Here is a 144179-nt window from a genome sequence, read left to right as displayed (position 1 = left end):
GTGGCTTCGAGCTGCGTTTGCAGAAGAGTGCACTTGAGGAAGAAGAGACCATTATTTCTCTATTGTAAAGAAGTGTGGGTCCCACGTACTTAGAGGGTGCTGTCAGTGCAGGCTGCCATGTGGAGCTGTCTTTCCCCTTTATTCTTTTGCTGCAGAGAGCTTTTGTCAGGAGCAAGTGTTATATAAGCTCATCTGTTTTACACATCAGCAGTAGGAGGAGAAAGGAAATGATGTGGAAATTTAGGCTTCAATATAGCACAGTTTTCAGAGAGGCCAAGGCTGCTTGGTGTTTGAATACAAGGTAGTATGACCAGTTAGAGAAGACGCAGAATTTAGCTATAGCTGTATTTTTATGTGCCGTTTATGATGTTAAACTTTTCAAGGGCTATGGTTTCAAACATTGCCAGCCACAAAGAGCAAGGAGGCAAACTCACAAGTAGGTGCATGCACAAGCCAACCACGCAGTGGGGATGAGCTATGACTTTGAAGTTGGGAGTTTTATACTCTTCTCGTGAGGGGTTTGCTTTGGGCCCTGGTGGCTCTCGGTGAGTTGAGCATGGGCTTGGACAGGTGAGATTAGAAGCTGGTCTAGTTAGAGGATTTGGGTCCGTTTTATTATATCAGAGCTCTCTCATCTCCAAACATCTGGCCCATGTAGAAGTATAGGAAAGCAGCTCCAACTTACACCATGAGCATTGCCCAAATGTGGTGGAGGAGTTCGTGTAAAATACTTTATAAGTGTGGAGGGCTGGGTTCCCTCTGTATGGCAGCAGAAGTCTTCTGGCACTCTAGAGGCGTCCCCTCCCCGTTTCTGATGCCTTTTCTTAGGCTGACATTTGAAGATGGTTAATTGCAAATATCAATTTGGCGGTTCAGATGCGTCAAAGAAAATAAATACTGTCATGAGATGGGGAGGAGAATTTTGATGCGCTCTCCTTCTGAAGTCCATTTATAGTCAGTCAGAAAATGCTATGCAGAAAAAAATCAGAATGAATGACAGCTAAAATGTAGTGGAAGTGAGGCTGATGAGTCAGAGGAAAGGCTGTTGCCCTGCTGCAATGCGTATGGCAGAATTACTTTCTTTGTTCCCCCTCTTTGGTTCATTTCTAGTTTCCTATGCAAGTGCTAGAGAATACAAGTTTAGGGAATGTAAAGTTATTGCAAACCCTTTTACAGAAGGGGGGAGGCGCGTAAAGGAAGTCACCTTTATGGGTATTCTTCAAACTTTGGGGATCCTTTGAACCAAGAGCACGTCTCACAGCCAAGCTCTGTAGTTCTTTCACAGGGTAGAATTCCCTTAAAACCAAGGAGGATTTGGTCAGGGAGTTAGTCTTGCAAAAATACAAATAAATAACTTAATTTCTTATTAGTAAATCTGTTGGGTGTTTTGAGATGAAATTCTAGGTTCAGAGGCTGCCTGGGAACTGCTGGAGCCATTCTCAGTTAAAAAGAAAAGAAAAGTCTCTGTATTTTTCTTTCTAGGAATAAATAAAGTATATTTCCTTCTATTTATAAAATAAAACCACCCCTCCAGCTGTGCATCTAATCAGTAAACATGGCAGTCCATGTGGCATGACTGATTAATGTACCCCTCAGACACAGAGAGTAGCGTGAGGCAAGGCAACATGCATTACTCAGCACTTGCCATCCTGCCAAGGCCTTGAGGTATTTTCTTCGTGATGGATTCCTGTTGCAGCCAGCGGGAGCGCTTACGCTGCTTTACAAACCTCAGGAAAATACAACCCACACGCACAAAAAGACTTCTCAACAGTCTTGAGTCTGATACTCTGCTTGGCCCCAAAATTAAGTAATCCATGCTTCCCTGTTGGTGTGCCTGGATTTTGACTTCCAGAGCTGCTCGCCCCTTGCCCTTTTCCCTGTTTCTGCCACAAAACCAGTGGGAAAGTGTTTGTGATTGGGAAGCTTCATAGCACACCTGACCCAGTGGTAACAGCTTGCTGTATTAACCTCCTTTTTGTACCTCCTGTATCTATATGTCATAGTGTGACCTCAGGTAGGGAGTGTGATGAGGTGATCATTTAACATGGTAGTGAGGGCCGTAAGGATCTTAGACACAAAGGATAAGGATGCTGGTAAGGATGAAACTGTAAATATTAACCATCTGGATTTCTGTTTCAGGTGCGGTCCCTTCAAGCCACGTTTGGGGATTTCGAATCCATGATGAAAATTGCTCAGCAGAAGCAGGAGGTTACTGAGAAGGCTGTCAAGCAAGGGGAGAGTGAAATAAACCGGATCAGTGAAGTGCTTCAGAAGCTGCAAAATGAAATTTTGAAAGACTTGTCTGATGGCATCCACATGGTGAAGGATGCGAGGGAACGAGACTTCACATCGCTGGAAAACACGGTGGAAGAGAGACTAACAGAGCTAACCAAGTCTATAAATGATAACATCGCTGTGTTCACTGAAGTCCAGCAAAGGAGCCAGGATGAAATCAACAATATGAAAGCAAAGGTTGATTCACTAGAAGAAGCAAATGTGTATAAGCATGAGATAAAGGTGCTAAAAGATGCTTTTGATGAGATGCAAGCATCCATGAAAAGCAAAGAAAAGGACATAGAGACCTTGAAGAGCACAATAGACTCCATGGAGTCTGATGTGTATACCGAAGTGAAAGAGTTAGTCAACCTCAAACAGGAACATGAGAAATTCAAAGAGGCTGCAGACACTGAACACCTCTCATTAAAAGCTTTACAAGAGAAAGTTCTGAGGGCAGAGGATTCTATTATGCATCTCCCCGGTGACATTAAAAGACTTGATGAAGATTTACTGCAGGTTAAAGCCGAGCTCAGCAAATGGGAAGAAAATGAACTCTTCAGAAAAGCACTAGAAACTTTTGAAAAGAACAGTGAAGGACTGGAGTCTCGGCTGAGACACATAGAAGAGAGCTTGGAGTCTCTAACTTCTGTTGCTGCTCAGCATGGTGAAAAGTTGCAATCTTTCCTCTCTAAGGAGGCAGAGTACGAGGATAAGCTCAATACTCTAGAACAAAGCATGAGTGATCTTCAGGGAATCTCGGGTATGGACCTAACTTCAGTCTCAGACGTTCTCAAAAATCTTGGTGAATCACAGACCTCACTGTACAATGACGTGGAGAGCTTGAGAAGAAGTATCAGTGACCTGCCATCCTCTGGTGCTTTTCAGGATGTCCAGAAGCAAATTAGTACTTTGTTGGACCAAGGCAATCTTCAGACAGATCAAGCACATTCTCAAGGCTATCTTGAAAAATTTAATTCCGTGGAAGGCTCTGTAGATGAACTGAGATCTTCTGTCAGCCAGGTCGATTCAGATTTGAAAATGATCAGAACTGCAGTGGATAGTTTAGTCTCCTACTCGGTGAAAATTGAAAATAATGAGAACAACTTGGAGTCTGTGAAGAGCTCAATAGACGACCTGAGGAATGATCTGGAAAGATTGTTTGTGAAAGTAGAAAAAATACATGAAAAAGTTTAGGCAGCTGTGCTCCTCGTGCAAATATTGGATTATAGAAAATAGCTTTTGTATGCCCAGTTTTTTACTCTTTTTAAATGCAGTTTGATACCTCCAAAGAGAATAAGAATACTTTAATAATAGAGACAGTTCTGCTTATTTCCTTTATTTCTCTTTTGGTGTAGTTTTTTTATTTTATTTTATCCTATTTTGTTTTAAGAAAACATGAGTTTAGTTGGGGGTTGAGTTTCTAAGGGCTCTTCTCTGTAAAGTTGTACCGCTGAAACCGCAGTGGTGTAACTAAGGCGTGGCAGCCTCGTTAGCATGGGCACATATTTAACGGTATTAAGGTGTTTCACACTAGGACACTATATAACCCACACCAAAGGGCCACAACTGTTCTGGTATGAAGCAGTGCCACGTGCACTGACGATTTCAGTGAGATATTTGGTTCAAGAAACAAATGAACAAACCTATCACCCTGTCCGAAACTGCTACACCGGTAAAGTGTGGACCAGGTTGGAAGCAGCTCGCCTGTTTCTGCAGTTCGGGGCTCAGCTGTGGAGTCAGTACCAGGTGCCAGCTGAGCTGCAGGACATTTCTGTGTGCCCGTAGTCTGTACTGTGGAGCTAACAGGCGTTAGCAGGACCCCCAGTAAGGAAAGGTTTGAGGTAAGTGGTGTTGCTTGGGGATGAGACCTGAGAGCGGTGCTCCACCACATGGTGGGAGAGATTTATTGTAGGATCGCAGGCTTCTTTACCAGCATCTGTAGCTGCCAGTGAGGAAGATCAGTGCTTAGCAGGGAGATCTGAAAGAGGGGGAACATTTCATCAGAGTACAGTAATATTTCTGTCATATTTGGGGCTGTTTACATGATGAGGCTGTTTCTTGTAAAGTCCTAATTCTCCGTGATGCAGGGTTTTCTGTAAAAATGATCACAAACCTGAGTGAGGGAGGACAAAAATCACAGTTCTCATGTCCCTGTATATCAAGCATGCTAATAATAATAATAATGATACACTTCACAACACAGAAGGGGGGGAAATCAGCATGAAATCAGCAGAATTGCTTCTAAACGTGTACTTTTCACACAGCTGTCAGTGACCTGAACTATTGCTGCACACTCAGGACTTCGGGTCAGCTCCTTATGGCTGGTGTGTCCCCAGGTGTCTGTCTGACCGGGGCGCTGCTGCTGAAGGAGCCTTCCAGTAACTGGTTGAGAGCGAGGAAAAGGTGTCGCAATACTCTAGGTGCTGGAGTTCATTTTAAAACCACTTCCACAACTTCCTTGGTCTTCTGTCTTTTTGGAAAGGATTTCTAATATCCCTCCTTTTCAAGTTTACTTTTCAACTTTATCCAAAGGGTTGATACAGGTGTCTGCACGTGGATACAGGTTGGATGTAGGGGCCACCGCTGTCTTGTGTGCATCGTGCCCACCTCTGCCTGCACTTTGACTACGTTAGGAAAATCATTCCTAGAAATAGCACTTCCCAAAAGTGATGTGTTTGTGGGAACAGCACAGGTAAAAAGGAGTTCTCTTAGGTAAATAAGATAGTGAGCTCTACTTCCCGTTGTTCCCACGGTAAATAGGAAAGAATTGCTGGCAAAGAAGGAGGGACCATGGCATTACGATAACTGTTGTCACCGTTTGAGCTGCACTGTTCTCTGTTGACTTCTCAAGTTCTTGAACAATGTTGTTTAGGTTACTGTGAAACAAACTGTATGGCTTATTGCGGTATTTTTAATACATAATAAACATTTGGAATATTGTTTGCACCTCTTCTTTTGATTGCTGCTTAGTTAATGTAGTTTCCCAGGAGGCTTCCAGTGCAGGAAGGGGCCTGTGGGAAGCACCAGAGCTTTACACTGAGGTGAGTCAAAGCCCTTAATTTCTCAGCTTTCTCAGGGGAACACGGAGGTAATTTATTTGCTGTGCTTGCAGAGGAACTCATGAAGATGGGATTTGAGCCCAATCAATGCAGTGGTGTTGAACATAATGCTCAGAAGCCAGAGATGGTTGTTGTGAGGTGAGAAATACACAGTTTATACAATGAATGTGATGTCAAATACTGCCAGGAATGCCGTTGATAGGACTTTTTTAATGCCTAGGGCATGTAGAACAGAAAGAATGTACAGAAAGGACCTACATCAGCTTTTCGACGTTTTGGATAGTTTTGAACATTGGACCTCAAGGGCCATAAGCTGGTGACACCTTCATGAAGGACACCTACCTTTTAAAAGTTTGGTTTTCATTTTGATTGCACACAGAGATGAACCCAAGTCTGCCATGTAAGTAGCTTTGGGACAGCGAGAGCCAAATCTCTCATTTTGGCATGGTGGGAGCCCCGTACTGCTTAGTGTTGGCGAGGGGCTCTGGGCATCATCAGGTCCTGGTAGTTCCTGAGACCTAACTCATAGAGAATTCATAATCAATCACGTTATTAGACTACCTGTATGTTCAACAAAAGAGGTGAGCCTACAGCCCTTCCGTATAAAAGAGAATCAATACAACCTGCTGACAGAAGCTGGCCACGAGCACTCAGTGGCTTTGAAGCGCAATAGCCACAAGGTGAAGGAGCATAAAGATGCTGCAACACCAAGAGCACAGCAAGGCCAAACTGCATCTCACAGGTTAAATGAAAAATGACTATTTACAGTTCTAGTAACCTAAATTCAATGGCAGGCTACTGAAATTATTTATTTCTCCAAATCGTTGTCCATAAATAACAATGTGACTGGAGACAGGCACAGCTGCAAGGATCCCTTGGCAAGCCTGAGGTCTAGCTTTTATATTTGGCTTGACAACCTCATGCATCACAAACACTTCCAATGCCCTAATAAATGCTCGCAGAGCACACTGAGTCCTAGTGCTGCCCTTCACCGCTGTTTTTACACTCCAATAAAAGCAGTGCAGAAGATCGCAGGCCATTCATAGTCTGTTGCCAGTGTCATTTTGCATCATCAGTGGTTCATGAATAAAACACTGCTTCAATCACAAATTCCAGCTGAAATTGTCCAGTTGCTTGATGAGGTATTGATCGAATCAGTTCACTAATGTTTGTCTTCATTTTCAGCTCTTGGCTTCTTATCAGTGGAGAAGCCACTACACGTGGGCACTGAGGACTTGATTACCCTGGCCAGGACTTGCCCAAATTGCTGCCCTAGCAAACCTGGCAGAGGTAAATCTGGTGCTGTTGCAGTGACTTCTCCCAGCAGGGATTAGGCTGCTGGCTCAAGTGAAATAACCTGTAACAGCAAAAGGGATTGCTGGTGGCGTAGATATGTATGTTAGAGGTTTTGTTGAAACGTGGCTTAGTGGTTTAATCTTTTCACCATTTTATTTGACATAACTCAGCTGGGAGTATAAACCAAGTTTTCAGAAAAGTTAAATGACTACAGGAAAAAAGGCTTACTGAGATGTACAAACACCAGAATAGCTTAAAAACGTGCAGCGTGTGCCCTCCAATTTGCACAGCACTGTTAAGGACATTCTTAGTCCAGTTTGGGGTACTCGGGAACAGCGCGGTTTAACTGGGGAGGCTCTGGAAGAGAAAAATGATGATGGGCAGAGGTCAAATGTTTTGTGAGGGAAGATTGAACATTTGGGTTCATTTAGGCTTGAAAACAGTGGAGGGAGGATTGAAGGAAAAAGAGAGAGGAAACAGATAATAAACAACGTTCAAATACTTAAAAAACTGTTCTGAGAAAAGAAAACCCATTTGCTTCTTGAAAAACCCGCTTGCTTCTTCTGGACGTTCAGACAAAAGCGCTGCTGGTGCCCCCTTCTGGGCCATGACTTTCAAGGTTTTCACACGTCAGGAACAGCATGGGGCAGTCTCACAGCGTGCTTCTCTTCCCCTGCAGCCCGTATTTTTGACCCCACTGGATTTAAAGATCGCGCCTCCAACTTCAAACTACCCAAAGGTCTGAGAGGTGCTGCACTAGGAGCCTGTGCAGGGATGCAGCCCCTCGCGGTGCTGCCAGCACTGCCCTGTTTTGTTTTTAATATTCCCCGTATATGATATTTAGCACAGTGAGATGCTTGCTAATCCCTGTTAGTCCTCGAAGCGCCCTTATATTGCTGCTACCTGCCCCTCCTGCATGCATGAGCAGGTATTCACAGGTATCAGAGATACAGAGTCAGAATATTTACGCACAGGACTTTATCATGTTTAGTTCCAAATCTTGGTATGAGATGGTCTAAGAGCATGCCAATCAATTCATTTTTCAAACAATCCCTTTCCTCCACAGTGACCAAAGATGCTCAAAGAGCATTTCTGCCATGCACACCAAAAGCAAAATGTGTATTTTCTGTTTCCTCGCATAACAAAACCTCTCCAGAATTTCTTGGTATGAAACATTTTGCAAGCTCCCGAGATAATCTATCTTCTCAACAGTTAAAGCTCGCTCCTGCACAGAGAAAGGGAACTCAGGAATCGGATTATAAGAACAGAATTTGAGGATTCCTGCATTTATAATGCAAGTGCTAAAACCCAGAGGTATTTGGAGGTAATGCAGCATCACAGTTTTAGCCTGCTAGACCTAAGACAAAGAGATCCCCAAACTCTGTTTTTTTTTTTTTTTTTTTTTTTTTTAATTATTTTTTTATTTTTATTATATTTATTAGAGCATACAGAGCAGGTGTTCCTTTGGCTGATTCGGATCTGCAAATAGTGCACCTAAAGATCTTTTCCGGGGTAATGCTGTCTCGATGCTCAGCTTTGCGTTACAGTGAAAATCTTTTTTCAAGTGATTCCAATTTCACCGTGAGAGGAATAAAAGCCAGAGAAGCAATTTCTTTTTACTGCATATCCTGTTAAGAAGAAATTAATTTACTCAAAGTATTTATTACCCAGATAAGCCCTGCACCCCACCCTGGTGTCCATCCGCAGTTGTAGAGGAAGAAGCTAGTTCAAATAAGGCCGGCTTTGTTCCACTCCGAAAGATTTTCCCTTGGCACACTCCAGATGTAAATATGTCAGATTCCTGTGGATAATCCTTTCCTGTCAATACGGCTTAGGTTGGGGTTGGGATGGAGTCCTACAATTATGAGTAAGGATGGAAAACATAACAAGCACAGAAAGAATCAGGGTTACCTTGAAACTCTTTCAAACTTTTTTAGTACTCTGGCTTTCAAATAAAGTTCTGATAATTTTGTGTGTGATTTTTTTTTTCCTTTCCTTTCTCACTTTTGACAGAACTTCCCATGAATATGTATGTGCTAGGGGATGCAGAATATGATGTTTAAACATTACATGCTTTACAGCAATAGTTTGAAGGTACAAACCAGTTAAGCACTTCAAATGTCAGCTACTGCAGAGCCACACATTTGCAGAGAGCACTAGAAGAGACATTATCTAAGCAACTGGGTTTAGATAATGCTCTGCAATAGGGAGCAGGACCCGGTCTGAAGGTGGTCTGCCTGGAGCCAGAGCTGCAGGAAGGGCAGCGGGCTGCATCAGGGCTGCATGGCCCGTGGAGCCTCGCCTGGATGACCTCTGCATGCTTCTCAAGGTCCGGAAATGGAGAAGATTGAGGTCTGCAAAAATTTCCAACCCGCTCCTTTATAATTCCTACGTACTGATGGGAAATGGGACAAGGGTCCTGATCCAGATCCCGCTGAAGTCAATAGCTACACTCCCATTTCCTTTACTGGTACAAAATTAAGGCCAAAGCACTTTGCCCAAAGCCACACAGAAAATGTGTAATATAGCCAGCAATGATTTCCAGTACCTAAAGCTACAAAAATCCTATCCTCTCCTTCGAGTGTATCAGAGCAGCTTAGAGAAATCCCTAATAGCCAGCAGATCTTCCCGTACTGAGCGAGCCTTTCCTTTTTGAAGTCTGCTTCTCCAGGTCTGGGCATGTCAGCGTAAGAACATTATCAAAGTGGAGAACACAGACTCAGATGGTTTATGGCTTAAACAAAATGGTTTATGGTCTCGGGGAAGCAGATTGGGCCTCAGGGTGTATTTACTAGCTATTTCTGTACAAAAGATTGCAAACATTAACAGTACAGACAGCCCAAAGCTCATCATTAAGCACATCACTGTGGGTTGGCCTTCTCCGTGCTGTTGTTTCCAGCTGCCTGGAGCTGTGGGCAGAGCACTGGTACCTTCAGCTGAGGTGCTCAGAGATCCCATCACAACCCTCAGGGCTAGGAACAAAAGGGACATGGACCAATGCCATCTGCAGGTAGTGTCCTGCACCTCCACCTCAGCACCTACAGCCCCATCGCCCTCTTCTCACAGGCACTGGGTGACAAGGCTTATGTAGGTGCCTGCCTGCTGGAGTGCTCTTGGCACCAAACAGCTCTCCCAGTGGCATATTTTGTAGGATTAAACATGGGCTTCAAGCACCCTTCTGTGATCTTCTTTGTCTCATCCCCATACCAGATTTCTAACATCATACGTTCGGCTCTGAAGGTGGCATTGTTCTTAGCAATTTTGTTAAGTATTGTGCATTCTTGGGATGTTTTTTATGAGAAAAGAAAGAAACTCAGTTCTGTCTTGTGTGCTTAACATTTAAAGATGTGCACGAGAAAGAACAGCTTTTCCATTCAGGAAGGAGATATTTGTACAGCTAAAAATAGCCGTACTAAGCTTTTGTGAGCATGAGATTGATGGAAGAATAATTAACATTCGCTGGAGTCTGAATCCTTACAGATAATTAACTGAGGTGATAATAACCTCTTAGACCCATGAAAAAATTCCTCTGTACTTGAATGCACTCAGAGATCAAACTGCATTACAACACCCCAGAAGAATGTCCCGGCCTTCCAGGGGCTGCAGGTTGGTGGCAGGGCTGGAGGAAGCCCTGAGCCTCCCTCTCCCTCAGCCATTTGGTGTTTTACAGCCACTGCAGCTGTAGGGACAGCAGGATGGCTGCTCGAGGCCTCCTTTGGGTTGAGGGGAGACTCTTCGGGTCAAGTCAGGGGTAGGACATCTTAAAGCCTTCAGAGCATCTTATCACACTCTTCATTCCCTGCCTCTGTGGGATCTCACCTCTCATAGCACATGATCCAAGGCCCGTGGACATTGATGGATCCTCTTCTGTTGATCTCCACAATCAATGGAGTAGTCTGCGGTTGGAAGGGGTTAGAGGAAGGTGAAGAATTCAGTCACAAAGCAAAATTTGCAAGGACCCAGTAGACTGGATACCTCCTGCTTTCCAGCTTCCAGTCCCACTGTGTATTTTCCAACATTTGGGGAACTTTATTAGTTTATAATTTATTTTTTTTTTTCCAGGGCAAAGAATCTTCTGTTTCTTCTGTCTGCTCTCAGTTTGGTCAGGGAGTACTTATAAATGAAGTTGGCAGTAGACAGTGGAACTCCAGCATTACTTGTTAAATATAACCCTCAAAGATAGTTTTTGGTTCAGGTCACGTAGGAAGATCAAGGACTTTAAGCATTGCAATGAAACGCTCCAGAAGTGCTGGCAGCTGTGTAATGCAAGAGAGAAATCACGTGCTTGAACTTTCAGGAATCAGTGCGTTTTCCTCAAAGTCCACAGAAATCTCTGAGGTTTGGCTGGGGGGTTGCATGTAGATTTCATCCATTTGTTCATCCAGTTTAGGGGATCACTACTTGCAAACAGTCCTGCTGATGTCATGGACATTCTGCAAATACTCTTGGAAGAGAAGTGGGTGCCTCATGGAGATGTCTCGGGGTCCTGGGCCCTGAAGGATGCATGTTGGCTCCCTGCTGAACACAGCTGGGTTATGCGGCTCTTGTAGACATGGAGGTCTGACCCCAAGCCTCAAAAAGGTGGAGAAAAGGCTTCATCTATCTAAGAGTGCTAGTGCACTAGCCTTTATTCAGGTCCTAAGTTGCCTTTGCTTGCCTACACAAAGCTTTTCCTTAGGTTTGCTATTTAGTATTCATTCCAATGGGTATAATTTACTGCTTTACCCATAGAATTAATTCAGTAACAGAGCTGCCATTTCCAATGGTTGCACACAGCTAAATCCCCGCTTGGGAAAGTATTTGAACTATAAAAAGAAGTACATCTATTAAAAAGCGTTTTTGGAGTGCTGCTTATTGTACTTTTTGAGCTCTCCCATGTCACCGTAACACAAAGTTATCCTGCTCCTGAAGAGCAATGAAACACATCCAAGTGCTGACAGTCTCCACGGCACAGCCCCAGGAGAGGGCTCTGGCTGGCAGCTGGCTCTGCCCTGACACAGCTCGAACCCCCAGCCCCAATTTATAGGGCTGGCACCCCTCTGATGTCTGTACCGGGTAAAGATAAACACGTGCCACAGCACTTTGCTAGGACTGCAGGGCAGGTTTGACACCCAGACCAGACTGGAAAGAGGAGTTCCCCTCTGCAAATGAGAAATTCTCGCCAACAGTTGATTTATTGGTCCCTCTCCAACAACACTTTTGTTTTAAGAGTGCTTCAGTTACCCTCTGCTGACTGGAATTTTTCATTTACGTTGGAGAAGCCTCGCTCCTTGACTTGAAAAACAGCTTCCAGTGAGCAAGAAATGCTGCAGGACACAGCCCGTGGCTTTGGGAATGACAGCTCACCACGGTCACTGGCACCGGAGCCTCGCCATTCTTTCCCTGTTTTCTTCTCCTTGCCTTATGCTTTACACAGATGTTTGTAATTAGCTTCCCCCCCCCTCTCCCCCCTCCCCTCCTTTTTTTTTTTTTTTTTTTTCCTTTTTTAGGTTGCCTTGTTACATCTCCCTTTGCTCCTGCCTGCCAGCTATGTGTTTCCCCATATTTCAGTCCTGGGCATTCCTCACCATTCAATGAGCTTGCTGAAATGCTTTTACTGCAGAAGAAATCCCTTTTCCACATGGTTTCCAGTAAAGTAAGGCAGCGCAAGTCCTTGTAGGAAAGGAAAATCCCCTCTGGGGAAAGCCCCTAAGTGCAGTGGGAGACTCGAGACCATCAGCTAATCTGTTCTCAAAAATAACAGCAGCATTTAGTGTGGCTTTACATTATTTTTGTGCATTTTGATCTCAGTCGTTATATGCACATTTCTGATAATGAAACTCTTGCTGGCTGCATTTTTGAGTCTCCTTTACATTTATCAAGGAAAAAGGTTTGGGTGTGTTGGCAGATCTCTATGCAGCTTCAACTAGTAAGTTTATTTAAAACAACCATTTTCTTTAATTTTAATCCTGACATCTTACGTTGAGAGTCTTAAGTTGTATTAAGCATTTGTAGAGAAGTGTAGGGTCTGTCCATCCTTTCCCAGCCTTCTCCCAGTAGTTTCACTGGGAGCATTTGCTGCAGACAAACACCATAGTTCAAGGCAGTTCAAATCAATTCACTCTTACCAAGTGGGTTATTAAAGTAGGGTTAGTACCTGCTGCACACCTGTTAACTAGAGGAAAACAACACTTTATTATGATGGTCTAAAGATGTTAAATGTGATAAATGTGAATAAGCAGCTGTGTGGGAGACCTTTCCAACACATTTGGGTGCAGAGCTGCAGTGGTGCCTGTCTGCTCTTGTGCACTAGTACAGCAAAAGAGGGCAGAAGGAGGGAGTAGTATCCTTAGGATGGGATGTCATGCTGAGGTCCCTAATCCTGCAGCTTCATTTGTAGAGACATGAGAGCCCAGCTTGAGTGGGATTCAGTCCTCACCACCCCCAGCTCTCAGCTCTGTATTGTGCTGTTTGAGTGTTCCCAGTGCCAGTCCTGAGGAGGCAATTTGTCTTTAGCTGTCTTAGAGAGCTTCAGTTAATAGAAATCCCTGAAGACAAGACACAGGGAATATATTAGAGTAAAGAAGGGAACTGAGGGAAAATCAGGTAAGAATGGTCATCCTCAGCGTTGGGTGCAGAGAGCAGCCACCAGCTGAGTGGGTCAGGTTATCAGCGTGAGGCCATTTAGTGCTAATGTGAATGATGATCAGCCATGAGAGGCTTTTATGTGCAGATTTAAATCCCCTTGGTCAATGGCACTGCTCCAGAGGTTCCCTAACCTAGTGGGACAGAGCTTTGTCTCTAATCCTGCTTTCTCCTCTGGGCTTCACTGCCCATAAACTTCTCATTAGGGCCCTTAACGTGAGGCAAAAAGCCTTCACACTAACATGTGTTGCATCTGCTTTTATAAGGCAAGGGACTGATTGGTTCCACAGGGGATTCAGGAGTAAAACACATTCAGTAGTCACGGAGGTTTTCCATTAGCTTTATGTTTCTTTTCCTTTCAAAACTTGGGACTGTGTAGCCCTATACATGTGCTCCTTTTTGATGCAAATCTCTCTTTGTTTTGCATGCTTATATTGGTGCCACTTTATGCCCATGTAAATCCAAAGCAACCTCTCCAAGGCTCTCAGTGCTGCTCTAGGTTTTCTCTGGGTACCTGGGCATAGAAAGTGGAGCTAAACTGGGTTGGCAGAGTCACAACAGCTCAAGTCACCTAAAGAGTGGCCTGAGTCATTTATGTCAGGGGGAGAAACACATGCAGAAGCATCCATCCAAACCCGTAACTGGATGTGATGGGAGAGCAGTTCCCCATCAGAGGTCCCCAGCAGTGACCCCATTCAGGGAAAGCCTCTTCCTGGGCAGCTGCAGATGTAACATTGGTTTTTGTCCAGCCCCAGCAGCTCGGATTTCTGCAAAAGTCAGTTTTCTGTACAACAGGGGTGGGATGCACCCAAGCATGAGGAGGAGACAGGACTCCAGGTGTTCATGAAAGAATATTGAGGAGCCACAAATGCATCTGCAGCCCCCTGCCCTCTTGCTCTGCCCTTGGACTGCCAGGTGGAACAGAGTAATGAATCGGTGCCAGCCTGGCACAGCTGCCAGGGTCAGGCCCTGTGCTTTGGTACGGGTGTCTTTAGCTTAGGTTCCCTAGGGACTCATCTTTCAATCGAAAAGAAGGCAATGACAGAGATGCTGGGGGAAAAGGCATTAGCGAGTGAGGGGACAGGCACCCAAGGAAGGCAGCTGGGACCTGACTCTATCCTACCACACGCTGGGTCTGATGCTTAGGGACCCTCATCTGCCTTGGCTTCTTTATAGATGCCTGTGTAAAGTCGATAGTTCAAATCAGTTTACCTGTTCTGGCACTGATTTTCAGGAAAGCAAAACTTAAGGAAATGGAAAATGGCTTCAGGTGGAATTCAGCACAAAGTTAAGTCCAGTGAGGCCAAGCAGGTGTGTGCTTCTTTTTGCTATCTGTATCACAGGAGAGTGAAGGTCCTCTTCATCCTGGTCATTCATAGCAGCAGGAGGGAAATGCCTGTGAAGGGAACAGGACAATCCTCAGTACCAGCAAGGTGCTGAGGAAAAACATCCCCCCTGCAGAGTGGGTGTCGGATGAGGGGACTGAAGGCCTGGCTGCCTTCTCATAGAGGCTTGGTAAATCTGAAGTGAGTGTAGAAAAATCAGAGGCACTGCACCTGCAGAGAAAAAACAGAGTGAAGTGAGAAAGACATCCGGCTATGGATGTCGTTACCTAGCATCTGTGCTTAAAAGGCAAAATAAAAATTTCCCGTGACTTGCTCTGGCATAAATTAGTATTATTTCTACCAGAGTGGAGCCACACTGGCACAAGCACAAAGAGAAACGAGGTTTCATGGAGAACAAAGGTCGCTGCATGAAATCCGTCGCTGGTGTAAGCAAATCCATTCTGCAGACCTCAAAGGCGCCATGCCTCTTTGTACCCATGGTGAATTTGGTTCGTTTTCCCTGGAGGCCTTTTTCCATTTTAAATATAGCAGATGGTCAGGGCTACGGCAGGGTGCACAGCTTTGTACCACACCAGGCAGCTTGACGTTGGCTTGAGCACAGTGACGTGCTCCACCGCGATTACGGGCTGGGGCTTAACAGCGAGCGATATTTCAGCTCCTTGTCATCTTTGGCTTTGAGGCTGCTTGCAGACCCTCAAGCATCAGGACAAACATAAAAGGATGTTTAATATCGACAGGATTTCTTGTATGGCTTTTTTAGCAATATGATCTCACGTGTGTACATGCATACATATGTGTAGATATTATTATTTATCTATATATTCATTTATGTGCTTTCTGCTGTTTGCTACACCACAGATGCACACGTGCACATACACACATGGTTTTTATTGATTATAATAATCCCTTGGAAATTAGACACTGCTGAGTGTTTTGACTCAATTTATCTCCTTCCCTCAGGGTCAACGTAGCCTTCATTTCAGCATGCTGCATACCCGCTGCTCCCATCCAGCGCTGTGGCAGCCATGCATAATCTCCTCCTCCGAAAATCCCATTTAGCTCTCATGAGCTCGCTTGTGATGGGGACTGGTCTGCTGCTGTTTCTTGTAGTTTCAGATAGAGACATTCCCATTAGACCTCTGCAGCATCTTGCGGCACTGGAGGATGGGTCCAACGAGTACACTGGGCAGCCGCTGTTCTTGAAAGGTGTCCCTGTAAAGCTTCACCTCCCAGGCTGAGCACAGGCCCCGGTGCCCTCCCTTCTGGCTGGGCAGCAAGTGGGGGTCATGCCTGAGACCTAAGGGTGTCTGCAAATTATGAGTGCCACAACTAAAGGGGGACGAGATGGCTGAGAGGTGTAACATACAGTGTGCCTTTCTTAGGTCCATGCCCGTAGATGCAAGGGCTTTGCTCCTGTATTATAACAGCAAGGTCCCGATTCACAGCTCGAGACACCTGCTCACCTACACTAACAACAAACAAGCATTTAGGTTTTGTCAGTCTCCTTCTGACAGCTTTGCGGGCAGCATGCCTAATACTGTCTTCACCCACACTCCGTCTGGCTTCAGTCCCAATTGGCATCCAGCTTTGCATGCCGAAAATCATATTTACCACTAAAAATACTACAAAGTAGTTGAAAGGTGCTGCTGTGAAGCACTGCTGTGTGCTTCTGCTTTGCACAGAATTTCCTACAGGTGGTCAGCCACTGGGTGGTGCTACAGAAAGGCTCTGCTCTGCTCTGCTCTCTAAAGAAGCAGGTTTCCTCTCTTTCGTGTTATCCAGAGATCGCATGAGATAAAGCTGTGGCGAGAAGCCCCTTTTTTCCTTTTCTTATGTGAGTATTGCATTTTCAGCGGTCAGGCTGAAACCACCTATCGTATTTCTCCACTAAATGTGTGTTTAAATCATTTCCCTCTATCACGCATGTGATCTACACAGCTCCAGCAGAGCTGAAAATTGCAGGAGAGGGGGCACCCCACAAGAACTCACCTATTTGAAAACGAGCATGTTACATGGTACATTTGCTTGCTTTCCCCAATGATCCAGCACTATTTTATATTTATTTTATTTTTTAAGTAGGAAGAATCAGACAGACTTCAAGTGGTATCATGGTGACGGTGGGAGAAGGTCCATAATTTCTGGAGGTTTTCCAGCACCATCTGATTGATCCCGGGCAGCCAAACTGGTGTCATCTTTGTAGGCTTCGGTGCCGTCAAAGCCTCCCGTGCATGGAGCCCTTGTGGAGATCAGTGCAAGCTGAAGTAAAGGGAGAAGGATTTGGCCTTGTTAAAGCAATGGGAAATATGCAGAGGTCACATTGCTCCTCTTGTTAAAATTGGATGCTTTTTCATCTTGGTAACAGACCTTCAGAAAGGTTCTTTAGAAATGAGTGTCCTGTTCCATTGAAAATAAATCTGTTTCTCTCTTATAACACAATTAGTGTCAGCAAAGCCTTCTGCAGATCGGAGAAGATTTATTTTTGTATAATTCTTGGGAGGCAGGAAAGAGTATTCCAGTTCTGTAGGAGAGATAAGGAGACACAAATTTAAAAGTGTTCTTAGGCACTGGGCCAGGTTTTCTGATTCACCACGGCTCACGGAGGACAGTGAGGAACCTCTCCAAGCCTCTATGGACTTGATATGGAAGGTAGCTCTTCCCTATGCACATTAGCCAAAGTGTTGTGTGCTCTGTGTTGACATGGAGAAGCTGGTGGTACCCACACATTGCCTCGCTTCTCCCTGCAGGATTGTTGCTGCATCTTCTCTTCTGTTCTGTGTTCAATTCTGTGTTGTCTTTTTGGGCTTGTTTAGCTGTGACCATCGGTGGCCTCAATGTGGGCTGGAGAAGCTTAAAGGTGGCTGCTGTGTGGGCCAGCCAGCACCAGCTCCATATAAAACGGGCTGTCCCTTTAGCATACCAAGCACATCCCTTCCCCATCCCTAACCTCCCACCCCAGCCGTGCCGCTTGCCCTGCTGGGGGCTCAGCAGTGAGGATGGTGCTGGAGCCAGAGGGGCTGCCACTGTCCTCCTGGGGTGGCGTCGTCTGCTCCTTCATGCCCTCCACGGGGATTTTGACATTTACTGTTCCTTTTTTGCTGCCTTAGAAGCACAAAGGATATGCAGGGAGCCATGAAAGCTTCCCCCTCGCAATTCCCTAGGCAGCGAAATGAAATTTTCATGCATAATGAGTCTTTGATCAAGTTTGTCACTTAGCCAATTTGCTATTGATTTAAAGGGCTCTCTCGGCTAGAAAATAGGCGTAAAGGATGCGAGTTTAAAAAGATCTAATGGAAGATTATATTAGATCCTTGGGCTTCTGTACGTGAACAGATTCATTTTCCATTTAGCTGTGCTCTGTACTTTGCTGCTCCAGGTTTCTGGGTTTGTCCTTTCCCGTGGAACTCGTGCTGTATCACTGGTACACATCCTGAAGTTGTAATACTCCATTTATGTCTTCGTAATTGCTTGTCATAAAATGATTACGCTGTCATTAACAGTTTTTATTATTTGACCTAATTTTATTTACAAGTCATAGATGACACTATTTTCCAAAGCCAGGAAGTGGCTGCAGACAAATGAAAAGTAAACAAAATAAAACTGAAGGAAGCTGGCAGCCCCTGCGCTGAGTGTGTTTTCTAATTTTGTATTGTTTTGACTTTGACAAGCTAATGATCAGCGGAGAAATAATGCAGACACAATCACGGTTACGAAGCGGAGCCGTGATGCACACCCAATGACCAATTCCAGCATTTTGGGGGAATTTTGAGGGATGTGGGGGCAGGGGGTGGTCTCTCAGAGCCAGACAGCATCCCTAGTGTAGAGGTGGTGGCAAGATCAATTTTTTTTTTTTTTGCTGTCATTATCCCAAATACTGCTGGTTAGTGTCAATATTTGGGAAAAGCTTGGTTAGATGAAGGCATGCAAAGGTATGAGCATCCAAAACCTGATCGATGCCACCTACAGCACCAGTTTTAGTAAGACATCCTGTGTGTAAGCTTCACTCTAAGAAATATATATAAGAAAAAAAAAAGATACTTATATGTCTTTTTTTACACCCTACGTTATTAGAATAACCTTACCCTTGTATTTCCAAGAAAACCAGTTATGCATCTAATAGCTGCGTGAAAAGAGATGCACAACCCAGGCAGAGACCCACAGACCTCAACACCAACACAAACACCTTGTGCATGCGTGTGGTTTTCCTCATCACAGGCATCAGTGCAATGTGCCATGCAGGAGCCACAACTAAAGCTAAAACACTGCTCCTTGTAGGATCTGCCCAGTGGCTGTCATATCTCAATGCAATCAGACTGGGCAGGAAATCCCAGAGCCCTGGAGGGATGTATCTGCCCCATCTCATCCGTGAGTCATCCAGGATGAAGGGGTCATGACGGCAAAAGTTCACACTTCCCCATGATGTTCCCATACAAACATCTCTGGGTGAAGGCTCCTGTGGTATGCAGCTCCCCGAGGCGGGCTGGGGGCCGGCAGTAGGATGCCCCCAAGTCAGGGAGCATGTGGGCTGCGTTTTGCTCACCACTTCCCCCTTTTCCACTTCAGCTGCCACTCTGCCCCAACCCAACCCGCGGCCGCACATCTCCACCCTTTTCCGCCACAAGCCACAGGCCCCGCTGAGGTCTAAGGGCTCCGGGGTTGCAGTGCCAAAAACCAAGGCTGAGTTGGTTCGCTTGCTTCGCCCCCTGCACCGCTGCGTCAGGGAAGCCGGTGACAGAGGCGTTGCGAAATGGTGTCAGGGGGACAACTGGTCATGAGAACCCGTGTGTGAGAAGTGATGCTGAGGGTGCTCATCCCACGTGCGACGTCCGGCTGTGGGCAAAACGATCCTGGCTGAGATCCAGCTGTGTACATGTGGCCCAATGTGCTGATGGTTGATGTAACACAGCCAGCTTGTCTCTCAAAATATCAACAAAAACCCAGCGGAAGGAAGGCAACTGAGGGCAAAGAAGGGAAGTGATGAGGGGAGTGTGCTGTTGAGTGACTTAATTACTTTTTTCACTTCTTTTTTTTTGCTGTTTGCATCGGTGAGATGTGTGATCCAGCAACCCTAGCCCACCACGACTCCCTGCTAGTGGTGCTGAAAGCTGCAATGTTGGGTTTCCTTATTGCAGCCTGCTGATGTGGGTGGACTTTAATCCTGAAGGGATTAATGTTCAGTGGGTGGAAGGGAAGCCGGTAGTTTGAATTGTATGGCTCATTTATTTAATAAAAATAATATATAAATAGCATAATAAACACTTGTGCCATCACAGAGCTTTACTGAAAGAGTATCTAAGCTGAACAACAACAACAAAAAAGCAACAGATGAAGGAAAAGCATGTGCTTAATCCTTCTGGACATCCTGTATTCTGCAATAGGAGAGACCTGAGGCCTCAGCCCTTACATTTTATTTTTTTCTCCATCACAGCTTGAGTAGTTTCTCCTCACTTGTCAGCGAAGTTGGGTGCCCCCGTGCAGCAATAGCTGTGGGAGCTTCAGGTATCATGCAGAACTGTTGAGTATAGAAAAGCAAATGTTAAATGGATAAAATTCTCTGTGTGTCATCAGCATGCAGGCGCACACACGCATATGTAAATTAATTTCAGATCTGGAGATGTAAATTCAGCTGGTGGTTGGTGTCCTCTGTGCTGTGAATGTTCCGACAGCGCATACCAACCCATAGAAGTAATAACCAGAATGTCAGGAAAAAAATGGTAACGTGGTCATTGCCTAAATTCTCAGTTAAAGCCAATGAAGCAAAGGCTGAGGCTTGGAAATGGAATTTTGGAAGATGTTTCATGGACACACGACTGTCTGATTGAGCCACAACTCAAAAGCCCACTGCTCATCAAGGTAAAGTTTTACAGGGATTTCTACAGAGAAAATGAGTGTTTCAGTCTTAATCCTGAACTTGCATGACTCCTGTAATTTCCATAAAGCGTGCAATCTCAAGGATTGGATGTGATCTGTCAGGGCAGATAATATGCAGATACCTGCTGCAGGAAACAGATGGATGCCAGCCGCCTCTCTTTCTAAAGGATAATCCCTATCATTGAGTGGAGCACATTAACATGCTTTCACTTCATCCGACCAAAAAGCTCCCTATCAGCGTGTACTTACACAGAGGAGAAAGTTCAGTTGAGAGAGTGCCCTCTGGATTTGCCTGCCAGCATCTTCCAAATATTTGCAGTTCTGTCATCCTTGGATTTGCAGACTGAGCAGCGCTGAGCACTTTAGCTTAGACCAGCAAGCTACACTTTGCTTGAGCATCAGTCAAAGCAACTCAATTGACTTTAAGATGTTGGTGATGTGTTTCTCTGTGCACAGACTACAGCTCAACAGACAGGCTGAAACCTAAGCAAGCAGAACATTAGTTTTAGAGATACAGGTCCATCATATCCAGGAATCCCTTCAATGCTCATTTCTCCCCTTTCCTGTGTCTTACATTCTAGAGGGGTTGCAGAGGACAGTTAAAGAAGCTATTTCAGTTCTCCAGCAGCCCCTTGGAAGCCTACCTTTGTAAGGATGATTATAAAAATAGCTTCACATAAACACTGAAGAGTGCTTACAAGCAGAAAGTCAGTTATGCTTAAATGATACCATCTCACCAAGCTGCGCTGCAATGGGCATCATTGTTGCACAGCAAGTACCTGACCTCGGTTCATAAAGTAAGTATTTGTAGCAAGCATCTTTGAAATCTCATGGTTATTTTTTTTTTTTTCTTTTCAGCTAAATACATGGAAGGCACTGACATCAGCTCTGTGAATCTGACATTTCATTCTAGGCGTTAAACATTTTGAGGAGACTTCAAGATTTAACTGAAAGGTATTAAGCCGGTGCCTTTTATCCTGAGTGTCTCTATGTCAGCTACAAAATAAATTGTGGTTTTGAAAGTTCGTGGCAAAAAATAATCCTAAAAATGTACTGAGTTTTATGATAAATTTATATTGCTGACATGTTGCGATCTTTTAAGATTTTTCTCCTACTCACACCAACTTAAGGGAGATAAGCCCACCGAAATCGATGGTTTTATTGTTATTATTACAGTTATCTGCATAGTTTAGATTTGGTACAACATATCCTCCAATATTGTTTTGCAAATTAAAGCCTAATCCTATTCCTTTGAAGCTGGTTAGCAGAAGCCTACTGGTTTCAATGGGAGGACAATTCCTTCTTGTGAATAAGGAAAAGCATTTACATAAAATAACAATGTCAGAAATGAAGAATTCCCTAGTGGTGTCTGCAAACTCGGAGAGCTGAAATTCTCACCAAATGTTTATTTCAGAAACAATGAAACACTGCATTTTTTACAGTGACATGAACAACTAGAATGATACAAATTACCTAAAAAAGCCATTATTTAAGATTTTCTACATCCAGTCTGACATTGCCTTGCTTGTCTTCTCTGATTTTTACTTCTTGGCATTCTTATACATGTTGTGAAGGACACTGGTTAAATATTTCTCTAGTGATTTTTATTCCCTTAGTGACAAGTATAATGCTGATTGCAAAGCTGACAATATGCTGAAAATGAAATATTTCCACATATTAGTGATACGCTTTCTCTATTTGTCATTATTTTCCATTCCCATTGCTCTTGCATATGAGCACAGAAAGCTTCTTATGCCCAGTTTTTATTCATACATTTAATTTGCTTAATGCCCTCTGGCTGCACATTTAAGAGCGTGGAAATTTGAAAGGAACAGTATTATTTCTAATTCTGCATAGTACCTGTGCTTATTCCATTATAAAATTGGTATTTTTCATTTTGGAGCTTCTGGTATTTCATTATGCCTTGTATCTGTCCAATCGCAATATATAGCAATGATTCATGACATATTTCCTTACGGAACTGGTGGTGTACGCTTCCAAGCAGTTAAAAGAGAATACTCTCGGGAATATTAACAACGCTTGTGAGCATAGCATAATGAAACCTATTTTCATCACTGGGATTGCTTTTCAGCTGTTCGAGAGCTGTAAGGGACCTGGGTGCAGGCTCTACCATGTTCACCCCAAGAGAGCTTCCAGGCAGCAAGAGACAAACCTAGCTGGAGACTGTCCCCTGCTGCCTCTGGGTCAGCTGGCTCAGGTCCTGCTGCAGGACGCGGGCTGCTCCAAGCTGGGCTGGGAGCAGGGCTTGCACTGGGCATGCAAAACCACCAGGTGCTTGTTACAGTCATCTGGACAGACTGCTGCAGCCTTAGCACTCAGCGAGATCAAGTCAGATTTAACCTGTTCAAGTGAAGTTGGGTTGAGGTGAACACGTGCCAGGACAATTCTTCACTTCTGCCAGCAGACAAGGGCACCATTCTGTTGCCAGCCCTCCTAGCTCCCTCCTACTTCTTGGTGCTGCTCCTTCCCTCGCCCATTCCCCTGCCAATCCCTCCTTGCAGCAGTGCTGCCCTCTGTTCCTTCGTGCAGAGGTTTCGTGGGGCAATCCCCCGGTTCAAGAAGTGCTACATAAATGGGTTTCAAACTGGGGGTGCAGAAGGCAGCCGGTGCAGGAGCAGACCTCCCTCTCTCTCAGGCACTGCTCTATCCTGTGCCAGCTGGCAGGAATGCAGTAGCACTTCAGAGCACTAAAATAAAATGAAAAATATGAAAGCTACTGATGTAGTTTTATTTCTAACAAAGAGAAGGCCACAGACTTGTCATCCTTTCCACTACTAAAGCAAAGGGAGAGACTACAGGAGGACACAGCTCTCTCTTTTTTGTACAGTAACAGAGAATGAGGCTTCCCTTACCCTTTCTGCTTCGGACTAGCCAATTGGTGATGCAGTCTGTGAGATGCTACATTTCAAGCTCCAGGGCTTAAGCCAATATCTGGCTCTCAACAATCAAGAAACCTAGTGTGGGAGGCATTACTTCCCTCTGGCCACTACAGGATTCTTCCTTCCTTCCTCAAAATGTGCAGCGTGGTGCTGACTCCTGTCAGGAACAGGATATTGCAGCAGACAGACTTGCCTTGAGACAGTCAGGCTCATCTGCTGATCCTAAAATGTAGGTGCAGAGACAGCAATTACCAAGAAACTTGTGTTTTCAAGTTATCAAGTAATAAGGGCTAAGGCTGCATGTGGCCTCAGAAAAGTACGCTCCTGGTTATCACCTCAGGAAGAAACCTTGAGGAAGGCCAGCCTTACCCACCAGCCCGGTGAGCTAGAGGAGCCCAGCAAGTCCTCACCAAACCCAGCATCTGGATATCATCCCATCACCTTGACGCTCCTGGGTTAGTTTCCTCTGACAAACCTAAATGCCATGCCTCGACATCACTGCAACCACGAGGCCCAGCCTAGGATTTCATAGGGTCTCCATGTTAGCTTTATGGCTCAATCCCTGATGTAACCTGCACCTAAAGGACTGCTAGTGGGGAGGAGACAGGGCCAGGGGGCTCATGTCAAGGCCTTTGTGTCTGCCCAGCAAATGGTACACACTGGAAAACACCAAAATGATCACACTGCACACAAATTCCCCACTCCTCCAACAGAGGCCATCCACCTTCACGGCCGCAGGCTTGAGGGCTGCTGTTCTGAAGGAAACATCTGACTCATCCCAACCTTGGCACCGCTTTATACGCCTGCGTTGGTTTAAGTTTTCAAGGAGTCTTTGCAAAAGAAACCACCGGCTTACTCCAAATTGACGAAAAGTGTAAAAATGACACTTTTATTTGCATTTCAAGGCTCCCGAAAGTGGAGGTGAGGGCCCCGCCAGCTCTCGCCCTTGGCACTGTGCTGCCTGGATGTGAAGCAGAGCGGGGCTGGGACCCAGGCAGGTTTTTTGCAGGAGAACAGCTCCGGGAGCGGGCTGGCAGCGCCCGTCCCTGCCAAGGCCAGGCAGGGGCTGGGTGTGCCCGTGTTTTGTCGGCGAGCTCCATGTCATGGAAATGGAAACCCTACAGGAAGCCCTCGCCCGTTGGGCTACCGGGGAAAACTAAAAGTCCTGGAAAAAAAAAAAAAAAAGGAAAAAAAAAAAAAAGAAAAAGAGAACCATCAAATCACACTTTCCAGACCTAAATAGGGTCCAGCTTCCCCCGGGTACCCTGCCGCAGGTGCCCGCGCCCCACAGCGGGGCCGCTGCTCGACTCCCGGGGGCTTCGCCCTGCAGGCCGAGGCCTCGCCGAGGAGCTCGGGGGGCGATGGGGCTGAACCGAACCGGGCTGAGCCGAGCCGAGCCGAGCCGGGGCGGAGGGGCCGCCCCCGGGGCCGGCAGGGAAAGGGGAGGGGAGCTCGGGGCGCCCCCGCCTCCCGGCCCGCCCCGCCGCGCCCCATGGTGCCGGCGCGGGGCTGAGGCAGCGGCTGCGGGGCCGGCGGGGCGCTCAGAGCCGCGCCCGCCGCCGCCGGGCATGGAGGGTGCCGAGGCGGCCGCCCCCGGCAGCAGCAGCCCCGCACAGCCCCGCTGCTCCTCCTGCGGCTCCGGGCCCGGAGGGGGAGAGGCTGCGGCTGCGGCTGGGGCTGGGTTTGGGGCTGGGGCTGGGGCTGGGGCTGCAGCGGCCATGGAGGAGCCGCTGGTGGGGGAGGCTCCGGCTCCGTCGCCGGGGCCGAGGAAGCAGCAGGGGGTGAAGCGGCATCACCACAAGCACAACCTGAAGCATCGCTACGAGCTGCAGGAGACCTTGGGCAAAGGCACCTACGGCAAAGTCAAGCGGGCCATCGAGCGGTTTTCGGGCAGAGTGGTAAGGAAGGGGGACCGAGGGGGTGTTTTTGGGGGTCCCCGTGGGGACGGGGCTTCGCCCGCGGGGTAGAAGCTGCCGCGTTTTGGGTGCTGGGGTGGTGCTGGAGTAAGGCATCAGGGCGTTTAAATTGATGTGTTGTTATTGGAAAAAAAAAAATCAGGGTGGCTTGCTGCTCGTGTTTGGCTTTTACACGCGTCCCTCCCGTGCGCGGTGATTCCTTTCCCAAGTGGAAATCCGCGAAACCTGTCACGCTCCCGGCTGTCCAGAGCAGCTCTCAGTCCTGTCAGGATGGCAAACATCGGCCAGAGCCGCCCTCGTGCAGTCCTGCTGTAGCGACCCAAACTTTGCTGACACCTAAAAAAACCACCACGGGGACTGCAACCCCAGCCCCGTTGGTTTTTACGACCCGTCTCACTGCTCGGTTGTGCCGGCTGGCTCGAGGCTTGCAGCAGCCTGGAGGCTGTCCTGCAGAAACTCAGCTGCAGCGTTTCCTAGCACGAAAATGAAGAAACGCACACGTTAGCCAGAGTTATTGGCATTTTCCCTCCGCTGAAACATGTAAGTGCCCTCGGAGGACAAGCGAACGGGAGGCAGGCATCGCGTGAAGGGCTGCCCAGAGAAATAGACGCTTTTCCAAAGAGGTCCTCGCGCAGCTTTTCATATGAAGGAGACTAATTGAGTTTTCACCAGACTTCATCTAAAACCGAGGCATTTCCCTAGTGACATTACAGGTTTTGTCTCACTTGTCTCTCTGTTTCACTTGTCTGGGAGCTCCACACGCACCCAGAGGCAGAGGCAACTGTAAAACAGCAAAAGGAATTGCAGATGCAGCGGCTTTAATAAGAGACATTTACTTTGCAACCGAATATCTTTGTGTCGACAGTGAAAATGAGGTTTCAGCCAAGCTGTGGAGTCATATCATGTATGCTTTCAGTTTATTAGCTCATTTGGAGGCTGGCTAAAGAGAAACCAGAGATGGACATCTCTGCACATGCTCACTCCAAGTATATGATTTTTAAAGTTTGCTGCCTTGGCTGTTTTACAGCGTCAGGCTAACAAAAGCTCCAGGGCTATATTATTTACTATTATTCCGTAAGCAGATAATTTATGAGTTTCATTACGTGATACAGTAAATAAGAGAATACATCCAAAAAATCATTTAAAAAGACTCGACCAATTAAAAAATATTGACTGTATTGTCAATGGGATTTGGTTTTGTGAAGGGTCCTTGCTGAGGAAAGGATGTAGCATGGATGCGTGTCTAAGTTAACAGCGCACCTGTGGTCTTCTTGTCCTTTGCTATTCTCAAGCTCTTCAGCTCTGTAGCTAAAGGTACTTCAGTGATATGGTCTGAACTGAATTTATATGGCTAATGCCACCTCGAAATGGAGAGAGTGGAAATCAAAATACCACTGTGATCTTAGATGCCATAAAAACGTTACACTTGCTCTATCAGCTGGTATGTAGAAGCTAAACAAATCCTCGCAGGGGTGTTAGTTTTATACTACAGTAATATAACCCTTGGCGTGTGGCACTTCATAATTATTAACTAGTCTACAGGCAAGTTGTGGCGCAACGTGTCTGTTTGAACTTTAACATCTGCGAGTGTATGTAAAATATCCACATTTTGTCTGTTTACAGAATAAAAGCTAGTTGTTGGGAATCCAGCCAGACCTAAGGGAGCAGAAAACGCTTCTTGCTTTCTGACGGTTTTCCTGTCTGGCTGTTGCGCTGAGCACTGGTGGCTCTCCGAGGATTGAGACAGAAGCGCTGGCAGGATGACTGCTCAGAGAGGCGCAGAGCTTCCCTTCGTTTTTTTTCTCTCCTTTTCTTCCCATTCCTCTCCTGTGATCTTATTAGTGGCCAACACTGGCAGCACGAGCGAGCAGGTTGGCCTGGCTGTGGCCGTGTGTCCAGCAGGGGATGCAGGAGAGAGCGCTGCAGCCGACACCGCTCCCAGCACTGCTTCCACTGCAAGCTGTCTGACAACCAGCGGCCAGGTAGCTGCAGTCCCAAGGTCGCTGCAGTCCAGCCTGTTGGCTTCCTGTCCTGCTACTGGTTTAGGTAACCATCTTTTCTTTTCTAAGCAGCTGCTGGGAGCTGTATGGTAGCAGATCGCAAAGCTGGACCGTGGAAGCGGCGCTGCGTTCCCAGTCATCAGCCCTCTCCATCCCTCTCCTGCTTGGTCTTTCCACTTTCCTCGTCTGTTAACATCTCTTTTGCTCTATGGTGTTTCGTAAAGATATTTGCATGATTAGCTGGGCTCTTAATGTGAAACACGAGCACTGGGTTTGTTGTCATCCATATGGCAACAATAAACAGCTCATGAGGGAAATAGAAATTGGCAAATGTGAGTTAATGAAGTAAAGCCAAGGTGCGAAGACGGTTCAGTCTGAGGTACGTGTGTGCTCTCCTCTTGTGCCGTTGCAGGATTGCTGTTGGCTAGAATGGAAGTAGTATTTGTTACTTATTAACAGGCTTACAGGTTCATTCAAATTGGTGTAGTTTCTTTGTCTTTCCTCTTAGCTCAGTGAAACGTGATCGTAAAGTTTCCTGCCATAAAGCTCCAGGGTAGCTTGCACGATATGTATGTCGTTTGTTATTGGAAACAACTTAGGTGCATTTGTGTACTAGTTACCAGAGTGACTGCAGACAGTGCTGCGTGCTGCACGAAGCCGTTAAAATAATGCCCACCGCATGACGTACGAGGTGCCTAATTTCGCCAGCAAGATTTCCTTCATTAGTACTGGCTCAGTACGCACCGTGTAACTTATGATATTTTAAATTAAGGCACCTGTTAGTGAGTGTAGGGATGAAGAGAAGATATTTCAGGCCTGTGAAGTGACACTCACGTTGACATTTCTGTGGGTGTTTTCTCCACTTGTCATCTTGCACATGTTAAAGCAAAGAACTGAGCTTTTGTTCATGGTGTGTATTCGGGCTTTGCTAGCCAAGAAATCCCCAGCTACACTTATGTCAGCATTAGATAAGCTGTGCATCGACCACCTCCGGCCGATCCCCTGCGTGGTGTGCGAAGGACGACACTGCTGGGCTCCTCGGTGGCCGAAAGGTTTGGCTGGAGCAAGTTCTTCTTGCAGGATGATTTTCCCCATTGCAAGATCTATGAGCTTTTCTCCCTCTCTTTCCTTAGGCTGCACGAGGGAGGCAATGGGGAGCAGCTGCAGGGGCCTCCTCTCTCCCTTCTGAGCCAGGGCATCTTTTCTTCCTCCTCACCAGCAGGTGGAGGAAGCACTATTCTTCTCCAGCCGCTCCTGCAGAAAGTTAATTATTTTGGGAATTGATGACAAGCTGCAGCCCAACATGAAAAGCAGGCGTGCGGCGCATATTTGTGCGGGTGTGTTACGGTTTGTGGTGCATGCTGTTTCTCTCTGCTGCGCAGAAGTGCAGGTGGAAGGATGTTGCCAAATTATGTTGGTTTCCGAATTAAAATCCAGTAAGAAAAACAAACTTTAGATCTAAACAGAAATATTTTCAGTTGCGAGTCCAGTGAACATCTTTGCTTTGAAACAGCTCTGCTTCACGGTGATTTCGGAGAGTTGTGCAGGGCTTGGAAACCATGTGAGAGAAGCAGATTACATGAAAGCAGGACCTGTGCTTCGCTGCCTTTATTTCTGTGTGTTACTACAAAAGCAAAACATGAGCACCAGCAATGACAGCTCTGTCATGTCAGGAATTAACGCTTTGTCTGCTGCTCAGCTGCTTGCTTGTTGGGGTGTGTTTTTTTAAGGGTTCCAGATAAGGTAAAAGTGTGCTCGTGAGTCGTCAGGGATGGTGGAGCACTTGTCCCAATTCCCTTCCCTGTTTTGCTGATGCTGTGAGGAGGACGGTGGCTGTCCACTGCCTTCAAGTACCTATCACGAACTGAACTCTTCTAGTCAATAAAAATCCATGTTAAAATCACGTTCATGTTGCAAAGACAAACTCCCCACGAACAGAAAATGTTGGTATTCCTCTCTTCCCTCTTAGGTATGTGAATTATCTCACCAGCTTTAATGACATGTTATACTTCCATTTTTTTTCCTGAGAACTGCTTCATTTGGCACCTGGGTCACTACTCCATACAGATTTTTATCTTGATCCTTCAGTATGCATCCTCTGCAGAATGATGTCCAAATCTGAGGCTGTTTATTTTTGTTTATTTGAGACTCTTTGTTGTTCTTATTAGGATGTCTTCCTTTATTGCAGACACCGGTGGAAGTATCTACACAGCACTGCTGTGATGTGAAGTGCTCGTACAGTACTTTGCACAGCAGGATCCTGGTTCGTGAACATGGCTTCCACAGCTATGATAATACACTTGAATAATAGTAACAATGGCTCGTATCATTACCCCGTTTTATACGTGAGAAAGAAAAACTTACAGATTAAAGCCAAAACCATCACAAGTATCAGCTCGTTTTGAGTGCACAACCTAACACCTGATTTTTTTCCAGCCACGTAGTGTACGTAACATCAGGGTCCTACAGATGACAGCCTCCTCCTGCAGAGCTCCGTCACTCTCTCCTTCTGGGCTCTCCCTACCCAGGGCTTTTGTCCTGATGTGACATTCGGCGTCAGTCTCCACTCCCGACCCCTTTGCACTCTGCTTGTGCTCCTGCCTCTTGCTTTGTTCTGCGTGCCAGTGCTGTGACCCGCGCCGAAAGCGCGGCCGTGCTCATGGTGCCGGAGCTGGGAGCTGCCAGTGGGATCCGTGCACCTCTGCAGCCACGTGGGGCCAGGTGCTGCCCAGTGGGAGCAGGGTCCTTGCACAAACCTAGTGCCAAAACCCAACCGTTTGCACGTCTTGAAAGGAGAAAACCGTGCTTTTTAGGGACTCGTAATGTGACCAAATCTGGACACATTTTCATGGTGCTGAAGGCATGTTAGTGAAACCTGGGTTGTCCTTCATAATTTTTTTTATAATAAAAAGAAAAAAAAAGTCATGGAAATTCTAGATCTGGAATGTTTGAAACAGTATTTGGGCTTGCACATGCCTTGTTGTTAATTTATTTGTTACCACCCCTAATTATTATCTGCGAAAATGATTATAAAGGGAAGAAAAAAACCACCAAATTTAATCTAGTGATTAAGTAATCATGGTGAATCATGATTCACCATGAATACTGTAGGTTTATTACAATAGGAGTTGCCACCTGATTATATAAAATGACTTCAGTCTTCACAAAAACACTTGAGTAGCTGAAATGTCAAAGATGAACTTGAACATCGAGGGCTGCAAACAGAAACAGCTGATTACAGCATGCAGGCCATGAGGTGAGAGGCACCTCCAGTCCTTGGAGAGGTGGATTCGTACCAAGGAGCGCAGGTCAGTGGTATAAAAGCTTGAAAAGTCTGGCTAGCCAGTCAGGGGTCATCTGAATGCGTTAGCCTGTCAAATCTTTTACCAAATGAAAGAACAGCATGTTCTTTACGAGCTTTGAATGGGCATCAAGTAAAATTCCTTTGAAGATTTTTGTACTGTCTTACAGGTGAATGAATAACAGAGTCATGAGAAAATACGCTTTTTTTTTTTTTTTTTTAATTAGATTGGACAATATCAGGCAGGTCAATTTCCTCTGCCTCAGTACATCCCATTGGGAAAGGATGCTGCTTCGTACAGAGAAGTTAGGCTAACTGCAGGGGCACGTTTTGGCCTGATACATACCTATTGTGAACCCACTAAATGTGAAATTCACAACAGAATTTGAGCCGATGTTTATAGCACAGCCTTCGGCTCAAAACACTGTAAAATGCCTAAGCATTATTGCAAATGGTTTCAAAGCACCATATGCTAGAGAATGCAACAGAATGGAAATTGCTTGTAGAAAGTCTTTCATTAGATATGGATAAAATATACTGTGTTTTTTGGTGGCATGTGTTTTAAAAATTATTATTATTTTTTAAGAACCACAATGCGGATTTGCCATGTGGAGACAATTATTGTATATACTGTAGTTTGGGGTCATACATGTTGAATAAAACGTGTGGAATGTGCAGTTCTTGCGAGCAATTGTTTATTCTTTGCAGAACTGTAATCGTAGTTAGTCTGTGTTTTGTCTGGTAAATAAATAGCTGGAGAGCCTTTGCTGGGCTGAAGAATCTGGAGGGGGCATGTGGTGGCCAAGCAGCCCCAAGGAGGAATGCCCCAGGTGGGTTAAAAAAGATCACAGAATCAGTCACTTAGGTTGGAAGAGACCTCCAAGATCACCTAGTCCAACCTCTGATACATCAGTCTTCAACGCGGGCAGGCCAATGTGTGTCAAGCCATGATGATCCAAGTGCAGACCGTATGGGATGCATTTCCAGTGCCCACATGCCAAGGATTCGCAAACTGGCTGCTGCTGTTGGCTTTGATGAGGGCATTGCCCTGATCACAGAATCACAGAATTTCTAGGTTGGAAGAGACCTCAAGATCATCGAGTCCAACCTCTGACCTAACACTAACAAGTCCTCCACTAAGATTTAGGTCTCAGCCTCATGTACCATGCTCAGGACCCCTCTATATCTGCACAAACCAGGATGCTGACACCAGAGCATCTCCTCCGTCTGAACAGACATGTTCCTCACAGAAGGACAGTGTTGTCTTCTACACTCTACCTATGTAAAGTGGGACCAAAACCGTATGTTTTCTGCTCCAGTGCCAGCTGATGCTACAGAGAGCATTGGTCTCGTCTCTTGCTTGCGTCCTGCCCAAATCGCCCAGACGTGCACCTGCCACTTTATAGAAAATGCTTCTGGTGTTAGCCCTTGGTGGGTCACTGTACTTGGCATGGCTGGTATGTCGGAGGAAATGTCTCGCATGAAAAGGTCTCTTTGTAAATATGCAAATTACATTTGTCAGCGTTTTCCTCAAATCTCTTCCACCAGATGTGGGTACCATGTGTGTCCACTTAATAAACTAAACTCGAAATAATTTCCACTTTGCTAGATATATGGGGAATAGCCAGGGGGGGCGGGGAGCGAACTACAAAGCAAGGTAAAAACTGCATATGTGTGCTGTTATATTTGATGACCAATTCATTAAAGCCATAAGTGTATCCAGGCTTTCAATAGTGTTCTCCTGCTGTTGCTTCCTGCACTCCCTGGCTACAAAATCAGTCTCTATGGCTCTCATTTGTCTTACCCACATGAAAGACTTTGAGCATCTGCAAGTTATGATTTGAGAAGTATCTGCTTTTAAACAGAATGTATTTATCACCATGTCTTCACAGGCAACATGGTACATTGTATAAATTAGAGGATCCTAGACCTTTGAACACTAGGGGGCTGGGTGAGATATTCCATGAGTCGACGGTGTCTGGCCATCCTGATCAAACATCCTGGACCCACACCAAAAATGCCAGATGTTCAATAGATGTGGGGGCCCTCCTGTAACCTTTGCTGCATGTTGCACTGGGGGATGTGGGGAGGGGGCGAGATCGTAGCCATCCATTGCTCTTACGCTGTTTTAATGCTCTCATATATTTTCTGTTTCAAACTGAACACCGTGAACCAACCCTCAGTTCATCCTGTTAAGCCCATACACAGTATTAATACTTTCAGTGCCTTAACTCTCCGAAGGCAGGTGGGATTTGCTACTAGCCTTGGTGCTTTACAAGACATCAGCCCTTAAAACTGTCACTGGCCCAAGGCTGGTTGCAAGTCCTGGATCTTGCTCAAGTGTGACTTTTTTTTCAGGCTCTGTTCTTGCAGACAGAGGAAAATAATAAAATATTTTAATGGGTGTTTCCTTTAATTTAAAACAACAACAGCAACAGAACAGCAACACAGCCGCTTTGGAAAGAGGGAGGGGTTGGCATGGCTGGTATGTTCAAAATACTCTTGGCCATCTCTGGGTACATGCAAAATCTCAAAACAAATGCAGGTCTTGCAATGTATAAGTTATTTGAATGCTACAGAATCCACTCCAGCAGCTCCTAGAGACTAGCCCAAAAATGTCTGTAAGAAGACAGCGCAGGTTGCTCCAGTTAACGTGTGACCACCATCAGTCTTGGGCTATCTCCTCAGCCTTCCCACCTCCCTTGCTGCGTTTCCATTTCACCTCAGCTCCACTGATGACACAACCCTCTCCTCATCCTCCTCTTCATCCCAGCCACCCTCCCTGGCCCCACGCAGTCTGTGCCAGGCCCAAGTAGACGGGGCAGCCGCAGAGGGATGAAGGCACGTTGGTGTTAGGCCACCTGCGATACTGGGTGGTGATGGGGAGGCTTCCTGCACCGGGCTGGCCATCTCTCTGCTAAACCCAGAGCCCTTCAGCTGCCCTGGCCCTGCTGCTGGCATATGGGACGACTTAAGCAGAATCGCTGGAGGAGCCAAATGTCTTTGTTCTGAGGTCTGGCTGCTCGAGGGGCTTGCAATTATGCTAATGTCTCGCTGTGTCAGAGAGCTGAGTCAGCGTGTTTGGGTTTAAGCAGCACTGCCTTGGAATAAAGACAGTAGTTAAGGGATATTAAACTTAAATAAAAATCTGTTGTTTCTGTGAAAAGATACCATTGCATGGCTAAAATTTAGCCGTTCATGGATGGATCAGAAAGATATGGGCCGTGACGTAGATGGAAATCACAGAGCCCACATATCATGTTTCCCATGCAAACGAGGACATTTCATCTCTGTTACAATTTCTAATCTCCACAAACTCCCTGATGATGAATGATATCTCCCTTTATTTTAGAGACAAATCTAATTTAAGAAGTGATCATGAGTATTTTTCACGGTACTGACCACAAGAGTTAGCAATGAAGGTTGGATAAAAATACCTGCTCGAACCTTGTCGTACTGAACAAATGTTCCTTTTTTTAATAAAAAACAAAAAAAAAAAACAAAAACAAAAAAACATTTGGCGTAGGCAACAGTGCTTTGTTGTCATTGATACAAGAAGATTAAGTCTTTCGCACACACATTTAACAGGAAAAGATGGCAAGGCATTTATTAAAAAAAAAACAGCTCTGGAGGCAGGAGTTTGGGGTTGTCATTTATTTGCTTATTTTTGCCATTGTGTTCTGCGTGGATCAAACCTGGTCACTGCTCATGTGACATTTGGCTGGGATGGGGTGCGAGTGCCACCCCGCCACCAGTTATCTGGAGAGCTTGAGGGACGCCTGGTGTGGTGGTGTCCTCAAGCAGGACCGTGGCTCATACCCAAATACTTCAGCATAGGCAAAATAAGTCTTTGGTGGGTGAGCACGGGAGGGTGCAGCCTCTCTGGTGCTGAGTGCTGCAGCACCACGCAGCCTGGAGCATGGGAGAGCTGCGCAACAGCACAAGGCAAAACGCCTGCAAAACCTGCCAGAAGGCAAAGCTGCTGAGCAGAGTATTCAGCACTCATTAACAAGCAGGACATCTGGGCTGCTATCCGCACTTGACACTTCACTTGTGATTGTAACTGTCAACTGGATTTTGGGGGGAGCTTAGATGCACTTCTTAGCAATTTCTACCATTCCCTCGGTTCTGATACCAATCAGTTTGGCTTGGGCCTAGCTGACCTTACAGGGATACAACCAAGAGGCTTCCACATTGCCCTCTCATTTTTAACCAGGCCTCTACATGAGTCATGCAGTGTCCTTTACGCTATGCTGCCTTTTCCTTTCGTGTAGTCAGCCTTTCCCTTATCTCTGTTTCTTGCTGGGCTTTTGCATGCTGTTCATCACCCGGCTGTCGGAGCACCTCACAGCCTGCCATAGCCTCACCATGTCTCTGTCAGTACGTAGACTCACTCTGTCCATTTTCCCAAAGAGGAGATGAGGTGATATCTGCATTTTGGTGCTGCACCAGCTTAGCTGGGCTGGGTGGGCCAGCCCTGTGCTTCAGGCAATGCCCGTGGTGGGTGCAGTAGTGCCAAGCACAGGCTTCCTTCCCTCGCAGTGTTTACTGCCCTTGGGTGCTGAAACGGGGAGAAATACAGAAGCAGGCCTCTGCGGGTCCGTCTCCTGCAGGGGTGCATTGCCATAGCTTGATGCTTCGAGCACCAAGGGTGTTGGGTGGTTTCCCTCAGGTCACCCAGCAGGTCTGTGGCAGAGGCACAAAGAAACCGAGGTGGGCTACAGCTTCATCACTGGGCCGGGCCTGGCTCTTTCTTCTGTGTGTACAGCCTCTTCTGCCTCAGAAAGGTGGCTCATTGACCAAGGTCCTCTTGTCATGGCTGCGGTCACACAGCAGAGGGGTTGGTGACACTTTTTCCAAAGCCTTCCAGCTGCTGTGCCTTGGTGCTTGGTCCCTGCTGGGTACCACAGCAAGTCCTTTAGAACCGGGAGGAGCACGGGCCTTCAGCTAGGCAGCACATCGTGCTTACATCTGGGCCAGGGACCAGCCCTCTTTTTCAACAACAGGATTTTTTTTCTGTGTACAATTTGAGAGCTTTCTGCCAGGTGAAGCAAGTGTATTCTCCCGGTTCATCCTGTCTGGCATCGCATTATGACAACACAGTCTAATGGGACCGATGAAATGCTTCGTTGTGGATTGCCTGTCACTCGTGAGGAATTCGTCAGGGAAAGGAATTTCATTCTGTACTTCAGCCTCCTTCCAGCCTCTCTCGGATGAAAAGAAAACTCCGCAGCCGTGAATGTAACTGGTTATCGTTATTGGATATCATTACTCACTCACTTGGAGCGTAAAACAAAAACTCGCATCCCTTGTGATGTCGTGGGTGAAATGCTGCTCTCGGTTACATTAACACTGTTGTAAACCGAAGAGTAGAATTTGGCCCTTTGTTTCAATTGAAATAGTTGTTTAACACAGGCAAGGACTAAACAATGCACTTGAAAGCAATTTGTGTTATTGTCTGTAGAGCAGAGCTTGTATTTTATGAACTGGCTGATCATAAAGACAGCATAAATCATGTAAAGCATTCTCATTTACTTTTTCTTTCTTTTTTCTTTTTGCAGATGGGGCTTGTAGAGTAGAGTTGCAGTCAAATGTCTGCTCCAGGATATTTTAGTTGAACTGTGTGAGTCCATTAAACAAATGTAATGGCTTTTTGGAAAGAAGTGCTGCGTGTTTCAAACCAAATGTTTTACATAGAGAACATCTGGGTAGCGCTGGGTGTTTGTATGTAGAGCACATCAGACAGCAGCCTTAGTGAGCTCAGCTGGGAGGTTGCCTGGGATGTAGTTGTAGGATATGACAGTTCAGTTGTTGTAGGGAATAATTCCTATGAAGTATTGCCATAAACCGAATGTTTGGCACAAACAGCTCTATCTTTGTTTTACTGCACACCCAAGTTATTCTTCTTATCTACCCAGCAAAACTCTAAACAATGTTTAAACAATGCAGTAAATGTTGGCACCTCATGAGCAGCAGCGTGCCCATTAAAGCAAGCTTGGAGAAAGCAGCGTGAAGGGGGAATTCGGCTCACTCTGTTTTCAGGGATTCCTGCCACAGACAACGCGGCGTGAGTGAGTGATGAATGCAGTATGTGCAAGTGCTGTGGAGGGTTGAGCTGGAAGTGATCGACGGTACAGTGGTGTTGCGTGCTGTTGCTTTGAGGAATGTGAAGACGCAAAACCGGTGATATCCACACAATTAGCCTGACATTAAGGTTTGTTGGGGCTACTGGAAGAACTTGAACCTAACTTGAACCTAAATTAACAAGCCCGCTTTTATTTTGCGACATCAGAGGTGCTATACTTCCAGGAAATGTAGGAAATGTTGAAAAGAGTTTTATTTGGGTGTCTGTTCTTAAATTATTTCTGCAGTTTAGCTGAGGAATGCACGGCTCAAATGAGATGAAAGTTGTAATTTCCAGAGTAGCGATGCAGCTTCCCCTTTCAGGATTGTTTAAGTAAAAAGTTAAACAAAGTGGGTTAGGCAGTCTTTCGCTCCGGTCCCTTGTGGACAGCAATTCACGTTGTGCAGCACTGCTTTAATAGTTCTGCTCGGTACGACATGATTTGTGGTATTTGCTGCGATGAATTTCTGGCCTGAGCAGCGTGAGAGGGAATTGCTCCTCACTCGGAGGAAGGTGGTACATCCAAGTCTGTGCGAAGGTCGCTGGCAGGGTGAAGCGGGAAGCCTGCGCTGCTGCTGCTGCACTACCTAACAACTTCGCTTTTGGCACGGGGACCCCAGAAAGCCGAGTGCTAACTCTCCCTCGTTCGACCGACCCCAGCCAAAGCGCAGGCCAAAAAAGGTGTTTGTGCGTGTTGAAGAAGGGGGCAACAGTCCTGGAGATCGCGCAGGCTGGGGGAGTTTGCCAAAAGCTTTCCATCCCTTTCTTTAAAAATAAACGCAAAGCGGTTTGCTGCTTCTCCCCTCCAAGGTTAACGCTCCCCATAACTGCTTATAACAACTGCCTGTAGTTTTGCACTTCTCTTGTAGCAAGCTGGACTTATGCTTTTAAAGCTGCAAAATTGCATGACAGCCAGCCACTTCTTGGTAGGAAAGCGTAATTCAGTTCTCCCCATCACGTCTATTCCAGGCCCTGCTGGCTGTGGGGAGTGAGAGTGTTCCTGTTCCTGTATTATTCCCTCCACTGAGCCATTAGGGTGGCCCTGGTAAATTACTTCTGATAAATAAAAGGGAACAACAGGAGGTTTCTCTACCTTCAGGGGTATAAATATTTCTTAGAAATCAGAGACGGATGGGGAAGAAATGTTAGCAAAGTCCTTTCCTCCCTCTGTAGCAATTCCACCGCCTTCTGTCATAAATTCTAGGAGGGTCCCTTCCAAAAAGGGACCATTAAATAGGTAACATCCAGCCTGGCCAATGCAATACTGGAGCAGTGCTTTTACAAAAACAAATTTAATACTGCAACGTGATCTGCAAGGCCTGGAGCAAAATAACCTGGGTGAGGCTTGATACAAACGGTTGCCAATCTTTTTGTTTTCCAAGAGTATTTTTCCAGATAGGATGTGGGTCTACGGTTCACCAGATTCCCACCAGGAAATGTTTATATTTTGGTCCTTCTTAGAATTTAGTAAATTATACAAGATGTAGGTGCTTCTAAGCTGATGGTCTCATGTCGTTAACCCTTCCAACTATGCTGTTTATACACCTCCATGTACCTTCTGTGATACAGTCTCAATGGCCCACCATCTTTGTGCAACGAATGCTTGCTCATTAATGATAATCCAAAGCTTAAGCTCTAAGCTCAAGGTTAAAGTCTCTGCATGCTTCAAAATTCCACCAAAGGTTATTTAGGAACTTGAGGTGGTCAAGCAGTGTAGCACTGGGTGTTGGGTTTTGATTAGCGTTGTAGTACCTGAAGGACATTTCTTAAAGAAAGAATCTTCTCAAGTTTTTCATATCCTGTTGGTGAAATAACACTTTCTTTCTCCTTTCAATTAACTCCTAGCTTTCTTTGAAGGACTGCAGAACCAGGAGAGCAAAATTAAAGGATCCGCACAATACCAGGTGACATAGCATTTGTGCCAGAAGGGATGTTGTAAAGATGTGCAGAGCTCTTAGCAGTTCTGAGGCTTCCCTGAACTCACAGACACTTCAGGGAAAAGGAGAGAATAAGCTGAATTACATTTGTTTACCCACGACTTCCTCAAGCAGAACTTACCAAGTGAATGAAAATGCACTGTCAGGTGGCTTCTTGGAAAAAAAAAAAAAAAGTGTTGTAAAAAAGTGTTTAAACAAAGTCCAACTTCTTTCCTTGTTTAATGTGAATTACAGCCTTGCAGTGATATAGCACCTTTCACCTAAACATATGCAAAATCACTTTGGAGACTCTGGTAACTGCTCAGGTTACCATTATTTAGCAATTATTTAGCAGCACGTTGCAATAGTCTGCAGCAGTTGCTTAGAGGTTGTGAATATCTCCATTTCCAACTTAAAATATTGGGAGGAATTGCAGGAGACTGTCCATTTCAGACTGGAAATAGATCCAGGCTCTGGGGCTTTTTACCCCTCTTCTCAAGAAAGTCATAAAGGGCTTTTTCTACAGAAGTAGCCAGGATCTTGGTTTTGCATTTCATTCCCAAATCAGTGCCACGAACAGTGTGCGCTCCTACTATGGAGGATTACTTCAGTGTGATTCACTGCTTATTCACAACTAAAAAAACAACTTTGAATTAAAATCCCTCTCTGTTGCCCCAGGTTAGCATTTTGCATGAGATCAGCAGCTTTGGTAGCTGTGAGATCAAGCCTCAAATGAATGTGAGATCTATCTTCCAGTTTTCGGAGGGGGAATCTGTAATATCCATGTAACACTGAGAACAGTAAACTTGGGGCTTGTGAATTCCTTCACTCCTCTTTAACCTGACTCGCCAGTAATTTAATTAGTGCTAACCAGTCTGCACACTGAGTTGCAGAAGTTAAAAGACCGACACATGATTCACTTCCAGTGACTTTTCCTCTTTTGCACATGTGCTGGATGGAGCTGCACTGTATTTGGAAGTTGATCAATAGCGATTGCACAATTCTAACCTTATTTAAACTATGATATAAACAGACATGATAGAAACGGATGCTACCAGGTTTTTTCCTACTTATAAGTGAAGTCAGATTTTTTATTTTTTATTTTTTGGTTCCAACAAAATCGTAACCTGGAAGAAAAGCAGTTAGACTTTGTGTAATCCCAATGCAGTGTAGCATTTGGCTTTTGTAAATGTGGAAGCCAAAAATAAACATCTGCTTGGCAACTTCACCAGAAGTTAACTATAAATGCAGTTTTCGTCTTCTCAGCGAATGTGGCATACAGTGCTGGTTGACATCTATTAAGGAGGAAAGATCCATAGCTGAGGTTGCAGAGCTTTTTTTTTTTTTTTTTTTTTTTCTTTTAATTACAATTAGGAACCTCCACTGCAGCAGGAAAATCCCCACCCAAGTTTCTTTCCAGATATAATACCTTATGTGCCAAAACATTAACTTTCCTTGAAAGTTTGGAGGTAGCTGGATGGGCTATTTGTGAGTTATTAGATTTTGGAAAAGAGATGGTCTTCCATCAGTCTGACACGACAACCACAGCACTTTATCGTGGCCATATTTTTCCCAACTTTCTGTAGTACTTCAGAATTAGATTGTGAGTCTGTTCTTTTGCAGAGCAGGTTATCAACATGTTAAAGTGTTAGGTATTGCATCTTTGGATATTCAGAAGGATCGTGCCAAGACAAAAGTAAGCATAGTGGCTCCTCTCACCGGACAGATGAACTCTGCATGAGGCAGGGATTCTTCCAGCATGCCAGTCTTGGCCTCCACCTCTAGCAGTGCTAGCTGCAAACATCTCCAATAACCTCATCTGGTCCAGCCTCTATTTTCCATTGAATCCCTTGCAACCCCAGCTGCTACCGTGGCAGGCAGGACTTCATTAATGTCATATGAAAAGCTTTCATTTTGGGAAGGGAAAGATTTTTCAATAGATTTCTGACTTGCATTAGTAAGCTGTCAATTTCTGAATTCTGCAGCCCTCCCTTCCCTCTGGTTTGAAGATCCACTGAAAAAAATGAATTGATTCAATGAAAAAATCAATAGCCACATTGTTAACCTGTGTTTTTAAATGCTCTTGAAAAGCAGATCTATACTGACCCAGATGAATGGTTTCTTTCACTCCTAATGATATATCAGTCCTGAAACGATTAATACAGAGCCGTAAGTTGTGCCAGGTAGTGAGGACGACTCAAGGCCAGGCTTCTCAGCTTGCAATGAAAAAAGGTCTGCCGGGCAAATTTGTCAGAGGATGCGTGGTGTAAATATGCCAGCCTTCATATGCGGAGCTGAAGGCAGCAGGTACAAAACAATGAAGGGTTATAAATTTTGCAGCAGGGCAGTCGTTACTCAGGAAATGCGCACACAAGGCCTGTGAACAGGCACCGTATGCGGGGGTGAGGAAAGAAGCGGAGGAAGGGTGTTGTACATGTTCCTCCTGGCACCCACTTTGTATGTGTACAGCAGAAATGTGCTAATCTGGTGCTTTCTTCTTGTTAAACTCGGTTCCATGGGCATTTTTCTGTGTGAATAAAGCCACCTAGAAAGAAGATCTCACCCCTTGCCTAGTATTTGTGATTAGCTGGTTCCTCTCCACTTGCTGAATCTCCATTTACGTACAGTAGCAGCAACTGTGTCCAACAGAACTGGGAAAGAACAATTACAACAATGGTAAAATTGCCCCAGTTCTCAGAAGAAGCACTGGTAGTTTGTGCCTTAGCTTATGCAAATGGAATTGTGATTTCGCATTTATCCCATAGACTTGGGACTTCTAGTGCCCAGGTGCAAAGGTAGAGTTTTCCTACAGGTAGTGAGTGATAGGAGCAGTAAATCACCCTTGGTTTTCAGAAATATAATCTTTTTTATGTCATATTTTGGAAAGAGTGGAAGGAAGCAGAGAGGTGCTGGTGTTCTCTATTTGTTTTTACCGTACAGAATGAGACAGTTGTAAAAAATACCTTTGCCTCTTAAAAGCAAGTGAAGTTGAAAGGTGCATCGAGGCATGTGCTTCCTCACCCTTTATGTGTGCAGCTGCTGCCTGTTGAACAACAGCATTTTGTCTTTGCTACCATCCATGTAAGGCCACCAACCGACGTGCAGTGGGACAGAGCACCTGAGATTCGGGTCATTGGAGTCTCATTGGGTGTGGATGGCACCGTCTGCCCCTTTGAGCATCTTCCCCGCTTCTTGCTTGGTTTGCCAACCTATCAATCAAAGGAGTCGGGCCGTCGATAAATAATTAATTAGGATTTTGTTGCATGCTTGGCTCCCAAGCAGCATCGCCATGGAGATGATCTGGCTTTTAGGATGTGAAAAGTAGCAATCTCCAAAACAATGGCATTGTGTCAACCTTACCCTTTTTCCCTGAAAGAGAGCTCTCAGGGATGGCGAAGCAAAATGTGCAATGCCAGGTGCCGATTTCACTTCAGTGGAGGTGCAGAGGCACAACCTGCACGATGCTGTTCACTGCTGCGTTTGGCCTGGGATGGGATTCTCAGGATAGCTTTTTTATTTTTTTCCTTCATGTCAGGGAACACAGCAAAGAAATACTCGTGGGAGAAGAGACTTAAAAGAAGAAGTCTGGATGGATCCTCATCTGCGGGAATGCCTTTGCAGAAACCTGCTGGATGCTTGGCATCCCATGGCTCCTTCTTTCCACCTGGAAGGCCCAGGGGCCGGATAGGCAGCTATTCAGCCCACTCCCTGCCTTTCCTTTCTCTTCCTTGTGCAGCCCCTGGAAGTGCCCTTTCATTCATTCAGTGCATTATCAGCATCCCCCTCCTTATCATCTGATTGCAGCACCTCGGGGACCACCCAGTTTCATGGCTTTGTTTCTCTTCCTCTTCTGTTGGTGATGTCTGGGCCAAGAGCCATAGGCATTTTCAGACTCCCCTGGAAAAAGTACCATAGGCATTTCCAGACTCCCCTGGAAAAACACAACACGGTGCCAGACGTTATTCTTTCTTGCTAAGCTCCACGAAGCTGGAGAAGGAACAATGTGCCTTTTCTCTCCCCACCCCCAGACATCCTCTGCTCTGCCTCTTTCTTCCCCTCGCCTCGATCCACCTATTCTTTACCTCCCCACCCTCGCTGGCACTTGCCACATGGCACTTCCCACCTAGGAGTCTCAAGGAGAGGAAGCGGAGCTGTGAAACCGGCCGGGTTTGCCCATTTCCCATTGCTGGGTGGGGCCGGCCCCCGCTGGCAGCGCGGGGAAAGCCGAGGTTTATGGCTGCACAACCCTCCCCTCCCGCTGCACCCGGAGAAAATTGTGTGCAATGCCGTTCGTTAAGCTGCATTTCTGACATATCTCCCCGTGACAGCGAGCCGTTTTCCCTTCCTCGAGGGACTGAGCTCCCTTCCCTGATGTCATTTTCCCCGCTCTCCACAAGGCTGTTGCAGTAACCCCTCGGCATTTGCTCCCGAGCACGGGCGGTATGCGCAGGGGCTGGACCCAGCTTACAACCCACAGCCCCCGCGGTGGAGAGGAGCAGTTTGTTCATATCTTACCACAGCCCTAAAAATAGCCCTTGGGAGATAATAGGAGTGGAAGATAGCTTTCCATGGGACTGAATGTACTGCACGCGGAGGCTGCCGGGGGAGGCGGTGGCATTCAGGTGGCCGGCCTGGGTTACAGCAGCAGCCGCCTTAAAAATCTGGGGCTTTCTGCAGCGTGGCGAATTCCACCTTTGTTTATATTCACGCATCTTGGCTGGAAATGAGGCAAACATGAGTTCATTAATTAAAAGCAAATGTACGAACCGGCTTCCTGAAACCAAGAGACGTAGCTTAACGCTCTGAAGAAAACTTGTTGCTTATCTTATGAGCGACGATGCCAGCAATGACTCAGCAGACCCGGAGATGTGATCTGGAAGTGGGCACCTACTGCCTGCTCTGCCCTTTGCCAAATGTTCAGACTTTTGAGATATTTTGCTGTTCACTGTGGTCTTAATTTGCCTTTGTAGAAGAAAATTCCACGCGTCTGCTTTGCCCAGCAGCCAAGAAGCTCAGAGAGGAGGAGACGTTTCTCTTACAGATAGGACTGAATGTACAGAAACCTTTGCAACCGTCGTGTTTTTGAAGTATTTATAGCTCAATTCATGTTATTTGTACCAAACAAAAGCAAAGAAGCATGAAGCGTATTGGAAAATACTTCATAATCTCTCTACACCAGTTCAGAGAGCGAGTATAAATCCTCTTTCCAGCAAATGGAGACAGGTAATTTATTGCAGCCTTGAAGAGAGCAGCTTATTTCTCCACGCTTCCTGCCCAGCAAGCTCTGCAAGCTGACTCATGGAGGGGTAGGGAGCCAAAAGCTGTGCTCCCTCTTTCCTATCTGCTTCTGGAGGGCAAAGCAGCGGGTGAGCGGCAGCTGTGCTCAAGCAAAGCCCTTTGGAAGTGCCTGGCTCGACTGGAGGTTCATAGCCCCCTGCTTTCTCTCCCTCGTGTCGTGCATTTTGGGGAAGGTATTCCCTTTATTTGCTTAACATGTAGGGGCTGGTACCTACGTGTGAGGGTGGTTTCAGTCCATCCCTGGTGCTCCTTTCTCCCCTGTTACCCACTGTGGCCTTGGGACCCCATTGCCACCGGGGCTGCAGAGCAGATCCCAAGGATGCTCCTGCTGCATGGGGCTGGCAAGGGACAGTGACACAACTGTTTTGGTCTGTTGGCTGAGGATATTTAGCTCACAAAGGTTCTCCTAAAGGGGAATGTGTATGTGTGTACTTGCATGCGTGCACGTAAGCAGTAAACTCTACAACTTGATTAAGACCATCAAGTCATTCAGAATCAGTCCCCACAGGGACCGTTGCATGGTCTAGTTTTGAGCTGTGACCTTGCTACTTAGGCATATGTTTAACTTTACACGTGTGAGCTATCCCACGAAAGTCAGTGGACTGCTCACGTGTGAAGTTAGGCATGTGCTAAAGTGTTTTGCCAGAACGTGTACCGGGGCTACAGGGGCTCTGGGTGAACTTGAACCTATTTTGCTAGGGCAAGAGGCTTTGGATTTCATTATTAAGAACCTGATATGGTACTCTGTCTGAAAGCAAGGTCTTGGAGTTATCTGAAATTCTCATTAAGACAAGAAGCTAGGAAAAATACAAATTCCTCCACTAGTAAAGTTACTAAAAATACTCTAATTAAATTATCTAAGTCCTAAAGCCAGTAAAATACATCGAAGAAGTGTGGTAGAGGTATAAGTACAGTGCTCTGAGAGTACCAAAGGGACTAATAGCACTTTCTCTGCAGATCTGGAATATTTTAAGTAGTTAATGTAGCTGATGTAAAAAAAGCATATTGCATTTGCCCTACTCTTGTTTCACATGCGGCGACCCTTAGTAAGTTTTGATGGTGCACACAGTGGAGCTGTTGCAGAGAAAGCAAGGAAAATAATCAAGCAAGCAAGAAAAGGACCTAAAGAATGGACAAACAAGTTCTTTCATAAAGTATTTCTCAATTGAGATTATTTCTTATTAGGCTGAAGTTGTTCAGGTTCGTCGTGTACCATGTCTGGCAGCAGTCCAGAGAGCTTTTGAAAAAAAAGGAGCCAGCTCTGTTGGGTGGTAAAAGCACTATATTTTCCAGAATATATTTCTGAGTAAAACACAACTCACAGAAGAAATTCCATTATTGCTATTTGTCTTACAACCAAACAACAAAAAAACAGAGAGGGATCTTATTTTGCTCAGAGAGGTGAAAGCAATGACATACCCCGAACGTGATCATGACTCGCATCGCTTCTATGAAATACAGAAAAATATACTTGGCTGCTTTCTTGTTCGTGCTGCTGTCTTCACATCAGTGAACTTAAGCCCACAGACCTTTGCCGACGCAGCCCGAGCAGCCTGCTACAGGTGAACGGCACTTGGCTGGCAGAGATCCCTCGTGTGGAGCAGAGGAGCCAGCGCGAACACCACTGTGCGCCGTCCTGTTGCGCTGCTAATCCTCTTTCGGGATGCCTCTCTGACAGTGAAAGCCTGCTGACAACAATCACTCGCTCGCTGGCCTTTCGGATCAGGTCACCCTCAGGGCTGTGTGCTCCTGGTAGTCCTTGAGCCCATCCCCTTGGGAAGGGAGCTGTGCAGGCCACCAGGCACACAGTGCGAGGTAGAAAGTGTTTGCTGAGATGTGTTCGAGCTGTTCATTTCCCTAAGACTCTTTTTGAGGGGGAAAATAGCAACTGGACATGGGGAAAGCTATCAGAGTTGGCCTCTAATGATGCTGTGGCTTGGTGGGCAAGATGCTCCTATGATGTGTTGCGGTTTGGGAGAGGCAGGCAGCAATTACTGTGCTGCTACAGTCCTCGTTCCTTTAGGAGTAACATCAGCTTTCCCTTTCGATTTCCTCATCTTGTTCCTCAAAGAAAGTGAATAGTGCCATTTCACCACTTGCTGCCCGAGGCTTAAATAATAAACGGCTGCACTGTGCTTTGAGCATCTTCATGTGCTACGCAAATACGCAGCGGTAGCATTTCATCAGTAGCTGTGAGTGTCTCAAGTCTTGCTCCAAAATGGAGTGCTCCTCCTGGTAACGTCCCATCCCTCTGTGAAGGGACACTGCTTCCTCTGCAGAGCTCCTGCTCTAAAAGCCAAGTCTTTAGAAATCAAAGCTCCTAGGTGCATTAACCACTTTTCTACGTGGGCTGCGAGACCGTAAACTCTGTGGTCCTGCAGAAAAATATCTGCCCGGGCAAAACATCTGTTTGCATTTGAAGATTCATCCAAACATGTATTTACAGAGCGCTGCCGCTCTTTTCAATCACATTTGCATTGCAGTATCTAAAAATATGTTTTCACATGTGCAATTATTCCTGAGAGGCCATTTACAGTAATTATGTGTAGACTTACAAAAGTCCCGTCTGTGAAGCACAGAGTCAAGTTGGTGGGAGATTGGCATGCCCTCTGGGGTGCCGTTATTACTTTACCAGCCATGAATGATGAAGAATTTGCACCCCGTTGTATATTTGACAATGAAACCCTTCTTAAATTCTTCCTCGGAGCCAAGTACAAGGCTGTCTTTTAATAAAAAATGTGTTTTTACCCATGTCTATATTTATTTCTCGCAGGAATGCACATACTGCTCCAAGAGCCACCCACGTCCTTCTTGTATACAGGGTGTATTTGCATTTGCAGCCTGTCCCAATGCAAACACGGGAAGGGAGGGGGGGAACCCAACCTTGTCTTTACTGTTAGTTGCCTTCTCCATCTCTATAAGCACTTGGAGATTGCTTGGATTGCTCATTCAGTTAAGACCTGCTGCATTACCTTTGCTAGAAATATGTCTAGTGTAGGTAAGACCAGAGTTACGTTGTTACTTTCAAAATCTCAGTACCAAATTTTGGGGTAAAGAGGAAGAAAAGAGGTGCTTTGATTTTTGCATGCAAATCAGTTTGACCCTTGATTGCTGCTTTTTTGTTCTGCTGTCCTAACGCAGGGTAGCACTTGAGCGTGTGCTTCATTTTAAGCACGTGCTGAAATCTTTGGCAATTCAAGGGGATGGGGCATATGCTTACTGCTTTTTTGAACAATGTTGCTTTTCAGAGTTGAAGGTCTTGTAGGAAACCCGATCCTTTAAAGTAGCTCCTGTTTATGTACATTTCAATTTTATAACATTGCAAGTTTTCCCCTTCTTTCTTCAATATCCTTGATGCTACATCGTCTAATGAAAACTGTACTGGTCATGCCACTTGCAGTTACTGAAGCAGGCAGTGAAAGTACTTTTTTTTTTCTGAGGGAACCAGGGAAATCACATAAATCACAGATTTGCAAATGTTTTCCCAGGAGAGGTCCGCAGTAGTTGGCTGCAGAGAATGACAAAAGCGTTGTTTACCCATAAAGGGGTGGTCATCTCAGCAGGTCAGTGATGCTTTTCAAAGATGTATTGTTGATCTTAAACGAGCTGATAATTTATTCCCTGAACTCTGCCTTACAAAAATAAAACAGGGTAAATATTGAGTATAATAAAGGCCATGCTGCTATTCAGCCTGCACAATGCCCTCACCTTCCCTCTCACACCACCTTCTCTCCATTGTTGGCTTGGGCATTTCTCAAAGGGCATGAGCTGACCTCGGCAATTATTTATGGCGTTGTTCAGATAAGCCCCTTTTCACAGGCAACCTACACACACTCACAAGGGCTGTTATAATTTGAATTTATATTGCAAGTTCAGCTATCACTTCCTCTGTTCCCACCCTGCCTTTTGGAAAGATACCCAGTCACACGATGTGCTTGTAAAAAGGTTGCTGATTGAGGAAGGATGCAGGAAGGATATGGTTTTGCAGTGATTGCATAAGTGCTGTGGAGGGCCTGAAGCTTTGGGTTTATATGAGGACGAGTTTAGATGTGAATTTCTAAGATTTATTTCTTCGGATTTTGAAATAAGTCTTAACTCACGAGCAGTTTGCCTTCTTCAGAGAACCATGGAGCAACCCACGTTAATGCAGTTCTCGGTGTACTAGCATGGACAAATATCTATTTTGTCTGGGTCTTCCGCCTCCTTTCCATCAGAGATCTCAACTTCATTTGCGAGAAATTGTCTCCAAAGCTTCTGTTTGAAATTGTCAGATGTGGTCATGTCTAACTGAATGCTGTTCCCGTCAAAGGCTGTTGGGAGTTTTACTGTTTGCCTCAGTCCTTAGGCTAACAGAGGTCCTTCCAAACAGTGCTGTGCTCCCCCTTGGTGAAGTCCTAATACCTGAAGATCTTAAAATTCATGCCATCCTTTACTGTAATGATTGTCCTATAAAAAGAAGGAGCTGGGGTGTGGAGGTTTGTATGTTAAAACTTTGTTTTGGTCATTCCGCGTTCTGCCAACATCTAACATCTGTATTTATTTTTTGAACTCTCCTTAATGGATTATATGCATCTGTTCAGTTCCAAGAATAATGCTTGATTTCCTGAATTTATAGGTTGCAATAAAATCCATTCGTAAGGACAAAATTAAGGATGAGCAAGACATGGTTCACATCAGACGGGAGATTGAGATCATGTCATCCCTCAGCCACCCTCATATCATCACCATATATGAAGGTCAGTGAACGCAATACTCCTCTCCAACTTCTCGGTTATGTTCTTCTGGACCTGATGTTCATGTTTCTTGAGATCATCCACCAAACCCTTACTCCTAGTGTAACCTACCTCTTACCAAAGGGACTGTTCGAGTACTGCCTTCCCTCTGAACCATCGGTGTTTCACAGATGCATAACCCTTTGCCTGGAGCAACTTCTTCATGTGTGAATTATCCGCTGTGTCTGTGGCAGGTGGAAATCATTGCATCTATCATCTCATCTCCTTGCTCCCATTGAAAGTTCAGTTTAATTTCACCCTTGCTCACATTAGCCCCATGTCAGTTTATGTCCCCAGCCCTTCAACCAGTCCTCATGGACTTTTCTTCACAGGGCTCCACAAGACCAGTCTTGTTTGCTCTACTTAGCATGGGCAATGCTGTATCTGTCTGTAAAGTCTCTGAAAGCTCTTTGCATTTTATTTATGAACATGTATTTTTCTTAAGTTTGGTCCTCCCTTACCTGCCAATTAGTCTTGCTGGTTCTGTGTTTGCTGCTTTTTTCCCCTGAATCCAAGCATCCACTTCCTATCTACCCCTGCATGGTTTTCTGTCAGTCTGGTCACTGGCATATCATTCTTATTCCTTATTCCTGTCTTTCCATTATAACTCCTTTCTTCCTGGGACATGGCAGTGAAGCCTGGTAATTCCTGGCTCTGGGAGCTGCTGCTCCCTGGTTTAGAGCAAGGAGCAGGAAGCCAGGGGCATTTTTCCGTTGTTCTCCTGTTTGTTTGTTTATATATTTATAGAGTATCACCCTGTAGGAAAATATCCCCCTCCTTCCTTCCTTCCTTAAGTCTGTAACATCCCAGAGCTAAATAGCTCGGGCTGGGTACGTGCTAAAAGACACTGGCTGAGAGGTCCACTGCTGGGTCTCCATAAGAAGAGCAGCAGCACCGTGGACCTGGGCTGTGGGCTCCAAAGCTCTGGAGGGACTCGGGTTGGGTGGCCTCCTCCCAGAGGATCACCTCTTCCCCCACGTGCAGAACAGGCAGCCTGAATTTAGCCCTTCGTATTTACATACTCATGAGGTAAACACTCAAGGTGATGATATGTATATGGCAGCTCCACTCTGAGAGTCAATACAACTGATTAAAACAAGGGCTGGCTTGGAGTACTGTTACAGTATCACATATTGAGTTATTCAAAAGCATGTTCTTTTACTTGAAAAGAGATGAATATCTGTCTTTTTATTGAATAAACTCATAACAGGATCTGGGAACAGAAAAGGGGAGGGATGCTGTGTCAGCATGTGGGTTGCAAATGGAACAAAAGTTATTTCAAATGTGCACGGGAACTCCAAAAGAAAAAAGATTAAGCATGCTGTGGTGCTTTGACCAATTGCCCTTCTCATCCTTAGTTTGAATAGCTTTTACTGAGTTAAAACATTTGTAAAAGTTAAAAAGATTACAGCATTTTTAAGAAGCAGACAGTAAAATCCTCTGGGAGCAAAACTTTCCCCTCCGGCCCCGCAGAGGGAGGAGTGTCGCTTCTGCAGCACAACCGGTGCAGTTTTGCAGTGGAGGTTTCATCCCATCTCCAGGAGGGCAAGTTGTCTATGGCAGTTGACATCGCTTCCTTCTGCTCTGCTCTTGTGGTTTGTCAGCCAGCAGCAGCCCTTTGCAGAGAGAAACCTGGAAGCGGTTTTTCTCTCATTTCTGGAAGGTTTTCCATTCTGTTTCTGGTTTGTTTCCTTTTAGGTTTCTAGAAAGCAGAGCAGCCTTTCATGGTTTCGTGTGTTTAACTCATGACCTGAAGGGGTAGGCAGTAGAAGTCAGCTGCTTGGTTTGGCCATAGGAAGACCGTATTCCATAGAGCAGAGGAATAGTGGCTGTACTCATCCAGCCTTTCCAGGCAGTCAGATTTTGTACTCAGCCTCTTGCAGCCAACACTGTAACGCTGGTTATTGTAGTACTGGGAAGATGTGGGGATGTGCAGCTGAGTCCGAGGAGCAGTTACGTCCTGCCCAGAGATCAGGATGTGAGTTCAGTGACCCTTAAGCATGTGCTTCTCAAGTGTGTGCTTCATTTCAAGCCTAAGAGTATATTTGTGGTAAAGTTATGGGACTACATCTAGGATTGAAGTATTTGTATCCTATTGAAGTGGGATTTTAAACACAATTGTCTGTTCCTCTTGAGTGAGGCAATAAAAAGTGATAATATTGCAATCATCTGACTTGAAATGTTGAAGTTACGCTGTCCTCAGGGGTGGGCTTCATCTCGCCAAATTTAAGCCATTCAACATTTAGGCAGTTGGGGCACACTAGAAGCCTATTTCTTCTCCCTAGTCAAGAGAGATCAGTGTCTACACAAGGTGGTTTGCTCCCTCCTGGGAGATATTTTTTCAGATAAGTGGGACAAATGACATACTGGAGGTTCCTTTCGGTGGCAGATGAGGTTTAGCTGACTAACTTAAATTAGATGCTTAACTTTTAGTCTGAAGCCACCCTGCAGGTATCTTTCTGCTCTCTCACTAATTTTTACTGTAGGCAATGAGACCACCACTGTGTGCCTGATAGCGCTTTCTGTAGGTGCCAGGTGGCACTGAGTCTATCTAGCATGGACAATGCTGTATCTCTCTGTAAATATCTTTGAAAGCAGCTTGTACTGCATTTACAAACCTGTGTTTTCCTTAAGTAGGATCCCTGTTTAGGTATCCTTTTGACCTGCCTGCTTAAAAGCAATTAACCTTTGAATTTGTCAACTTGATGTAAACACAAGCTTATCTTTTTTTTTTTTTGATACCAAGCAAATCCGAATGGGTGGAAGCAAAGCTTTCCAGTCTAACGATATTTTTTGTAATCAAATCAAAAGCAACGTATCTTGCCCATTGCTGTGAGGGTAGATGTACTGTTCTGAGTCCAAAGAAATTCCAACCTCTCAGCAGGGCTGTAATTGGCAATCTGTCGAGTGCGACTGTAAGGGAAGTGCTCTTTCAAGTGACTTTAAACTCCTTGAAAGGGACTGGATAAATGAAGCTGGCTTTGCTAGCAGTGTTCTGATTTCAGGACATAAATTTTAATTTATAGAATAATGCCCCTGTCCATTCATCTGTCTGTCTCCCCCCAGCCCCGCCTTCCTCTGCCCCATTTCTTTTTTGCCTTGAAAACTCTGGGATTTGATAATAAAGCCTTTGAGAGCTAACATATTTTTCCAGGAGTAGCCTGAGTGCAAAATCTGTTCCATCTGGCAATACTTTATAAAAGTTAAACCGGGGAAGAGCATAGGGCCTGATTCTGTAAACATTTAAACATGTGTTGGACCAATCATGCGAGTAAAGTTATGCTTGGGACATTCGGGAGGGAGCTCTTGAGTCTTTGTAGTATGAAATACAGTGCCTACGTGAGTGTTTCTGCGCAGGAAGAGTTGCCCTTGGTCAGCGTAACCATCCAGAAAAGTTCATCCATTTGCAAAAGACATTTGAAAATGAACAGGTTATTTGCTAACATGCTTGTGGAAATAGTTTAACGAAGATATTCCCTGAAGAATGAATAAATATTAGGATCACAATTCAGTGCCCGTGGAACAGGGTGGCATTAACATGAGCGAGTAACCAAAGGAAAGCACGTGCTTAAGTGCTTCGCTGGATTGGGGCCAGGATGCTTAGAGGAGTGCTGGACCCTTTACAACAACAAGGCCCAAAAAAATGAATTTCCCATGTAAGAGGGACTTCCTACTTTTTTTAGGTCATATTTCTGATATTCTTAAGAACAAGAAATTAAAAAAAAAAAGCAGCAAGGTGCTCCATAAGTATCTCCAAGCAGGCAATGACTTGAATGAGGCGATATGCTTTGGTTAACCAGGAAATCTCTTCAACTTTTCTGTACTCCCAAATGCCAAAGACAACGGAAGGAAATCTGACGGTGTGTGCCGATGGTGGCATGATATTTCACAACGCTAATTTTACTTGCCAGGCACATGTTCAATCTCACACTTTGTAACAGACCTTCTGTGTGAGGAAAAGGAAGGGAACAGTTGGTGCTTTGGATGCCTGCAGGCCTCTCTTCCATGCAGTGCTGCGTGAGTTGTGTTGGTCAAGGCACCACGTTGAAAGCATCCATGTCACAAAAAAGCCAACCAGGTAGCATCTGGCAAGGTGCATGAACCTTGCTGACAAAGCTGGGTTCCTGCAGTAGCCTGGCTGCATGTGTCAGGCTAACAACGTGGCCTCTTTTGATTATGTCTGAAACACAATAGCCTCTGCTATTGTGTTTCAGACATAATCAAAACAAATTTTGATGCCTAATTACTTGATCCCTTCTGCATGCAAAACACCTGAAAAAGTCAATACAAGTCCCATAAAACATCACATGGCTGACTGGGCTTTTAACAAGATTGATGAAAGTTGGAAAACTGGAATGTGCTTTTTTTTTTCTTTAATTTAGTCAAGAAAAAGTACTTCAGCAGTGACAGTATTTAAGCACATTTCTAATTGGTTTCCTCTAATTATGTAGGCTTTTGACCTTAGAGTGCTTTATTTCCATTGTTTTCACCTGATAACATCCAAGAACACAAAGTAATATTTCTAGAGTCTGATGATAGTAATGAAGCGAATATGAACAAACTTAACTCCTCAGTTATCCTACCCCACCTTTATAAATTTCCTCTCATTCAGGATGACCGCCTAAACAATGTTTTGTCTGGCTTGACATGAACCCAAATGCTTGAGATCACTGGCAAGTTCAATTCAGACCTCAAAACGATGGCAAGCAGCAATGAAATGTATTTCTATCTTTCCTCACGCAGGCCTCCCACTGCAATGTAAATGTTTGCTTGTCTGAGGTTCCTCAGCAGTTTGTAATCATAATTAACAAAAAAGGGGGAATTAGCTCATATTCTTTGCTGAAACAAAAGACAATTAGTGTGACATGTAGTATTGTGGCTGAAGTAGCAACTCAATTTTTCTCTCCTTCCTTTTTAAATAGTAGACAGGCAAAATGTGCATATCCTCAGTCTCATTCTTTGAGAAACAGCCTCGTCAAGGATAATGGTTCTCATTTTGATTTAATCCCCTCACTAGGGAGTAAATTCTAGCATGCCGTCTGATTTAAAATGATTATTTCAGGATCTTAACTACATTCCTTTAATTTAAGAAGAGATGCAGTAAGGCCATAATTCAGGAAAGCAATTTAGCATATGCTTACCTTTAAAACCCATACTTTTATCTTGTTATCTTCAATTATAATTAAGCATATGCATAAATTTAAGCATATGCACACAAGTGGTTTACTAAATTGGACCTTTTTCATGGCTGCTACATGTGCTATTCAAAAACAGCCATAAACTGATAATAATAGTAAATAAATAAATAAATAGTACAGTTGTCAAGTATTTTTACATTAAGGGGCTGTAAACCTTTTCAAGCAGTCAAGAACACAGAGGACACATGGGGCTGAAATTCTAAGGCAGAAAACACTTTTCAGTATTCATGTGTCTTTTTGAAGAATAATTCTTGCCTTATTACACAAGTGAGGCAACTGGGTCATACATGACTTTTCTGAATGAAAAGGTTATTCTAGTCTGCATCTCTAAAATTAAAAACAAACTCGCTCGTTCTTTTGATTTGGCTGACCTTTAATAAAAGAGCATTTTGTAGCAGTGGAAAGGTACTTCTGTCTGCGGCTGTTAGGAGAGTAATAAAAATACCGCTGAATGGAAAGACACCAGATGGAAGGAATGTCAACATACTGGAACTAATTTAGGAGATTGCTCTGATAGAGAGCAAAGGCATGAGGAGAATTCAAATGGTTCCAGTGCGAAGAGATTGGCCGCCCCTCTTAAACTAACAAACTAAAATCCTTACCCCAGGGTTACATGTAAACCAAATGGAATCAGCCCGCGAGGAGGTAGTCCATTAAGGGGGAAAAAAATCCAACCCCCTCGGCACTCTGACTCGAGCATCCTGTAAGCTTGCAGAAAGAGCAAAAGCTTTCTGCTTTGTTTTGCTATTTAAATTTTGTAGTAAATAAGTCCAAATAAGTGAACTGCTGTAGTGAAGAGATGTCCAATGTAGTACAAAATCTTTCTGACTGATGTTTGCAAAACCATGTCTGTGTGGGCTTTCAGCACTTTGGGGGTAAAGTCCATCTCTGGGAGCATGTAAGCTGGATAGCGAGTATGTTCATCCAGTGCCAAACTTGTCCTGGGCAGTTTCAGCAGAGGTGATGCCTGTGTGGCTCTTTCCTGTGTAGCTTTTTCCTACTGCCTTTCAGCAGTAGGGATGAAGAAGATGGAAAGGGAAAGGGAAAGGGAAAGGGAAAGGGAAAGGGAAAGGGAAAGGGAAAGGGAAAGGGAAAGGGAAAGGGAAAGGGAAAGGGAAAGGGAAAGGGAAAGGGAAAGGGAAAGGAAGGCAAGGCAAAAGGCAAGAAAAGAAAAGAAAAGAAAAGAAAAGAAAAGAAAAGAAAAGAAAAGAAAAGAAAAGAAAAGAAAAGAAAAGAAAAGAAAAGAAAAGAAAAGAAAAGAAAAGAAAAGAAAATGTGCTGATCAGCAAGAGCTCCCTTCCTAGTGCTATTTGGAAGATGGAAAGCTGTAGATAGAAGCTGAGTTCATCATTTCATGGCCTCTAAATATAAATAAGTGGAGAGATTATATCCAAGAATTATTACTATAGTAGAACAGCCTGTGAAAGAGACAGATTGTTGACGTTACACAATGTACTCCGTCTCAGATATGTCTTTGGTAGTGAGAAGTGCAGTTCTTTCCCAGTTTCACATTTCTGTTCTTCAATGAGCTTTGAAGCCAACAGATTTGGTTTCAATTATCAGCTGAGAAGTATAGAAATTTTGTCTTTTTTTTTTTTCTTCTTTTTTAAATAAATAAACAAACACGTTAGAGTTATGGGAGGGATTTAAAGAAAAGCTGTAAGAAATCTTTTCTTGACCACTGCAACTTAAGGACCCTTTGCTGCTTGTGCGGAGCACTGCTCTTAGCCCCTGCCAAGGCTCCTAGGGCTGGACAGAGCAAGCACAAGCAGGCTCGTAGCTCACTGGAAAATGCTGTTTCTCAGTGCATGAAGGCAGTACTCTTGCTCATCTCAGGGACTGTCATATCGCAGCCCTTCTATCATACTCAACATCACTTGACTGCTACAGCTGAGGTGGTGCAGCAGCCCTCCCGCCGCACCAAAGCCTTGCTGCAGCCCTCTCTGTGTATCTCGGCTTGTGGAGTGGTAGAAAGAACCACAGTGGCTCAAAAATAAATGACGCACAGCTTGTAGCAAGTGTTTTTCCTGCTGCTTTCTCCTCTAACGTGTGGAGCTCATGCCTGGTATCTAAGCAACTCCCGTCTCTCAGCACGTGATTGACGGGCCATCTCTGCTGCTACCACCTGTCTGGTTGCTGATACCGGCACTTATCTTATTTAACCAGCTCTGTTTGCAGAGTATCGGTGCTTGGAAAGAAGCAGGAGAGACCCCACCTTTCTCATACACAACCCCCCTCCTTCCCTTGACCTTGGTCGGGGCTGCGGAGCAGCTGAAGGCCAGCCTGCATGACATGGCTGACGCGTCGGCCACGAGCGGCGGGGCCTTCGTGGAGCAGGGGACCCTGCCGGAGCCATGCTCCTCCACCAGCAGTAGCTGCAGCAGGGTTCAGGCACGCTTCGAGGCGGGGGCGAGTTTCGGAATGAATATGCAGTAGAGTGGCAGATAATAAATCATCCGCAACGAAAACAAAGAGCGAACCAAGCCGTCCCAGAAGCTGTATGGAGGCAATCTGTCCGTCATCAGCCTGCAGGTTACAACCCAGGTGTTAACAGGGCAGTATATTTATTACCTCATTATTATTTGCAGTAAGTCAATCCAGCCTTTAATTAATGCCCTCCTCTCTTCCCCCAGACGTTGGCCACAATGCTTTCTTGGAGCGTATGTTTATAAAACTGCACAGTGTGCTCAGAAGGGAAATTTAGAAGTGTCTGGATGAAGCCTGCCTGGCATCCTAACTGCTGCTGTGAAAATCATGGTGTACATGTCTGATGGGCTGAGAATTGCCAGAATACCACCTTGTCACGTGCCTGATTGTTTTGACCACTGAATTCCTTTATAAGTGTGTGTGTGTGTGTATAGACATAAATCCTACTGCCTTTCCACTCCCTGTACCTTCAGTGGGAGCTCTCAGTTAAGGCATTTTTGTACACTGTTCAGTTCCCTTTCTGCAGGAAAGTAGCTGTACACATTCTCGTGAGATTCAGCTAATACGATGGAGGTGCTCTAAACTGAAATGAAGCAGTTTTTAAAGAAAATTCCTCCCACCTCCCTGAAAAAAAAATAAATAAAATGATTCTCCATTCACCTCTATTAACAGTGGAAGAGAGAAATTACTGTGCAATTCTCTAACCATTCAGCTACAGTCATGAAGACTGAAGAGCCGAGAGCCCCTTCTCCTCTGGCTGTGTCCCTCTGGTGAGGCAAACAGCCCCTAGAGCTCAGGATGCTCCTCGGCTGGTATTGTTGGAGTGTGCACTCCTGTAAGAGTCTGCTGAGATCCATGCTGCTATGTGGCTAGTTCGCCTTATGCATGCATCATATAATAACTCCTAACTCATTGAACCAGCTGTTTGATCGTGTTTGTTGTTTTTTTTTAAAATCAAATTTCTTGAATAAAAGCATTTTCAGTGATTTGTCTCAGCTTACTGAAACTACTTTTTGCTTTCCTACACAGCTCTGTTTTTAAGAACCCTTTCCAAGCTCAGAGCAGTGAGTCTGTGCATCAGTGGTAACACATCACAGCACTTCCGTTTATGACACAGGGTATGTTCAGTTTTTCCCAGACAATATCAGTCTGTCATTCTTGGAGAGGATACTGTAAGCATAATCCATCCAGAGACAGCTCTTCCAGTTTCTGAAGTTTATTGTTAATGAGGATGCACATAGGATGTAATCACTGGCAGGAGCCTCTGCTTCGGGGTACAGCAAGGCCAGCAGACGAGTGAGCGGCCAATTTTATCTGGCTGTTCACTCTCCCTTTTATCAGAGCTGTTTGGCTGGGGTTCAGGGGTGTTAGAGGGAGCTGCAGAGGCTTTGGCTTGCGGAGTTGAATGACAAGGTGTTGGAGGACATGAGACAAAACTGAAGAGCAGCAAATGTCTACGCGTTGAGAGAGGCAGCTTTACAATTCACTGCAAAACCTGAGGTGTTTTTCCTTTTGTTTTGTTTTGTTTTTAAACCCTAAGGACTACTGGCAGGGCTTTGCTAAAGAGATACAGGAAGGCATTGTTCTAGTAGGGCTGGTCAGAACTAGCATCCGTTTGTAATAACCTCTGTAACCTCATTAAATTGAAGATGTTTTGCTGCCAGTGTGACATGGCTTCAGCGTGCTGCTGCCACAGAATAAAACAGAAGGAAAGTCACCACGTTTTAACATGAGCAGTGGTTATTTATGGCAGGTGCAGGATGTTTGCAGTGGCTTGTGGAGGATTTTTGGTGTCAGAAGGGAAAAACTGTTTAGCAGCCAGAGCATTATGGCAATTTGAGACTTCTCATGGCCAGCTGTACTAGATTAAGTGTTTAGTTATCTGCAAGTCCAGTGAAGTCCTTGACAGCACGTGGCATGAAGTGCCCTGAGCCCCAAAGAACAGGCACACTGTGACGTGTATGAGATCAATGTTCCTTGCACCACTTACGTGGGAGCTGCGCATCGCTGCCGGCTCTGCGCAAGTGGCAAAGGACATATCTGCAGCATGCAGTGGGACCTGCGGCAGGGGCTGGGTGTAAGTGAGCACGAGGATGAGGTGTGTGCATGAGATGGATTGCAGAGCCACGCTGAGAAGAGCTGTACAGCTCTGGAGACACTGCGGCCACTGCTAGCTCAGGTGTCTGTGCCCCGCGTGCTGCTGAACAGAGCTGGGCTAGAAGAGGATGCCTGCATCAGTGCATTTGTTGGGTTTTGGTGGCAAGTGAAAGCCAAATTGCTATTCTGTATCAGGCAGTCATTGAAGGTAGAGTCTCTTATCCCTTTTATTAATCCTTTCCAAATGGTGTGATAGCTCCTGATTCCTTCTGTCACCTTGCCCCAAGAGGACTACAGATAAGAGGCAGCCCCTGTTGGAGCCAGGTGTCATTCAGGTGTCATTGGCACAAGTGTCCACCTCACCTCACCAGGATAAAGTTGGCTTTGCCACTGTGGCCCTGTGTTGTATTGGCAAAGACCTTCTTTCGTCTAGCTGTGTGAAAGGCAGCAGCTCCTCAAAGCCTTAACTTCCTTCTCTTCATCTGAAACATTGTCACCTTTCTAGGGAAAAATTTAGCTTTGGAATTAGGTTTTGGGATTGTCTGTCTGCAGGCTGCAGTGATGACACAGGATACGTTCAGTCATCCTAAGTCTTCTTCAACCTTTAAAGTGTTTTTAAAAGGTATTGGATCAACTGTGTTTTTGTTTTTTCTTTTGTCCTGTGCAGTGTTTGAAAATAAAGATAAGATTGTGATCATCATGGAGTATGCAAGTAAAGGAGAGTTGTATGATTACATCAGTGAGAGGCGGCGGCTGAGCGAAAGAGAGACAAGACATTTCTTCCGACAAATAGTCTCTGCTGTACATTACTGCCACAAGGTGAGCAAAGGATTTGATATTAAAAAATGCTATTTGAAGGCTGAGTAGTGATTATATTTCAAAGCACGTCTGTGGCAACAGCATTCATTATTAAGTATGACAGCATGTGATTATATCAGTACACCAGAAGAGTGAAAGTGCTACAGTAGTTCTCTGCCTGTTTTTAAAGACTAAGGGTGTTTTCCTGTGTTATGGCATACTACCAGCCACACTCTTACATTAGCCCTACATCCCATTTTTCCTGTGGAAGTAGTTCTCGTGACATAAAAAAACAATTAACTACATTAGCTAGAAAAGGCATTACATAGACATTCTAGTACATGGATATTAATATATGCAAATTAATGACAATTCACAATTTCAATGTGCAAGTGAAGAGCTTTATAAAGTATATAAAATACATGAAAGCAAAATAGGCTGGAGAAAGCTATGAGTGTTCAGCTTTAGCATGTACTCACTAGTTAGAAATAACTTTTCCAGATGTAGGAGGAGCACTAGAAAGATACCCTTTGCTAACGACTTTATCCATCATGGTACCCAGTAGAATAACAATGTAAGCAATTAAACCCAAAGTAACTGACTGGCTGTCATGGACTTTTATCCCTGCTGCATACAGCCAAAACTTGCATGAGGCTAAAGGCAACGAGCAGCTAACACAGTCTTTTATTTGAATTCTTGAACATTTTAATCTCCATTTGAATTCTGATAAACAAGGCAGATTTTCAAAGTCCTCACTGTGAAGCACTGAAAAGCTGCAGTGGCCTTTTTGGTGCAGTTAATTTTTCCCAAATTTCTTCAAAGGAGTCTCTGACCTAAACCCAGCTTGTTCGTTTTCATCCCTAACACTTACAGTCTTTTAGGATTTTAACTCCCCTGATCCACACGGCTGCACGCTGGAGGAAGGAGGGCTTTTGTAAGGACTAACGTCATTGACAGATATTGTTTTCTGGTGCCTGGGAAGAATATATTGCTTTCATGCAGTGGGGGCAGGATCCGGGCTGGAATTAAGTTCTAAAAAGACCCCCCCCCTCCTGCTGTTTTACGGGCTTTGTGGGAGGACAGATTCCAGTCATTCTTCCCTTAACCACACACCAAGTGACTAATACATCGCCTGTCACTAGTCACTGGGCCGTGAGTGTTATGACAGTGAAATCAGCCCTGAAATGCAGATGCAAAGACCACCCTGCCAGCTCACCTTTGATTTGCCCAATATTTTCTTATATTCTGTTTCTTCCTTCCTTATTTCAGAACGGAGTTGTCCACAGGGACCTAAAACTGGAAAACATCCTTCTTGATGACAATTTTAATATTAAGGTAGGATTCTTTCTCTCATCTTCTCAGAATGGATTTGCATGTTTTGTAACATTTTTATCCAAGGTATTAGAAGAGCCAGTGTTATGGCAACAGCTACTAAGCAACAGCATCTGGCAAGAGGCTCAGGGGTTTGGATGTTGGGGAAAGAGCACCACTGGTGACGAATCAGACACGCTAACTGAAACTGTGCAAAATTTGGGGGAGGAGGCCCTGTCCTTCCGCCCAGAGACCACGATTCTCCAAGCAGCATCTATTTACTGGTGGAAACAGCAGCACGTTTTGTGCAAATTAGTTTATTTTACAAATGGTATTATTACTGACTGCTGCTGGGGCTAGAGAAAAAAAACAACCTCCTGGTCTACAGGGTTCAAGTGCCTCCTACAGAACACTCTGAATGTCCTTTTGATCATGGCTAGAAAATAAGCAAATAGAGTTTCAAAATAAACCTAGTAAAGCACATGTGCTTCATTAGGAAGTGGCCTTGGAACTCCAGACACAAACGTATACTTTGGATAGTGATGTCAGTGATGTCACTTCCATGTCATTGCTCCCCAGTGAAAGCATGGGAATGACCTTTTTTCCCTTCTTCTTCCATTTTTGCTAAAAGCTTCAACACAAAGACAAATAATGCAGGGATTAGTGAAGATTTCAGGTGGCTGAACCTGTTTCACTTTCAGCTTTGTTCCTGCCTGACTAGCTGGGTTCACTGATCTGCAGACACACAGACAGAGGCAAGGACGCCAAAGCGTTTCTGCTGACTCTTGGGCATCCTTGCTTAATTAACAAAGGAAAACAATCAAGGAGCTGTCTGCATAGCCAGCTAAATAGTCTGGATTTTCGCTTTTTCTCTGCTGAAAGTCCTGAGGCTGCACGCACTGCCTCCTGCTTACGCTGGAGAGATTGTCTTCATTTTAAGCTGCTGTGCAATGGAAATGGAAAGTAGCATATGGTAGCCGCCATCTGTGTAGCATTGATGACAGAAGCTAACTTGGATCAACTGGTGGATTAAAGACACATAAATATGCGGTTTCTAAAAATAGGCTTTTACAGAAGGCCCATCCTATGCAGCGCTTGGACATTTTGCTGTTAACATCCCGGGTCAGGGCGAACCTCTCCGCTTCTGTTCCCGCAGCGCCGCTCCCTGCGGCAGCCCCAGATGGTCTGAGCAGTGCTGAAAACAAAAAGTCGCCTTTCTAGGACATTGTATACGGAACAGGCTTCCGCAGGCAGGATGACCTTTCTTTCCACATTACGCACCAAGCTATCTTCCCAGCTAATCAGGGAATTCTTGAGAGAAAAGAGGAATTTGGGGAATTTGCTAGCTGCGGTGGCCTGGATCTCGGCACTGTAGTCTTCATATGCAAAACCAATCACTTCCCCGAGCCTCTGGGGAGCTGCGCTTTGTCAGAAGGCTCAGCAGCCTCCCCTGTCTTCTTTCTGAGAGCCTGATCTTCCTGCGGGGGCGAGGGGGAGGATGGGGACCCAGGGGCTGCAGAACCACAGATGTATTTCAGCTGCCACAGAGACGGGCACTGCTGTGCCAAGAAATTCAGGTCCAACCGTTTGGACTCACCTTTTCCACGAAGGCTGCCCTTCCCTGAACTAAATGGTGTTTGAGCTGCTATGTGGGTATTTTGTATAGTTCCAGCCTTTCTCCGGTTACTTCTCTGAGGACTTCAGAGCACAGCTCAGTGGACAAGGCTGCCTCGCGTGGATGGGTGGCTTCAGGCTCTCTAGCTGCCCACTGCTAACAGTAAAGTCTCATGAAGCTAATAAATAAAATGAACTGGGGAAGCAGTTTGTATTTTATGCATATCACTATCAATAGTGTTTGAATGAGGGTTACTTCAAGAGGCAACTCTTTTTTTTTTGTAGTTTACCTTTTTCTCCCTTCCGTCTCTTTTACACCTTTCCTACCTCACGACTAAGCTCAGCTTTGAATACTTGATGTTAAATGTACCGCTGCTGTTTCCTTGATCCTGAAGCCTTGAATGCATTACTGTGGTTTCTGTGTTAGTTGCACAGAATTTTACTTCCCACTTTTTCTTTGTTTCACTAAACAGTAACCGTTGGCAAGGAAACACATATGGAGCTGTAAATTATTTATTGGGAGCAAATCTATCAGGTCCTGATTCTGAAATTATGTATATAGTTTATTCTTATATCTGGTTATTCAGGTGGAAAAAGAGAAATATGCAGTTTGGGGGATGGTATTGACTGATGGCTTCAAGTACTCAGTGGAAGACATTTTCTAGAAATGGAGTGATAGTCTTATCTGTACTCCGTCACTATTTACATTTCATTCAGTGGATTACAAGGCACTTACAAAATTGGCAGTCTGATTTTAAGAATGACAAAATGAAAGGAATCCCTTTGTTCCTGGGTGCAATGTGCAATTGAAAACATGTTTCTGACGAATCCAATGATCTAGACGCTGCGGTATATACACAAACATGTCATAGTAACGTGAGGACAAAATTAATAAGATATGGTAAAAATAGATCCATGTAGCACAACTCAAGCAGTAATTCCAGGACAGGAAATAAAGAGGACAATTAATCCATCAGAAGTTATTATCCAGCCTAAAAGGGCCCCAAGCCATTTTACATGATACTACAGTAACTTGGAAACCATTTGTAAATTTTAGCTATAGAAATGAAGTTCATGAAACGGTGTTTGGAAACATAATTAGCTTTTTTTCTTAAGTTAAAGTAGTGAGTAGAAGTCTCTGGAAACAATTGTGTTGAAGTACAGCAACTAGGAAACACCGGTGTCTGAAAGCTGACAAAAAATTACAAGTTTTGAAGAGTCCTGTAGGTCTACAGGCCAGAGCTGGAGGGCAATGAGGGGAAGAAAGTGATCTGATCAGTGTCATGTAGTTATGCTTTTCAGTGTCGTGGTATATGTGGTAGAATTTTCTGCAAATTATTGCTTAAAACCCCTAAATGCAGCAAACACAAATAAATGAAATGAGTTTTAAGCACTTACGAGACTGAACATGCACCCGGATCTGCGGGGTACAAGGGTTTAATCCAGCCAATTCATCAAATGCTATCTTGCCTTTCTCGCCAGATATACACCCAACTGGGGCACTTTCATACTCTGGAGAGGATATCTTCCTTCATAGTCCTAACGCAGCTGGGGTGGGCAGGGTTAGACAGGTAGCAGGGCTAAGGCAGCCCCAGAGCACTGCAAGAGCTGCCTTCAGCTGGTGAATTGGAGAGCTCTGTGTGGAAGAGGTTCACACCAGATTTAGGCATCTGCCCTTTGTGGTCTTGAAAAAAAAAGCCTTGAATCCTTTATTTTCTCTGTTAGTCTTAAGGGGACTGAGTTCCTAGTGTTTGGTTCACTCTAGGGATGACTTTGCTAGAAGAACTAGCAGTGGGGTGAGGGTGTAGTTGCCCCCATTAGCTCCTGCAAACGGCATGATGAGGACCACATGCACCCCGTGCAGTGCTGCAGTGCTTCCCCAGTGCCTAAATCCCCCAAACTGCACTCAGCGAGCTTCAGAGAAACTGCTGCACAGTGCGACAGCCAGGGAACTAGTGCTTCTTGCTATCCAAATGCTGTGTCCCTGTCCTGTGCCACAAGCTACCCCCAGGGATGCCTCTGACACGCTGCCTGGCGCGACGGAGAGAGCCTCCTTGCTCACAGCAGGGCTGCGGCGGCTCCTGGACTGGGAATTGCACCTAAAATAGATGTCTAGCAGAGCTTGACGCAAGCTGCATGATCAGCCCCAAAGTGATAGAAGGAGACAAAAATGCAAGTATAATAGTAACATAATCCCACTAACTACACTTTCTCCTGGGCTGGTAAGGGGACACCAGTCAGACTAACCACCGAGAACCCATGAGGGTTTCGTATGTGCAGGGTAAGTGTATGTAATTGGGATTTACCTTGCTGGAAGTCTCACCCGGTGCACACGCATTTCAATTGCTCTAAGAGACTTAATTATTTTTCTGTCTACAGCACAAAAAGACAGATTCTTAAGCGGGGCAAAACCGACAGTTTCCACAAGTGCAAACCTCATGGAATTTATAGTCGACGCTTAAACAATAAATTGCATCTGGTTGATCAGAGTAACAGTAAATACGAAACATTCACCTCCTGAAGTGAGGGGAATAAAGCCCACTTCCCAGCTCCTCCCAATTTAGGAAGTTTTTTGACTTGATGCCTTAGTTCCATTTAAGTGCCAAGAACATGAAGTAATGTTGGCTTCTATTAATCTTGTTTTGGGGGGGCATGACAGTTTTAATGGGAAAAGCTGATAAACATCAGTCTGTGAGTATGGGAGTGGACTGTAACATAAATACTCTTTTCCTGAATGGTCAAAATGAAAACATAAATGCCCGGTCTGAGAGTTTCTTAGTGTGAACAATGGTATGTGTAGCCCTATATATATTCATGCACATCTACATGCATTTTATACATTCCATGGTGTTAAGGGAATGTATTTTCTTAAGGAATCACACTGTGCAGTGTCTGTCCTTGTCTTAGCTGCATCCTGAACTAAAATAAAACTCGGTGACCAGCACGAAGTTTCAGTGCTGAAATGATCCCATTCTTCCCATGATTGACAGGGCACACTTCATAGGGCTTAAAACCAACTTCCTGCAAGCCAGTCAGGGTGACTTGATAAGAAAGTGGAATTCAGAGCAATTAAGTGCAATCTGAGCCATGAGAATATGTTTGCAGACTGCAATTGTACACCAGCTGTTTTCAATGACATTCCAGCCATACAATGATGATTTTACAAACCACGTTTATTTAAGGGCTGAATTTTCTGCTGTGGGTTGATGATACGCTGTTTGGGGGACTGAGCAAATTCAAGCCATGAATGGACGTGGTGGAATGAATTAATATTAATGAACAGGAATCGGCTGCTCTTTGAGCAAGACATTGTGAACCCAAATTGTCAGCAGAATACCTGCACACACTGAACATCAAAACAGGAGAGGGGGAAGTATGAAATTTCATATTTGCTCTGTGACTTTAAAAAAATTGTGAAAATGATATTTTAAAATAGAAGTTTATATTTTTAACATGAAAGTATATCTGTGTATATATAGATAGATTGGTATTTATGGATATTTATATATTCACTTTATCCATAAATATTTTTTTTTCATAGTAAGGAAAGAAAATTGGGAACTTCTGTCTGTACTTCACCAGCTTTCTTACTTCAGTCTCAACTATGACATTTTTTAGCTTAGTTTTGATAGTTAATAGAGACAAATTCTTTATGTCTCCCAAGAGTTTGCTAGACATTGGAGTTAAACAGGTATTAGCAGCAATGGTGATACACATTTTTTAAAGTCAAGAGTGATAGCTGCTGCTGGTAAATTCCCTTTCTTTTCTGGTCACTTTGTCTTATCTTGAATTTTTTCATATAATATCAAGTAATCACTGCTTCTTTCTGGGGTTTAATTTCTTTCTGGTAGAAAAGACATGAATAAGGTGAGAAAAACCCAGAGAAAGCCCCTGTCTCTTAAATTTATAAACTGATAACACCTTTTTTATGCCGGTGCTTTATGTCTTTTATGTATGTCCTATGTCAGTAGTGGGCAGTCATAAAAATATCTCTAGGAAACAGAAACATTTAGGTTTCAAACAAGATAAAAAATGAGATGTGTTGCCTTCTGCTAGAGAAACAAAGGAAATGCAAAGGTTGTGGGAGTATTTAGTGTTGCTATCCTCAGCCTTTGTTTTGAACAAGAACAGGGAATTGAAGTAAACAAATTATTTGGACCTGATCCTGCAATTCCTACATGGGCAAGATTCCCAACAGTCTCAAGGGGAGTTTTGTTTGTGTTGGGAAAGCCAGATTTGGGCCCATTGTTTCCAGTTAGGAACCAGACTTGTGTTTATTATCTCATGATAGACATCTCGTTTGCTTAACGACTCAGATTCCTCAGCTTGGAGTCCCTGAATGTGTAAGAGTTATTGTCTGCCTCACTTTCCCCTCTTTTCAAGCAGAGCTATGTTCCACGTGATTTCAAGAATCACTTGCTTTTGTAATCTTACACTTAGTTTCCTATGACACACCTGCCTCACTCCTCCTCTTGTTTTGAAAGGTCTTGGCTTTGGGCTTGCATGTGCAATATAAGAACAGTAGTACATTCTGTTTGCATTCCCTTGGTATTAATGATTATACAAGATGAAGAGTAATCAGTGGACAATAGTCCAGTGCCTCCCGGTATGAAATTGTCTTTGTAAGCACATGCAATTCATCTAGCAAAAAATCACTAATTGATGGTTGTACTTGGCAGTGACCTGTCTGAGAATGGAATCAAAACATCCTTGTTCCTAGTCTGGAGGATTTAACTTGGGGACCCTTCTCCTTCTCTAGGAAGCCTTCTAAAAAAGCCATGAAATCATAGAAAAATGGGTTGGCAAGTGAACTTGAGAGGTTATCCATGTTGAGAGCCCTGCCCTGCAGCAGGGTCAAGTATAGCTTAGTCCTTCCCAATAAAGGATTGTCTGTTACTTTGAGATATTGTTAATGTTACAGAAGCCTTGTGCAATTGTCTTTGCAGATTGCTGACTTTGGACTCTCCAACCTCTATCACAAAGACAAGTTTCTGCAGACCTTTTGTGGAAGCCCACTGTATGCTTCCCCTGAAATAGTTAATGGACGACCTTACAGAGGCCCAGAGGTAAGAAGGGTCAGTTTTTCTGTGGTGGTACTGGGATGTCCTTGATGATACCGGCCTTGTGGGTTAGTCTTAATACTAGAGTTGTTGCACATGTATGTGTGAGTAGGTGTCTCCCATATTGACATTTCTCGAGCTGCCTTTGTTTGCTTTACCTGTGGTTATTTAGATGTTAGATTCTGGTTTGCCCATCGGTAGGTGCATCTGGACATGGCAGGGAGAATGGTGGGGATCAGCTTTCCTGGGCTTCACACTCATTGTCTCTGTATTGCAGGTTGACAGCTGGGCCCTTGGTGTATTGCTTTACACTCTGGTTTATGGAACGATGCCCTTTGATGGCTTTGATCACAAAAATCTCATCAGGCAAATCAGCAGTGGAGAATATCGTGAGCCAACACAGACCTCAGGTATAAAAAAGGAGTGAGGGCAATGTATTGAGCTGACAGGAGTTCAGAATGGAAGATTTGCCCCGTGCCTTTTGGAATATTTTGGTGTCATGTTAGAACGACACAGAAAAAAAATCTCTCATTCCCCTACTGACTTCATCTGCTCTCAATTCCCATCTGGGTACAGCATTTACCAAAAGCCCTTTTGAAATGAAAGTTTTATAGCAGATAGATTTTATTGCCTTGGGGAAACTTCAGCAAGTTCTTTTAACTAGATCTATGGCAGTGGAAGAAGGTCTGTTAGCTATTGCAAGTGGAATTGTTCAGACAAGCTGTAAACCGATACAACATACTGGTAAAGACCAGCCCTCTGACTACACTGTAGTATATCATGAGCAGAGAGAGGGTGAATGGTCAGGGCAAAGCAACCTCTTATCTGAGAAGCTAGGCCAAAATCTGAATTAAATGCCACTGTGTTTGCATTTATTTCTTCTTAGAGGATAACACATTAAGCTGTCACTTGACAGAAAAGCATCAAGTCTGGGTCATTGACATAATAGCTCTTTACAGCCTTAAAAATATGTATATGTGTATATATTATTATATTTAGCTAAATATTTATCTCTCATCATTTGTTTGCCATCCATTCAATTTTCTGCTGCCTTGTCACTCTCTTTATAAAAAGAATAGTTTAAAATAGACAGAATACTACACTTTTTATGAAAAAAAAGTAAATCTAAAAGCAGTCATATATAGAGCACTTAAAATATCCCAATTCCCCTTTGTTTTCCTCCAAGTTTTGTAATTATTAGAGTAGACAACATTAAAACAGGGAGGTGGTGGAGTCACCATCCCTGGGGGTGTTCAAGGAATGGTTGGACGTGGTGCTTAGGGATGTGGTTTAGTGGATGATACTTGTGGTTGGGGGATGGTTGGACCAGATGATCTTGGAGGTCTTTTCCAACCTTAAAGATTCTATGATTCTATGAAAGATTGGTGATTTCTTTCAGTAATACGGAATTATTCATTGACCAATACAAGACAAATCTTAATTTATTTGATAAACAAATGTACCAATTCACCCTGGGTGTATCATACTCTGTTGATAGAAAGTAGTCCTCAAATTCATTTTCCAGCATTGACTGATGGCCAAAGCCTTGCCTCCTTTCACATCTCCAGTTGTAAGAACCATTATTTTTGTGCTTTTGATTAGCCTCAGGCTTCAGTTTTAAACTGAGGAAACCAAGAGTGCCAATATTTTAACCTTTATATTTTATTCTTTGTCCATAGATGCTCGCGGTCTTATCAGGTGGATGCTGATGGTGAACCCTGAACGCCGAGCAACCATTGAAGATATTGCCAACCACTGGTGGGTTAACTGGGGCTACAAGAGTAGTGTTTGTGACTGTGATGCCATGAGGGACTCTGAGTCCCCATTGCTGGCAAGGTTCATTGATTGGCATCACCGTTCTACTGGCCTCCAACCAGAGACTGAAACCAAAATGAAGTGCCTTTCTAAGCCCAAAGGCCCTGAAGTCACACTAGAGAGACAAAGGTCTCTGAAAAAATCAAAAAAGGAAAATGACATTGCACAGTCCATCCAGGAAGGAGGAGCTGAAAATGCATCCAAACCCACTTCCAAGAGACCCAAAGGCATCCTGAAGAAAAGGAGCAACAGTGAACATCGATCTCACAGTGCGGGGTTCATTGAAGGTGTGGTCAGCCCAGTGTTACCCTCTGCTTTTAAGCTGGAGCAAGAGTTGTGTAGGACTGGCGTAGCCATTAAAAGTGTTGTGGAGGGAGAGGTAGTAGCCAAGTATGGCACTAAGCAGTCTTCACTAATGCCAAAAAAAGGAATCCTAAAGAAGACTCAGCAGAGAGAATCTGGCTATTACTCCTCTCCGGAACGAAGTGAATCTTCTGAACTCTTGGACAATAATGATGAAACAGTAAACAGTGACACTTCTCCGGGGGTCACAGAGCCATCCAGAAATGGGTCTTACAGTCATTCCTGCAGGCGTAAGGGTATCTTGAAACATAACAGCAAGTATTCTACCAGCAGCACTGAATCTGCTTTAATTAGCCCTGATACACCGACGTTGGAGGCCATGGAAGAAGTGGTCCTGCCCGGGGATGCATTACCTCGAAGTTACAGTCGCCCTTCCAGCGTGATTAGTGATGACAGTATTTTGTCCAGTGACTCCTTTGATTTGCTGGACTTGCAAGAGAACAGGCCAAACAGACAGAGGATACGGAGCTGTGTCTCTGCTGAAAATTTCCTCCAGATCCAAGACTTCGAAGGACTTCAGAACTGCCCACGGCCACAGTATCTAAAACGGTATCGTAACCGTCTGGGGGACAGCAGTTTTTCCCTTCTCACAGACATGGATGATGTGACTCAGGTCTACAAGAAAGCCCTAGAGATCTGCAACAAGCTCAACTAGCAGACGGGAGATGGAAAGGGAGGGGAGGGAGTTGTTCTGTGTACCTTTATGGTGAAGTAAGCCAGGTTACTGATTTGCTGATGATGGTAGGTTTTCCTTCAAAAGACTTGACTGTACCTACTTAGCTGAACTCCTAGCAAAGTCTAAAGTAGCCCCAAAGTCATCTCACACTTCTCTAATTCTGTGTCCTCAAAATATTACCCAGCTGACCACAGAAAATCCTTTGGTCTTTGAATATGTGATGAAAATGTATCAGGATCTAGCAGACAAAAGCATCGAGGTTTAATGGCTTGAAGTGAAAGTTAGACAGAATTAAAACTGGAAGTGAGGCACACACATTTTGAGAGGTTTCTAATTAATATTGGATTAGCTATATCAAGAGATGAGCTGAATTCTTCAAGTCAATTGTGGATGTCTTTTAGAAAGAGAAGCTTTACTTTCCCCTGAAATTATTCATCTGGATACAGGCATTACATGTTGGGGATCTTTGGTTTGCATTGTGCAGGAGAACAGGCTGGATGGTCACCATGGTTCCTTCTGCCAGGGTGATCTGAGGAGGTGTCTGAACCCTTTCTGGGACAAATAATTTGAGTGTTAGCCCAGAATAACCTTGCATGGAGCAGGCATTCAGATCTGGCCCTTCCCACAGCCATTGCTCTTCAGTGAGCAGAAGGCCCTAATTTATTTTTTTTTCCAACTACCAGCAAAAGCAGAGTCAGAGAAATTGGAACAGAAGCTGGAAGAAATGGATGTTGTAAGCAGCTACATGATTCTTCAAAACATTTCAACCTATGTATTCAGTTTTACTTTTTTAAAAAGGCCGGCCAGATGGATGCCCATAGGTAGATGGATCTAACAAAGGGTTCCAAGGGCTAACAGACCCTCCAAGAGTTCAGTCAGTGTCAGCAAATGGTGCCACCTTGCTATTAGCTTGTAGTATCTGAGGGTGACAGGTAGTTTGTGAGCAGAATGTTAAGTAAAGAAAAGGTTGTAGCATGTAGGAAATGGATAGAGGTCAGAAAGTTGGTGGGAATATGCCTTTCTCCAAATGAAAATGTTTCTAAGTAGGTAGTAATGGAGCAAAAAGAATTGAGCGATGAAATGATAATAGTAGGTTTGATAACAATTAGCATAAAAATGCAGGCCTCTATGTAGATAGTGTAGCTGGTACTGCGTGTGCAACGACGCCAGCTTGGAAAAACGGGAAGGATATGGGTGTGTGTTCTCAGACATACCTGAATATCCAGACTAAAGGCTTCAACTCCCATAAAGGTATCACATGGGTCTACTGGATTACCTGAATGTAAGCCTCTGTCAGAAAGGCACTGTGTGTTTGACAGGCCTGGGCAAACTGGAATCTTAAGGCCCGTTTCAGTCATATTGATGTGAGCACATAGCCCCTGGCTATCTTAGAGGTGCACTGGTGTGAATAAATGGTAGGTTTCAGCCTTTGATGTCAAATGAGCCACAGCTGCAAAATCCGTGTGTGCAGACATATCCAGAAGAGAGAAGCGTGGCACAAACTCTGTTCTCACTCCTCCCCTGGAACTGGAACTGAAAACAGACTTTGGCCCGCTGTGTCCAAAATCCTAGAAATAATGCAGAAACGGAAAAGTGTTCCTCTGGGAATTCAGGGGTAACCCCACGAACAGTTGGCATCTGGGGCAGGGAGCAATTTCACTTGCAAATTGTTTATTTGGTGCGTCACGGTACTTCAGTCTGCCAGTTCCTCCTAAAAACCAACAAGGTTTTATGCCTTGTATAAAGATGAATGAGCTCAAATTTCCTAAGCCAGTTAATCTGTCTCTGTGGAGAACCTTTTCTTCTCGTGAAACACTGGACCAAATTTGGCCCTGGAGTCAACAGCATCAATACCCACAAAAGGTATGAGAGATGTGCTCTCAGGCAGTCAAGTGAAATTTGGCTCACTGCTCATTTGCTCAGGAAGGGCAATTTCAGGGCATTTCTCTACAGACCTGTATGACACGTTTGGTGTGATGCTCAGATGTCCTGCCTTCTCACAGGTCCTGCATTTGCTCCTTTAGCCCATCCAAAACTAACACCCAATTTTGCAGTTTATTTAATTAACAGGTTTACTGTGATGTGTTTGAAAACAACCCAACGTAGTCTCCACGGCCTTTCCGAAACTTTACAGCCACAGCTTTTAACTTGTGCCCTGGGGCAGAAGAGCCAGATCCTCAGCTGGTGTAACTCAGCACCATCCTGTTGATGTGATGGAGCATCCCTTCGGTGGGGTTGCACCGATTGACACCTTCCCTGCGGATCTGGTGCTAAATCTTGAGTGGATTTATAGAGGTTTTACGATGAAGGGAAGGGAACTCAACCAGCTGTGGCAGGGAACTGAGGAGCACCCTGAAGGCTCGTATCTACCTAGGCTTTTGCCCAGGCCTGCTTCCTTGTGTACAAATGTGAATGAGTGAGTGACTGCTTGCTGCCAAACTGGAAATGTTTCGTAGGGATTTACTGGCATGTTACTGGCATGTTACATGTTTACTGGCATGTTATCATTCCTAGAGGAGAAGAAAAAAAAAACTTGACTGCACATTGTTATTATTAGTGTTGTGATTTTTATTTAATTTTTTTGTAATACAAAGTTGACTTTTTTATTTGAATTTGTCTTTTTTTTATTTATTGGTCTGAAAGCCATTTCAAAGGTATAATAATATATTTGGTGTAATTTAATTGGTGCAACATTATTTTACAGCTCCGGCCAAAATTGTTTGGTGTTTTGTTTTGTTTTGTTTTTGTTTTTTCTCCCAATCCTTGGTTGGTTTGAGCTCTGCGAGGCACACAGGGGAAAACGCTGGATAATCACCCAAAGTGTTTGTATTTTTAATCTGATACTGTTTTTTATTAAATAAAATGGAATTAATGTAACTGTGAAGAGTCTCTCTCTTTCTTTTTCACTGTACATCAGCGTCAGCCAAGGCCAAATGGTAATGAACTTGTCATGCAGAAATACAGCAGCATCACAGTGCATTGTACCAAGTTGTTTATGCAGAGCTTCTTGGCTGGTTTGTGCATTTCAGTATACTGTGGGTGGCCACAGAGACTCCCCTGCTATGAACAAATTGGCACCACAAAATGCCCAAAGCTTTCAGCTCTGTAAATGTTTGGTGGAGAATAACAGCTGACTGGGCTTTCTCTGCTGGAAGATAAGAAGGTCTGTGCAGCAGGTGAGACAGAGCAGGCCGGCTTTTGAGACACGGCACAACTTACTTGTAGCCCAGAGACATGTGGTCACGGTCCTTTCCCCTCTCTGGTGAGGAGGACAGTTTATTTCCAGTTTTAATGTCCCTGTGGTGTAATTTAAGGGTTGTTTCGGCAAAAGGCTGGTGGCCATCTCCTGTTGTTGAATATGGAGTGGTTTCAGTCAGGTGGCTTTGAGCAGTCAGAGTAGTCAGCTGGCAAAAAGAGGCAAAAAGGAGTCAGTTTTCATTTTTTTGGAGTGCCCTTGATAACCAAAAGTCTTGAGATTGTTTTTCTTGGAAAGCAGGTCGTTGTCATTAGGGAAACTGGGTGTTAGGTATGCTGTGTGTGCTGGTGTCTTGTTAAAATAAAGGAAATGGTTGGCACTGTCTTGAAGTTGGCTCCGAGCAAGACACCATTAAACTGCACCCTTGATGCAGCCAGCCAAGATACCTGTGGTGTGTATTCCTCTGCTTTTTAAATTACGGGAGGTTTGGATTAGGAACCGGAGTTTGGATCTCATGCAAAAGAGACTTTAATTTTTCAAATTCATTTTCTCTCGAGCTTTTTAAAGCAAAAAGTCGTGGCTGTAGGTGCTAGATTTATTTATCATCACCACTTAACAACCAGTGGGAATTAACAGAAAAACCCAATGATGCAGAAAGGCAAATAAGCTGTTGATACCTTACAGAGAGAATGATTAGCTGCCGTATGCTAATTGAGTCAGAAAGTGAAAGGTACATATCCAAAGTCAGCAAGTGTGTTCTTGTACCTGAGACGAATAAGGTCTAACTGTGTGGGTGCTGGATGGTGGAAAATGTAATGTAAGTCTCTTCTGCAATAGCAATTATGAAACTTCTTATTTTAGCACACTAGGAAAAAAAAATGAAGTTGAGGGCAAACCATTTGTTTTCTTTTAAAAATAATGACTTTTAGAAAAAAAAAAAAAATCTGGATGGCTGGTTATGGTGTGTGCATGTGGCAAGTACTGAGAAGAAATTAGGTACGTGTTTGTATGGTTCTGGGAGCACACACTTCTGGGGTGTGGTGGGGAGGTGGGTGTCTAATGGTCCTATTTATTGAAGGAAATAAGTGTACGGTGAGACACTTTGTCAAAGTTACAGAGTCTGTAGCTAGACCTGGTCTGTGCCGTGGGGATTCCAGTGTTTCTCAGGAATTGTTGAAGTTTTGTGGATTGGGCAAGACTGGAGCAAGGAAGCAAGACTGGAGCCTTGGCAGCTGCATAGTCGAGTGACAAAGCAGTAGTGTGTCATTTTTTTTCATAGGAGCCATAGACAATAACTTCATAACCCTTCCAAAAATTTGCAATCTTGGTTTCCGATTTGGCAAAGCATATGCATGTGCATAGCGTGGCAGTGCAGGGGTCCCTCTCACACCCCTGGTGCATTTACTGAAGTCCTCAGAGGCCAGCCCAGACACTCATGGGACAGCCTGACACTGCTCCTCAGAGCTCGCCAGCCCCTAAATCACTGGTGCAGAGGGGGCATCTCCCTTTGAGGTGGTGCCCACAGCCGACCCGTAGTGCTGGCAAGAGAAGCAATATTCGAAGGGAACTGACAGAGCACCTTTTCTAGGCAGAGAAGCTTGGGTTTGGTTCGTAGTTGTGATTTTCTCACAGCTCTGGTCTCCATTCAGAGACTTCAGGGACTGAGAAAATAAGGCACGACACTGAGGCAAAGGGATGGCACTTTCAGTTATCACAGACAAGTGTTTTAGCAGGTAAATTTGCTAGTGATGCCAGAAGTATGTGTAATTATAAACTTTGCAATACCAGAGCCTGGGTTATAGCTACAGGGTAAGTCATAACCAGTCCAATGGAGGGAGAAGGCCAATACTCATGTAAATGTGGTGTATATGAGAAGCTTATCAGTTTAGCCGGGAGTTTATCTTGGTGTTTCACATCTCATTAAAATGAGATGCTTCTGAAGATGATTCTGCAGAAATGCATTTACTGAGCCAATAGAAACTTCAGCATTTGCTAGCATCAGCCCAGGCTCTGGTTCCTGTTCCAGGGTTGCTGGTTTCAGAGTTTCAGCTGAAAGTTTTAACTCAACAGAGAACAAGTCATGTTTCCCTTGGAATAATGCTATTCAGTATTTGACTAGGGCTTTTATTATTATTATTATTGTCTGGTGGAGCTGCCTCCTCTTCCTTGCCAAACCAAGACATCTTTCCCATAAAGGACTTAGTAATTTGGCTGAAGAAGTAACTTTTTTGGATAGACGATCTGAGCATCTTGTTTCTGGCTATCTTTCTACAGCCCTTCTCCCCCACCCCGTGTTTCCTGGAATTTCATCAGTGCAGAAAAACCTTTGATTTGCACATCATCTGGCGATACAGAACCCTGCTCTTTTAAGGACATCTTATGTATTGGCACCAATGCTTAATCATTCCTTGGAAAAGCATTTTACAAGGCAATTTTATGCATGTCCAGAAGGCTCCTCATGCCCTACCTATGTGCTGGGCTTACAGTTCACACTGAGAAGTGCACCAGGCCCAGGGCCACCAAAGGATTAGATAGGTGACTGCCAACAAAATAAGAAAATCAGCTGTGGTTGTTGGCTGTAGGCACACTGGCAGGTCAGGACATTGCACTACTTGTTCATTCCTCAAAGCAACTCCACTACTGGCTCGTACTCAGGGTCTTTTGACAGTGAACACCACCTCTCACAAAGCACACCCAGCCCTGAAGCTGTCAGAGACCATGTGGAAACGTTGGTGTCAGCCAGCCTTGATTATTCTTTTTGCCCTTTCCCCATTCACCCCATCTGATTTATTTAAGACAAATAATGCCTATCAGTCTCTCACTTTGTTCAGAACTTGTTTGCTTTTTGTTCACTTTCCCTCCACAGACTGCATAGCACCCTCTCAGTACAGTGGGTTGAATTTTACTTGCGAGGTGCTTTTGCAGCACTTACCCTGGTCCTGGCACTGGCTCTGCTTTGCAGGCTGGTGGCTGACTGGCCCAAGGCACGACCTTGTTCTGCAGCAGTGGCTCCAGCTCTGGTGCCATGCAGCAGGTAATTTTTCTTCTTGGATGTAAAGGAGAGAAACTGTGAACAGGACCTTGAGCTACTAGCATGGCGCTCTCTGAAAAAGACACCATGTGGAGGAACAATTTAGGTGCTGGGCTGCTGGGACAAATGGGTTAGTCCAACTGAACGTGAACTCTTGGAAGTGGTGGTGATACTATACCCTACCCAGCAGGAATCTACTTAGGAAATTGTGCTCCTTTCATAGGCTGGGAGATGCTGTTGCACTTTGAAATACAAGTGGGAAACAGCTGTGAAGGAACTGGCTGGAAAGCTGGGGAGGATGGAGAGTGTGCCTTGTTGCTTTGCAGTGATAGAGTTTATTAGCAGACCCCTCCAAATTTTAGCCTCAGAGATAATAGGACAAGACGTACTTTAAATAGAACCAAAGGGAAAACAAATTCAAAACAGATGTTAGGAAATATGTAAATATATGTTTATATTTACATATAAAGCCCAAACTGCCTGCCAGGCAAGTTTGCTAGACTCAGAGTGTGTCATCATTCTGGCTGTGCTGGGAATTACAAAAAATATTTCTTTAAATGTTCCTTCAAGCCCTGTTGTTCTCTTTTGCTGCACGTCCCAGAGCTTGACAGATTAATCAAAAGATTTCTTGAGATGAGGGATCTGCTGCCTGAGAAGAGAGGTTTGCTGAATTCCCATACAACTCAGTGCTATGAGGAATTTCAGTCAGCTCCGGTCCTTAGAAACCCCAAGGTAGTTAATCCCCTTGTGCTTCCAGGAAAAATTTGTGTCAGAGTGGAAAGAGGCAATGGCTAATGGTCAAGTAGTAGATCCCCAGATAGTGCAAACTCCTGCTGGCCCAACCCAGATGAGCATCCAGCCTTAAAAAAGAAATTTATATCACTGTGAAATTCTGGTTGGATTCACTGGGAATAGCTTCAAGTCCTATGTGCTGACCATTCAATTTTCCTGTATGAAGAGTTCCAGATTTTCAAACAGGATTTTAGAAACATCTGTTTCCATGAAGCCAGTTTGAGATGCCCACGCCTGAATTTTTGAAACCAATGGCTATCTTCTGCTCCTTGTGACCTCAGACTAAGCCGTGGTCACTAGGTACTTCAAAGGTGAAACGTACTGGACCTTAGATTGTACACATCAAAAGTCATTTACTCACTCCAAGTGACTAACTTCCTCTGAAATTTTCAGCTTTGCCGTAAAAAGGCAACTTAGGGCGACGAAGCTGGTGAGGGGCCTGGAGAACAAGTCCTACGAGGAGCGGCTGAGGGAGCTGGGCTTGTTCAGCCTGGAGAAGAGGAGGCTCAGGGGCGACCTTATTGCTCTCTATAGGTACCTCAAGGGAGGCTGTAGCGAGGTGGGGGTTGGCCTGTTCTCCCACGTGCCTGGTGACAGGACGAGGGGGAATGGGCTTAAGTTGAGCCAGGGGAGGTTTAGGTTAGATGTTAGGAAGAACTTCTTTACTGAAAGGGTTGTTAGGCATTGGAACAGGCTGCCCAGGGAAGTGGTGGAGTCACCATCCCTGGAAGTCTTCAAAAGACGTTTAGATGTAGAGCTTAGGGATATGGTTTAGTGGGGACTGTTAGCGTTAGGTCAGAGGTTGGACTCGATGATCTTGAGGTCTCTTCCAACCTAGAAATTCTGTGATTCTGTGATTCTGTGATTCTGTAACTGGCAGGGGTCTTTCAAATTATTGATGCACCCACGGTGTTGTGTAGATAAATCCCTGCTTCCAAGATTTTGGGGAAATTACACAATTCTTCAGCTGAAATGGAATTTATCATTATTGTTTTTTTTTGTTTTTTTTTTTTTTTTTTTTCCTTAGGAATTCAAAATGTTCAAAATTGGAAGTGTTCAAAATTTCTTGGGATTGGATGACTTGGAGTACTGGTTGGAGGACATGTAGACTCAGGCCCTTTCTGATGAAACACAGGCAAAATTTCCAAGAGCTCATAGCTATTGTTAGAGTTCAAACAATTCACTTCAAGGGAAGTGAAGTGGTACTTTTGGTCAAGTTCCTAACGTGGTCTTAACCCAGAGTATCCCACCACATCAGCATGCAGATCAGTCCATGTCTGCATGGACATGGAAACTGGCCCTCTGCTTAGTGGGAGACTTGGTAGCTAGGTGGATAGTTGGACTTGGTGATCTTAAGAGGCTTTTCTAACCTGAATAATTATATAATTATTAGAGAAGGTACAGTCCAGAGAGTATATCAATGATGTCATTTGTTCTACAAAAAATGATTGTGGTGTCCAGGTCCATCAGCATAGTTTCTTTTCACTAGACCCCAAATGCTATTTTCTGAAAAGTTCCAAATTAAGGCCCTGATCTGGCAATGACTTATAGAATCATAGAATCGTTTAGGTTGGAAAAGACCCCTAGGGTCATCAAGTCCAACCACTAACCTAGCACTAAAACATGTCCCTGAACTCCACACTACTTTTAAATACCTCCAGGGATGGTGACTCAACCACTTCTCTGGGCTGCCTGTTCCCGTCCTTCACAATTCTTTCAGCGAATAAAGTTTTCCTAATATTGAGCATAAATGTACCCTGGTGCAGCTTGAGGACATTTCTTATTGTCCTGTTGCTTGTTGCCTGGGAAAAGAGACCAACCCCCAACCTCTTCTGTGTTGTAGAGAGCAATAAGGTCTCCTCTGAGCTTCATTTTCTTTAGGTAAAACAGCCCCCCTGTTCCCTCAACCTCGATGTTCTTCTTGTAGCGAGGGGCCCAAAGCTGAACACAGCACTCGAGGTGCGGCCTCACCAGGGCTGAGCACAGAGGGACAATCACTTCCCTAGCCCTGCCAGCCACCCTGCTTCTGATACAAGCCAGGATGTTGCTGGCCTTCTTGGCCACCTGAGCACACTGCTGGCTCATAATTCAGCCAACTATCAACCAATACCCCCAGGTCTCTTTCTACCAGGCAGCTTTCCAGTCACTCTTCCCATAGCACTGCTTGGGGTTGTTGTGCCCCAGGTGCAGGACCCGGCACTTGGCCTTGTTGAACTTCATGCAGTTGACCTCAGCCCATCGGCCCAGCCTACCCAGGTCTTCCTGCAGAGCCTTCCTGCCCTCGAGAAGATCAACACACGCACCTACCTTGGTGTCATCTGCAAACTTACTGAGGGTGCACTCGATTCCCTCCTCCTGATCATTGATAAAAATATTAAAGAGAAGTGGCCCCAGCACTGAGCCCTGGGGGACACCACTACAGACCAGCCTCCAGCTGGATTTAACTCCATTCACCACAACTCTTTGGGCCTGGCAACCCAGACAGTTTTTCACCCACCAAAGCATATGTATGCCTGTCTAAGCCATGAGCATCCAGTTACTTTAGGAGAATGCTGTAACAAAGTGTTAAAAGCTTTACTAAAGTGTAGGTAGACAACATCCACAGCCTTTCCCTCATCCACTGAATGGATCACCTTGTCGTAGAAGGAGATCAGGTTTGTCAAGAAGGACCTTCCTTTTGTAAACCATTGCTGACTGGGCCTGATCACTGGGTTGTCCTGTATGTGCCATGTGAGGGCATTCAAGATAAACTGCTCCCTGGCACCGAGGTCAGACTGGCAGGCCTGTAGTTCCCCAGGTCCTTATGTAGGCTCCTCTGGAAGAAACAGAACTATTGACAACTACAAGAAAATGAGACAGCGTAGAGGCTGCATTTCAACTTGGTGCAAGAGCAGAAAGGAAAGTCTTTACTTGCACTGGAGATAAGTAACTTAACAATTTCCCTATGTTCCATTCTAGTATCAGACCAGATTTACTGGAGCAACACTGCATGGAGGATAGCATCTTGCTTGGTATGGGCAGAGAGAGAGCTCCTATAGCCCCTCCAGGGAGTCCTGGTACAAAGACAACAGTCGCATGAGAGAGGGGTCAGAATCCATCACATGCTTGAATGGGGCTGTCAGGGGCAGCTTTTGTTAAAGTTCTGCCATGCAAAGAAAGGAAGATTTGCATATTTTCCCCTCTGACAGAAGCACACCCCCCCAACACCTGTGAAGTCACCCTTGCCACAGAGGCCACCCCTAAAATAACTTTAAAAATCCACATTTTCTGAGAAAACCAGATTGCTTCAGACAGCAGAAAAGCCATTTTTTGTCAACACACTCACTAAACCTTAATTTGACCCGTACCCATTCCACCATAAACTTCTCTCTCTCAGCGAAGCTGATACTGCTGAGAAAGGAATTCCCTCACCTAGTTTATATGCCTTCACCCCTTAAACCATTTCATGTCCTGAAGAAGCCCTGGTCAAAAGTTGAAGCAAGGTACTCCAGTTACAGAAAAGATACTCTGTTCAGTCTGAGAAATTAAACAAAGAAATACACGATTTATGACCAGTCACAGCTTGTCCACTGAGCATTGCATATCCAGTAGCAAATTCCTAGAAACACAGTGAGTACGTACTAGCCACTGGTAGGGATTGTGTTTTGCTGATCTGACCTCATGGAAACATCAAAATACTCTAGATTAATTTATTACCTTGGTATGTTTTATATACTCCTTACACCAGGTAAACCTTGATATGTTTTATATACTCCTTACTCCAGGTAAACACTCCAAATGAATATTTAGTTGGCTGCTTTCTGAAAGGACAGCAAAAGCCTCAGAGATGCTGCAGTTAGCTCTATCCACTGCAAAGTTCAAAAGAGAGATTTGATCTTTCACCACAAAAACATCCACACTCCCTTTCACATGCATGTGAATAGAAAGTCTTTGTTCAATTCAAGCCAAGAAGAAATAAACTATTGTTGGAAGGTCATCTCAGCTTGCTTCGAGAGGTGGGGAAGAATTACAAAAAATAACCAAACGTGGTCTTCTTACCAGTGATTACGGATATTGTCTTTCAGCAGAACAGGCAAGTTTTTGTTAGGGAGATCTATTCTTGTGAGGGACTAACGCATTGTAGGTTCAGGCTAGGGTTTTATAAAACGTCTAGTGGTTTTAGGTACTGCAATTTCTGAGTGTCCCACTTGAGATACCTTCGCAAGGTTTGATTTTTAGAGAATGAGTTGTTCCTAAGAGGAAACAACAAATGTAGGCATTCAAATTCCCATGAAAGTCTTAGTGGTTCCTGCTTCGAGTGATGCTTGCCAGCATTCAGGAAATTGTGAGGTCAATTTGTTATTAGAATAGCAAAGACTTCCAGTAACCTGTCCTGTATTGATATTTGGTGGCTTTGCTTGGAATTCATACTCTACCTTCGTGTAAGTTTACCACCAGGTTGGCAGCAGACTCATCAAGTCCATCTTCCAGCAAACCACCACCACTTTTACAAAGAAGAGTTCTGTTATAACATAAACTCTTTTTAAAGGTGGGGACTGGGAGGGTACACGTGCAACTTTTCGAACATAACCCTGACAGGATTTCCTGTAGTTTAGTCTTTTGATGAAATCTTCCCCCTTGTCTCTCTCATATGAGGCCTGATCCAGTAAATTACTCCTATAAATAACTTTCACATGTTTAAAGGTAGTCCTGCCTGTTCCTTGCTGACTCAGGGGTATGGCTTTCTATCTGATGGTGAAACGCTATCCAGGAAAATTCCCAAAGGTCAGTTTTCAGTACTATTTTTTGACATGAACTCAAAGAGGCTGGCAAAACCTCTTCAGTAGTGGTTTTCTAGAAAAAAAGCTGAGGAATATTATATATCTGTCTTTCAGCAAATCTGAAGCTTTGGTACAAACCACAGCTTGCCTGGCCATGTCCTGTTTTCTTCTATTTTGAGTATTTATTTCTGTGGATAAATGGTTTGCAGTAGTCCATCATACAAATGGTCATTAACGAATCAAAGCTGAGATTTTCAGAAACATTCAGCATAAGCCTAGCTCTGTTCTTATTCAAGTTACTGGCAAAACACCCAGAGATTTTTTATTTTTTTATTTTTTTCCTGTGGATACCCCTACAAAAGCCTATCCTATGCCTTTGCCCAAGAAGAAATTTTTGCATTTCATGTGGGATCTATGATTCTATGATCCACATAGGAGTTACTGCATATAGAATGAACTTTTGTCAAGATTATAGTGGCAACACTGATCTTCTTACATATATATATATGTATGAATTCAGAAACAACTCAATCAACAAGTGCAGTGATAGAAAGAAAAGATAAAGAGGTTGTTCCAGGGTCCCTGCTTTCTTTTTATTTATATCCATATAATCTTCCTTGCTGTGGTGAGCAGGGCATCCTCACCTACATCCAAAATGAATGGTTTTATATGCAGATATTTCTTTTCCAAATGGCTAAAGTAACCCTCTACAACCATGGTTTAAACTTCTTTAAAAACAACAAAAATAATAAAGCTGACCTTTAACCTACTTGATTTCTTTTTAAGTGCAAAAGTAAATAGTCTTTGAATGAAAGAAAAGAGGCAGAGCCAGAGCTCAAATAAAATGCATATTTCAGAGAGTCTATCCTCAGCTCTTTCCACCCTAATGTTCCTTGTCGTCCTGTGTCCAGTGTGTCCCAGCACAGGCACCTGCTGGCACATCAGTGGCAGCCTCCACAGTGAGCCCTGGACCTTCTTTATTGTAAAAAGGTGCCATAACATCCAGTAAACCTCCTGCATCCCTGCCGCATTGTCCCTTCTGAATCTGCCCTGTTCCACACACACATTGGACTTTCAGGATGACATTTAGGGATTTTGTACCCCACTTCCACCACTGTTATTTTTTTTTCTTGGAGCCTACTGCTGCTCATTACTAATCGAGGGCTGGGGCACCAGGACCACATGCTTTCCTCTTTTTTTTTTTTTTTTTTTCCAAGCTAACTTGATTTGTGGGTTGGCATGGCCCACAGGCAACAGCCGAGTCCAAATCTTAGCTGGACATCGCATCCTGCGGTTCAGTCTCACTGTATCCTCTAAGAAAGGGCTAATTTATACCTTCTGCTGGGGTGGGCAATTTCCTTTAAAAACAGATAACCAAGTACAGGAAGGAAGGAGGGGCTGGAGTGGGCAAAGCAGTTGGTTTCTGGACTGGGAATTTGGGTGAACGAAGGCTATTTTGTTTGCTGAGCTGCAGAGCAGGGATGGAAAGTCATGCCAGGATGCCTCAGACCTGCAATAACCTGCCGAGCCAGCAGCCTCTGCTTTGCTGGCTTAAACAGATGGTGAGGGCAGCTTGCCTGCATCCAGATGCATTTCTTTCAGTCAAGCATCTGCTCCTGGCTGCTCATCCACCTTTCTTTCTATTCATAAATGAGTAATGTTTTAACATTATTTTTCTAAAAAAAAAAAAAAAAAGAAAAAAAAAGTAAGAAATTGAACTCTGTAGAGTACCCTCCCATATTTTTTGATCATTGCTGTCTGTGTGTACTGCACCACAGCACCAAAGGCTTCAGACTTCTTGTGGGGTTACAATAACACATATGCAGCTATGCAATTTTTAAGGACATTTTTACCACAGTCCGTAGCTGAGCACAACTCTGACTGATGCCATGATTGCTCAAGCCACATGTCTCGTGGTGGCATTCAGGCTTTTGTTCCACTTGCATGATGACTCTGGGGAGAGGCATTGGGCACATCTTGCAGAAGTGCCTTGATCAGGAAAAGAATGAAATCATCCATAATTTTGCTTCTGTCAGTGTGTGAAATCTGCTGTTCAGAGGGTTGTTGTTTTGAGCTATTGTAATAATAAAAGCAGTTCGTTTTCTTCTCATTTTCATTTCCTTGGACTTTGATCTTTTTCTCAGTCTTTCCACACTTGTATTCCTTATGATCTTAAGGTGAGCTAAACAAAATAAGCTAGAGACCTGCACAGCACAATTCCTGTCTAACCGATTTTGGATACAGAAACATTCTCACAGGAAGAGTTGCAAAAATAATATAAACTGCAGGGAAAAAAAATAAAAAATATTTGTATATATATGATATATACGTGTATATATACGATATATACATGTATATATATATCAGCTTCCTTTAAAATTAAAGAATTTAATATAAATTCTGAGATTTAAAAACTCCAAGCAGCCACACTGATAACTCATGCTGCAGCTTACTCAGAGGAGACTGAGGTAACCAAGAGGCCTGAAGAACAAAGACTTCTGCCCTCAGGAAGGATATTAAAATTGAAGGAGGCATATATTTGAGCATGCTTTTACCCCTGCTTCAGGGGATTTTCTTGTAGCGGGGACTTTCCTGCCTCATTTTCTACCTTCCCTGGAGGCATTTTGAGTAGCTGGATTCTTTTTCACAGTTTTTTGCCATAGCTATGATATTTGAAGGAGACAAAGTGAAAATCTACAAATCTGTATGCATACAATGGAGGAAGGAGATGTTAGCATAGGCTTAAAGGCAAACAAAGGATTAGCTTCTAATCTGGCCTTCTTGGTAAACAGAAGTTATAGAGATTTACCAGACATGACTCGCATCTGTTTAAATTACACCTTATATAGAAAATAAGCAATCCCGGTACAAGCATTCCAATGGATGAAGAATCAATTGCATTCCTTAGGAAATTGTTTCAGTCATTTATTACTAATAGATGAAACTGAGATTTTCAGTCACCTTGAGAATGGAGCGGCCCAAGACCTGAAAGCAGTTAATCTTTAAAATCTCCATATGGATGAATTTCTTTAGTATGTTGATAGCGTTCCTCTGCAATGTGTCTGAAAAGGAAAGCGTTATTAAGTCCCTGAAGTCTTTTGATTTCAAGGAGAAATTTAAAAAGGGGTGGAGAAGATGAATACTCAATGCATATCCACTGTGTGCACTTAACCCCCTGCCTTTTTTCCCCCAAAGACCTGGCAAGATACTAAATAATGACTGAATGAGTAAATAGGTGTTGCCTGCGGCCAGAGTCAATAGGTGTGCAAAACATTTCTATGGTTAAGCTTCCATCTATTCCTGCAGGAAATATGCTTAGAAATGCTTCCTTCTCACTTACATAGAGCTGAAAAATAGGGATTTGGTATCATGTGCCCAATGCTCGCCATGCCCGCAGAGTGAGTGCTGGGACAGATGGGTGCTTGATTCACTCATGCCAAACAAAAACCAGCCCATTTTCCAAATTGCTTTGGTAGCTCAGCCCTTTTTGACAAAACACCATTTTTCCCCATCGAAAACAAATTTTCATGACAGGTAAATTTATTTTCCCTCTTGCCCACTCTACTTATAAAATGAGCACAAAATGCTGAATCCATCTCTTACAGCAATTCGCTTTGAAAATACTGCACAAGGTTTGAGTTTTGTAGATGCTCATTGATATAAATAATCAAAGGAAAGCCTAAATTATTTGACAGAGAAACTAAGTTTATATTATAAAGAGCAAATAACAAACCTAGAATAGAAACCATTCCTGATCTAGTGTCTGATTTTCTGATGTCTCTTCCTACTGGTATCAGTGATGGCGTGTGAAAAACAACCACAAAATATGTAGCTTCAACATACCAAAAAGACACGTAAGTAGGAGAAAGGGACTGGATTTCAAGAAAGCAAACTGGATTTATGGAGGAAGATTAGAAAAGCTAATTATGTTTTACTTGGCTGCCAGACAGCTAAAATGGGGATATGATAACTGCCTACAAATATTTGAAAGATGCAAAATACACCAAGGAAAGAGGGAAATAGTTTGAGATGAAGTCTGGTAAAACGAAATTCAGGCTGGTTAGAATGCTAACAATGAGACCTGTCAGACTGCAGAAAAGTTTCCTGAGGGAATTAGTCAACACCTCATTAAAAATACCTCGGACAACGTGCACTGGGGGGATTGTGGGGAATAATCCTTCACTGAGAAAGTCAAGGACCTTGAGCTTCAGAGGCCAAATTCTGCTCTCCTATCTGTGCTGTTGTCAGTAGGATACAATTTTAAAGGTTTTCCCAACTACTTTTTTTTGAGATGTAGATTCTACCCTGACAAACAGTAGGTGGAGGGAAGCTCTTTTTGAGGGAAGTGACTCTTTTGATGGAAAATCTGAAACATCAAGAGAATGTCACCATGTTTGGATCTATAACTATGTAACACACCAAAACGGTGTTATGCCATTTTGTTTGTTATTTCCTTTTCCCTGGAAGAGTTATAGCGTGTGTGAAGTGACAGGGTTGCTCTGGTGTAAGTGCCAGGGCAATGGAGACAGCCTGGGTTTTGAATCACATACCTATCTCCTGTTCAACATGAGCTCTGCGGTAGACTTGCATTTGGGCAGCTATCCTGTGTCAAAAGTCAAGCTGCCTTGCATCTGTATTATTTTCCATCTTCTCTTCTCTTCTCTTCTCTTCTCTTCTCTTCTCTTCTCTTCTCTTCTCTTCTCTTCTCTTCTCTTCTCTTCTCTTCTCTTCTCTTCTCTTCTCTTCTCTTCTCTTCTCTTCTCTTCTCTTCTCTTCTCTTCTCTTCTCTTCTCTTTCTCTCTCTCTTTTTTTTTTTTTTTTTTTTTCCCTCCTGTATCAGCTAATTAGACTTTGTCAACTTGGCTCCAGAGCACATATTTTTTTTTGCAGTCTAGACCTACCTTCACTATGAGGGGGTACAGTTTCTAAGCCAGAAATACCAGCCTATATTTTTAGCTGGGACTGGCTCCCCTGCATGATCTGCCACAACTGACACTTAACATAGCTGGAGTGGAGCGGCTGTGAATCTACTTAGTGTCGGTCTTGCAAAAGTCAGTGGAAACAGCTGATCCCCTTAAAAAGAGAACAGAATCAGTGTTTCACTGCACATTTCTGCCAGTGAAACTCCTCTGCCTCATACTAGGATAAACTGAAGTTAGGCAGTAGTGAATCAGACCTAATATGTTTAGTACTTGTATGCTAAATTTATGAGGCACCCAGTGACATTTGCCTTATGTATAATGGTAGCACTCCCAGCAGGCTGATCTAATCATTCAAGAGGAATTACAGTACAGTGTTGGAGTTTATTTAATGCTTAATGTTCACAACAACCTCCTGCACTGATTCTAATCTGGTTATTGCACACATTGTGAAGCAGATCTCTGCAGAGCAGCAGCAGCAGAAGAGATCAACCACATCCCGTGCAGTGTGGCGTGTATCAGCAATGCAAGGTTGCGCTGTTTCTCTGACAAGCAGAGGAAGCTGGGTTGATTCACACACCAGAATGATTCCTCTCACCAAGACACTTAGGAATGCACCAGAGGAAACCAGGCTTTCTCTGCAGGCTTCCTCTGAGCAACAGGATTACTGTAAGTCCAAGGGTAAAATAATAGCATTTTTTAAAAACTGGTACCCTTGACAAAAAAAAGGCAGGAAAACCTGTGGAAATTTGGATCCAGCAGAGTGGATATGCAAGGAGTGCATGCCAAGGTGTTAATTTTGCAATGTGTACTTGGAGTGGCACATTTTTTCTGCTTCTAACATTGTACTCCCGCCAGAAGGGAGACTCAGGCAGAAAAAGTTTTCTGCCTCCAGGAGCTACACTGTCCTTTAAAAAGACCCAAGAGTGGAATGAAGGAGGACAAAGGATGTTCTTCCAATTTCAGTATACGAGGAATTCAAGGGAAAAGGTTTTCAATCAGTGAATGAGCTTTTCATAACCAGCTCCCTCTCCTGGGGTCCCTGAAGTTTTGAGCTGGAATATGCCCAGTTCGTGTTGCCTTCGAGTCATTTTAACAGCAAATATTTCCTGAGCAGGAAAGGCAAATTGTCCTGCTAGTGGAATCTAGTCACAAGGTTTTAGAGAAGTAACATTAGTATTCACAGCTGCTGTGTCAGTGCCACAGAGAAGAAGCAGCTTCAGGAGGATGACTGGTTTGTATCCTGTCCAGCCCTCGTCCAAGGCTGGCAAGCTCATTTTGCTGATTTGCCCCCAGAGAGATCGCTGTTTTATTCCCTCAATGATTTCTTGAGCTACTTGCTCAAGAGAAGTATTTACAAGGCATCTGTTTGTGCGATTGATTGTCCTTATGACTTGTTGCCTGGCAGCCACTTAAATATTACTTTAAAAAATTAGTATAAAAAAATTTCTTCATGGCAAGTTAAAGTTACATCAAGGAGGTTCTCACATTTAACAGCCCTCCTGCGACCACATGTGACAACGTGGTGAGCAACAGGACCCATTCAATTTGTTTGCCTCAGGCTGTCAGAGAAACAAATGACCGTATACTTCCTAAAGAAGCTTCTAACATCACTTCAAATGTCACAGGGCAACAGCCAAGGCTCGTGTATTCTCCAAATGAAAATATACCACCTGCATTTGTGTGCTGCTGACACGGCTACTTGTTTCTGGCTAGGAGGAGAAGCAACTGCACTGCATCTCCCACAGCTGCGGAAACAGACAGCAGAGCCTGATGGCAAAACCTAACCATTGAGCAAATGTTTCCTCAGCTTTTCTGCAGCAGTGGCTTGTCCTCTTGCAGGGAAGTAGGTCTCTCTGTACATCTTAACCAAAGATACTTCAGGGCAAGCACATGAACCCTTGGCCTGGCACATGGAAGTAGCGTCCACAGCAAGCCACCTGAGCCAGAAGCCAAATTGCCGCTGTGTCCTGGGCAGCACCATGGAGAAACAGGTTTGTGTCCCAGAGTGAAACAGAGGCAGGGGTAAGCTCAGTTGTAGCAAGAAGTTCTAGAAATTAGAGAGGGTCGAGTTCTGCCCCAGTATCACTGAGTTTTAGGGTAACTCCAGTGAAGTTCATGGTACAGGACATTGTTGGGTTGCCCTGGGCTACTCCCCTGGAAGGGCTTGGAAGGCTTGAGCTTTCCACTGGCAGTGGCTGTGGGAATGGCGGTGGGGACACCACTGCTAACGATCACTCGCTCTGCAGACATTTTGCATGGCTCCTGTGCCTGCGAGCCGGCACTGGTGCACACAAGCTGCTGAGGAACAGTGTGATTATCGGGTAAAATGTCTGGTTGCTTTATAGACCCTGTTAACAAGAAAGGGGGTGGAATTCCTACATTGCGCAAAGGACTCTTTTCTGCCCCCCTCTTCCCCCCTCCCCCCCGTCGTTTGGACTTTTGCCACTGTTTAAATTTAAGCAGATTTGCTATCCCAACATCTGCAGTTTGATTATTTGACTATTGCCTGGCTCTTGGTCAAACCACAGCAGAACACACCAGTCTGTGATTTACAGCCTGGGCTGTGATTATAATGGTTTTATTTTAGTTGGACCCCTATTTACAAGCTCATTTGTATTAGTGCACAGTGTTATAATAACAATGGTAGAATTATTAGGTCTCATAGAAACAATCGCACATAGTAAATGGCTGCAGCTCGCAGTGTGCTGCTTAAGTGCTCTAGCAGCCCGGCAATGTCTGTAACACAGGGGTTTCCATTTTAATAGCGAGGCTGGGGGGGGGAGCCAGAAGAGGGCCGGGGAGGGAGAAGGAGCCGAGCAGAAACGTGGTTATTATTCATTCTTTTCTAAGTAAATAGAAAGGACGTGTGTTTCCTGGATTAGCAACTGAAAACAAACGCTGAGAAGGGGAAAGCGCTGGTGTTTCCCTCACCAAGGTTAAATGAGGTAGTCTGCCGCAGCGCCAATGGCCGCCAGCTGCTCGGCGCTGGGCTGCGCACCCCACACAAGGCCACAGCCGGCACCCCAAGGGGGTGTCCCATCTGTCCCATGCAGTGGGCATTTGTCTGAGAGGCACAAGCACAGCCCCAGAGGCCTTTCCCAGCACTGGGGGAGGATGAGGCAAGAATGAGGAGATGGTTGGCACCTCTGACAGGTGCTCGCTGCGGCATGAGGCGTCTATCAGGTGCCCCACTGCTGCAAAGGGCTGAGCTGGTGCTCTGCTGGCATTTACAGGGTTTGCCTTGGGACCTGTATCTCATGAAAAACCTCCCTTTTTCAAGATCAGAAAGAGCACTCAGGGCTTTTACTCAGCACCTCATGAATGCCAAACAGCCAGACCCCACAAGGCCAAGAAGCTGGTAGCCCTGTCTGAGAGCAGGCCATTGCTGCAGGCCTTACACATTTGATCTGCAGGCCTGACCAGCACAGGGAACTCTCTCCAGACCGGCCTTTTTTTAAAATTAGGTCCCTTAGGTGGCTCATGGCCTCAGGTAGACAGTGGCAGAGCTGGGACAAGCACAGTGAAGGAGAAATTGAACTTCAGTCTCTACAGTCTTCCTGCTGTCTCCAAAAGGACAGCTTCTTTGAGGTTACTCTGCCAGCTGAAGCATGAGCATTGAAAAATGCTGATTCTCTACTCTCAGAGAGGAAAAAACCATCTAGCAGGTCTGAATTTACTGCCCAGAAGTATAGAAATCACAGCCTGGAGTGCTCTTCTACTCAAGCAGTTGATTTTAAACTGCATTTTCACTCTGGCTTTAGAGGCCAAAGCATGTGGGGCTGCAGCTCAGGTTACCAGGAGGAATTAAAAACACCCATGGCAGGTGAGGCTGCGAGGGGATGTGGCCAAGGGAAAATTTAGATTCTGTGAACTTGAACTTCAGGCATGGATGCGATTGTGCTTTGAGGCTACGGAGAGTTTTTTGGGTTTGTTTGCCTGTTTGTTTGTTTCCCAAAAAAGCCAACTGCTACAAAAGTGGCATTTTTGAGGAAAAAAAAAAAAAAAGAAATATACACCAAATCTACTCAAAATACAGTTTAGTAGAAATTTGCCTCACCTTCCCCCACCATTTTCAAGCCAATAGTAGCTAGTGTTTTCCCTACCTTCTGCATGCATAAAATTCTGTATTTGTTTCCTCTCATCATTTTAGGCCCTCTCTTTTACCACTATGTAAACAAACATACAGAGGACTCCATAATTAAGTAGAAAAATCAAAGAAAGAGTAGGTTCAAGAGGTATTATTGTTCTCTGTGAAGAATGTAAGACAAAGAAACAGCCCTGACCCGACTTGCAGGGCTTAAGTCCCTTCACTGACGGGACTCCCTCACCCATCACCCGAGGCGGCACATGAAGAGATGAGCTGAATCATCCACTTTCCTTTGGCTATGGATAAAGCATAGGGCATCAAAACACTTTATGTGGATGTTTCAGAAAAATGACTCAAAATACCTGGGATTAAATCAGATTTAAAGTATTCTAGCTAAGAGGATGGGTGTAGAATTGGTGTGACCTTGATGCCAGTCCTGTACTTAGCTATCTTTCCTCTTACAGATGTTGTTTGGTATTCCTGATCAGCTCTGTTCAAGGGTAAAACTCTTCAAAGCAAAGAGAAAAAATAGTATTTCTCTCCTTCTTTCTGACCTCTGTCTATATACATCCATCCTTATAAAAGCTGCTGGTTTCCAGGGTGCCTTGGTCTTTCCTGAAAGAACCTCCTGACAATTTGGTATACTGAGATTTTGTAGGGCTTTCTGCAGTCCCTTTGTACTAATTGATTCCTCAGTGCATTAGCATCACCAAAGCTAGATTAATCTTCTTTTCATTTTGGTAGTGAGACCAATGTCTCTGTCAACATAGTTTATTGAACCCAGTAGAGTTTTACCACTTGTCTTTACATCCTCTAGGATAGCCTTTCTCTAAAGTGTGTCCTGAGAAACGATCTCTCTTTAAAACTCCCTCTGGCAAAGCTGCAGGGTGGAATTACTCTCCTGTGGGGCATGGTCCAATGCCAAAATCCCTCCTGCTTCATCACAGTTGCCAGATTTTCAAGCAGCTGGCACATCATCCTGCAGCTTTTGGAATCAAGCTGTGTCATTTTGTTAGGAAGAAACTAGGATGGAGTCCTCTGCTAAAGGGAAGGACTGCTGGAAGATACTTTCACATATAGGCTATGCAGCCTGGTCTCTTCTCACAGATGTAACACAACAGTTTTGCAGTAAAAAAAAAACTTGTCTTCTGACAGCGCCAAACTTCTTCCTTGTATTTTCCAGGTGCCATTGTATTAATTCCTTCAAAACTTGGCAATAACAGCCTTTCTCTGTTTCCATTTCTTTTATTATCTCTTTTATTCAGGCCAATTGAAATTTTATGACTCCTTTTTTTCCAGAAGAAAATGCAAGGATTGGGTTGGCACTGAGAACAAAGCCCTGAGTCAGTCCGTATAGCCACCGGCCAGGACTGCGAGAACACGATACATGTTGAGATTTACAGCAAGCCGCCATGGCTCCACCATATTCTGCTGTCTCCTTTTCCCCATGGAGTCTGCCTGCAAGGAGTTTGCAGATTAACAAGAGTGCGGAAACTCTTCATAATTGTTCATTCAAAGTCAACTTTATTGTTCTCTATCTTGCCTATGTTCTTTTTTTATATGAGAAAAATCAGGCTGAGAATTAATTCCCATATAATTACCCAGTCATATAAAAGAGATTGCAGCGAAGAGGATTTGTAGATGGTCTTGCCCAAACTCATTTATTTCATGTCACAATAGTCTGAGAAATGCAGTCTTTCTGCTTGCTTATATACATGGCACAAAGAGCAGAGCCCCTCCTCTTGTGCTGAGTTTGTTTCTTGCTGAAGCTGCACATAAATTGCCACTGACTTCAGTGGCAGATGGACATGGTCTCTTTTTGATTAGGTTTCCACTGCCTTCTCTTCTCATTGCTTATATAATGATCCGTCCCTGCAAACTTTCTGCAATCAGTTGCTTCAAGAATGTATTTGTGTAGATGAAGATTATTTTCTGATATGTGCCTTGCAAGATTAGTGCCAAAGATAAATAATGAGATGCATGAGTCTTGCCCAAGAGCACTGAAACAGAGCTTGGCTTGATTATCTGCTTCTGTCACATGCAGAGAACCTGACTTGTAGCCCTACTCTGGCTACAGTGTTGTGCTAAATCCTTTGCAGCACACCACTTCCCGAAAGGAGCCTGGAACCCCCACATCTGCAGAGAAAACCAAACAAACAAAATGGAGAATTTGATTGTAGAGTTCCCACACACAGCTCTGCATTTAAAATTAATATAAACAAATAGATCTGACAAGCTGGGCTACTTAAAAAAGGAACTAGCAATGTAAACCAGAGAAAACTCAGTTTGCATTTATATTTTAATTCTCTATACTTTCATTAAACAAAGCATTTAAGTAGAAGTTATACTTCACTGAAGTTGAAGGCACTTAAGTACTTGCTTAAAATTCTGTAAGTGCTTGAAAGTGTTGCCAAAAACAAGAAGGCAAGTCCTCAAAGTGCTTGGGCTGAGTGTATGCTTAAGTGTTTTGCTGAATCAGATCCATGGTATCACAGAGCCTTAAAGTGAGCTTGGAGACTTTGGCCTTGATGAGGGATAAAGCCAAACAGCATAACAGAAAACTCTTAGGATTTTCTGGAGTCTAGTTCATAATTAGATTAAAAATGCAATCCCATTTGGGGATTAGGAACTGATTTTTTTTTTTACTTCATTAAAGTAAAGAGCCCTCCTTTGCAGACATATACAACATCCGCCAGGTAGCTTTCCTTCTACTTGCACTTTCCCAGCGTGTGGCATTTCAAAATTAAATACATGTCAGTGACGCTGCAGTTCAATACTTAGTAACAAAACTATCCATCTTAGGAGGGTAAATCTGTCCCCTATCTTCATCCAGATAGCATTAAATTCCTTCTCAAGTTTCCCTCGGGCAAATACATGAATTGTAATGGTATTGAAAACACTGTATAACATGAGCCACGACAATTACATCTAAGCTGTGCTAAATGTACATTTCAGCAAACAATTCTTCTTGATTATATGCCTTATGGCATATGTGCACATTTAACATACATTTTACATATTTAAAATGTGTTTCCCCTAATTCTGATCAGCGTTAGCCACATCCATTGCCTGCAGAAGTCCATGAAGCAGAGCAGATCGAATAGCTCCTTCCCACTGCTTCATGTCTCCATCCCCCTTAAAATTATGTCCAATCATTTGGCCTTGGCCTAATCATGCCCTCTAGCACTGCTGAATTTCAGGGAGGGGATTAGCACTTTGAAACTGATGGAAAGAGCCATAAAGAAGACTAAAGACATAAGAAATACCTGTTACCTTCTTGGCGAATTTGTGTCTGATACCTGGTTCCTTTCAACTGTTCCTTTGAGTTTAAAGGTTGAATTTATTCAGCCATGCTAGCATAGGTCCTGAAGCTGTAGTTTGCTGAGCAAAATTTCATAAATTTCATTTATTTTAAAAGACAATGCACCTCTCAGAAGAACTAGACTCTCTCCTATGCTTATCTACACTGATGTTGTGCTTGACACATGCTATTTACTGGTGTTGTGCAACTGTTTGGCTTCTGGGCCGAAGTCAGTCACTTGCCATCCCTTGGTATTTGGGCTCAGATAGCCCCACATGTGGGTGGTCTGCCAGGAGCCAAGGTTGGGTGTCTCCAGCCCAGGCTGACTCCTCGCAGACACATTGGGGTGTCTCTGTGCTGGACTCCTTGGGTAGCTTTTTTCCCCTTTTCAGGGATCTTTTACCAGTATACTCCCCCATTTCCTCCACCCCATGAGCACTGGGGCGAGAGCTTCCTGCAGAGCAGGGCCTGACCTGGAACAGACATCATGATGTGCCCTGATGCCTGCAGCTGGGGTCACACAGTGCAGGCGTAGGCCAGAGTTAGATGAATGGTGCTTTAGCAAAAATGAACACAGCTCTACGTTTGTGAAAGCAGCTCCATTTGCCAAGTCTCCTTTGCCTTTCATACACCCGATACATTTCACTTTTAAGGGGCTTAGCAACAGAGCTTAAAGTCCAGCTGAAAGGTACATGCAATAAGGACAGTAGAAGTTACTAAGACACATGGGGATTTAATTCCCTGAGGTCTCTCCCTCCCTGCTGCAGCTCTGTGAAGGCATCAGGGTATCTCCATGCGATATAGCCCAGCCTCAGGGTGAAGCTCACCCCTCCAAGCCAAAGATGTTCCAAGGGCTTTCCCAGAAACATGTTTGATGACCCTAATTACTTTTTTAAAAATACCCTCCTTCCCCCATCGTATCTCAATGCATGGTATCCTGCCACATCAGCTCTAAAATCTACTGAAAGCAGGAGCAATTGGGATCTAGACCTCCTGTGAGTGATAGAGACCTCAGTAACGAGGAAATTAGCAGCTGGAAGATAAAGATGCCAGGGAAAAATGAAGCAAACAGACCTTTCAAAAGCACTTGGGAAAATATCACTGAGAGTGCTCAATTAAATATGAATACTGTTTAAAATGCATGGGCGGAGGCAACAACAGGCAAGGAACAGCTGTGCTTGTTGAATCCCATCCCTTTGTTTGAGCAACAGCACAAATCCCCACAGATGTAGGATCTTTTTATTAGCTTGCCCCCCACCCCACATATACTTATCTTTATTTATAGCATCTCTAACAGCATTTCAGGTTGTAACCCTGATTTATAATATTAGGCACGCTGGCACACTGTTTTGTTTGCATAGAAGTTAGCTAGGTGAATTGCATAGCTGAGCTGTAATGCCGCTGTGAAGAATAGCAGATGTTTAGTTGTTTTCATTTCTACTCCTCAGTGGACAATCAACAACGTCTGATAACTTCTCTTGCTTGCTATGAGGTGGCCCAGAAATCTAAGTGGGGGGTCTGGCCAGAGCACTGTACACTCCTGAATCAGCAGAATACCTCGTCAGCCTTTACGCTGCTTAATGACAGTGGATAGCTCAGTAATTTGGACATTGTTTAGAGCTTTTTATGTGCTTCTGATTGCCCTGGGTCTGTTTGCCTAACTTTTTGGAGTTGTTTTGCATATGCTATATAGTCCTCTTCTGGGACTTCCCACAGGACCTCAGGCACCTTTCTTTTCTCTTCTTGAGGAACTGAAAACACACAATGCAGATGGCCGAGAAACATTTTTTTCCCCTAGTGAATTTTTTCCACTAAAATGGAAACATCTTTATTATAATTAAATTTCCCATAAACTCTTAATGAGAAACCTCCCAGTTTTCATAGGGAAAAAAAAAAAAAAAAAAAAAAAAGCAAGCAAAACCCTTAACCCACCCTGTGCTCAGCAAGTCTCCCCAGCTCTTACCGTAGACAGGCTGCTGATTTAAACTGATACCCTTTCACTGACCGCAGGGAGGCCTTGGACTGCATTGTGCGGTCTGTGTCACCCTAGCCATGGCACTATTTGTCACCATTGCACTTCAGCTTGGTTGCACTCATTACTCCTGATTGATCTGGACGCATCGGAGGCAAACACCGAGTTGTGAGCCAGTTGATTCAATCCAATATCAAAGCAGAATCATGTCAAACCAGTGCTGGCTGATGTAAAATTGCTCAAGAAGCGTGGCTACTTAAAAGGGTGTTAACTTCACCAATTTCAAGGGAGTTACTCTTGTTTTGTGCCACTATAAACAAGAGCAGAGCTAAGCCGTGAGTCATCGCCTGTCTCTTTTTTGCAGCTTCTATTTTCAGTGCAGAACTGCTGGCTTTGCTGCCGGCTGAGCTTGCAGAGATGCTTTTTGGAGTTTCTTACTAGTTAAAGAGGGGTAGACTTTGATCTCAGTGGGAGAGCAGAGTGAATCAGGATGTTATGATCAGGGAAAGGCCGAAACCCAATGCTCACATGGTATTTTTAGCAATATTAAAGCATACAGGTGCCCCAAAGCCTAGGTCTTGTCTCAGCTGGTAACAGACATTTGAGAGCAGCCAGTCTGTGGCTGCTCTGGGTTCCCAAGAAAAGTGCTTGTCTGAAGGGATCAAAAAACAGGGTCCCTAAGAAAATGGCTTATGGTATTATACAGACCTGGACAAAAATCCCTGAGGTGAATGGTTACTTTGAACTCTTTAAGTATCTTTGCATTGCCATCTAATCAGGAGCTATTTTTAATAGAGAGAGCTATTTTAAAACTCAATTCTCTGACACATGCACATATGAGCCACTAAGACAGGCGGGATGCACCCATTGCTTAAGACGGGTGATGTAGCAATTCATCAAGTGAGAAACATCTGAAGAAGGGTTGTTTTCCTCAAAAGGAAAATGGCTAAAGAAAGCACGTGGCTTTCAGAGGAGCAATAGTTTTTTATTATTAAAGAATCTAGTCCAGAAAATGCTTTTAGCCTGACATTCAGCATTTGAACTATCACATGCGGTCCAGCATTGTCGCTATTAAAATCACTTGTTCACACCTACCAGTCACCAGGTAGTTCTGTGGTTAAGGTGCTGTGTTCATACCTTCCTTTACCACTCAAAATGCTTCGTCTTTGCCTTCAGAAACCGGACATTGTTTTCACCAGGCCTGAAAGCAAACTGTGGTAGGAGCCACTATGAATAGGCAGATTCTGTTTGCAGACCTAGGGGTGGATACCATGCCCACAGGGGTCGAAGGAGAGTCACGGATTGCAATGCAAGCATTGCTGTTGGGTACAGTTAGTTTGAAGATTGCCATGCTGGCAAAGATCTGCAAAAGAACAGGATGAAATTCTCCCCTGTGTAGGCAGCAGGCACGGGGTCTGTGTTTTACCATGGTGTCCTTATGAGCCGCACTTTGACAATGCAGTAATGCACAGCCGTTCTGTTGGTCTTCTGAAAATGAGTGAATTCCAGTCTTATAACTTAACTGGTGTCATATTAGTATGAATCACCACCAAAATATTTTTAGGGCTCTTTGGAATAAATAGAAAACTCAAGCAAAAGCAGAAGAGCTAAGTAGGAGTTTAGTACTTGCATGAGGAGCCATAACATTATTCTAGTTAAAACCCTATGAGCCTTGATGTAGAGCATGCTAAATAAAGCTGCCTCTGTTTCTTTCAGGCCACCTTTTCTTTAATTTGCTAGATTGGGCTGATTTGTGTTTCTGTGCTGCAGCCCAGCAATCAAACAAAATAATAGAGCATGCTGGGCAAACTAAAGAGAGTTGGTGGACTGCAAGATTTGCTCTGGTGTGTGTGTGCATGTCTGTGTAGCCATGCCTCGGTCAGAAGAATTTGGAAGAAATCCTCCTCCCACTGGGATGGATTCTGCTGCTGTCGTACCCAGGCATTTCCTGTGCAACCTTGTTGATGTCGGTGGAATTAGCCCATCTGCATAGCAAGGATCCTTAAAACAGAACTTCAGCTATTGAAGTCAATGGGAACTCTGCCACATCCATTAGCTTCATGAAGAGCAGGGATATTGTTAGCTTAAAATTACAATCAGCTTTCAATTATTATTTCTGGCTTGGGAGGGAAGGGCTTAGAGAAGAAAATGGATGGTTTGAAATGACAATTAAATCCAAGAGGAAGAGTTTGAAAGTAGCATCATTATGCTTTCTCAGAACAACAAGAACACAACACATCTCCAGAATGATGTAGACTGAAGTCAAACTGCAAGACTTATGTATTTTCCATTAGGTAAAGCACTGTGGTGCAAAATGCTAATGATTTTTAAATAATGCTCCATTTTGCAGGGAACATTTTTCCAAGCAGCCTTTGCCTCCAAAGGAATTGCTGGACATTTAATCACATAGTAAGTATCAAATACTGGCAGAAAATGTATGTGGTAAGGACCATGTAATCACAAAGTAAATTCATGATTATTTTTGCCTTAAAAACCAGCACACGTGTTAAATGATATTTTTGGGTCTGCTGTATGTAATTACCAAGCATCATACACTTCAGGAGCACATAATTACTGTGTATCCTCCTTGCTCTAGGAGTATACAATTACTCCCTCAGGTCCAAATTCTTCCCTTGGATGCTATCATTGCCCTGTCTGAAGGGCCAAGTGTGAGCACAAATATAGGATCCTTAGTGACCAGAATTTCAGGGGCTTTCACATAAATAGCCAAGTCATCATCTTCCCCTCTTCTGGCATCCTCGAGAAAGCTTTGGGTGAGTCCAAGACCTAAATCAAATCTCACAAAGGAACTAAGAATTGTCTTAGCTACTTTAGCTTTGTCACAAAGATAAAGATGCTTCATCTTCTTGTGTCTTCCTCTTACTGTTACATTGCTGCACTGTGCTGTTGTGTGATCACCTTCAAAAGAAGCTTGAAAATATCAAAATGGGTGCAGGAAAAAGAATGACAGAGTGGCTGGAAAACCTGCCTGACAGGCAGACACTTAAGGCATTCAACTTCAGTCCATCAGCAGAAAGTTGAAGAAGGTGAGTGGAGAAAAACCTAGGTATAAAGTCAACAAAAGTCACGGTAAAATGTATGCCTGGACATTAATGTCAGGCAAGTTCAACTAATAAATTAAAGGTAGCAGCTTTAACAGTCAAGGTAATTAAGCACTGAAACAAACTGCCCTGGAAGCTATGAAGTCTTCACCTTTGAAGGTTCCCTTATCAAACACTGGATGTCTTTCTGGAACAAAGACAAGTAAAAGTTATGGGGCTCAGGAGAAACTGGGCACCAGTCTATGGCCTTTGATACATAGGAGGTCACACCAGTGCCCAGTGTGAAACACCTTGGTGCCAGTCTGACCTGATGGGAGAATTGAGGAATTAGAAAAGTTCAGAAAATCACAAAAATCTTAGGTTAAGCACATGCAAGAGACTTGATGCCAAACCCATCCTCTGGAGAGTGACTCCCATGAGCGTTGGTGGTGCTGCATGGGGCTGTGTGGGGTGAAGATGGGAGTAGAGCCAAGGATGTGATGGCTCCTTGGGTGAGTGTTTAGGGTGTGCTGGGATGGGTGCTGGACAGGAGCAACCTCTGCAACCCTAAGGAGCAGAAGGATGGCTGCTGCCTGGAGAGCACAACACAGAGGACTTGGAGAAGGGCAAGAAAAGAGGAGAAAATGAGGAAACCTCTTGGGAAAGGCCCCACAATTAAATATAATGCATAAAGCATAGAAGTGTGGGGCAATTTCTGGTGTGAATGCCTGGGAGAGTCACCAGGGAATGCTGCTCGGTGCTGTGGATGTGATGGTCAGGGTCAGTGCTGAACACAGTGCAGGGCAGAGAGAAAAACAGAGCTGGAACCAGACAGGGTACCTGCATCCTACCGAATTTCCAGCAAATGCACATAAGAGTTAACTGGTTCTGTAAAGTTCTTTTCTATTCACTGCAAACATCTAAAGGTTTGTTAAATCTTTTGGGTGAGGAAGAAGAATGCTTTTAGCTATGAGAGACAGTTGGTTTCCATTTGATAACTTTGAGCCTTGGGAGTGAGCGGTGTATTTTCTTTAAACTGTGTTCCCAAAACCTCTCATCAAAAAGGATATGCAGCAGAGAAAGAAAAAAAAAAAAAAAACGTATTTTTTCTTTTTTTCCTCTTGGATTCCCCCTCTGACATGTTTTTCTCCCTATAGTAGCTGGCAAATGGTCACTCGTGTCTGAGGAAAGGAAAAATATCACTTGGGCAGACGAATGTAACCAGAGGCCTATAAAACCAAGCTGCTAATGCTCTGCTCTCCCTTTCTGTGATTCAGCACTGCTGGTACATCTGAGGCGTGTCCTGGCACCCTCTCCAGCATTGTCTCACCAAGCACTCCATGCCTGAGCTTCAGAAACCTTTCTTAGTCAGCGCTGTGCTGGGCTGTTTTGTGAGTGCTAGATAAGGGCTCCGGGTCACTGCAATTCAATGTGTGCCTGCCTTGCTTAATCTGAGGCCCATTGTATGAGGGAACAATTACCTTGATTTTCTCTGTCTTCACATTTGTGCTTTGCAGTCTAGGGATCTTCAAGCAAATGCTAATTAGGACAGATCTCAATTTAAGCCATACTATAAGATTTTTGAAGAAAGGTCAACTTTGGCTGGCAGACTCTCACCTGCACTTACCAAGTCCCACCAGTTCATGTTTTAAAAGCCTCCCCATACCACAAACATTAATTATTTTGCCGCCAATTGGCAGTGGAAATCAACGGAGAGCTGTTTTAGTGTGAAGCACTTTGCTGTGCCTGTAAGTAGGTGATTTAACAAACCTCAGGCTAATGTCAAAGGTCCTGATGGCTCCCACACTTACAGGCTACTGCACTTTGCACCGACCACTGTCAGTTTTGCCCCAGCTGCAGGGATTTTATTCAGGATAATGCCAGCAAGTATTTCTTTTGATGTTAGATGACATCCAGTGAGTAAAAAAAAGAAAAAAGAAAAAAAAAGAAAAAAAAAAGAAAGAAAGAAAAGAAAGAAAAGCCAGCACTGAACCTAGAGTCCAATCTATCTGAAAAATTCAGGATAATAGATGGTCTGTTTTCACGGCCAGTCTATAACAGCCTATTAATACCAGGCTAGTTCCTGATGCTGTTTAGGACTCCAACACCAACATGCATTCAAAATTGCGAAACACTGCTAATCTAGGATGTGGTTTCCACCCTATGCCCGGGCAGGTCTGTGGTAATTCTGCTTGTCAGAGGCCTGTCTCAAGCCTGATGTGAGCAGGAGCAAACACAATTCTACAGTTTTTATTTGTGAAGAAATAAAAACAGCGGTGACACAGGAAATACCCGGAGGCAGTGTGGCTCGGGGGATTAATAACGGTGACAAATGGGCCTTGTCAATTTACAGCTGCTCACATTTGGTCACATGTTGCCGCCACTCTGTGTTTCCTTTGCCCAGATGATAATAACCAAAGGACAGGCTGGGCACTGGCAAGTTAAGCCCAAAATGAATATTTTGAGATACTGTGGGTAGCACCAGGAAGCTGTTCCCTAAAAGAAATGGTGCGATGCCCCTCAACAAATCTGGGAGCATTAGGAGGTGAAGGGTGCTGGATAAGGGTGGCTGGGAAGGGACCAAGGCTCCTAGGGTTTGGATAGGCAAAGGAGCAGAGTTAAGAAAGACTGTGGGTGTGCAGGAGTGTCTTGAGATGGATGGGGAGGTGGCATGGCAGAGCAGAGGGAGCAGGAGCCGGGATGGCACAGCCAGGTCTGCAGGGCCCAGGGAGCAGAGATGAGCATCTGCCTGAAGTGCAGCCCTTGCAGCATTTCTTGCCAACTTTTGTTCTTTTTCACTTCCTCTTCTCAAAATAGTTACTTGTTAGAACAAGCTTCTTGCCAGGATGTCACAACCGAGACATTTGCTCCAGCTCCTGGCTGTGATTCCTGTAGCACGAGTATGCTGGGTAAATCACACCCCCTCAGCTGCAGAAAACACAATCCTGGCTGCACTGGAAATAACTTACTTTGACTCACTTCCTCTTCAGAAACTCTTCAGTCTGCTCCATTATGCAGTTCTCCATGTCCTGGTATCAAGAGTGAATTAATATCCATTCCATTCTTCAGCAGCAAGCTTCTAGGGGATGCTTTTCCCAGCACTGCTCCTTCAGTCATAGTCACTTTAAAGCAGTGCAGTAATTCATAGCCCTGTGCTGACCAGGGCATGTTCTGCTATCACCAACCAGTCTTTGTGTGTGTGCGCATGTCCATGTGATCCAGATCTCTCATTGCTACTCAGTTTACAGAAGAAATAAGTCTCTGGCATTTCATCTAGAACACCTCAAATCATAGGTCAGAGTCCAGCAGATCTGTCTTTCAGCTTTTCAGGTGTATTGCAGTCTCCAGGAATTATCCCAACCATCTGTCCTCAAAGTAGCACCTGACAATGAAAAGATGTAGGTCCTGTACAGTGAATAACATGCATTTCTCTGGTTACTACTGGGAGGTAAGAAGGAGAAAGAGAAGTACAATTGCTTGGATGTGAAATATGCATGAAGCACATTTTTATTTGCCCAGAACTAAATTGGGATCCCACAGCTGAGTATTTCTGGGTTTTACTTCTGTCATTAAGTTCTTTTGACTTCTGAGCTGCATCAGTACATCTTTCTCTGCTAACATCAAGGCAGCATGGCAAATATTCAGACAAAACTGTCCTGCATGCACACGTACAGACACGTGCCCTTTTGGTGACTTCTTGTTGTAAGAAAAATACCCAACAGATCAAGGACAGATGTGCAAAAATAAAAATATCTTCTTAGTCAGTGGTGTGAAGTTAGCTCTGCTAAAGAACTGAAAAGGGGAAAAGGAATTTTCATGAATCCAGGTGCTGTCTCAGCAGCTTCGGTCTGTAACAGCACTGTTCCTCTGCTTAAAACTCAGGCACATGCTTATGAACAGTATTGTATTCATGGAAAACTAGGGAAGCCACAGGATATTTTTCAGCCAAATCACCCTCATTTTAGCAGCAATTTTCCACTGAGTGCAGCAACATGGAGGACCCATCCCAAGCATGAAGAGATGCAGCAAGAACTCAGATATTAACAATGTATGGTGCAGATGAATGCTGAATGTTCACCTTTACACTCAGTGCATTGAACTGCAACATTTCTGGTGATGTCTTGGCGACATTTTAGCAGAACAGAAATACCTTTGATATGGACAGAGCACAGAGTCCCTTTGAGAAAACATTTGTTATTGCCACCCAGAATTATGCCACAGATCCTGCTACTCACAGAGATCTAGGATTCCTACTACTGATTCTCAGTAAAACACCTAACTGCTACTCAAAATCTGTGCCTCTGTGTTTTATCAGTGCCCCTATCAAAGACAAACCACTGTTGCTCCAGGCCCCATACACACACACACCGTAATCCTCCAGGATTTTTAAATAAGCATGTCAGAGACCTTAATCTGGATCATCCAAAAGTTTATTTGGGGGTTTTATTCCAGATCCCAATAAAAAAGGTAAAGGGCTGGGATCTGAAGTATTTTCTTCTGTAGTCAGGTGTTTCTTCTACAATAAGAACAAAGGCAGGGAAAACACCTCTGCCTGACCCTGGGTTTCTGTATCCCCTCTGAGACCACATCAGTTCTGCTGCATGATGCCTTCGCAACAACAAATTACAGGGATAGGCCAGGCTGGAGGCAGCTTAGCATGTTCTTGCTGAGAACCCAAATTTCAACCTGCTATTCCTTCCTTGTTCCTCATGAACTCTCTCTGCTCTTCCCGTGAGAGCCAAGAGATACAAATGGAGTTTCATATCCACAAGGCAAACAGCAGAGGTGACTAGTCATGATATCTGGTTTCCATCAGAGTCATTTGTCCCCTCGATGAGACCCATGGGAGGGGCTGTGGCAGCAGGAAGGCTGGGTCTCAGCTCACTCACTTGGCCATATGAACAACAACTGAGGGATGAATGGGATGTGAGAAACGCTATAAGCTTTATTTTACAAACAGAGAGACAAGGTGAAGACAGGCCGAGCAATTTGCCTCCTCATCCCACAGGAATCTTCGGCAAAACCAGAAACCAGCACCAGCGTGCTCGGCGGGCACCTCCCACGTTTGGAGGCAGCCATGGCCTGGCTGACGTGGTGACGGGCCCACGTGCCTGTGGGCTCGGTCTCCCTGGAAGGACAAAAAGGCAGGCAAGCGTACAATATGGGCTGCTTGCCTGGGCCTGCCTGTTGTTACGCACCCAGCTCATGCAGAAAACACTGCCTTCGTTCTCCTGTAAAGGTAAAACAACCATAGTTGGTTGCTGGCTTTGGAGAAGCTGTTTATGTGCCTGTCCCTGTGGCAGGAAGAGTGGTTCTCAGTCTTTTGAGGGCTTCCCAGAGAGCAGAGTTGGGTCCAACACAAGGTAGAGACACTACTAGAGGTACAAATGCCATCGGTTCCTCTGCCCACACCATTTGGTTGTTCCAACACAGGAAATGGAGCCCAGGAGGTGCCCACTCAGGTGCTCCGCAAGGTCCTTCCAGCACCCACAGCTGGGATCCTCCTTCAGGGTTGCCGATGGTTCGCACTGTTTCTGGTGCCACCTCATATGGTGCTTTTCCATCTGGGCAAATGTGGCTTCAAAGGGACAGTTCAATGACTCAGTCATCTGCAGCTCATCGCCAAGCTGGAGGGTTGTCCTGAGCAGGGGTCAGCAGAGGCTGCCCTGACTGCTGCAGCTTAGTGTCTTCAGTAGCAATGTCAAGGGTGGACAGAGACAGCATTTAGTTGATCTGTAGGAGACAAAAGCTGGGAGAACTGCAATGCATCAGGATGAGGACTGGAATTTAAAATGATCTTGTCAGCTTCAAAAAACAGACTTGAGAAAGTGGGATGAAATTCCAAGTGCAAGATGCTATACTTAGACTTGAACAAACAGTTCCTTAAATCCATGTGTCTTCCAGTTTGAATGGTGTGAGAAGGGATCCTATTCTGCTAAGCCCTGTACTTCTGTGTTCAGTTTCATGATCAGCCAGAAGACCGCATCTCTACACAGTTGCTTTATGATCCTGAGTAATACAGAGGCTCTGTGAAACGACTGACAGTGGTTGTTTAAAGAACTATTATCATCCCTTTATAATGCAAATATTTCTGTTTGATACTGAAAGCTGCTGGGATTGCAGTCTGATAGTACCAGAATTAAATTTCAGATTTCTCCTGAAAGATCATGACCAGAAAGTATATTAGAGACACCAGTGGGAAAAAATGTGGTGATGTGGTTGTATTGGGGAATATACCTTGCTTCCCTCCTTTGTTACTCCACGTCAATAGTGGTATTATTCCAATAACACCAAGGGAGTTAGGCAGGTATGAAACTGGAAATAATGCAGTGTTTAATCAGATTATTTGGATAAGAAGAACCTGGGGTAAACGTGTAGCTAGAAAAGATTAATTGCAGCTTCATTTCCCAAGGTAATTCCATGTAGGATTGCCTCTGGTCACAACACAGTTTCACTATAATGGTGCTGCACATTGTTATAAGTCAGCAGTCATTTATTTTGTGCTGAACAGACTACATTAGGAAGGAGATAATCCAGTTTGCTGTCATTTTGGCAGCTTGTTAATGACACAGGGCAGCATACTATCACATGGGTTCAGAATTTAGCTGCTAAGCTTCAAGCTTTGTGCTTTGCGCATTCTGTCATTCTTCAGAAATAGTTTTTGCTTTATCCCAAAACTCTGCATTAAATTTATTGTCACTTCTGGCTAGTGTCTAAAGGGCAACCAAATGACTTTTTTTTTTTTCCATGCTTGTTAAATGATGTAGTAACAGGGGAAAAAGAGCACTGGCAATTAACATGGCCAGAACCTTTGTAAGAAGCAGAGAACAGAAAAAAGAACAGATCTGCCTCATTCAGAAGGGTTTTTAACAAATCTTGCAGTGCTGTAAAGCTATGCATGTCCTTCTAGGAGGAAAGGAAGTCCGGTGGTGTGGACATTAGCCTGGGACCCACACTGGGACAAGAGCCAGCTTGAACCATGTTAGAATAGAACAGAATAGTTCAGAGGGAAGGGACCTTCAGAGATCATCTAATCCAATTGCCTGACTGTTTGGGGGCTAACCAAAAGTTAAAGCATATTATCCAAATGCCTCTTGAACGCATGGGGCATCAACCCTCCTTCTCTCCCATACTCCTTTTCCTAATTTCCAGGCAAGGCAAAACCTGGCCTCTGGCTGGGCCCAAAGCCATGGCAGACACAGCCAACAGCACTAGGGCCTCAGGGTTAGGCCCAGAGAGCAGAGGTGGATGAAGCTTTGTGCAGGTGAACTTCCATGGCATCCTATGGGTTCTCTGGGCCTCTGCTCTCTGGTGCCTTGACAGGGTATTGCCCAGCTCTGCCTCTGCTCACAGGCTGGTGTCCTTCCCATGGTGGAGGGAAGCACAGGGAATTTGCTCTGGGGGATCTGCGTCTCCTTCTGGCATGGTTTCTGCAGCCACAGTACCTGTTTGTTTCCTGGTTTTGGTTTGCATGAGCTCATATCTTATGAGTTTTACTTTGATTTTCACAGAGAAAAAAAAGGAAAATCTGCTAAAAATGGGTAGTTCGCTGCCATTTCCACCAGAAATTATCAAGATTGCTCTCCACTGCATTGGACTCTCCTATGCCAATTTTACCAGAGGTTTGTTTTTAAAGTGTTTTTCAGGCCAAAAAGTTGTTTCATGCTCATGAACCAGAACAAACCCTTCCGGAAATCACGCTGAGGATGGGAGGTGATCTGTTGGGTTCGTGATTTGGTTTGGTTGGTTGCTTTGATTTAGTTCATTGTTCTTGGGGAGCTTCCCGGGGAGCAGCAGGCACTCGGGTCTCCTGCTTACTCCTATTCATGAAGGGTGGGAACTCAGGCACCTTCTGACAGCGCAGGCTCTGCAAGGGCAGGTAGGCAGAAGGATCAGGCTGTGGAAGGCATTCAAAGTGGATACAAAAAGCCTGACCTTCATGTGTGGAAGAAAAGGGAGGCTGAGGAATGACTCAAAGAGGGTAGGAGGAGCTGACACTGGGGGGTGGATGGGTAAAGAATATGATCTTAGCAACTGCTTTTTGAATAGTGGCCTCCAGGGAAAAAAAAAAAAAAAAAAAAAAAAAAAAAAAGGAAAAAAAAGTTGCAAGCAGGAAGGTTTTAGCAAAATAGGTTGACCTTTACTGATGGTAACCACTCTGAATTATATCAGTTTATACCAGCAGAGGAATTGAGCCTGAATTTATTTTTCTTACCAACTTCCCCACTAGATGTAGTCAGTGGTGGTGAGATAAAAAGTAAGAGGAAGCCGAGCGCTGAGATTGCTAGCAGCAAAGTCCACCTCTCAGGCCAGCCATTCATGCAAAATAGCTGTGATCTCTCTCTCTCTCTTTTATTTTATTTTTTTTTTCCTATGAAAAGGACTGAAATAAAGTCAAAATTGGAGTGTGCTGCAATAAATGGTGCTGATGGAAGTGGGAGGCATCCCAGCACCCTTGTCCACCCACCCTCCTCCCGTCCCTCCTTCCAGCAAAACATGCCTGATTGAAAAGAGTTAAAATTTGCTGAGGGCTGGAGCAGGACTTGCTGGACAAGAGTGGGTTGTCACTCTGGCTGCATTGGGGTTTAAGCAGCTAGTGTTAGGAGCAGAAGCTGGAGAGAAACGGGTAGGAGCAGGGCTAACTTTTGCATGTGCAAGGACCCTGGACCTAGCAGCAATGTATCCAATGCATTTGACAGAAGAGTGGTGCCAGGCTGATGCTTTTTATTGCCAGGCTTTCTGTTAGCAACATTGCTTCCAAGACATTTGGCTATAAGTAAATCCCACCAGCACCATCTTCAAGATATCCCAACCTTGCATCACAAATGCCTGCTCAACCAAGAGCCAGGGACTGGAGGTGGTAACACTCTTTCTGGAAACAAAAAGAGGAATGATGCACCCATTACCAGGATAAAGCTTGAGTGGCAGCATGACATGGAGCTCAGCAGAGCAAGGATCTCAGCAAAGCAGTTTAGCCCTAAGTTAAATGCTGTCTTTTCAAATGTTGTAGCCAAAATGAAGAAAAGCACAAACTGGTAGCCTTAAAATGAAGATAGGGAGAAAGAGAGGAGAACCAAAGCCTATTCTTAATAGTTGAAAGGCTCTTATTTACAATGAGTTTCCCTGGATGAGAAAATATAGAGTAGACAGAAACAACAGTGTTTCTGAATGGCTCAGGAACAAGGAAGGAAGGGAAACTAAGAGCTGAAGACGACTCATTTTACAGACCTGAACGAGGAGGATGAGGTATTCAGCAGTTTCCCATGAAGCAGTGGTTTTAAAAACAAACTCCATCTTTCAAAGAAAAAAAAAAAAAAAAAAAAAAAAAAGAGAGAGAAACAAAACCCAGAAACCTTTCATCAGATTTTGAATAATTTATAAATGTCTTTTGCATTTTTCTCATCCTTAGAAAATTCCTTAAGAAATCAGTTGATCACTGTTGTAGGCGGGAGCTTTCATCACCATATTGAGTAAGCAACAATGTTCATGTCAATCTCCTGCCTCTGGATCACGGTAAGGACCGTGCGTGTCATCACAACGGCTGCGTTTGCACAATGCCTTAAGACACTGTTGCTGATGCTTGTGGAAAGTACAAAGCAGTCCCCGGAAGGCACTGCGCCCCATTGTCCCACACTTCTTGTTTCCAGTCTTTATCAGGTGGTGATAACAGGAAATATTTGTTTCTCTGTTAACTTTTTTGGTTCCAGTTCTCCTGTGATTTATATAGGGTGTAAGTGATAAACGCATCTCCATCAACACCCAGAGATTTATAAGAGCTTTGAATTAATAGGCTGAAAGAATATAAATCTTCTGGGATTAAATTCATATAATCTCTACCTTAAAATGCTTTTTTTTTTTTTTTTTTTAATTATTCTCTCTGGAGAGAATAGATTAACAGTATGACACCAAAGTTCAACATACCCTTATCTTATAGGAAGAAGGCATGTGCAGAATAAGGATGGATTGCCTTAGTCCTGCACCATTAAGAGAAACAAACTAGTCTAATGAGGTTTGGGATGTATGGGCATCTCTCCCTTGCTCCTGCTATCTTCTCAGTCTCCTCTGCCATCTCCAGCAGGAAAGACCATAAAACCCTACACGCTCAGCAGGAAATAAGACTCAAAGGCATTTCCTATGTGCCTTCATGTTACCCTTTCCCCTGCTCCCCAAAACCAGCATATGCTTAGCTTTTTTCTACTGCTGTGATTCAACTTAGAGATGAGTGCGTTTCAGGTCAATATCTGTATATAGGACAAGATACCCCACTTTATATGGGGAAAAATCCTAGAAGAGGGAATGAAAACAGTCTCTGAGGTTTTCTGTACAGCGGTTTTCCTGGGTGGTCATTCTGATGAGAAGTGATAGGGAGACCAGATAATTTGGAGGATGCAACCATCTCCTTCTCTTGCAACCCACAGGACTCACTAGGGTGTGGAAAACTTTTCCTAATCAAGCCAACCATCATCTTCTAGGTATAGCTCTTGTTTCTGATGTCCTTTCTCACCAAACAGTATGGCTTTATCACTTCCCTTGCAACACTGCTCTGTATCACATTTACTGGACTTTTTTTTCCTCCTACTTTATCGCGCTTATCCCATCATTCCTAGATAAGTAATTTTACTCTTCATTGGGTGTTAATCCTTTGCAAATATTTATGTACACCTCTCCTCATACCATCACTCAGCCAGTCCCTTCAAACTTTCCTCTGAAACCCACCACATCTCTTGTAGCTGCTGTTACTCCTCTTTTCCACAGTCACTCACTACCCTTCTGATAACAACCCCCATTATTGGCCACTATACACATTTCTCTTTAAACCACAGAGTCCTCCTTATAGACCTGTCCTGTTGTGACAGTGATCGTGGCATTCCTCCTCCATGACCTGAACCCTTTGGTGCAGGTACACCTGAATGGGATGGCTGGCGGTTTCAAGCCCTCTGGTATGCAATTACTTACTATCTGTAAACCCACAATTTCTCCCAGTGTTCTGCTTGTGAAGTTATTTCCTCCCTGCCTGTCTCTCTGTGCATTGCAGGTTATTTCTCTCCACCATGTGCTAATTTATAATGAGGGAAAGTAAGTTGCTCACTGTTCTGCTTTATATAATTACACATTTGAAACTTTAATTAGAATGCCACTAAAATCAGAGAAGAGAAAATAATCCATCTCTAAGACATTGTTTAATCACCTAAATGCATTTTCAAATTAAGACAGAGCTCTTTGATAGCAAAGCCACTTAAAGCAATCCAGACTGGTAACATTATTTACTAAGGAACCATGCACACTCCACCACCTGCATCCATCAAAACTAAGGGTGCTCTAAATCATCCAATGCCAAAATTAATGCAAACAACTGGCAAAAGGATAAAGAACAAAGAAAATAACAAATCAGCCCCAGGGCCTCTCTCTCTAATCTTTGGAAGAGCCTCAGGGTAGACACGTCAATTATTTTCTTTATTCATCCTTCTGTACACTGTTTGCATTACAATTTGGCATAATGATTTAAGAAGCCATGAGTAGTGTTGGATGTGGGTGGTGGATTCATGGCTTGGAGATTGTGTTGTTGTTGTTGTATATTACTGTCTAACTCTCGGGAGACAGAGCTTACTGCACTCCATCTGCAATTAATTTATCACTTTGCATGTGTGTGTTTATACAGTGTACATATTATGTATAATGTATGCATACACACCCCTGTAGCTATTAGGCAATATAATTTTATTTCTCACTCTTTTTGCTGTAGACAGCAAACGCCTGGCTAGACTCCTCCATTTTTTTTGATCACCTAAAATGTAATAGGGTGAGTTTTGTTGTGTACGGTTGAACAAACAGCAATGTGAATTTTCTTTTCATGTTGACTGCTCTCAAACTATGGAAATGTTACTCCAAACAGACAGCAAGACATTGTAGGTACATAACGAGATCTACAGTTCATAGCTAGGGACTGTTCATTCAGGCTGTTCATCCTAGTTTTCTTCTACTAAGGATTTGGTTCAGAAAACTATTACCTAGAATCTGTGATATTTCTTCTTAACAAGGGTGATAGTAGAGACATTGAACACATTGAGTCAATAAAAAAAGTGCTGGAATAGCTAAAAGAATGATATGATCCATATTAACCTAAGGCTGTACCATTGGCACATCATCCAAGAAAGCTGGAAAAGTCGCATTCTTCTAAGATTCAAGTATGCTTTGAGGTGAAAATATCATTTAGCAAGCACATATATCAATTCGTCTCATGGCCTTTTTCCTTAATACCATGGGCTGTAGGCCAAATTCAAGACTGCTGTCTGCTTCCTGGGTACAATGGGCTTCATCCGAGTTAATGTTTGGTGCCTTCCCCTTAAACCAGGACCAAACTCCTGCACAGAAATAAGTGCACATGTATCAATTAAGCTGTAAGTGCAGTATTGGAGTATATGTAGGTAGTGAAATTGCTGCAGAGGAAATTTTATGCTCCAAGTGTTATTGGACACTAATCAGGAAGAGAAACCCATTATTAAAAGCGCTAGTAATTCTCTCCCAGACAGACATGACAATCAATTTGGTAAACGGATCCTTTGACAGCACAGCACACAAGCCTTGTCACTTTACAGATTAGATATTGGCTGGCCTTATTCAAACCCTGTCAGGAAATACTCAGAGCTGTACAGCAAATAGAGCAAATGATAGTTTTTCAGTACTGACTAGTTCACAAGGGAATGCCAGGAAGGACAACTTGCCTGTCCTTCCTAACCTCTTGCACTGCAATGTCTACCTCGCCGTCATACTCTACAGAGTTGGTAGACACAGCCTTACTAAAAGCAAAGCCAGTCCCCTCTAGGCATCTACCCAGTAGATGGTAGACTCCTGGCAATTTGTCATGGCACTACAGAAATGAGAAGTGCTGCTGATTTAGCTTTATCTTCATCCACGCTGCAGAGAAGATGGTTCGGCATCCTATTCTAAGGCTACTCATTCCTTGGACAACGTAAAGGTCTTCGTAAAGGATGAGGTTAATTTACACACATGTAGGGTCTCAGAGCATTATTCATAAGCCAGGCTTGGGAAATGTTTGCCATCTAGACAATGCTGTTTCACAGGCAGTCTCCTCCTCACATGTGATTTAGAGCTGAAAAAGTGCTACCATGTAAAAGCCCTTCAAAAAAAGGGATAAGCCAAGTTATGCTCTGTTCTCACACAAACTAACTTCTTTGTGGCCTTTACACTGTAAGTCCCTTTGCATTTGGCTTGGGGACAAGCCTAACATTTCTATTGAAATTCAACCTACCATAAAGTTTGCTGACAAGAAGTTCCAAGTGGGTTCCTCCTTCCATTCAAAGAAATGTCAACTTAAAACCTGTTTGGGTTTTGCTACCATTCAGAAGAGCCTCAGCTAACTTTTTGCTTATAACCTGAGATAAAGCCAGGTGGGTTTTGGGTGTCACTACCAAATTTAGCAGATACCAAATCTGAGGCAGACACCAGGCTGCAGAGCAAGCAGTACGATGCGCCTGCCGGGCATGAGGCCACACACCCAGTAGGAGGCAACACCTGGCAGGGCTGAGGAGCTCCCACAGCCTTCTGCTCACTACTCCAGGGCACTGAACTGGGGTCAGCAGAAATTACTGAATATTTCCCCAATGCTGGGAAAATCCCCATGACTGTAGCTCCACTGCAGTGCCCATTTATTAGACAGATCATCTCATACATATGCATTAATGGGTCTTGTCAGGGAGGTAACATTTGAAAAATCTAGCCCCTTGATCCATGCTCCTCACAGTTCTCTGGCACTTGAGCTAGAACTTCGTTACTGGTTTAACCAGGTAGGCACTGTCTTTTATGCTTAGTTAACTTGGTCACTTCCTACGTGCAGATAACATTCTTTATTCACCAGCTTTTGTAATTTGGGCATTTGAGGATGCACTAGTTGCTTAGAAGAAACTCAGGAACTGGAAAAAAGATCCACTGCTAGAGAATCATGTCCATTGTATCTGTTCTTTGATGTAGAAAAGCAAGGAGCTTCCAAGACATGAGGTGTGAACATTTTCTGGTACAGTAATAAGGGAATAACATATTTTTAACTTCATTTTTAAGAAAATGGGGTCAAGCCCTCAATGGTGGGATCAAAGAGTCATCTGGCAGCACGATACTTCTAAGGGAAATCATTTGGCCGTTTCTGCTGTGTTAGCAGAGTATACAATTCAGACACAAATAAAATTGTACCAATGTGTGAAAAGCAAATCCTCTTATTTACGAATAACTGGATAAACCCAGGCCTCGCTGAAAATTTCCGTGTAATTTGATCATTATGTCCGTGGCTATAATTGAAAGGCACAAAAGGATATCACAGGGGATAAATAGAGTTGTTACATGGCAGGAGTCTGATTTTGATTACATTTGTAAGGCGTAGCTGGGTAAGTTTCTGCTTACATTCTAATTTATGAGGATGTGGGTCAAAGCCATTTGCTACAGCTCAGAGTAAAGCCAGGAGATACATTCTTTACCTATTATAACTAATATGACATCTGTAGGGAGTTAAATAAAGAGTGTCTCTCCTCCCAGTTTTTTTTTTTAAGCATCCTTCTACTGAAATGGGAAATAAATTCTGGGTTACAGCGTCATTATAACATCAAAAACAACAAAGCGAGGACAACCTCAGATATGTGCCTGAAACCTGGTGAGCTTCCAGAAGAGCTTTGTGTCGAAGGCAGAGTAAGTGGAGGAAGTCAAGGAGAAGTGGAAAGTGTGTGAGCCTGCTCCTTTACTTGATTACACTAGTTGGAAGAGGGCAGATAAAGTTTCATCAGTCCGAGACACTGATTAAAGCATGGACAATGATATCATGTTGATGACTAATTGGTGCTCAGCAAGGCTATGATATAACCCTAAAATCTCAATAAGAAAGAAGAGGCAGTAGGTCAGAGAGGCAAGATTTCCTGGTCCATGTACCACATTGTAAGGTGGCACATGAACCAGGAAATCTTATAATCTGGAGTCAGCTCCATATTCTGCCACTGACCTCTCCTGTCATCTCAAGTCAATCAGGTATAACTGTGTTTGAATAAGTGGTCATCATTTTGCATCCACCTGTGAAAACCCTAAGACTTTTTTTTTTTTTTTTTTTTTGCGATCCCCTATAAATACAGATGAAAAGGAAGAATTTTTCAGCTGTGCAGAACCTTTGAAAATCAGGACCAAAGTAGCTTGGGTTGATCCTTCCAAATTAGAAGATGTTTATTACTCACTGATGCACATCCCACATCTACTGCGAGGCTTAATCAATTACATGCTTTAAACCTTGGGGTGGAAGATATTTCACAGGATGAATGGCACCTTTGTTCTTCTGCTGGTGCCTTTTTTTTTTTTTTTTCCCTTGTACATAAAGACATGTGAAATTATGGAGTATTAGCCATTTTGATGCTTTAAGGAGTAGTCCAAACAATTATAGGATTATACCAACACATGATGTCCTAAGAATGTTTTAAGAAGTGCGGTGAGATTTACAACAGAACTTGGCTTTGATGCAAAGCAAATATCAAGACAAAACATCACTTCAAAACTTGAGGCATGACCATGACTTTCTCTAACTAGTATAAACCTGGATAAACTTAGGGTATTTACTGTCTTATGCTTTAGATGAAATGTAATCACCTGGTGCATATCTCTTAAAAAAAGAGCTTTACCAAGGGTTTGCTTCTAGCATCAGCTTATAGCTGATTCTCGCCCACCACCCATGAAGTTTTAAGGAATGTGACCTTCCTGTGCAGCTTGCTCACAGAATGCCTAGCATGCTGGTGTTTAGGAGCATCTCTTTACAGGAAAGTTCATATAGATTAGAAAGAAAGGGTTATTCAAAACGTTAAATATAGGGTGCAGGAGCAGCCTCATAAAGCTTTATTACACCAATGGAGAAAGAGAAGCTTCTGCAGATGATGGGGAGGACAACTTGCCCTTGTCCTCTGAGGTACAGAGGCATTTCCCAACAGCACGTATACAGCTGGTCTCCTGCAAGGAAATCTCCGTAAAATGAGTGGTCTGCAAGTGGCTGGTAAAAGTGACCAGGGGGAGCCCCGTGGACTGTTCCTGGGTAAAACACTCAAAGCCTGAGCTGTTTAAATTTTCTGTAGCAGCTAAAAGATGCAGTGGATCTCTTTGACAGGAGCCTTGAGCCTGCAGTCCAGGGTCCTGCAGGACTGAAAGTATAACCTAGGAGGTGCATGCTTCTGAGTGCTACCCTATCATCCGAATAGGCCTTTGCTTCCTGTTTTGTGGTATTTGTTCTCATAGGTTGACACTGCCCTTCTTGAGACCCACTGACGTCCAGTTTGCCCAACCCTGACAGGCCAGATGAGACCAGAGCAAGGTGGGTTGCTGCCAGGGAGGACGTATCCACTCTTGCTTACTTTACCTTTTCCTTTCTGAAACAAAATCACTAGCAGCAATATCTAGCTTGTGGATTATAACAGAAGTCTCTCTTGTGTTCTCAAGGGTATTGCAAATGAAGACTTGTATCCATGTATTTTATCTTGGGTGGTGGATTTCTTTTTTAAGAAGCATTGCTTTCAAACTCTGTGCTGCAAAACATGCTCACCACCTTCTTCATTCACAGCAGCACTGATGTTTTATTTTGCTTAGAGCAGGTACAGTAGCATTTGAGATTTCTGATATTAAGTTCTAAAGGGTTTTTTTTGCCCCTTTGGTCATTCTTCAGATTTTCCCAGCTCTCATCTCTTCCCTATTCTTCTGAGACATTTCCTCAGGGGATTGTGTCTGACTGCTTTCCTTAGCCAGGGTACTGTTAGCTCTGCTTGCGTATGTGCATGTAAGTGTTTCTGATTATAGAGGTTTTAAAAATGTGCCTTGTGGCTCACTGCATGATATTAATGGAATAAACCCCATAACGGGAGGCAGGGGATGCACAAACCTCTTCTGCTCTGTTTCCAGTAGTTACTGCCTCAGTCAGAGATGGACACAGGCATATATCTTTGCTGCAGAACAGCTTCCAGGAGGGTGAGAGGAGCCATGTTGTCCATATGTCTCATATATTTTTGTAGGTGGGCCATAAAAACTTTGGTATTCACAAACTAGGCAGAAATGCAGAGATACCTGTGATTCTTGCAACACAGGTGGGGTTTATTCTTGATTAGTCTTTATTAGCAATCTTTATGATTTTATAACTACAACCTGAAAGCTGACAGACAAATTTGCAGTTCTGTAGAGGATCCTAAATCTCTCCATGCTGACAGTGACAAATATGTACAGATTATCCATAACCTGAATGCTGAGTGATTTCACCAACCCAGTAGGAAAGATTCTTCTCTTAATTACACAGGAACAAGTAGGGAATTGCTGCAGTGACGTGAATGGAGTTATTTTGGATAGACACCAATACAGGAGAGAACACAATCTGGCGCCTTGAATGCTGCCAACAAAAGCCTGGTTGTATTATGATTTGACTGTGGCAGCCAGTCTCACTGAACTGATGCCTGATCCAGCTCCCACGGAAGTCAATGTGAGCCTTCACACTGATTAAAATGCTTTTCAGCAGACCCTCTTGGCAGCCAGGTCGGATTTCAGATCAAGGCCCCGGTATCCTACTTTGATGGAAACTCCCGGCCCTGATGGGGCTGACCTGACTTCCATCTTATCTCAAGATTTGCCCTGCTTTGAGTAGGGGGTCAGATCAAGCAACTTCCTGAGGGTTGCTCAGACCTGAAAGATTCCCTGATTCTCTATGGCTTGGTAATAAATAGGGCTGTGGGAGACACAGCAACACTCCCATCTGTCAGCCCAAGCTGTCCTTTCAATGGAAGAAGGTCTCCTGCGCAGGTGTCCTTGGGAATTTCAGGCATTATTTAACTACTGTATTAGCATACCTGTTCTTATTACCTTACAATGCTCTCATCATGTTACATTATAGTTCAAGACAAGCCCCAAACCCCAGAGATTTATCTTCTTTAAAGGAATGTTTCCAAGTATTTTGCCCAGTAAACACTGAAGCTTAGCTGGGATTTAGGAGGAATTACTTTTCCTATTTGATTTGCAAGGTCTGTGTTTTGTTGTCTCAACTACAAATTTCCAGAATCTGAGGTGATAGGGTTTCATTTAAGTAGTTTAAACTCCATAGGAAAAAAAAAAAAAAATCAAACATTTAATTTTTCATCTAGAAAATACCTCAGATGACACAATTTTGGAGCTATATGCCAGTGAGACCAGAGTGCTGAAAAATATGGTTTCTGCAGAATACACTCAATCACCGTATCTTGTGCCCAGGGAAGTTTTCTTTAAATACTCACTTCTAGGGCTTCCGGGCTTTATGGTTTGTTTTTCTATTCCATCATAATTTAAGTTTTTGCACATTGATAAAAACTAGATGTTGTTCCCCTCCAACCCATAGATCTTTGGAACAGGGGTGGGGATGTCGAAACAAGATGAAATAAGTGTGTATAAATGAATATCTATTAAAAATCAGAATGGGGGCATGAATAGAGGCTCTCTAGGTCTGGTCTTTCTGCCAAATTCCTCTGTATAGCTTGGACGATGGAAAGATTGATGATTAGCCTGAGCGACCACTGAACCATATCATTCTTCATCCTTATTGCTTTTGACCTGATGAATAGCTTATGAATTGCTGACAATGTTCCCTCCACTAAGCAGATTGCATGCTTATAAAAGCAGGCTCATCTCTGTCCATTCCCTCATCCTTCTCCCAAGATTCAAATGTCCCTGTCCTAGTTTGGATAGGCTTTCTGTTAAATCATGCTGCAGTGTGGAGAATGCTGTTCTCTGGTGTCAAAGAGAGCACATTAGGGAAATTTATCTATTCACTTTCTCCTTGAAAATCCAAGCCCATGCATTGTATAGGTAGGAAGAAAAAAATAAATGCTTAGCTTAGAACTCTCCAGGTTACCTATAGAGCTGAGAAATGACTAAATGAGAAAAATAAAAGATCCATAGCAGTTGTTATATAAGGGCAGTATGAATTATCCATAAATAATGGAGAACTGGTCCAAATCTTACCATAATTGCCATCCTCTTACTAAAGTTGACATGTAGTTAAAGGCACAAGCATTTGGGCAGCAAGTTTGGTACCACAATAAGACGAGCATACGGCATGAAGGTCCGAAGGTATTTGGTATGACCATACTATTAAACTGGCAGTGTTCTGCATCCTAGTTGTAATCAAAAGATCGAGGGCATGAGATTACTATAATTTTGTAGAGTAAAATCTTGGGCAAAATAGCATTTAATATCCAATAGAGTCCACTACTGAAATCTGCACATGGTGAAATGAGTCACTGACGTCACTGGAGTTTTGCCTGAATACAAACTTCAGAATAAGGCCCTGAGGGATTAGCTGTGCTCTTCTCTACTTATTCATTAAGTAAATCCTGTGTAGCTTCTAATGAATGCAAAATGGTATAAATGGAAAGATGACTCTTGCATGAAGTGAAGAAGGATTTACTGGATTTACTGCAGACACCTTCATTTAGGCTTTTTACATCATCTTTTTCTTCAGAAGCATTCTCTCCATAGAAGAATAAAAACATCTGAAATTTGGTTATGATAGCCATTATGACAGCAAATCTCTCAAAGACTGTGGTTTTTAACTTTTTTTTTTTTTTTTTTTTTTTGGTTTTGTTTTGTTTTGTTTTGTTTTGATGTGGAGACCCCCAGAAAATTTTCAGTGCAAGTGCAGACCTCCTCCTAAGGAATTTAGGCAGCTTGCCAGTAGAAAGAATCTTCCTCGCTATTTTTTGTGGCCCTTTTGAAAGTAGCCCACCCACAGACCCTTGATTTAAAATCAGTGCACTAAGAGGCTGGCTTTTACCAGAAGGAACAACTGCTGCTACTTGGGTTGGTCCCCACAGGCACAGAAGTAAGGAGTTGAGCGTGGACCTTTTGGATCCAGAGTAATCACTGGCCCAGCTCCAGGGTGTTCAGCACCTGCTGTGCATCATTCTTGATCCACAGTGAGGTAGGAATTGTCCTGCTGGATGGGAACCAGGATCCAGCCCTGACACCCTTCCTTCCTGCCTGATCGCTCCCCAGATGAACAACAACATGGACAGCAGAAGGAAAACCCCATGCTGCTGGGAATGAGATCTGCCCTACTTTCCCCTTCAGCACTAGGAATAATCGTACAATTTGCTAGAAGCCAGAGGAGGCTTCTATTTATTTATTTATTTTTAATATTTATTTATTTATTTATAGAAGCATTTTCCAGCCATTCTGAAGGAGGTGGAGAAAGTGTAAAGCCAAAAAAGTGCTTTTCACTGTGGCCCATGACATGTGCCCACATTAGATCATGTTCAGAGGGCTCGATTTCAAGAGGGACTCTGGCCTCACTGATCCTTGGAAATGGTCTTTCAGTTCCCTATGTCAGGTTCCTAAAATCCATCTGGGCTGGTAGACAGGAATGTTAACTACACCAGTGGTCTTCTAACAGATACCAGTACCACTGTCCCGCCTGTCCCCTGACAGCAATGTTACTCTGCCTTGATATGACTTTGCTTTATGACAAACACCAAAAAGCTGTTATACCAGAAGGACTAACTGACAGCTGCACTTCTTTCATGCAGTAATAAATTCACTGCTCCTGTTTGGCAGTGCCACAGACCTGCCCTCCTGTTGACAGCAAGTCAATGTTGAGATGCTGCTGAATGTTCCTCTTGTGTCTTCAAAGCACAGGACACTCTCCAACCCCACTGACCAGCTGGTACCACTGCAACCTGGGTTCATGGCCTCCAAAAAAAAAAAAAAAACCATCAGTGGGAGGCCAACCCAAAACAATATCCCGATCAGTGGCAAAGTGTTTTTTCATATCCTTCCCTAAATTTAGGGTTCTCTGTTTGGAAGGCAAAAAACTTAGCTAACCTTGCCATGTCCCAGCCAGCACAGACACTCTGTTTGTTGTGTCATGAAAATGAACAACACATTTTCAATGTTAAATAAACATTTATCCAAAGGTTCAGCATGACTGCTTAAAGCTTAAGTAAATCAATCACTGTAGGTTAACCTTTGCTCGCAACACTATTTTTCCTTTCCAAAAGCACTGTAACCATCAGATCTCAGAGTTACATGGTTTTTCAACATGCCACTGTCAGGAGAAATACTTAGCAGAGAAATCTGGCACACCAAATACTTTTCCACCCAATGCTCTGTGGAGCTCAAGGAGTTTATGGGTTGCTGTGCTGTATCTTAAGGACATTAAAGATACAGTTTCAGCTCCAATCCATCTGGAAAAATACCATGAATGTGAAACTACTGAGAGTTTAGAAGTTAATGTTCCCTGGCACATGCATATCAGCGCAGTTCAATTACACAGTTACAAGCATGCTTTCCTTCTAAACTGGCTCAGTGGAACAGATCCTAACATGCCATACCAAGGTGTTTGCGTTACAAAGGGTTATTGTGCAGTGGTTTAGCCAAAGGAGATGAGAATAAGAAGATAGAACAAAACATTTGCAAGGAATTTAGGCCGTGGCAAACAATGGCTGCTCTCTGCCCTGACAAAGCAAATATTTTTGTACCTGCAAAGCACCGATTAACTACGGTAAGCATAAAAGTCACCCAGCTTAACTGAATACTAAAATGGAAATCTGAGAAGAGCAAGGTGTCTTGCAAGGCAGTGTATTTGGTTTAAGAGTTTATTCCTTCTGCTGGTCAGCATGGATGGCCATTTTGCTGTGTCTGCACATCTAAAAGGGCTGACAGCACTGCATGAAGTCAAGACAAGGGAAACACATGGACCAAGAACAGAAGTGAAATGCTTTCAGCAGTGGGAGGCTATTTTTAGAGTAGGGTAGATGATACAGTGGAGGTGGACAAGGTGGGATCCTTTTCACCACATGTGGCTGAGCCAGCTAATGCATGTTCCAGAGGGACTCTTAAAGGATCTTCTCACTTCCCTGGAAATTCCTTTTTCTCCTCCTGTAAAATCCTACAGCACTTTTAGTTTGGATGAAAACCAAACTGAGACAGGAGCTGGGCCTGTGGGGAATGCACCTTATGTGTCCTGGCTATCTTTTGGACAGCTGGAAATGCTCCCCAATTTTCCTGGACTAAATGTCACAGCTTTTCCTTCTGGGGGGATTTTCAGTGACAGCTAGAGGAAAAATCTCAGCAATGTTTAAGCCATGTACAGTCATGAGATCTGCTTTCAGCTTCTCAGATGAACTGCTCTGTAGCCTGTTTCCTCCTGTCAGAGACTGCATACAGCACAGAGATGTGCAGATGGGGGCTGCAGCACCAGTCACAGGGCAAGAGGTCCAAATTCTCCATGGGCATCCCCAAGGAGAGCTGCTGTGCCTTCAGCACAGTGAATCCCAGCCGCCTGTCTGAGAGGTAAAATGTGCAGAGACCCATGAACGTGGCCTGTTCAGGGAAACGCTCTGTCTCTTTCACTCTTCAAAGCCAAACAGAAGCTGTTCTTGAAGAAAAGCTGCAGCCACACACTGGCTTTCTGGCTTGTTGCAGAGCTACCTGGAAATCTGCAGCTGGTGGGTGTGGGAGGTTGGAGTATGTTGGCTTACAGTTTCCTCCTGCCTCAGTCACTGAGAGTCTCTGAAGCCCCAGTGAGCTGCTGCTGGCCTCCCCATATGACAGCCTTCATCTTTCTTTACCCTGCCAGACCAATCTCTTTCAGCAGTGCTATCCTTTAACATACAAGGCGAACCTTATTTCTATAGCCAGCCAAAGCTGTAATTTCTGGAGATGCCTTTCCACCTCTTGTCTGTGCCAGGACTACTGCAGTCGTTTCCTTCCTCTTTACAGATTTAATCTTGCCTATTTCTCTTACTATTTCCTATTTCCTAGCACTGTGTAACCAGGCTTAACGGTGTGGCTTAATGATAGAAAGGCACCCAAGAAGTCTATAGCCTGATTAGCATCTCTTTCTGTGTACTCCCACTTGTGTGAGGCTCTTCTGCCCACCCTCTGTATACCTGTCCCATTTGTGGGGCCAGCCATGGATAAGACAATTATAAGGACTCCTAACAGGACAGGCCTCTCTCCTCCAGCCTCTGTGAAGCACCAGCAAATACCTAACTTAGCTGCTTTGAATCTCTCCATGGAAAAAATCTGTCTCTGCTATCCAGAGGAGGAAGCTAGGGTGATCAGACTCACTGAGATGAAGATACCTGGGCATGATCCCACTTCTGCCTGACCTGCATCCTCTCACACCCTCAAAATCCACAGTCTGGGGTTAGTCTGCCAGGAGTGGTAGACATCTACTTGATGCTCATGTGATGCTCCTTCAGTGGGAAATGGTCCTGGTTTGCTGTTACCTGCTGGGCCTTGGTGAGATGCAGTCTCTCCGCCCTCTGTCAGGCATCCCAATATGATCTAAAAAGCATCAGATCTGACAGGTCTGATTCAATGGGCTAAGTTTCCAGTCTGGATGTCAGTCTGCTTCAGGCTATAAGCACATTTGCTGAAAAAGCTTGTGGGTGAGTAAGATGCTGGCCAGTCCTGTAGTTGCTCCTGATGTAAACGCTGGGATCCCCACAGCCCAGTGACCATCGCTGCCCACGCGAGGCCATCCTGGAAAATCGCTGAGCTCTGCCGCAGCCCTTTCCCTTTTCTCCACCTCCAAGCAATATCCACCAGCTCGTCATGCTGCTTCAAAACCACTATGGCTGTGGTAGCTTTCTGCTTAAAGAGCTAAGTGATTTCCTCCATTTTTTGAGGTAAACCACTAACCCAAGGCGATTGTGTGCAGTGTTACTGGTTTGAGCCTCACCCTAGAAAAGCTTCATCCGGCAATCAGAGCCGTGCTTATGCACCCTGTCCCTTCAACCGGTCCCCAAAAAACAGGCAGCAGTGGGTGACATGGGACCTCCTGGAGCTGCTCCCTGCTTGCTCAGTGGGTACATTGCTGTCTGCAGGCAGGGGCAAGGACACAGCCCCTTCAACTAGTGCCCTGCATGGACAAATCCAGAGGAGACCTTCCTTTGGAAATAGAAAAGGAATTGGCCTCGAAGACACTACTCGGTCTCAATCAACCAAGCATGATTTAGGCTCATCCCTTTGAAAGGAAAACTGCAAACAAACGGTTGTTTTCTCCAGCCACCCTGCAAAGCCCTGTTTGAAGTAATTTGCCCCCGAGGCAAAACATATAAAAGATACACCCCTGTTACAACCAGCTGCAGCTTGCTGGGGAAAACACTCCAGCAGCGCTGGATGCCAGCTCCAGAGTGACTCACTAACAATGTTTATCCTTCATTATGATGCAGGTTTGGTTCGTTAATTGCCCAACTGTTATGTCACTAATTAGAGAACCCTAAATGACTGGGACAGGAGATGTTCACAACAGCTTGTGGGGTGGAGGGAGTGACAAACAGGTCAGAAACTAGATGTGACCTGGCTTTAGATAGGCAGGAAGGCTGGAAGAATCAAGAACAAAACCTTCTTGTCTGGGGCTCTCTCTCCCAGCTGCCACAAAAGGAAACACATTTTTCTTGGTGCTGAGGCAATGTTTTGCCATAGCTCTCTTATTCTGTGCTTATTGGTAATATAGGGAGGGAAAAGAGGTAGACAAACTACATCATTTTAAAGGCAAAGAATCAATATCTTGCAGAGAGCAGCAAGCAGAACTAATGTCCTATTTGGGCTGAGTGACAATGCTGTATGCTGTATGAGTAGGGCATGGCACATGAGCAAGCTACCTGGGGAAAAAGCTGTCCTGTCACTTTGCAGCGCTTTAATTAATCTACTGTAAATTTGTGTGCTCTTGGCCCTCAGTAATGATGAGGTTTGATGGCATGATACCCAGCAAGGACAGCTAAGTATCTAACACATTGTAGGTTCTTTGCTTCTTGCTCATTCCAAAAATGACTGCAGACATTAACTGCTATAATAAAATGGCAAAGAAATGCACCATGGCTGTCCATAACATCTACAAATAGCAAAGCGGCTACTGGGATAATCTAAACTGCTGCACCAAAATACCCATGAATAAAAGGTGATCCAGCTTGGAAACAAACTGCTTGAAAGTAAGAACTAGAGGAAGTTGAAAGAGCAGGCATCAAAATGTCAGTCCTTCATGTTTGCAATTAGCAACAAAACATATGGGGGAGTAGGAGGACTTGCTGCTTGCTCAGAGTGAAGCATCTGTTACACAAGAGATGCAGCAGTGCCAAGCTTCCCAAGTCCAAGGCAAACAAACCTCCTTGTGAAGCAGATGCACGACCACGTGTCTTGCTTGCATGCCCCATCCTTGCTGTTGCATGGAGCCACAGCACTTACAAGTGCTTGATGACATGCTGCTAGCTGGAAGTGGGACTTGTCACGATTAGCATTTGGCAAGAGGGTCATCTCAGATGCCAGCCTGTCTCCTGCACGTCTCTTTCAATCCAGGCATTTGATATTGATATGCATCACCAAAGCACTGGGGCAACCTTAGAAGTGAAAGCTATTTCATCAGCAGGAACTGGTTAATGTTTAACCCCTGGCTTTGCTTTTTCCTTTCTCAGTGCATCGCTCTGCTTCACATGTTTTGCAGTGGAACCAGCTGTGCCCCCCTTTCACTGGGTCCTTGGCTCTTGGCATTTACTGGAAACATTTTCCGGCTGTGAGATGAAAGGTAAAAGATTTAAAATTATATAGCAGACAGTAGACCTCTGAAACAGTTTATTCACAGGGAATCTGATGTGCTCCCTACTAAATACCACAGGCTGTAAGAAAAGCTTTGAGCCCAGCAACCCATCAACTTTATTTGGAAAATGTAGAGAAGGCCATCCAGGGATCTGAAATCTTCTGGCTGTGTTACCTGGCAATAAGCAAAAGCCAATTTTGACCAGAGGGTCCCAGAGCTTTTTAATTTATCAAACCCCATACGCACAGCCCTGGGACCCAGCATGTGAAGCCCTGGGCAGCAGCCATTGCCCAGTCCTCCTGGCAAACCTCCTGGTAACTAGCCGTCTGGCACAGCTACTTGCCAAGCCATGTGGCAGCTGTACAGGGTCACCCTGCTTAGCTGCCCATGCTCTTTCATCCGTGTATTGCTTTTTTCACAAGTGCTTCACTCAGAATTGCAAATTCCTTATGCCTCCAACAAGAATTCAGTTCTTCTTCCCCCACCCTCCACTCCTCTTGGTGGTTCTCCCTTTCCATGGTTTCTATCTCTTCAGCTGCACAGACCAAGAAGAGCAATATTTTCACCACAGCTAAATAAAATACGCCCCACCCACTCGTTGCCACAACTTGTCTTTAAACTAGCTGGAGCAAAAAAACATTCCAACAGGCAAAATGGTAATTTACTGTGGGCTCAAATGAGCCTTGGAGCAGTGCAATGCTCTATGAAATTGTGCAGGACAGAGCAGGTATTGTCTGCACCTGAATTCATTAGACTTTAATATAAAAGGTTGGAGGCGGGCCCGGCGGAAATCATTGATCCAGGTTCTGCATCCTGTAGTGGCTGCGCCTCTCTGTCCTGCTCTCACCACAGAGCCCTCCCAAGAGTCTGGGGTGCTTTAGATCCTGGGATGCCTGAAATCCAAACTCAAATTCATCTGAAGTTCAAGGTATTCAAGTTCACCGGCCAAATCATGAAAAAGCTTAAAGTTGCTTTTTCTGTTGCTTCCAGCAGGATGTAAAATATCAAACAGAAGAGCCATGGAAAGAATAAGAGGAGGCATGACATGTGACCTGTTCACCACCACCCCCAAAAAGCAAACATTCGGCAGCATAATCTGACCATTAGGCTCTATAATCTAAACTGACAACGTGGGTTGCTGTTACCAAAGAGAAAAACGAAACCACGTTTTCCCAGATTGCAGAGATTACTCTGGTGGGAGGGGATCCCATTTCCACAGTGACAGCTGCCCACCTCCTCCCTGAGGCACCTCTCACTTGCAGGTCACTAGCCAGGACTTGGGCAAGAGGGGGTTGCTCAGCATAGCAAGGCTTCCCAAAGTCTGCAGGATCAGGAACCTGCAGGTCAGCAGGCACAGGAGTGGATATGGGGTGGCAGGCCCCCTGCCTCACCCTGACTCATCATGTTTGCATGAAGCATCATGCTTGTTTAGTCTGGAGAAGAGGAGGCTCAGGGGAGACCTTATTGCTCTCTACAACTACCTGAAAGGAAGGTGTGGGGAGCTGGCAGTTGGCCTCTTCTCGCACATAAGTAGTGATAGGACTAGAGGGAATGGCCTCAAGTTGCACTAGGAGAGGTTCAGGTTGGAAATGAGGAGACATTTCTTCTCAGAAAGAGCAGTCAGGCATTGGGACAGGTTGTTTAGGGAGGTGGTGGAGTCGCTGCCCCTGGGGGTGTTCAAGGGAAGGTTGGACATGGTGCTTGGGGACATGGTTTAGTGGGTGACATTGGTGGTAAGGGCATGGTTGGCCAAGATGATCTTGGAGGGCTTTTCCAACCTTAATGATTCTATGATTCTGTCTGTTTCTCGGGCCCATTGCTCATGCTACTGCTTTTCTGAGATTCAAAGTGAAGCTCAGGCCAAGCAAGACCAAATATAGTACTGTGAGGAAGTTTGTGAGTGTCTATCTGATTTCAAGTTTCAGAGGCTTGTGAACTACTGATGTGGAAAATGCTTTTCCAGGAATGCTTGCACTGCTCCTGGCAATCACATTCTTACGCCGCTAAGTACAACATAACAGGTTCTCCGATGTTTTCCTCAATAAAGTGACTGTTCTGACTCTGGACTGTTATGTTTTGCTGACTTGTATTACAATGACACAAATAAGATTAGGGCTCCCTGACACTTGGCAGTGTAAAGAAAATGAAACAAGTGCCAACTGTGCCTCCGTTCATCTTCAGAGTGGGATAAGAAACAAGCACAAAGAGACTGGTGGCTTGCTCAGAGGAGTCAGCAGCAGATGATAAACCAAGCCTAGATTTCTTGCCTCTCATCCAAAGGCCTTTCCATGGGCATTACTCTCTTCACATAGTCTGATTTTTTATTTTTTTGGGTGGATGAGGTCCTTTGGGGACCCAGGAGTTGGACTTGATGATCCACGTGGGTCCCTTCCAACTCAGATATTCTATGGTTCTATGAGTCACGGAAAATATTACCTTTTGTTTGTATAACTGATGAGTTTAAAAGGTACATAAACTGGATCTTGATTATGTATGTTGAAAAAAAATATAAAAGAGTCGAGATATGACCAAGAAATGGCAATGGAAATTGCAATAAAGACAGAAGTAAGAGCAAGTTTCAAACCTTCGTAGTAGGATGCAAAACATAAGTGATTGGCTCCACAAATGGCTTATTATAAAATCTAAAATGTTGAAAATGAGAAGCACGAATCCCTTTTCATGACTTCCTCTCTTAAGACTGGGAGAACATTTTAATTAGATCAGTATAAACGAACACCAATGAAAACGAATCATTTCTTCATGCAGTTTATTATTAAGCTCTTCTGAGAAATTGGGTGGCAAATTGAATCAGTCATTGAATCAAATGTTGCATCTGAATTAAAAGAATAAATGCATAATTTCATTTCAACTATAATAATTTTTGGTGCTGACAACAAGACTAGTCAAATTTAATGACGCAGGATAGAGGAGGATACAGGCTGATAACTCTCGGCACCAGGAAACTATAGCAGTCCTTCATACCTTCTCTGTCAGTTTGCTTGGCAGAGGGAATATATTTTCCTAATTCATGATGAGCTGCACTAATCTTATCCTATTTTTTTTTCAATAATAGGGGAAATGGAGGTGATTTGATGACTCCTTAGTAATTAATAGTCAGTGGCTCTCATCGCCCTGGTCTGAGGGAAATGCTTAGCTAATGTGCTATTGGTGGTAGACTGAACTGCCAACATGTGAGCACAAGTAGGACATGTTCAGAGAGCTCCTCATTTTCACACCAACTTGCAGGTGATGTTTTCCTTTGATGTCACATGCCCATAATGCTGGTATATTTGAGCTAGTGAAGCAATATTATCATTAAAGCTTGAGGTCTCAACCAGGTCTGAGTCCAAAATAAATAAAATTAATCTCTCCTTCCCTGCATATATTAAGGCATCAGGAGGACCAATGCACTAGCAAACAACGGGAACAAATCTGATCTGTTGTAAGTGATTTTGTTCTTGTAATAAAATTAATGTGCATTTGAAGAAATTTGAAAACAGTTTCACATAGCACTTAATATACGGTGAATCCCACACAGATCTTTTCTGTCTGTGTTATAGGATGGTGTTTGCTCCTCCAGAATGAAAACAAGATCTCAGGTACAAATGAGTGACAGCCTGCAGCTTTAAATATCAGCTCTGGAGGGCAGCTACTCCAGCACAACAGATGCCTTTCTCCTGTGAAATTCCCACGCACAGGAGATGCTGGGTTCATGTATGCTTAACTGCTCCATCCTTCAGCACTTCTTTTCCCTAGAGTGAGGGAAAGTTAAAGAGGGCTCCACTTTCAGCAAGGATGCAAACGCTGTTTTGAATTACAAAGAGGAAAATGAAGGACTCTCCCCAGGTAGCCTGACGTGTTACAAATTCCTCTCTTGTAGGCATAGTCTTGGGTCTTCCTCCAGGGAATCAGAAGACCAATGGGTTCAAAATGCTCTAGCAACACAAAGAGCTCAGTTTAACTCCAAGACCCCTAGCAAACTTCCTCACTGCCTCTTCCAGCCCCCCAAAAAATAAAACGCACAAAAAAACATTTGGCCCCAGTGTCCAAAATACTTCTGTTGCAGTTGCACTTAGTGTAGCAGAGCTCTGGCTGGCAGTGGCTTACCTTTTTTAAAGCAGGCAACAAGAAAGCATGGAGGAGTTAGAATAAACTGTAACACACATGAGCTCAAAGCTGCTGGAGAAGCAGAAATAAGTAAACAAGGAAGGGTTTCTCTGCACTAGCATTTCCAAGTCATTTCATCCTGATTTGGTCCCATTCCTGCATGTAGAGATATTAGGTTTGTTGTATAGCTTGTCTGATCCCATCTGTGCTTGTTTGCCAAGACAGACTCAAAAAAGTTAGAGACATACCTGAGCTTTAAGATAGTCTACCTGCAAGAAGAAAGATATTGTCAGCCTAATCCTTGTATTGTTGAAGTATGGGAGGACACATGGAGGAGGGATCATACATCATAGTTTAATATAAGATGGCTAAGAAGTAGTAGTGAATGCCAAAAAAGGAAAGAGAAAAATGCTAGGGCCCAATAATATTTCAAAACTGGTAGTTAAAGGTCAAGAAATATAGAATAAAAGGGAGTTTGAACTGCCCTGCCCAACAACCAGGAATATAAGCCTGACCAGTAATACAAAAATAGCATCTTCTTATGAAATGAAAAATCTGTGCTAAGCCACAAAGCTCCAAAGCATCATCTGGTGCTTCTATTAAAGTATCATCCTTTTCTGCCAGACACATTCTTGCTACTGTCCTTCCAAATGGAAAAAGAAGTGGAGAGGACTGCTCAAACATGATGAAATAAATTCATTACAAAAAATCTATAACAATTACAGGTAAAGAAGTGGAAAGGGGTTCTCAGAAGGGAAGTTTGTAGTGCTTCTATCTAATGACTGACACTTGTCAATGTCCTAAAAGTTATTACCTGTGAAAGATATCTTCTAGGACTCAAGGTAGATTCATTTTATAGTGTAAAATAAAAAGAGAAAAAATTGTGGGTATTTGTGAATAAGGGACTAGTGTTTCCTTGCCATATCCTGTTGGAGAGAAGAAGACAGTTTGCCACTGCATTTTGATTTGAGAGATTAAAGTGTTTGTCGGCTTGTTACTTATAATGCACAGAAAACATGATTTAATAGAAATGGTTTCAACCTTTACAGTTGGCTTCCTGGAACCACCATATCTACTCTAGTGATGGATGGATTAAACACAAGTGGTCTGGAGGTATGAGCTGACCTAGGTAGGCACCATGCCAAATTCAGATGCTGAAACAGCTGCACGGGGGCACGAAGCTGACTCCATCCTACACGGGCACCTTTCCCAGACAGCCTCCTCTCCTTCCCCTGGCAGCCAGACCTTCAGGGCCCTGAGGCTGCAGCTGCATCACTGGGCTGGGGAGGCTCAGGATGTTGGGTGGCTGACTAAGACTTTTCACATCACCGAGTTCCCTCAGCTTTACCATTTGTCTATTTGGCTGGGCTCCTGTTTGAAGTGTAAACCCTCCATATATTGTACTAGGTGCAATGAAAACATATATATATTTTTTTGTATTCATGCTGGCTCTGTCTATTGCTCCTCTGCACCCCTTTGGCTGATGGCTCTATTTTTTAATTTTTTTTTAATATATAACAGGTGCTTAAGAGTACATAATCAACAAACGCACCTTACTTAAATGACTCAGCATTTGAGAATTCAATAGAAAAATCAGGCCTAGTACTGACTTTTGTGGCAACTCAGTGGCTGCCTTTTTCTCACCCATTTTCACCCCCTGCACTCTCACCCAGCACAGTTTTTTACCACATCACTTCTAAAGCTCTTTGAACTGGATTGCTGATGCTGCGTTTGCTCACAGACCTCAAACGCTCTAAGCATCTCTAGTGCTCTGTGAAGGGCTGTGTTAAAAGCTTTTTGAAAGTATGGCTAGATTAGATCTACCACTTTATTCCTGTTAGCTCTCTGGCTGCTCAGTATAAGCATCCAAACTCAGCTAGATGGAATTATGGCAGAAAGAAAAACACAAGTAAAATTAATGACCGAGCAATGCTCTACCTAAAGGAATATATTTATTCCTTATGATATTAATGTTAAACCGAAATATAAGCAATTATTTTTTTGTGTGTGATAAGATCAGTTGACTGTTCAAACATACCAAAATTAGACCTCACAGAGAAGGGTACTCAAACTCCTGACTTGGTGTGACCTGTGAATACATTCTTTTCCAAATCCTAATGCTACTGTAGTGCTTCAAACACAACTTTTTTTTTTTTTTCTTTTTTTTTTTTTTCCCCCCAGCTTTTTTTCAAGTGCATTTATGTGTGGAACAGAAAGGGAAAGAACAAAAGGAAAAGCTAATGATACAGCAAAGGAGGGAGAGAGAGAGAGAAGATAATCATCCATATTACTACAGCTTATGCAATTTCCAGATGTCTGTTAATGAAAAAAACATAGAAGGGATGAAATTAAGAGGAAAGCTTAAATAAAAATAATCCAAACCCAAGTTCACATTTGTCTAAAGGTTTGCTGCATCTCAGAAACCCTTTGTGTGAACCTGGGCTGATTTATGATTTCACATGAAAACCACGCCAGCCAGGGGATTTTGCATGGTTAGGCTGTGAGACCAGATGATTCTCACTACTCCAGGGTTTATTCAATACTCAGAACACAAAAGAAAAGCCAGGGGGTGCAAGCCTGCATGAACCGACATAAAAGAGAAAACTGCAAATCTCTGAAAAGCACAAGGGCCAAGTTTTACATAGCTCCAGTTGTGAACGAGGAATTTCCACATATTCTTTCCACACTAGCGATTCCTTTGAAATTGCACCCTCTTCCCCTTCCAGTCCAGAGAGCCTAAAGTTACATGTGTCTTGGCTCTCCTATAACTACACAGCTTGGCCCTCAATCCCCATTGGCAATGTTACATTAAAGTTCCCAGGAATCCTTAGCCAGGCACAGATACAGGACAGAGGAAGAAATTGAGGGAGTCAGTGCATGCTCCAGGTCATGTAAGGCAGCAGTGATCGTACAGCTGCACAGCTCCCACCACTCCGCATGGCTGCCTTGGCTTGTGCGAGGCTATTTTTAAATCACAGTATGCCATTTCCTCATGCTTTTCATTCCTTCATCTAGCTGTTGCTTAGAAATGTTATTCTCATTTATTTAAATGGCTCAAATACCGAGCAGTCATGATTTCCTTTCCAATCTATGTTGTCTGCAAACTGCTATTTCTTGGTCGTGTTTGCCAGTTTCATGGGTTTACCCAACAGGCAGAATATACACTTCCCCTATGAACTGTCCTCTGACACCAGTTCAGCTGCTTCTTGGTTCACTGAAACACTGTCCAGGCAATGCCAACCTCTGCTCAGCATGCCACGGATTCTGTTTCACGACAATATTTGGCATCCATTTTCCTCACTGTAGTTGTTCCTAACAGCATCAAATCTACACAGGAAGGACAGCGGTCACCCGTTTGGAGGTCCTGCTTCCATGCATTTCTCTGACATGGTTCAGAAGATAGTTTCTGTCCTCAGTAGAAGAAACCTAGAAGTTTTACTCAAAAAAGTTTTGGTATTGTCATTTTGGTATCAAAATTACTGATGGCAACACTGAGAAGCCCAGAAATACTCCTCTACAACTAAAAGTCCCTAAATATCTCTGAAATATGGTCTCCTTTCTGCAGCTATAATCTTTCCTCCTTGGTACCTGGGTACAAATGGCTTATCTTGCAGGCATCACAGGGTAATAATGCAACTATCGCTGTACCTAAGGGATTACAAAGTGACAGACAAGGTATTTCTAAGTGGGATGTAAATGGCCAACAAAAAGAAGAAAATATCCTCTAGTGCTTGCAAACAGCAAGGACCAGAGGCCTGAAACTCCTGCTACTGGTGCTGTTGCCGATTTCCAAACCAGGGAGGTTTTGGGAAGCTCTGTCCTAGACAATGTGCAAGTTTGTCTAGTGCTGCTGACCAATGCAGTATGCATCTCACCGTGATTCAGATTTCTGTCATATGCCAGTATTTTAGACAAGCAAATGCATCATCACAGATGGTGTGGGTCCATGCACTGAAAACACAGAATTACCACCGCAATTCTGACTACTGTCAGGAGCTGCCCAGCCAAGTCTGAGGTCAGGACTTTTTCTGAAAAACAGCAACGAAAACCTTGAAGAAAAACAAAGCCAATTACAGAGCATGGCTTTAGGTAATCAGTTCACTCAACCCTGCTCCTTGGAAGGTCCTTCACATTGCACGAGACCTGTGCTGTTGGAGCATGGGGCAGGTGCTCACATGCTGCTGGGAATCCTGACAGGGCAACCACAAGTCACTTTCTACTTCTGGGTGACCCTGGAGTGGTTCTTAGTGAGTTGTAGTCCAACGTTACAAAAGTTTAATGGTATTTTAATAAATGAGAGATCTGCTGAAAAGGCTTAGAAAGGAAAGAATACTCTGTACTTCGTTTTTGCAATTAAGCTGGTGAGTGGTTCCTGGGTTGGCCTTATTAATAAGATAATTTCTAAGCCAATTAGGTGCCACCTTAATCTCTCATTGTTCTGGGGTTTCTTCCAGACTGCCAAAGGAGGAAAAAAGTAGCACACAATGGGACAAAACCGCCAAATTCTCACTTCCTTGACAACTATGTGAAACAAGTTGGCACTTTCTTAAGTTAAACCAGTCCCTGGGACTGTTGGAAGAAGTCAACAATGTCAATACCTCAGTCTGCTTTCTCTTTCTGACACACTCTGCTGGTCTCTGTACAGCTGCCAAACGTGCAGAATTCCTTGCTTGGATCTGACAAAGGACATCTTTTTCCAGCACGGGAATTACTTCACATTGTACAATGTTGTCAGGAGATTTAGAAATTTAAAACTAAACCTGAAATTAGATGTATCTTACTGCATGCTTTCCCAGCTTGTGGGAACAAGTTTGTTTAATCCAGGCTTATTTCACTTTCTGTGGGGTCTGGGTAGGAAGAAAAAATGAGATAGTTTATGGAAGCTGGCAGGGCAACAGAGAAAGGGAATCTTACCCGGCATTTCATCTTTTATTTTCGTATGAATTCAAGTGCTTTCAGTACAAGTTCACCCTAATCCTCTAGTTGCCATTTGAGAAGGGAGAAGAAAGAATGTCGTAGTTAATGTGCTGGTTAATTCTCTCAATTTGATCTTTGAATTAGAAAAATCTGCTGACTTCTTCATCTCTGTATTTCAGAGCCTTTTAGAGCCCTAAGAGAAGTACCTGAAGAGATTTCAGCGTGTGACATTGGGTTTGTTCCCCCCAGTACTGGGCTTATGCCCCCCATTGCTATAACCAGCAAAGCCCAACACCACCTCCAACATGGAAACGGTTTTTAGACCTATAGCTGCCCAAGGCATCTCAGCTGCATGTACACAGAATCACAGAATCGTTAGGGTTGGTAAAGCCCTCCAAGATCACCTGGTCCAGCCGTCCCCCTACCACCAGTGTCACCCACTAAACCATGTCCCCAAGCACCACATCCAACCTTTCCTTGAATACCCCCAGGGACAGTGACTCCACCACCTCCCTGGGCAACCTGTCCCAATGCCTGACTGCTCTTTCTGAGAAGAAATGTCTCCTCATTTCCAGCCTGAATCTCCCCTGGCGCAACTTGAGGCCACTACCTCTAGTCCTATCACTTGTTGTCTGCAAGAAGAGGCTGACCCACTCTGCACACCTTCCTTTCAGGTAGCTATAGACAGCAATACATCCTAGCTGTCCTTTTAGATGATCACAACAGCAAGCAGTCTCTGGCTAAGCACCTTTAACTTAACTGTAACTTAAGCACCTTTGGTCACATATACAGATTAGCTACAATATATGGTTTGGGGGCTTAAATTTCTAGTGCTATTTTGACAATCTTGGTAGATTGTTATGATCTGTAGTACTGGTTGGTTTCCTCGTCTCCCTCAGTCATCTAAATTAAACCAACTGCTTGAGAACCAAAGCAGACAGGATTCCCCAGATGTGCATGTGAAGATAGCAACTGCCAGATTTACATTTGCTCTAGTCCTGCCTTTTACCTCCAGCCAGGATCTGCATCAGATGCTGATGAGGAAGGCACAAACCTCTCCTGAAAGGCAACTGTGTAGTAACATGCTCTCTGCACCAAAATTTTGTCCTATTTCAAGATAATTTGTCTGATACAAGCCATAAAGAAGCAGATCCTGGATCATTTTTTTTTTCATTCAGTTCATGGAGCCACCTTAACTTTTGGCAGTTTTGGTTGAAAACGCTTTACTGGACCATGAAATTACATTGCATTGGCTGTTGAATGTGATAAAAAGAATAGACTTTCGAGAAGCAATGCCCTAAAGTGTCCTTCATAAAACATGGATAGTGAGGAGTCTGGTCTTTTCTAACCAATTTATCTGAACCTTTCCCCCACATCTTTTGAAATTCCTGGTCTTAGCAACTTTCTGGGATTATCCACCTTCAACTGGTTGAGACAGATGCTGGCCCACAAGCTCACTTGGCCAGGATGATAAGTGTAGTGCCGTACTGTGTGCTGTGTAACTCATTCACATGACACATCTCTGTAGCGCCTCATGAGAGGGACAGCTCTGATTCATCCCTGGATCAGCTGACACGGGTTTGTGTGAATGTGTATCCCAACAAACCTTGAGCTGGCACCTTCATAAAGCTGTCAACAGCAATGCCTGTGCCCTTTTCTTGACAGGGGTCAATAAGCTCAGCACCTAAGAGGCTCCACAGCCCAGTTTCCCTACAACAAGGGCACATTTGCAAACCAAACTCCCCTTTTCCCATTTCCACCAGCTGTCTGCAGCTCTCTGAACCCCCTCATAGTCTTACCAAGTCCAAGCCAAGCATCCACCACCCTGCAGAGCAACAGGTCCCACTCTTTGAAGAGCAATCTGGAGTCTGCATGCTCTTAGCACGTGTTGTCCAAATTCATTTTATGACATGTCCTTTGCAGGAGGTGTGGGTCCATGTGCTGACTGCTGAGCACCACCCTTGGGACTCTAAGAGTGTCTATCTTCCTGGAAAACTCTTTCTTTTAAGCAAAAGGAAGACTCATTGGGAAGAAAGAATGCATCGGAGTGTGTGTATATATATATGTATATATATATATATAAGATTTTTTCATGTAAAGTTTTCATTTAAAAGTAGTAGTTTTCACAGTGTTGCTCTTATCACTGAATAAAAACAAAAACACAAAAGAGCAGAAAGACATGGCAAAGATTTTTGTATGCATTTCTTTGATGGGAAGTTCTCAGAAGGAATCTTGCTTTACTATAGAAGGTTGAATGCAGAAAACCCCAGCAGGTCATTCTTGTACACCAACTTTCTGTTTTTCCAAGAGATTGGGAAATGTATGCCATCTCACCACTTTCTCATCTGGAATGATTTCTAAGTAAATAGTACTAATAGCTATTCCATGTAAAATTGCTTTTGATTCTCTTTCTGAGCTCATGGAAACCACCACTTTAAAAAAACATTGTGTAAATAAAAAAAATGTATCTGGCATTAAAATGTGGACTTTAACATTAACATCTCTAGGTTGAAGGTTGCTTCTGTGATTGCAAAGGCCAGTGTGGTTTTCTTTTCAGTGCTGTTGCACTTTATTAGTGTTTGCTCATTAAGGGTGACCAGCATCAGTAGTTAGGAACAAAACAGTAGAAGAAGCACTCAGAAAGCTCAGTGCACCATCAGAACTTAAATTCTGTCATTTTTACCTTCCTTCACATTTTCAAAATAAACAAATACATTCTTGCTCTACTCAATTCTCCTTGAATACAGTACCACAACTACCATCAACCAGATAAAGCCCAACTAATGATTTTAAACTATTCTTTCATTTATTCTTTTCTTTTTCTTTTCTTTTTTTTTTTTTTTTCCTCTCCTCCTCTTTTTTTTTGTTCTTTCTCCTCAGTCCTTACTAATGAAGATAGTTTTTCAGGAGGATCCAGTGATTCTGGGTACTCAAAGTCAGAAACCCCCCAAACACTTGGACACTGTTGGGAAGCAGGGTTCCTTCAGGATTCCCAGCTTGGGCACAAAATGAAATGAAAACTATGGCAACAGAAACTAGCTCCCAGATGGCAAAAGCCAAAGTCCTGTTGAGCTGGCTGTACCTTGCAGGCACAGCTCACATGACTTAGGATCACTTTCCTTTAGTATCCTCATTCAACCCTGCGTGTCTTTTGTGAACTCTCACAATTCACTGAACTTTCCTAGGGGCTTCTTTGTTACTCCTATTCATCTCTCTTTTGTGTCTTCTCTGACAAACGCTTCAGCTGTACTTCACCAGTCTCCTTTGTGTACCACAGGGATTTCAGTGGAAATCCTGTCTCTGAAGACGAGGCTGATTTGCTGCCCTCTTCTCCCTTCTGCTCTCCGGATCCGTGATGCCAGCTTGCTTGATCACTGAACTTTCCCCTCTGTTTTTGCCAGGTTAATGGCTTTGCTGTAGCCTCAGTAGATGGGCATTTTTTCCTTGCCACGTTCCTTTTCCTTCTTGCGTTTCAGAAACGCACATAACTTTAAGCTACTCTCCAATTACAGCTAAATTATTCCCTAAGGCAATTAAGGTGAAACATTACTTTGAAAGATGGTGCTAGTGTTTCGAATTAACAGCAGTATTTGATACAGTTGTCAGTATTTTTCCATTAACAGCACTAACCTCCCCATTCTCTCTGCAAACCCATAAAATTGATCTGATTCCCATGGAGCTGATGTGAAGAGTCCAGGTGCAGTCTCTCCCAGCGAAGCTGAAATAAAACATTTGCAAGGACAACCTGATTCTCAGAACTCCCTGCTTCATTTATTGATCTCTTTCATTCAGTGCATTACAACTCAAAAAAAAAACTTTTTTTTTTTTCCTTTTTCCTTTTAATCCCCTTTAATCAGGGGTAGATCATGTTTCAGCAGGGCTTTAATGGATTCTTGAGGATTGTTATGGAGCACTTTACCCTTATGACTTGGCGGCTGTATAATCAGTCTACTGGCTTAAAATCCATCTGATTTCCTGGAATTCTTCTAAAGAGAACTGAAAGAAGCCTGACAGTGACAGAATTACACCACAGTAGGGAAATCCACTCATACTCATGGTATGTGCTACTGGTTGCTCATTCCTCTCTACATCCCTATCAGCAACACTCCAGTAGATGTGCTGCAAGAACAGCATCTCTCATCCATTAGGCTTCAAAAAGGCCAGATTTTCAATGTATATACAACATATTTCCAAGGTAAACAAACAAACAAACAAAAAAACTATATACATATTTACACTTTCTCATACTGACAGTGTAAATATATACACAAATGTGTGTACTTACACTGTAAATATATATAAATATATACTTTGACATTATATTTACAGCCTTGAACTCTCATTCTGTATTGATGGAGGATAAGGAGAAAGCTTTGGGCAACCTAATTCTCTAAAATACAATCAGGGCTAATCTGGTCTGTCTTTGACTTGAGTACTGCTGGCACAAAACTAAGCTTTAACTGAAGGACAATGACATATTTGCTTAACTTTTTTTTTTTTTTTTTTTACTTTAAGAATAACTTCATGCATGGTTCTTTCATGTTAATTGCTTCTTCTCCCCCTTTTTTTCTAAATTTAAGTGGATTTAAAGCAAATGAACATTAGCATTTTAATTGTAAATGCTTGAGTATAAGTCTTCTGAGATAAATGTAAGTATAAGGATGTGTAAAGTGATCCTCCATTGACTAAGAAAGATCCTTCCTAGTCAGGAAAGATCCTTCCTGACTAAGAAAGTCCAAAATGCCAAAGTCAGCCATTTAAGTAGAGTGACAGCTACAATACCTGGAATGCTGGTCTCAACAAAATACCTTCTGAGTTCAGAAGCAGCTCAGGTTCACAGCATTTCCCTGATAAAATCTGAAAAAAGCAACACTCCAGGATCTATATTTACAGATAAAACCCTTAGAAGTATTGTAAGCAGTCTGTACAAAGTGAGCAGGTAGCTCCTAAGCGATAACAGAAGAGAGTGTAAGAGCGGCTCTGGTTTGCACTCTGAAGTGGACATGGTGCTACCCCGGGCCTTTGGCTAGCACAGCATGGATATGCTGATAGCTGCTGCACCTGACATTTCTTACAGATCCTGCTATCGTATTTCACTAACAACAAGGGATGTGGCAGGCAAGCAGGTCCGTTTGAAACAGAACTTAATAAAACACATTGAGAGTATGACGTTGATAGTTTTTGGCAATTGTCTGGCTAAGTACATTCCCGAGTCAATGGCCCTAATCAGACCAAACCTTTCCAAAAACTTGATCTTTTATCTCTAGGACTATTGTTCATATTATAACAGATATTCCTGCAGCCAACAGCATTTTGGCACACAGGTGCTGAGCTCAGTTACAAAGCGTATTGCTAGCATATTCAGAAGGCAGAAACAACCCAGTGCACTACTTCTCCATATAAAAAGTCTTTTCTCCCCAGAAGACCACAATGCAACCTCACAGCTCAATTCACAAGCTGTGGACAAAGGTCAACAAGAATTTACATAAATAGATCAAGGCACAGAACAAAGAACCAGTAATAAATGGGGAAAGTGAGAGAACCCATAATAAATGGGGAAAGTGAGAAGAGCATATTTTCTTCCTCAAGAAACATGGCAATTGTCATGTGCCATGACAGCCAAGGCCACTCAGAGAAACCACTCTGCAAAGAATTGCTTGTGATTTATTCTGCAGGAATTAATATTCACATCACAAATGTTTTTGCTACCAGAAAACACTAGGGAGAAGTGGAAAGACAGCTACAGACAGAAAAGAACAGCGATTCACAGCTGCAGAAGCTGTCACTGGCTCAACTCACAGACCCTGGGCTCCAGGGCAGAGTCTTTGTATCTTTCTTCAGGCTTCCTACGTGCAGGTGAGAAGCACAGAAAAGGTATGAAAACCAATGACAGGCTGCTGTTCAGTTCAGAGCCCATCATCCACGCTATCTGCACAACCAGCTGCCAGCCATGGTACATAGGTCAAGTGCACGGACGCCCAAACTGCAGCTGGTAACAGAGGCATACCTCTGCTGCAAGTTGTTCTAGAAACAACTGCTAAAGACAAAAATATGAATAAAACCACATGACTGAGTATTAAACTCTTCCTTTAGAAGGGTATTCAGCTCTAATAAAAGCCATGCTTGCATTAAAAAAATATATCTATTAGATAGTATTTTGAGTGCACTTAGCTTTATTTTTTCCAAATATTCAGATAATTACTGACCCTGCTTTGAGCAGGGAGGTTCCTGCTCAGAGACTTCCTGAAGTCCCTTCCAGATGGAATTTTCCTATGATCCTATAATTAAGAGTTATTTGAGAAAAGTTCTTAAATCCATCTTAAAGAGTTTGAGAAAGCCAGATGTCCAGCTAAAATGCATCTACTATCAAGCAGTCTGTCCTGCTTCAAAGTGCACAAGTGCTCAGAAGTATGCTGCACCACTAACAACTGTGAAATAAAGGAACAAAAGAGTTCCATTGTTTCTCTTGCTGCATTTGAAGTTGCTTGAGAAGACAACCCTGAACACCCAGGTCTGTCAGCATCTTCTGAACAAGTGCCACATGCCTTCCTGGTGGTACTGGGAACCCTCCCCTCACCACTTTACCTCTTCTTTCATGAGCCCTTACACAGGCCTTATAAATCACACCGCCTGCAGAGCACAGCAGCTTCCTGCAGACCTAGAACCACATGCAAGCTGCAATTCCTACTCCTTAAGAAAAAAGAAAAGTAGAAGAAGAAGAAAAGAAAGAGAAAACAAAGAACTGGCCCGATGTTCATGAGATTGTTCTTATTTTTGAATCTGCCTAGTTTTGGATTAGACACCCATCCAGATTTCAAAGCCAGAAAACATCCTGAGACATAAGTTACTCACTCTAAGTCACCAGCTCCTCACCAAAGCTTTTACTGTCTCATTCAGAGTTGTTCTACTACTGAGATAAAGAAACACATTTCCTCCAAAACCCTAGGTTCCAACTACTGAAAGAAAAACTTATATCTGAAAGACCACTTTCCCTTCTGGTTATAAAGCAGCAAATTTAGTAGGCCTCATTGTTTTAATTCAGACCACCTGAAGAAGCCCAGCTACCCAACATGTAGCTTTACATGGTTGCACTTTTGTGTTGGGGGTCTCCATGGCCAGTGCACCCAGTTAGGTTCTCCTCATGTCACGTACCCAAATCAATGGGGCTGCAGGTCACCAGCTGAGCATCTGACCCACGTTGGTTTAACTCTATCAACTAGTTGGATCTGGTTAATATTAGAGACTAATCAAATTCATCTGTTTTGGAAATAAAGGTGAGCCAACAGTTAAATCTGCCATCAGTAAAATAATATAAAAAAGGTTAGAGGAAGCCTGAGAATGATTAATGCTGGGCCCAAACTAACCAGAAAACAAATACTCCTCAAAGCTACCATCAAGAAGAAGAGATTGAAGCCAACATTTTGATGCATGATGTAGAAATAACTCTGACTGAGAAACGTAACGCTGGAATCAATTTTATCCAATAGCGCAAACAATAAAAATCACAAGCCAAAGTCTACGCTGGATGTACACATGGGACTCCCATTGATTTCAGTCCTAGCCACACACATGCATCTGAGGGTGGATTTTAGAACCCCGGGTCTTTAATCCACTACCTCTACTAAGCTCAGTTATTACATGCATTAAGGATGAGGGTTGTATAGCTGTAACTGAGAACAGAATTTGGCCCATTTATTGTAAGTGCTGTGTCTGAAGTGGGTTTTCTCCTACTAAAGAAAACCAACTTTTTAGGGTTATGAAAAGTCATAAGTGGCATATCGTAAAAAACTTCCACTCTACAATATAAAATACACCCTGGAAAACTACTTAAATGAACAGAATCCATCTTCTAGAGTCAGGAAATGATTCACTATAGAAAGTGCATGAGGAAAGAGTGTTCCAGCTGCTTTGACTCTGGACTAAACTAATCTCTCTGCTAGTTTTCTGACTTTCAAGTCCTTTAGTACCTTTCTATCTAAGTTGTATTGTCCCTGAAAAAACGTGACCTTTTGCTGAAGCCTAATATCACCATGTCTGTTTCTCCCCTCTTTGCTTTGGCTAGCAACACTAGGAGGACAGATAAATAACCAATGATGTCAGAAGCATACATCATAAATCATCGGGAAATTGAGGTAATTTGAATAGTCTCTCTGACTTCTGATATGCATTAACTATACGTGCAGCTCTAGGAAATATTACATGCAATTGCAAGTCATTAACCTGAGGTGCATCCCACATCCCACAATGTGCTCTGCAGAGCCTGACCCAGCACTGCTGACCTTAGGGGAGTGTTCTCCAGAGTTCATGGCTCACATACCGAATGCTTAAATCCACCTGGAAAATTGACCAGATTATGTTTTTCTTAAGAATTCTATGCCAGTGTTCGGAAAACATAAATTATCACAAAAATTGTTAGCAAAACAAACAGTGGATTTCCAGGGAACCACAGAAATGTAGGTGTTTGCACAAGTTCTGTATTTATTTAGGGTCACTGGGAAATTCTAGCCTTTATGGGCTGAACTTTCCAGCGGCACAAGTTGCAGCTAGGACATTAATTGCAATCAAAAGCCAATGGAAAGGGGGTGTGAAACCTCAAGGTCTGCTGTCAAGAATTTTCCTGAGGATTTAGCCACACTACTGTTATTAATTTCAATGTGGTCCTGATCTCTGGCTGTGAGGGTCCTGAGTGCACCCTCCTTGGGGCCTGGCTGCCAAAGCTTGGGGTGAATGGAGGGCTGCCCTGTCCCACAGCGGGGAGGGCTCCTGGCAGTGTTGAGAGGAGGCCGTGGCCTGGGCTGGCCCCTGCCCTAGGGATCTGCTTTCAGCCAAGGCCCTAGCACTTGGGCCCTGGTGGAGAGTCCATAACCACTACAACCTTTAAAAGATCTAAATGCAGGCTGTATGGAGGCTCCCTGAGGTAATGCATCTGAACTCTGAGGGTATTTAGTCAGACCGCAGCTGAGGCCCAGCTTTGCAGCCTACATCCTGCCCATGAGCCTGCTCGCAGACTTCAAGAAAATCCCACTGGGACAATGGGAAGCTTAGCATTTGTTTCAGTTCAGTGGGATTTTTTTTTTTAAGTGCTAATTTACTGTTGTAAGCACATTTTGATCTATGTGCAATACAGTGAAAGCAACACCAGTGTAATAAAAAACTATCCAACAAGCAACACAACATCACTTCAACAACAGAAGGCTTTTCCCAACAAACAACTTACCTGCAGTGGCCATGCGGCCCACTTTTCTTCTTGATTCAGACACACAAATGAAACTGTACCACAAATACAATTATATGCATGAGTAGATACATACTTTTGATCAAATGTAGGTGTTTCTTCAAAGCATTGGTTGTCTAAACGAGAATGAGGTCTGACTGTTGAAGCTATAGTAAGGAGTTTTGGGAAGCACCAAGAGATGTGTTGGAGGAAATACACTGAAGGAAATTTGTGACAAATCCATCAAGACATCCTTGAGATCCCATTGCAATATTTCTCTGTCTTTTTTAAAGATAAAGGGAAAATTGATTTGCCGTAATTTTTTGATTATAATGAGCATTATTTATAAAAAAAGAAAACACCACTGATATGCGACAGTTTAGCTCTTGGGCTGGAAATGTTAGAAGTGACAAATAATATGGCCTACAACCAAACAATCACTGCTTGAAAACATAAGGATCTGCACATATTGTTCATTCTGTCCCAAGGGCAAGAAGGTTAAAACAAAGCTAAACATAACCGAGTCTTTCTTTCACACATTTCACCCACACATCCATGTCCACATAGAGGCACCAGGTTCACGGTGGACTCTCTTGGTACAGACCAAACTTGATAGCAAACACGAATGAGGGAATGGTCTCTTCTTGCAGACAGAATCTTTTGATAATTTGGTCCAGTTTCTGCTTCCAAGCATGCGGAAAATAGACAGGACACACCACAGCCTCTGCTGAAGTCCTGTGCAAAAGTTTCTGATAAATTTATCTCATGCTGCCCTGCGTAATGGATGGTTCAATTGCCTTGGTGAGGCTTCTGAAAGGAATGACTGTCATCGGTTGATACTGTAGGCCTGTGTGCAGACACGATTGCCACAAAAGAGGCAAAAAGCTAAAATAAACACGACAATATCTGATGAAAGATGGCCGTCTCTTATCGGAGCCATTAAAATTCCAGTCTTGAAGGGAGACTGAGTTGGATTGTCCCCTGGAATTTGCAGTCATCATTTATAAGCATGTAGTATTCAATAAAACTGTAAATAGTTCGGGAAGCACTAAATACATTTTTTATTACAGTGTTGTATGGTTGCCTGTTCCCTCACTGATGCTGTATGACAACATTTTGCTGATAAGAGCACTCATGAGTGCTGACTTAGTGTGGTTGGTTGGGATTACTTTGCTTCCTGGGAGAATGACTTTAGATAGAAAAC

General features: G+C 43.8%; 2 protein-coding genes across 2 annotated transcripts in view; both read left to right on the top strand.

Moving 5' to 3' along the window:
• The window catches only part of CKAP4 (cytoskeleton associated protein 4), a gene marked incomplete at its 5' end in the record, with an annotated part of 6865 nt that extends 1709 nt beyond the window's left edge, over nt 1–5156 (top strand). The window contains one exon of the mRNA XM_084306403.1: nt 2140–5156. Within this exon, the coding sequence (XP_084162529.1) occupies nt 2140–3471 (1332 nt within the window). The 3' untranslated portion in view covers nt 3472–5156. The remainder of the gene's footprint in view (nt 1–2139) is intronic.
• Nucleotides 5157–24936: 19780 nt separating this feature from the next.
• On the top strand, nt 24937–72927 carry NUAK1 (NUAK family kinase 1). The gene is made up of 7 exons (XM_084284996.1): nt 24937–25268; nt 48541–48661; nt 59087–59238; nt 60487–60552; nt 67089–67208; nt 67480–67612; nt 68882–72927. Exons 1-7 carry the CDS (start codon nt 24939–24941, stop codon nt 70033–70035), a joined length of 2076 nt encoding a protein of 691 aa, XP_084141122.1. The 5' UTR covers nt 24937–24938; the 3' UTR covers nt 70036–72927.
• The last annotated feature ends 71252 nt before the right edge of the window (nt 72928–144179 follow it).

The sequence above is a fragment of the Netta rufina genome (genome assembly GCF_964035555.1).
Source record: "Netta rufina genome assembly, chromosome: 1".
NCBI lineage: Eukaryota > Metazoa > Chordata > Aves > Anseriformes > Anatidae > Netta > Netta rufina.
This window is presented reverse-complemented; position numbering and strand designations above follow the sequence as displayed.

Coding starts and splice junctions, on each gene's coding strand:
- NUAK1 (XM_084284996.1), top strand. CDS start 24,939: ATGGAGGGTGCCGAGGCGGCCGCCCCCGGCAGCAGCAGCCCCGCACAG. Junction 48,662..59,086: donor TATCATCACCATATATGAAG/GTCAGTGAACGC, acceptor TGTCCTGTGCAG/TGTTTGAAAATAAAGATAAG. Junction 67,209..67,479: donor GACCTTACAGAGGCCCAGAG/GTAAGAAGGGTC, acceptor TCTGTATTGCAG/GTTGACAGCTGGGCCCTTGG.